This window comes from Besnoitia besnoiti, chromosome X (genome assembly GCF_002563875.1).
Source record: "Besnoitia besnoiti strain Bb-Ger1 chromosome X, whole genome shotgun sequence".
NCBI lineage: Eukaryota > Apicomplexa > Conoidasida > Eucoccidiorida > Sarcocystidae > Besnoitia > Besnoitia besnoiti.
The window spans coordinates 1,315,020-1,435,198 of NC_042365.1; the positions used below are offsets into that span (position 1 = coordinate 1,315,020).

General features: G+C 57.0%; 16 protein-coding genes and 1 non-coding gene across 17 annotated transcripts; 12 read left to right on the forward strand and 5 right to left on the reverse strand.

Moving 5' to 3' along the window:
- Positions 1-2,041: 2,041 nt before the first annotated feature.
- On the reverse strand, positions 2,042-3,227 carry BESB_017430 (Der1ER1; the record flags this gene model as incomplete). The annotated part of the gene is made up of 4 exons (XM_029360458.1): positions 2,042-2,283; positions 2,406-2,633; positions 2,825-2,948; positions 3,132-3,227. The coding sequence occupies 4 exons, from the start codon at positions 3,225-3,227 to the stop codon at positions 2,042-2,044; spliced, it is 690 nt and encodes a 229-aa protein (XP_029216434.1).
- Positions 3,228-7,745: 4,518 nt separating this feature from the next.
- Positions 7,746-9,419, forward strand: BESB_017440 (transporter, solute:sodium symporter (SSS) family protein; the record flags this gene model as incomplete). The annotated part of the gene is made up of 1 exon (XM_029360459.1): positions 7,746-9,419. One exon carries the CDS (start codon positions 7,746-7,748, stop codon positions 9,417-9,419), a length of 1,674 nt encoding a protein of 557 aa, XP_029216435.1.
- Positions 9,420-12,492: 3,073 nt separating this feature from the next.
- On the forward strand, positions 12,493-13,947 carry BESB_017450 (uncharacterized protein; the record flags this gene model as incomplete). Its single annotated transcript, XM_029360460.1, has 1 exon — positions 12,493-13,947. The coding sequence occupies one exon, from the start codon at positions 12,493-12,495 to the stop codon at positions 13,945-13,947; it is 1,455 nt and encodes a 484-aa protein (XP_029216436.1).
- A 347-nt stretch (positions 13,948-14,294) lies between these two features.
- On the forward strand, positions 14,295-22,705 carry BESB_017460 (uncharacterized protein; the record flags this gene model as incomplete). The annotated part of the gene is made up of 6 exons (XM_029360461.1): positions 14,295-16,695; positions 16,841-17,080; positions 17,578-17,798; positions 18,377-18,586; positions 18,881-20,991; positions 21,307-22,705. 6 exons carry the CDS (start codon positions 14,295-14,297, stop codon positions 22,703-22,705), a joined length of 6,582 nt encoding a protein of 2,193 aa, XP_029216437.1.
- A 4,444-nt stretch (positions 22,706-27,149) lies between these two features.
- Positions 27,150-37,257, forward strand: BESB_017470 (uncharacterized protein; the record flags this gene model as incomplete). The annotated part of the gene is made up of 14 exons (XM_029360462.1): positions 27,150-27,200; positions 27,565-27,619; positions 28,528-28,826; positions 29,415-29,504; positions 29,928-30,447; positions 31,027-31,326; positions 31,883-32,657; positions 33,174-33,235; positions 33,266-33,525; positions 33,945-34,604; positions 34,924-35,128; positions 35,452-35,659; positions 36,103-36,587; positions 36,842-37,257. 14 exons carry the CDS (start codon positions 27,150-27,152, stop codon positions 37,255-37,257), a joined length of 4,386 nt encoding a protein of 1,461 aa, XP_029216438.1.
- Positions 37,258-38,663: 1,406 nt separating this feature from the next.
- BESB_017480 (histone H2Ba) lies at positions 38,664-39,014 on the forward strand (the record flags this gene model as incomplete). The annotated part of the gene is made up of 1 exon (XM_029360463.1): positions 38,664-39,014. One exon carries the CDS (start codon positions 38,664-38,666, stop codon positions 39,012-39,014), a length of 351 nt encoding a protein of 116 aa, XP_029216439.1.
- Positions 39,015-42,039: 3,025 nt separating this feature from the next.
- Positions 42,040-42,111, forward strand: BESB_018760. Its single transcript has one exon. It is a non-coding gene; the product is annotated as a tRNA-Gln (tRNA).
- A 2,115-nt stretch (positions 42,112-44,226) lies between these two features.
- BESB_017490 (Na+/H+ exchanger NHE3) lies at positions 44,227-52,487 on the reverse strand (the record flags this gene model as incomplete). Its single annotated transcript, XM_029360464.1, has 9 exons — positions 44,227-45,745; positions 46,392-46,647; positions 47,136-47,240; positions 47,600-47,857; positions 48,276-48,378; positions 48,659-48,754; positions 49,728-49,889; positions 50,223-50,484; positions 50,740-52,487. 9 exons carry the CDS (start codon positions 52,485-52,487, stop codon positions 44,227-44,229), a joined length of 4,509 nt encoding a protein of 1,502 aa, XP_029216440.1.
- Positions 52,488-57,117: 4,630 nt separating this feature from the next.
- BESB_017500 (uncharacterized protein) lies at positions 57,118-63,974 on the reverse strand (the record flags this gene model as incomplete). Its single annotated transcript, XM_029360465.1, has 8 exons — positions 57,118-57,399; positions 57,864-58,088; positions 58,855-58,959; positions 59,561-59,770; positions 60,203-60,758; positions 61,429-61,518; positions 62,108-62,241; positions 62,655-63,974. The coding sequence occupies 8 exons, from the start codon at positions 63,972-63,974 to the stop codon at positions 57,118-57,120; spliced, it is 2,922 nt and encodes a 973-aa protein (XP_029216441.1).
- Positions 63,975-65,633: 1,659 nt separating this feature from the next.
- On the forward strand, positions 65,634-75,502 carry BESB_017510 (tetratricopeptide repeat-containing protein; the record flags this gene model as incomplete). Its single annotated transcript, XM_029360466.1, has 15 exons — positions 65,634-67,436; positions 68,003-68,077; positions 68,227-68,644; positions 69,185-69,239; positions 69,576-69,654; positions 70,038-70,300; positions 70,479-70,553; positions 70,855-70,925; positions 71,178-71,257; positions 71,502-71,572; positions 72,065-72,313; positions 72,999-73,118; positions 73,410-73,475; positions 73,881-74,667; positions 75,011-75,502. The coding sequence occupies 15 exons, from the start codon at positions 65,634-65,636 to the stop codon at positions 75,500-75,502; spliced, it is 4,704 nt and encodes a 1,567-aa protein (XP_029216442.1).
- A 2,407-nt stretch (positions 75,503-77,909) lies between these two features.
- BESB_017520 (C-Myc-binding family protein) lies at positions 77,910-78,600 on the forward strand (the record flags this gene model as incomplete). The annotated part of the gene is made up of 2 exons (XM_029360467.1): positions 77,910-78,072; positions 78,476-78,600. The coding sequence occupies 2 exons, from the start codon at positions 77,910-77,912 to the stop codon at positions 78,598-78,600; spliced, it is 288 nt and encodes a 95-aa protein (XP_029216443.1).
- Positions 78,601-80,547: 1,947 nt separating this feature from the next.
- Positions 80,548-86,187, reverse strand: BESB_017530 (uncharacterized protein; the record flags this gene model as incomplete). The annotated part of the gene is made up of 1 exon (XM_029360468.1): positions 80,548-86,187. One exon carries the CDS (start codon positions 86,185-86,187, stop codon positions 80,548-80,550), a length of 5,640 nt encoding a protein of 1,879 aa, XP_029216444.1.
- A 1,686-nt stretch (positions 86,188-87,873) lies between these two features.
- Positions 87,874-95,147, forward strand: BESB_017540 (XPA binding protein 2 family protein; the record flags this gene model as incomplete). The annotated part of the gene is made up of 11 exons (XM_029360469.1): positions 87,874-88,121; positions 88,454-88,772; positions 89,380-90,153; positions 90,624-90,968; positions 91,407-91,514; positions 92,084-92,410; positions 92,838-92,912; positions 93,181-93,306; positions 93,915-94,220; positions 94,685-94,768; positions 94,872-95,147. The coding sequence occupies 11 exons, from the start codon at positions 87,874-87,876 to the stop codon at positions 95,145-95,147; spliced, it is 2,988 nt and encodes a 995-aa protein (XP_029216445.1).
- Positions 95,148-97,881: 2,734 nt separating this feature from the next.
- Positions 97,882-100,534, forward strand: BESB_017550 (uncharacterized protein; the record flags this gene model as incomplete). The annotated part of the gene is made up of 6 exons (XM_029360470.1): positions 97,882-98,165; positions 98,852-98,985; positions 99,208-99,327; positions 99,516-99,651; positions 100,042-100,147; positions 100,373-100,534. The coding sequence occupies 6 exons, from the start codon at positions 97,882-97,884 to the stop codon at positions 100,532-100,534; spliced, it is 942 nt and encodes a 313-aa protein (XP_029216446.1).
- Positions 100,535-102,842: 2,308 nt separating this feature from the next.
- BESB_017560 (uncharacterized protein) lies at positions 102,843-105,871 on the forward strand (the record flags this gene model as incomplete). Its single annotated transcript, XM_029360471.1, has 4 exons — positions 102,843-103,716; positions 103,919-104,401; positions 104,986-105,284; positions 105,653-105,871. The coding sequence occupies 4 exons, from the start codon at positions 102,843-102,845 to the stop codon at positions 105,869-105,871; spliced, it is 1,875 nt and encodes a 624-aa protein (XP_029216447.1).
- A 2,606-nt stretch (positions 105,872-108,477) lies between these two features.
- On the forward strand, positions 108,478-112,908 carry BESB_017570 (uncharacterized protein; the record flags this gene model as incomplete). Its single annotated transcript, XM_029360472.1, has 6 exons — positions 108,478-109,626; positions 110,013-110,318; positions 110,665-110,754; positions 111,245-111,652; positions 112,027-112,421; positions 112,869-112,908. The coding sequence occupies 6 exons, from the start codon at positions 108,478-108,480 to the stop codon at positions 112,906-112,908; spliced, it is 2,388 nt and encodes a 795-aa protein (XP_029216448.1).
- Positions 112,909-117,448: 4,540 nt separating this feature from the next.
- Positions 117,449-118,935, reverse strand: BESB_017580 (putative vacuolar atp synthase subunit e; the record flags this gene model as incomplete). Its single annotated transcript, XM_029360473.1, has 4 exons — positions 117,449-117,581; positions 117,747-117,958; positions 118,136-118,292; positions 118,664-118,935. The coding sequence occupies 4 exons, from the start codon at positions 118,933-118,935 to the stop codon at positions 117,449-117,451; spliced, it is 774 nt and encodes a 257-aa protein (XP_029216449.1).
- Positions 118,936-120,179: the final 1,244 nt, after the last annotated feature.

Below are 120,179 nucleotides of genomic sequence, written 5' to 3' on the forward strand. Positions count from 1 at the left end.
GTGGTAGCTAGCACTTGCAAGCGGCCAGCGAGTATCGCAAATAGTGGGGTTCCCTCCGCGCCTTTTCGAGTATGCAAAGGTGTCGAATCCTTTGGCACAAAGTCACCACGGCAGAGAGCCCAGCAGGCGAAGAAAAGAGCACCAAGGGTGAAGAACCTGTGGAGCTCGCGAATGTGTTTGTCAAACGAAGAAAGGAAAACAGGGGAAGGGCATGCACGCAAGAGGCGTCAGCGCGGGATGGGGACTCTGAAGTCCTAGAAACACTCGGTATGGTTGAGAAGAAGAATGCCGCCGCTAAGGCAAAAAATCAACCGAAACAACACGCGTCAGTATCACCAAATGTCTTCTTCAATACACAGGCGCTGGCTTCTTTCTTCAAAGGTACTGGAGTGGAATACCTCGTTGCCCCGCCAGCAGACAAGACGCCCTGCGTAAACACTACGCTGGAAACAACGGGAGCGGTGAGCACAAGAGGCTCCCATATATATATATATCATATATAGCGTGTCTCTTTAGAAGGAGAAACCGTTGTAGTGCGAAAAACCCGTTTTTCCCGCATATCTCGAGTCCGACGGATCGCATAGGGCACCCGCTCGGGTGTGTGGAAGGAAGCGCGAAAGTCTGGCAGGAAACATGTACTGACTAGTCATGCTGACATCATAGGGAGATCCAGCCTCTCCTTCCTAAATCAAACTCCAACTGAGGCAAGACGCTGTGTGTTACCATGGATAGGCAAGGTGACGCGGTCATCGGGATGGGGGACACCCCGGCGAAGGTGAGATGAGGCCAAGCGCGCATAAAAACAGCAGAGAGCATCGTCCCCTTCTTGCCATCGATCTCAAACTTCACTTCCCTTTCTCAGCTTTGTCATTCTCGCTAGCCCGCTTCACGCGTTTTTCTGTCACCTCGCAGCTTGTCTGTGTTCCCTATCCCTATAGTTCCTTCGGTGGCCTAAGGTCGCCAACTTCCTCATCTGCATGTTGTGTCCTTCATAGGCTGAGGTTCGGGAAGTCTCGCTGGCGCTGAGAGTTTCACGGGAAATCCAGCGGTATCCAGAACGTGTACTTGGACTGCGCCGGATAATAAACGCTTGAGCGAGTGTAGAACCCCAACGTTCCGATTCAGGACAATTCTGAACACTCGTCAAGACATTCCCCCTCCGCCCTCTCAGACCCCCCTCTCCCAAGCTTCAGGCTTCCTACAGTGTATATAATGTTTGATGTGCGATTCTCTGGTCGGCTCCGAATTACTCGAACCAACTTCAGCGAACGGGGTCCGTGCGAGCCCGTCGTGGACGCGCACACTCGGCCGCCGAGTTGTCTACACAACAGCTCCCCCCGTTGTTGTGTGGGGTCCGCACGCTCGCCACGGGTTAGCTGACGTACGCAAGTTGCTCATATGCCCCTCTGTGCTGAACGACGCCGCTGCGACGGGTCAGTCATTGAGAGAAAAATCGCAAGACAGAAATGCGTCAAAAGCGTCCGCGGGCTGGAGAGAGCGCCGGTGCGCGCGCGTTTGAGGGATAGCTCAAGGCCCCAGCAAACGATGCAGCGTCACCTCCGGCATCCGAAAGAACGAAATCGCAGAGCACGTGCGGTGGCGAGCTCCTCGCGAGAATGTCGCCGGCATTAAGAAATTTTCCACATGTGCTCATTGAGCGCAGGAGTTAGTTGCAAAGACACGAGGAGTACCAAGCGTAACGATCCGCGTAAATAAAATTGAGTATCATCAGTACCCGAACGAAGTGTGGCAACGTGTTCGCGTCGCGATTCATACACAAGTGGAAGTGCCAATGAAACGCAGTGCGTGGTATTCGGCACAAATCTCGTGTGGTTGTCAGCCTCCCTGAAGCAAACGAAGTGCACTGCAAGAGGTAACAGCCCGTAGCACTATCAAAAACGGTCTGCTTGATGCCGCCGGTGATGATCAGCGATTGTCTGCACGGCGGCCCTCCCGCCCAGCTTTCACTCTCGCGGCTGCTACCGGGCAAAACTGGACTCGAAACTCTACTGCTGAAGACCAAGGCCGCGCGATTAATCCGTCATGCGGTAGCCGCGTCCCGTAAACGCCTGAGTGCCTGTGGAACCAGTGCCTGGACGCGGCCGAATACCGCTGCCCCAGCTGCCCCCCCGGGGCCACCCGGGGCACCCGGGCCGCCTCCAGCCGGAGGTGCGACTCCAGTACGCCTGGCTGCTGCTCGTCGGCCGGCATCCGGGCGGTTTGAAAACTTCTCCACTAGTCTGTCGAAGATTTTTGGTGTGTCGCTGAGCAAGTCGGCGCCCCCTGGAAACATACACACCACGGGAGCACAGAAAGGACACAAGGAAGTGATCGCCGGAAGACGAAACCCCGACACGTTGTGCTGAAACGCCACTATGCTTCCTAAACAGCCAGCGTTCACTCACCTTGGGCGGGCAGAATTTCTCGAAAGAAGTAGTAGATGTGACCAGACAGAAGGCCAATGGCGTCAGACCAAAGGTCTTTCCCCATAAGAAGATGCAAAAGCAGCAGAACAAACGGCAGCTGGTGACCTTGAACGGTCAGAAAGTATATCGACACTGGAGTGTATGACTCGCGTCGGCTCCAGTAATACAGTACGGCGAACAGGAGGGAACCACCTAGAAGGTGGAGGCCTGCACGCAAAGGTAACACGGCACACTGTCAACGCTATTCTTGAACGCTCGTTCCTCACCGGGAACCATCCATCCCGCAACTGGTGCCGCGGGTATGCCGAGCTCGCCCGATATTCGGCCTCGCGATACACCGAAAATGTCCAGTTAAATACCCCCGGCGCGCCCCCACATGTGTTAAGAGGCATACTCACCAGTGGGCCAGAAGAAGAGCAAAGAGATAAAGTCCAGGCAGAGGCTCTGTAGTACGATGAAGTAGAGATACGCTCCTTTGCTGGCCTGCACGAAGACAGCGTTGTTCTCCAGGTCGGAACTGACCTGAGTCCACATGTACATGTGGAGAACCCATCCGAGAGAGAATCTGCCGATATATAGAACGTTGGTAAGAAGCCTCCATACTTGGAGCTTCTGAAAAACCAACTCCCAGTCTAGTATCAATAGGCGAGCAGGCATCAGTTCAATGGAGGACAGCAGGGTGCACGCGAACGTGATGCACGTTACCGCTCGGGTCACTGGCGGAAGGGAATAGAACCAAGCCTCCGGGCCATTCGACGGGTAACCACCCCCGCTGCCCACCCCATGTGGAAGAGGGTCCATTGTGGTGATGGACAGAGAAAGGTACGGGCTCCGCCAGTAGCTGTCCTAGTTGTTAGCCCCAGTCGCAAGCATGCTCCCGGCCTCTCGGTTTCGTACACCTGCGCTTGATATCACTGTCGTTTGCAGGAACGTTCCGCAAAACCCACAAAAACGTCTGAACAGAAAGTAAAAGCTACTACTCGAGGAAAAGTGTCTGTGTCTCAGCAAAGACACGCACAAAAGCAGCAGCATGCAGCCCTAGAAAAAGTTAGTCATGCAGTATCTCATGCCTCCTCATGCGCGACTCTCACAAGAGAAAAATCTGCACCGGGGTAGCGTCACGTGAAAAGGCATTCCGGAAACAGATGAAGAGGACGGTACAGCTCGAGTGCACTCTTCTCGTAAAAATTTGTTTTACAGGCTTGTGCATGACAACACACAGGCTTAAGAGCCAGGGCGGACCTTCCCAATGAGTGAGCCACCGAGCCAAAACTGTAAAGAATCCCTGAGAATCCGAAAAGAGTTAGTGTGTCTTTTTTTGGATCCTTCATCAATTTCAAGCCCCGCTCCCCGAACCACGCGATGCACAGCACCGCTGACCCAGCGTATGTACACCTCGCTGAATACCTCACGCGGTAGGCGGTCTCTGCATGCGGCGCGATTTTCTCGACAGCGTCGGTTCGTGGCCTCGTTAACAACGGCTGTCACATTCCCGCGCTTGCCCTCAAAGTGCACTAGGATTGCAGCGTGTAGTCGTGACAATGCATGTACCTACGTCAGCGGGATTTCCTGTTTTGTGGCTGCTTTTGGCACCGTGCGTTGCTCAAACGGAATTCGAAGACGAAGCAGCAGAATATGAAACTCAGTGAGAAGCCAGCTGCTCCATGTAGCCTTGAATCGTCATTGTTTGCTGTGTAGAGTTCTGGACGAGCAACATCACGAACTCTCCGAGCCTCTTCCGATGTACGTCGGATCACAAAGCGAGAAATGATGTTCGGTGGTACATTTTGTAGTTGCAATGCAGGCAGCATGGGGAGCCGCCAGAGAGAAACTACCTTTCGTCGGAGTACGCTGACCTAGTCACCGATCAGTAAGTTTCCTCTGATGCGGAAGTGCGGCGCCGGATCTGTTTTTATAGCAAGCGGTATTTCCAGAGCTTATCTACGACCTCTGGCTGCTCGACGGCTCCCTCCTAGGTATAGCACTGTCAAGATATTCGCCCATGCAATACTGTGCCGTATTACTACTTGCAGGCTGCAGCCGCTGCGTCCAGTATCAGAGGATCTCTGGTCTCTGAAGACCCGTATGTGAGTGGCTGAGTAATGCTGTACTGGAAATCTCCTCTTGTAGCATGCCTGTTCCAGGTACAGCCGTACTCCGGTATGTTCGTAATACCATACAGCCCCTAATCGGCTCCTGAAAATGTCATCATGGCATCAGGGAGACGACCAGTTTGCTTACAACTACTACTATTCAAATTATCAGGAAAAAAGAGTGCGCTCGTTCCTGCGGTAATGCACGAGGTGCCCGCGCTCGCACCCCTGTCCACGCAGCCGGTGACGATGGCAGCGGAAGTACACCCTCCACGTGTCTGCGCTTTGGGTTCTTATCACTGCGACATGGAGTCTCCCAACAAATTGAAAGCGCCTAATTTCGCTCTCCGCAAAGCGAAGCCGAAGCCGTACACGACACAACCATTGCGAATAAGGGCATGTACGAAACTCGGGGCGGCGGCGTGGAACTTGATGTGTGTTGGGGAGCTCGTGTGCGTTTTAACTGCTCTGCAATTTTGCCTTATACCGCATCATCCGTGTGGCACGCGTTTGCCTGTTGAATTTGCTACGAGCAGGGCGAGTGTAAAAAGCGAATGCATCTCTTTTCCCATACCCAAAATTGGCCTTTGACCGGATTCGCAAAGCCTCACTCGGATAAGCAAATGCGAGTACGCTGTTCCAAGGGTGGGTGGCGGGACCAAGTGGGGCAGGCGTGTGTTACCTCTGAGGACCCCCATGTACCTCTGAGTACCGCTAAATATTGCAGCACCCACTATTTAGGGTATGCCGCGTAGAGTCCACGCCGTTTTCCGGATGTACCCCATATGTGTCGTTAAAAAGCCAAGTAGAGCAGCATCCTGAAGCATGCACTACTGCATTTGCTTTTTTCTACGATTCGACCCGCTTTCGACTGGATATCCGCTCCTACAGGCTCCGGCGCCCTAGGATAAGACCGATTGCCTTTGTCCCATGCTGTGAGGGGACCGCAGCTAGTGGCCGCAAAGGAGCTCCTCGTACGGCCAGGTGGAACGCTCTTCGTCGTGCCGGCCGGTGCCTGCCGAACGAATTCAGAGTTGTGGCTCTCCCTCGTCCTGTTTCTCTGGTGTTATGCCTCACACCCCACCTGGCATCCGGCACTCGATACCTGGCTTGCTGGACGACCCGTCGCCCCCCCGTCGTGGTGATACCCCCTGCTGCGACTGGACGTGCAAGCCTTTCGCTTATGTCTCGCGCGGATTAGAAGTCCGACTGTCATCGTCTCCGACGCGTTGCCATGTCGTCGATTAGATATGCAAATACTTCATCCAATCTTTACTTTGTTCCATACCAGTGTGAGCTCGTCGAGATCTCGCGTGTTTACCACCAACCGAAGGATGGCCCTGCTTGAACCGCCAACGGTCATTCCTATTTCCAATTAGATAGCGACTGACATGTGGAGCGAAGGTGTCTGGAAGCCAGCAACAGTCGCTAAACCACGGGCTTTAGGTTCGCCAATACAGCAGCCAGGGGGGACAGCAACAACGAGCCTGCCGCATTCTGCTGGTGCCCATTAGGTAGAGATTCCGATACGCTGTATGATGCATTCTTGAGTCTTTTTACTCTAGGTTACTGTGGCAGAGCAAACAGTCTCTTCTACTGTGAGGCGTTACATACCAACATTTTGGACAGCTCCGGTGGAGGCGTGCACCACGCAGCTCTGTCATCGGGATTCCCAACGTATATCTTCCAAAGAGCAGTGAAGGAGGCCATCAGCAGCTTTCATTATTCCCACAGTCAAGAAACTCCGCAGTTTCGTGCGGGCGAGCGCGCGTTTCTGCTGCCACGGTACGTTCTCAAGCCAACCATCCGCATAACTGTCACGTTCGCGCAACCGGCGGGAGGGAAATGGACATCGGATGCGGCTCCATCTCGCAGCAACGCTTTCGCTTCGGTTAATGTATCTTTCCTTATTTCTTTCCGTAAGTGGCCGTCTGTGTAGAGATCCTGCTAACGTGTCAGTTGCCATTTATTTCTGAATCGGCCCCGTGCTTGGCTTAATGCTGGTGTTGGCATGCATGCCCGCCCCCCAGCCTTCATGAGACGGGAGAAAGGGGGCGAACGAATCGAAACGAGATGGGAAAGTCATAAACCTATCGATGAAAGTGGGAAAATGCCGTGGGGTTGTCGTTCCTCGTGTCTTCCAGGTCGCGCGAGGCATTTTCATTCCCCGGGGAAGACCTGTTGAATTTTAGTGTCGGTTGCGTACACTGCGACTTTGTTTGGAAGACGGAGTCCAGTGATGCCGCGCAACAGAAGCCTCTGCGCGTGACTTCTGCAGTTTGTTGCTCGACGGTAACTTTCGCCTTCATCTGTTTGAAGCGGCTTTATTTCAGTATTGCTTCTCCGAAGTCCTCTGTCGACGCGTGTGACAGGCAAATCGGCGAACCTCGCTGCTGGCAGTATCAGGCACCTCATACCGCGTTGCAACGAGAGAGCCGTCTTCCTACCCGGTTTTTGATTTCTCCCATGTTTCATTGCAGCTGTGTGGTTGTAAAAACGTAATGGTAGTAGGGTCTTACCGGCTTTTGATGCGTCGTCGCACTCCTATTCATATGTAGGTTCATTTAACTCCGCCTTCGTGGGTGGTTCAAGTGCTATTTCACACCATCGCTATGACTCCATTGCCAGCTCGAGGATCCCCATTTTCGTAGCGTATTTCCACTGTGACTTTTTTTCGTTCGTGACTGTGACAACATCCCTATACTTCACGTAAAGACGTATTTGTATGCGTAGACATGCGGAGGTCCAATGCTCTGCTCGGGGTTACAGAGGGGGCTCTAAAAGAACGCGGCTTCTTTCTTCTTTTTTGCTTCCAGGGGCTACCCTCATTTGAGACCGCCAAGGGAATTCCCGAAGTGGCGGCCAAGCAGACGAACGAGCAGCTGCTGCTGCTTTCGTGGAAGCAAAAGCTCGGCTGTTGCCTGTGTCCGCCGCCGCTTCCGCCCAGGTTATTTTTAATGTTGGCTTTGTTTAAACGAAGTCATGAGGATTTTTGTTTGTCTCCAGCCATCTGGCCCTTGTTGTTTCTTTTCACTGTGTCTGCTCGCTGTTGCGTCGCTGAATTTTTTGGCACTTGTTTCCTTCTGATGCTCAGGGCGTCCTTCTACCGGCGGCTGTCTTAGATAGCCTTCCGCAGCGTTTTCTGTAAGGCGTGTCGCCTTCCGTCGCACGCAGTTCTCTCTTCAACAAGCATCCCCGCCGTTTCTCTTTTCTCCTCGCCTGCGCCATGGTATACATTACGCTTCCGGTCGCGTACACGTTGTTGTACGTGACAGTGGTCTCTTTTGCAGCGGTTGTAGTGGTGCTTCAGAGTTGTTCCAATGGGCGCCTCGTGGAGACAGTGAGGGAGAGCCTGTTCCATCCCAGCGAAGAGTTGCTTTCTTCGCGGGGTCAGCACGGCTGGGTGTCGCTCATGCTCTCGCTCGTGGCGTCGTTCATGGGTAACTGGGTTCTGTTTCTGCCTTTGGACGCCGGCGCGTATTACGGGTGGCCAGGCATCACTGGCTACGCCATCGCCAGTTGTCTTCCCTATGTGGTGCTGCTCTGGTTTGCCCCGTTAGTTAAGAGGATGACTTTGACAGAGGGATTCGCAGGGACGGACTACCTCGTCTCGCGTTACGGCCGCACGGTGCAGGTGGGCGCGACGCTCGTTTCTCTTTGTTTCATGTTTGTCTGCCTGTCCATGGAACTTACTACAGTTGGAATCACCATGAGAGCCGTGACGGGCGGCGCGTTCCCCGTTTTCGCGGCGGTCATACCTATCGCGCTCGTGACACTCGCCTACACGACCTACGGCGGTCTGCGAGCCTCGATCATGACTGACGTGTACCAGGGAGGCCTTATTGTCGGCTTGCTGGTGCCGCTTCTGGTAACCGTGTGCCTCACAGGGAAGAAGGGTGTGGAGGAACTGGGGGGCGCGGCGACTGAGGCGTTCTCGACGCCGCTTTCCAGGCAGTACATTGCTGGAGCCGTGCTAATCGTCAGTATCTGGCCAACGTTTCTGTTTGATCAAGGCATTTGGCAGCGCGTGTGGGCGGGGAAGTCTGTGAGGGACGTGCGAATCGCGTTGGGTGGGGCCGGGGCGTTGGCGTTTGTCTGCGTCTTTTTGTCCGGGGCCATGGGAATCGTCTGCCGGGAGGAGGCACTGGCCTATGCGCAGCAGCAAAACGAAGAAAACGTGAGTGTTTTTGCGTATCTCGCGCAGACGCTTCCGGCCGCGTGGGTCGGCGTGCTTACTGTCCTGGCAGTGACATGTGTGTCGTCATCAGTCGACACGTTTCAAACGGCGCTCGCGTCCGTTTTCGCCCAGGATCTCATTCGGAAACAACTTTCCTTCAACTGGGCACGCGTGTTAATCGTCTGCTTGAACGTGCCCGCAATCCTCGTCGCCGCACTTCAGCTGGACGTTCTCATGCTCACAATGATCGCCAACGTCATGTGTGTCATCGGCGCCGGGCCACTCGTTGCCAGCGCGTGGACGAAGACAAACCGAGTGGGAATGATTGGAGGATTTTGCCTTGCCTTCCTCGCATTCCTTACCTGTGGATGGATTACGACAGGCGATTTTGTACAAGGTGTCGCGTTCATTGCGCCGGTGGACTTCTCCGACGTGCCCTACCTTGTTGCTTTCATTCTCGTTCCTCTCATCGGCGCGGTGTCAACTGTCGGCGTGAGCTGTCTGTACACCTGGTTTTGTGCGCGCTGCCTTCGGCCAAGCAAGGAAACAAGTAAAGTGCTGTCGCGCCACGTGGAAATCAGCGACATGTTGGCTGCATCAGAACAGAAAATGCAGTCGAACGTGAGCAGCGCAGTCTCCTTAGAGAAGTGCGTCGGCGATGAGCAAAAAGTCGAAGACGGCGGACCAACGGTGTTCGAGATTTTTCCGGCAGCCGACAAGTAGGCGTGCTGTGCGCACACCAGTGCCCGAGTGGCGATTCATTTATAACTGTATTTGGCTCCCTGGGAGTATAAACTTGTACGTATGGCTATTTAGATGGTGTATTGCTTGTAGGGCGGGTGTGTCAAGTTTTTTGTACCATGTTGAGAAGCACGTGCATTCTGCTGTGCAGTGGCTACGTGCTGAGGGTCTCGGTGTATTATAGGTGGAGCACATGCGCGGCCGTGCGTGGAGTTACGTACGAAGCACAATTTGAATTTTCGAGAGACCTCGATGTTCCATACTCACTAGGATAGTACGTCCCGTATTGTTTGCCTCGTGTGAATGCTGTCGTAGTGGACACGCGCGAGCCTCACTCTTCTGAATTCGCTCGTCGTGTCTCTATATTGCTCTCATCTCTCTCTTGTGGCGCTTGCTAGTAGTTCAAAAACCGCTCGTTCCAGTGAGACGATAGCCAAACGTGGCGTGCGAGGGGAACTGAGACCAAGCGCGGACGGTAGCACTGAACCGTTGGTAACGATGAGTCACTCCCGTTCTTTCCCGGTCGCGCTGCTCACTGCAGAACCGAAAAACACAGTATGCCTGCAAACATATGGGTGTACCACACAACTCACAGGCGAGACACCGACACAGAGTCACCTTGGCGCATGCAAACGTGATTTCACTGGCGCCGGCTGGTCCACTACCCTCTTCGTAAATGGATCTCACAAACAGGATAGGAAACCCGCGGGTCATGCTCTTCATGGACGGCTTGCACATCCCTACTGAAATTGCAGTTTGCCGATCAGGTGACTGTCGTAGATGTACCACCTATTTTGAAGTTCGTGTGTCCACATGAGCGATCTCTTTGTTAGTGTGTCATCTTCGATAAGGAAAGAGCTCGAAGAATGACTCCTCTACGTAGTCTCGATCAAAAGTCTGCGGGTATGTGCGTATCTAACGCCGCCAAGCCGTGAACTCTAGTGCCGGTCTTAATCCTGAGTCTTGTTGAGCGCTCAGCTGAAGAACTCCAGAAGGTTCTTAATGTCTTTTTCGCCTGTTTCAGTCCCCAGTGTCGGAACTCCCGGAGGAACACCGGCGTTCTACGTATCTATGTACTTCACACGTTCGGGGTTCGAGCTACTGGAGATGTTTTCTTCAAAGGAGACTCTTGCTAGTTGGCCAGGCTGCCTTTGCGTAAACCTGTCGGCGGAAAGTGCGCTTTATTTCATGTATAAAGGCTGGCCGACTCGTGAGCTGGGTACACTAAACACAGAATCACCGAACCATAGGCCAGAAAAAAGTAGGCAGAGTAAACGAGAATAAAAGCCGCTGGTCCGTGGACCAAATCTAAGTAAGTATATAACTTCTGCAGAAAATGAGGCTGTAGCTCATCATCTACCTATGCAGCGTCTTGATCAACCATCATCCGTTTGTCTTCACACCGGACTACAAGGGAAACTAACAACGCACCGCAGGATTGTGCGACCCCCGGTACCGCTTGGGCGCCGCCCTGCTTTCGAAAGGCAGGTTGGTACAAGGACTGAGACGACAATGTGGAAGGCATGATAAGCGCGTGGCACCGAAGCTACGCGGTCATTTATATCTCATATGCTGCGAAATATACATATGCGCTTTCAGTTGTCGCTTTTGGGGTGTGAAGTCTTGCCAGCATATGCACGGAAAACCCCGTTTCGAGCAGCTTGCTAGACGTTGTCTCTCAGGCTCACTTCATTGTAGGAAGGAGGAAGGAGGGCAGAACCTGCGTGTGCTGGCTGCATCCTTTCTCCCCCTTCTTCTGCTCTGCCTCAAATTTGAGTTTCTTCAGGTCCTCAGTCGGCCGTAACATTCTTCAAGCAATAATCGTGTTTATTGTCGCTGGTCGCCGATGAGCCTAGCCTCGTTTTCCCCCGCAGCAATCGACAGCCAGCTTGGGTAGCGGAGGCTGGCGGTGTCGCGCGTCCGCACGCGTTTCTCGCGTTTTTCCTGAAACTGTTCGTACACATGCGAGTTTCTTTGTTGTGTCTTCGGGGGAAAAAGGGAAAACGGGAGACAGCCTGTAGATCCATTTTCGGAGGCTTCAAAAACTGGAGAGGCAGACGTCGCTTTGCTGGTGTCATGCTTTTTGTGTTTTGTCCGCGAACTTTCGGTTCGCTCTCGAGAGCCGGACTGTTCGCCGTACCGTTATTCGGTATATCTTCTCCACGTTTCATTGCTTCGCGATCAAATGGTTTTCTTGCTCCAACGACGCCTAAGACTGCTGCGCCCCTCGTGCTCGAAGGACAGTCGCTAGCGAAGCAGATACAGTACATGTCTTCAATTCCATCTCCCTCTAGCTGTTCAAGCTGCAGGGAGAAGGGGACCCAGAACCACTCGGTCCCCTTGTGCCGGTTGTTTCAGCCTACCCTGTTACCTTTGTTCGCTTATTAGAGACAAGATTATATCTGGCGTCCGCCTGTGGCATCCTGCTCCCTCGCCAGCCCAGTTTCTCCTCTCGTTTGTCGTGAAAAAGCGTATACCGCAGTGGGACTTCTAGCTGTCGATTTTCCGCGTGAGCCGTTCCGCTTGCTAAGCCCATCGGGCACCGTGGAAGCAGGGAGCGCGACTGAGAGATATCCGGGCGAGGACTTGCACTTCCGTGAACCATCTTGTCGGTCTATTCTTCCATGCCCTCCCTCCCCACTTCAGGGCCTTCGCCCCCTGCGCTGCTTTCTTCGCGTTGTTTGCTTCGTATCCCTTCCCTGCAATCCGTCCTGTCATCCGCGTGCGTCTTGTCTTTTTCTCTCGCTGTGCTTCTGTGTATTTCTAGGGGTGTCAAGTAGTCTCGTTACTCGTCGCGTTCTCCATCCCTTTTCCGCGTTCTGCCAAGGAGAGAAACGCACACGTGTGCGGTACTTTCGCCTGTTCGTCAAAACGCGCAGCCTGCGGGCCTCGTTTTTCCCCTTTTGAGAGGAGCAGTATTGTTTGGTGATTGGCCTGTTGAGAGCGATCGCAGAGAATCAGGCTATGGGTTCTGTGCCTACTTCGCCTACGAGTGTAGACCGCCCTCCAATAGTTCTGGAGGGCTCCAAAGAGTGCCTATCGCGACAGCCGTCGAATGGGTTCGCGAAGCAGGAACGGAGAGACGCAGCACTTCCCGACAGACAATCTGCATTGCAATCGGCTCCTTCTTCGCCTTCGCCTTTTGCGAGTGCCTCTTTCTCCGCCGAGTTCCTCTCTCGTGACGCAGTCGCGGACCCCCTCCCTCCGTTGCGAAGGGGGAGAGCAGAAAGGGGCAGCCATTGTTGTTCTTCTGCCTCAGCCGCAGCCTCAGTCAACGCTGCGTTTGAGGTCGCAGCACCTGTCGCTGCTTCGCCCTCCCTGCCTCTCTCTCCTTCCTTCGATATATCTTTTTCTTCTGCCGGAGGCGCCTGGTTCGCTGGTGGGAGAGGCGCGTCTGAGACGCAGGGCAGACAGTGAGACAGACGCAAGGCATGAAGAGGAAGGAAGCCGTCCCGCGCGAAAAGGAAGCGAAGGCGTGGGCGAGCCTGCGGTGAGGCCCGGAGGCGCTTCTGCGGGAAATGAAGAGGCGGCTCACGTCTCTGACGCAGGGCACAGTGCCAGCGCGTTCGCGGGGACGCACCAGAACGAAGGAAAGGACGCGGAGGCTAGAAGCGCAGACTTTGCGTTGAGGAAAACTCGGCGCCCGTCTTCTTCCTGGACGTTCTCTCCTCTCACGCCGCCGCTGTTCGCCTCCGCTTCAGACACAGAGGAAGGAAACGAAAGGGGCGACGGCGAAGACGGCAGAAAAGAACTCGAGGCGGAACCCGACAAAGACCTGCGGGAGCAGAGTGACCGAGCGAAAGAAGACGGAGGCGCGAAGGGAGACGAGGAAGGAACCAACGGAGGAGCTCGTGTGCCCCCTGCCTTCGGTGCGTGGAAGCCTCTTCCGCCGCTCTCTTCCGCGGCCTCTCCACCCGCAGGCTGGCGCGCCTCTTCGCGTGAAGCGCGTGAATCTTCGGACCCGTCCACTCCGTCCTCTCTCTCTCCGCGTTCGCGGCGGCTGTTGCTTCTTGGAAGCCCGATTCCTGCGGCGGCGCTGTCTCCCTCTCAGGCTTGCAGTCTCGCTGTGAGCAGCACGAAGGGCTTTCCAGTCTTCTGGCGGCGCGTGGGGAGAGATGAAGAGGGCGGATTTCGCGAGGCAGACGTGCTAGGGCGCATTCTCACACCGCATACGCTCTCCTCCTTCTTCCGTCCAATTGCGTCCGACTCGCAAAGCGCGAGTGAGTGCGGCGTGAGCGTGGGAGCGAGTCCTCTGGTGGAGACCCCAGTCCGGCAACTCTCGCGCGCCAGTGACGAAAAGGAGGCACAAGGAGACAAAGGGCTAGGAGCCGCCGAGGCACAGGGCAGAGAGAGAAACGACGTCGACTCAGAAACCGGCACGAGAAGGCTTGCCGGCGGAAACGCTGGAGGCTGCGGACTTGCTTACGACTTTGTGCCTCCGAACACCGCGTCGCGAGGAAAAGGAGAAAGACCGCAGAGAGCGAAGGAAGAAACGACGACGGAGAGGTAGCCGCAGACGAGGGCTTTGACGGGTCCCCCGAGAAGAAGCGGAAGGAGAGAGCGCACGAAGACGACGAAGAAGGAGCTCGGTCTTTTTTGCCCTCCTATCAAGAGCGCGTCCAAGGCGCAGCAGCACTGGGCTCGCCTCCGAGCGAGTCGACGCGCGCATTCGCCGTTTCTCCGCCGGCGCTGCGAGCTTGGTTGGAGGAGACGCTGACTCGAGAGAAGGTGAAGGCCGAGGGGGATGTGCAGGGGGGAGAGAGACAGAGCAGGGGTTTGTCTGTGCGCTTCTGTGAAGAGTAGGGAGAAGCAGAAAAAACACGTCCGGCGGCGGGTACCTCGCCCGCAGAGGAAAGCATGGAAGCAGCCAGCGAGCTCGGCGTCAGGGCTCGCGGCGGAAGCGAAAGAAACGAGAACGAAGGCCTCCTGCTGCATGCCATGGCAGGGTGGGCGTCTGGAGACGATGCGAGGTTCGCCGCAGAGGAGCGAAGAAGCGGGAAGCCAGCGTGCCGAACCTTCCCATATGGCGCAGGTTTTGAAGAAAATGGTGAAACGGATGCGCACGAGTCTTCTCACGTCGAGCCGACGCCGGGATTGAACGCGGCAGAAGGCATTCCGAGAGGTCTTGGCGTAGATCAGGAGAAGAATGATGAGAACGAAGGCGATGAGGGATCGCCGCCGCAGGCTTCGGCGCCGTCTCCTCTTTACCCAGAGGCCGGAGACGGGACGCAGGGGGAGAAGGAGCACGAGCAGCTCCAGTCTCCTTCCGCCTCCTCCGCCTCTTCGTCCTCTTCCTCTTCCTCTTCTTCGTCTCGTCCGACGTTGTCTTGGATAGATCAGATCCGCTACGCACTGCGGCACTCGAGTTTCCTGGGGCAGCTGGGCGGACGCACCCCGCCCATCGAGACTGAAGAGGAGGCAGACAGCGAAGAAGTTGAGGAAGACCTCGACGACGCAGAGCTGTTGTTCCTGCAGGGCGTGCACGTGTCTCAAATGTCGGCGCAGGCGCTCATGCATGCGCCGCATGGCGGGGAGCCTGCGAACGTCCTCACGGGCGTCGAGGAGGACGCCCCAGAGGCAGGCGCGTCCCGTCTGCCGTCCTCTTCTTGTGCGTCGTCTCTGGCTTCTTCGCCTTCCTATTTCTATGCCTCCTCGGGAGACAAAGGGAGCGGAAGTCGAGGCCTCGCTGACGCGGAGAAGAGCGCCGAAGGCGAGTGTGAGTCAGCGTTGTCCTCGCCGTCGTCCGCTGCCGGCAAGGCGTCGCGGAGCGAGAAGGACCGCGCAGACGAAGGAGAAGAAGAGGTCCGCGCGGCGGATCTCTTCTTCCCCACCAATGCGCACGCAAAGTGCCGGCGCCCGCCGCGCGTGCCTGAGCTTCCGCGTCACGGCTTCGTCATCTTCGGCGGCGACGAGGGCTGCGTGGCCTTTTCGCGCTCGCGGGCGCCAGGAGGCGAAAGAGGCGACGCGGTCGCCGCCCCAAAAGCCTCTGGGGCTGTCTCCTCGGCGGCGCTGTCTCCGTCGTCGCCCGAGAGGGCCGACGGACACGCTGACGCGAGGGAGGAGGGAGAGGCGGGCGGCGCCGCTCTCGAAGACGGCGGAGTGGAGAGCCAGGTGAAAGAAGAGAAGAATCGGGACAAGGATGAGAAGGGTCGCGAGAAAGAAGAGAAGCGGAGACTCGCATCTCTCGCGTATGTCCGGCGCTTGACGTTGCCGCGGCGCAACGAGACACTTCCGCAGGGCATTTCTTCGTTTTTCGACGTCTCGGCGGTCAAATCTGAGGCCCTGGGGGGCAGTGGAGAGGCGACCCGCAGCGAGCCGCAGGCGGGCGCGAAGGCGACGGTGGAAGCGATGTCTCCGCTTCTGTCACCCGCGGCTGTATCTCCTCCGCTCGAGTCGCCTTCGTCGGCTCTGTCGCGGCGAAGCAGGAGTCGCGCGGGCTTCGGGAAGCAAGAGGGTTTGAGTGCAGAAGAGTTTTTCGGCGCGTCGGCGCCTGCGCCACCTTCGGCGACCGCGGAGAGAGAAGAGGACGGCGAGGAAGGAGACGCGTGGGGAGGCGAGACCCGCGGCAGTTCGCATCAAGCGACGGACGACGCGACGCCGCCCTTTCCGTTGGCATCCGCGTATCGCGTGCGCTCCACGTCGCTCTCAGGAAAGTCTTCTCCTAAGCTGCAGTCGCGGGCGACGCATTCGCCTCTCCTCTCGGCCGCGTCGCTGCTGCCCTCCACCTGCTCGTCGCCCTCCGGCTCGTCTTCTTCTTCAGCTTCTTCCTCCTCGACTCTGGCTCCGTCTTCTTTCTCTCTGTCTCGCCGCAGAGCGGCCTCGTCGTCCTCAAGTGTCTCTTCGGGCAAGGGTCTGGGCGCGGGCCTCGCGAGCGGCGCGCGGAGTTGGGCGCAGGCCCAGTATTCGAGTTTCCAAGCGAAGTTCGGCGGAACCTCTCTGCGGATTCTGCAGAAGAAACGCTCGTCTCTGTCCGCCGGGGACGAAAGGCCAGCGGAGAGAAAACCGGAAACGACGGGCGAGGAAGGCCCGGAGGACTGCAAAGACCCGCGGCGGGGTCGCGAAGAGGAAGCCGCGGACGCGGGGGGGCGAGGCTTTGGTCACGGCGAGGCGCAGCTGCAAGAGATGGAGATGGGCAAGGAGAAAGAGCCCGTCAACGCACCCGCTGGTTCCTCCTCCTGGTGGACTGACTTGCAGCGATCCTTCACAGACCTCTTCGTGCCGCCCACGCCTGGAGCAGAGCGAGGAAAGGCAGCAACAGGTACGCGTGGGCAGCGAAGAGAGGCGCCGCTGTCTGCGTGGCGTTGCGTGCGTAGGTGAGCCTGCTTCTCAGTGGGAGGCGTGTGCTGTAGTCTCTGTGGCGAATCAGCGTCACCGCTTTTTCCCTTGTCTCCTGTCTCGTGTAGAGAAAGGCGGTGGCAGCCGGCGCGCGAGTGCGGCGGCGGACGAGAGTGGAGCGCCTCCGACGACCGGCGGCGGCGAGGCGTCTCTGGCGCTGGGGCAGACTGCGGCAGCTCCGTTCCCGCTGCTGCGGCCGCCTCTCGGCTTCTCCTTCAGTCCCGCGGGCCTGCTAGGGCCCTATCACCTCGGCGTCCTCTCGCTGCTCTGCGAGGCTAACGTCATCAACCACTACACGCCTGTGGCAGGTGCGTCGCTTTTCAAGGAAAAGCGAACCTGAGGCCGAACGGTCCGCAGAAACGGACTCAAGGGCCTGCGCACACACGCGCGTGCACGCGTTCAAGCATGCATATATGCATGCCGAGGCAGATATAACCAGATATATATATATATATATTCATTGATAGGTAGGTAGGTAGCGAGAGGTAGTTAGGTAGGCATAGATAAATAGATAGATGCATAGATATATAGAGATATCTATCTATACATATAGATAAATAGATAGATATCGGACGGAGGGAGAGACGGCCGCGGCTTCACCTCTGGAGAGCTGAAGAACGCGCGTGGAGGCGCCTGCTCCCCTGAGGCGCGTCGACGATTTCTGCTACGGCGTCGTTTTTCTCCGCTTGAATCGGACGTAGAGAGAGGAAGTGCGAGACGCCTCCTCCGCCCCCCCTGGGGTCGCGGCCGCAGACCTTTCGGTGGGCACGGGCAGCGTCTGTTGCGGCGCGTTTGGGCTCTTCAGGAGCGTCTGCGGGGGGGCTGGCAGCCGCTGCAATCGGACTGAACCTTTCGGCGGCGACGGTGATGGAGAGCGTCGAGCACGTCTGCAGAGATCTGATTGACAGGGGTACCGCCCACCGGCTTGGCAAGCGGCTGCGGAAAGAACTTCTCAAATTGATTCCAGAGGATTGCGCAGACGTCATCGCCAAGCGGCCCGGTCGCGTCACAGTCACCTACACACACGTGAGAAACCGAGTGGCGCTCTGCGAGTCTCTGGCGCTTGGAGACGCGTGATTTACAAATGTATATATTTTTGCGTATGTGTATATTCTATATGTGTGTATATATAGGTATGCGTAGGTGTGTGGGCGTGTGTGTCGGTGGGCGGAGGAGGTGAGAAAGCAAGTCTCCACAAGTATGCAGGGAGGCGTGTGTGTGCAAGGTCTCCGTTTGTTGAGAGATCGCAGCAGAGTCGATCGAAGCTGCGGAGTCGTTCACGCGAAAAACTGCGGGGAAGCACATGTATGTGCATAATATCTCTTTCTATTTGCACGCTTTGCTTCGTATGCATGTGTTTGTGTCTTATCCGCTCTCGTTGGCTTGCTGTCGTGGCGATTCGGGGTGGGGTTGTCGTCTCTGCACAGCAGTCCGCGGTCCAGGCCGGGTGCGGCAGACCGCCCAAGCGCATGCAGTGGAGGGTGGAGACACCGACTCGCTGGACGGTGCGCCGCCGCCGCGCCTGCAGGCGGCGCAGGCTGCGGAGCTTCACCGTGTCGCGTGTCTCTCCCCTGCTGCGTGTCTCTCCCCTGCGTCTTCCGCAGGTCTTCCCCTACATGCACGGCGAGTTCGTCTCTTCGTTCTTCGGCAAGAGCGACATGATCGACTGCCTCATCGCGAGCTGCAACATCCCTTTCTACCTCACGAAGTGGCCCACAGTCACCTGCCGCGGCCGGCAGTGCGTGGATGGCTTCTTCGCGACGAAGCACAAGGCGTTCGGCTGCCCAGAGAGCGGCGCGCTCCGAGACATCAAGGTAGGGGTGTCTGCGCACCCCGCAGAGGCCGCGGACGAGAGGCTGACCTGGAAGGACACAGCTAGAGGGCGACGCGTCGAGCGGCGAACCGCGGGCGCTCCCCACAGGGGGAGTGGACGCGAGAAAGAAGGGCTGGCGGGGTTGGGTCGCTTCACAGCGCGCGGAAAATCGAGGGAGAAGGCGCGAAGAAAACGCAGAGACACTTGAAAGTGAAAGGCCGAAGGGGCCGGGGCGCTGCGGGTGCTTACGGAGACTGCTTTTTTCTGTGTTGCCCACCTCTTGCGTGTGGTGTAGGTGGTGCCCTTTTACGCCTCAACCATTCGCGTCTCTGCGGCGCCTCAGGACTGCATCAATCCGGATCTTCAGCTGCAGGACGCGCAGATTCTTCACTACCTCCGAGCGAAGGCCCTTCTGCGCGTTCGTGCGCGCCTTTTCCGCGAGAGTATGGCGGCGGAGGCCCTCGCAGAGACGCCCGAAAAGGCCTCGCAGCCTCCCGCCCCGCCTCGCATGCGTGCGGGCTCGCCGCTGGAGAGTCCTCGCGCGTCTGCGACCACCTGCGCCGCCTCGTCGCGCCGCGCCTCCAAGGCCCCCGTCATCGACCTCCCGACCATCTGTCCCCTGCACGGGCGAGCTGTCGTCGGCCTGTGGGGCAAGAGCCCGAAGGCCTGCGAGGAGGCGGCGGAGAGGGACACGGAGTCGCGCGGAGAGAATGGCAGTCGTCACGATGCCAACGCGCGCCTTCTCGGCGATAAGGACGGTGCGGGATCGGAGGCGCCCTCGTCACGGGCCTCTGCATCCTCGTCGGAGTCGTCGGTGTCGCTGGCGCGCAACAGCGCCGCGGAGGCTGTCCTCCACTCGCCGTCTTCAAAGTCGTTCTTCCTGGAGTCGCCGCATGGGCACTTCCCTGCGAGCTCTCCACCTGCGCCTGGGAACACATACAAGCCCGCAGAGGCGGCCGCTGGTCAGCCGTGCGCAGGCGCCGCCCGCCTCGCAGCGCCCGCGTTTTTGCAGGGCATCTCAGACGCGCCGCAGGTGTCGCCCGCCGCCCCTCCCACGGCTGCGTCCGCTTCGTCCGTCTCTGTTTCGGGATCCGTCGCGCCCGCGGCTTCGCCTGCGAGCTTGACGACGAGTGCGCCCTCTTCTTCGTGGTCGTTCATCGGGGGGAAAGGGCTCTCGGGTCGGGGCGGCGGGTCGCCGTCGGCGTCTGTCGCGGCGTTTCCCGCGGCGTCTGCGTTCGCGGCGCGTCTGCGCACGTGCGCCTTCGACGCAATTTACGCGTGTCCGGTGTGCAGTCCGCTCGGCGAAGTCTGCCCGCCAAGCAGCTTTGCGTACTACTTCCACGACCCTGCCGTCGCGGACTTTGGCTCGGGGAGCATCACGACGAGCGCGGCTCTCGCAGATCCCGACAGCGTCGCCTCCCTCGCCGCGACGGGACCCCTCGCCGCGGGCGCCGGCTGGAAGGCGCATGGCAAGCGAAGGAGCTCGACGCTGGCGGCGAAGGCTGCAGCCGAGGCTGCGAAGAAGGACGCGCGCGGCGACAAGCTTCGTGGGGGCGAAGAGAAGGACGAGCCTGCAGGTGCTGCAGCGCCGGCGTCTCACGCGCCAGAGAACAGGCTGGACGCGGCGCTCGAGGGCGCCGACGCAGCAGGCGAGGCGAGTGAAGGATGCGCCGCGACCCCCACCGCGACGCGGGGAGAAGACCTGAAAGGAGTAGGGGAGGCGGAGACAGAGAAGAAGGGGCCCTGCGTCGATCCGCTGAGCTTCATGACGCAGGCCGCCACGTCTGCGGGCGCCCGGACGACGGCCAAGGAAGAGCGCGCGAAAGGCGAGTCTGTGCACGCGAAGCGAGGAGAAAAGGTGCGAGGAGAAGAAGAGCAAAGTGCACTGAAGGAGTCGCTCGTGTCTACGGACGTGTTTTGTGAAACCGACAAGAGCGGAGACCCCAAGGGCGACGATGCGGGGTCGGACCGGAACCCGAAGCCCCAGGCGAAGGAAAACCGCGACCACAAAGAGATAGAAACCTCTTCTTCGGAGTCGCCAATGTCTCCCAGCGCGATCGCCGCGACGGCGGCGGCTTTCGAAAAGGCGGCTGCTGTGCCCAGCCCCGCTCCGGTGGAGCGCGTCGCCGAGGACGGGGAGGAAGCCGAAGACCAAGCTGAGAAAGGGCGAGACGAGGCGCGGCGCGGCGCGCCCCTCGAGAGAAGCACAGCGCGCCAGAGGCGCCGCGTGCGCGAGTGTCGAAGCAAAGGTGGTCTGTGCATGCGCGATGGATGCGGATGTTCAACGCTGCCGCCGTTGCTGCGGCTCTGCTGCAGCACGCAAGAGCTCCTTCAGATCGCCCTGGAGGCGAGTCCGGCGACCACCCTTAGGGAACTGTTCGATGTGGGACGCGCAGATGCCTTTCGGTAAGCGATCCGCGCCAAGGGAGAAACAAAAAGTCAGGCGCCGGTGTGCAGACGTAGTGCGTGCGCATTCATGTTCATCGGGTGACCCGCTAGCCGGAGTTGCCTCGGATTCAGGCTGTAGAGGAGGGGGTCTCTGCAGACGGGTGCGAGATAGACGTGCTTGCCGCGCGTTTTTTTCACGTCTTTCTGAGCCGATAGAGACCCGCTCTTTTAGACGCCCCCCCCCCTATCCCCCTGACGCGCGCTGGACTTATTTCTTTCGGTGTCTGTTCATTCTTTTAATTTTTTCTCTCTTCTCTGTGTCGGCCTCGCCAGGTGGCTGGTGCTGGAGTACATGCGCTGCGAAGACCGCCTCATCGAGAAGGCGTTGGCCGCGGAGGCGTCGGCGTCTGGGCAGGCAGGAGGCGGCGAAGCGAAGCCTGTGGCGCCTCTGCCTTCTCCGTCGTCGTCTGCGTTCGCCTCCTCCTCCTCCTCGGGGGGTGCTACCGCCCCAGCGCCTGCCAAGCGTTCGCTCGTTCCCAGCCGCTTGCGCGCGCGCTGGGACTCGCACTGGGGCGGAGGAGGGAGAGGAGCCGCGAGTGGCGCCGAGTCCGCTTCGTCGCTTCTCGGCGGCACGCGGCAGATGTTTTCTTTCGCAGACTTGCTCAGCATCGAGAAAGACCGCGACTCGGGGGAGAGAAGAGTCCACGGACCGGAGAAGAACGCTAGCAGCGCCTCAGAGGGGGCCCCCGCCGCCGAGCTGCGCGCCGCTGCGCGCGAGGCTGAGGGCGAAGATCCTGAAGCCCCGAAGCTGGGCGGGCGCGCCGCGAGCCGAGAGGGCGCCACCGACGGAGACACGGGGAGAGAGGCGGAGCCGCAAGGAGCGGTCTCCGCGCTCGCCAGGCAGGCAACGCTGGAAGATGCGGTGGCGGAGTCTGTGCCCGTGTCCGTCTTAAACGGAGCGGAGGGAGGCGAGAGCGGCGCCGTCTGCGTGAAGGAGTCGCCGGTGGTCCTGGCAGCGGAGCGAGAAGCCGCGCAGGCTGCGGAGGCGCGCTGCGCAAGTCACACGGAAGACGACAGTGCCGCCGCCGCTGTCGGGGCGTTTTCTCACCGCGCGGCAGACGGGCAGCATCCGCCCGAGACGTGTCTGAGGCTGAGCAGAAAGTCTTCTCTGCGGCGTAGCCGGTCTGTGCCGCAGAGTCCTCGGGGCGACGCGCCCGCGCCGCGCCCCGAGGACCTGGAGGGAGACGCGCATGCGCAGGAGCCGGCCAGCGAGAGGCGGGCGAGCAGCGGAGGCGAGGCCGCGCGGCTGGCTTCGCGGGAGGTGGGGGTCTCGGGAGGCAGCAGCGCACACGCAATGCTTGCGCTGCTTTCGCGGTCGCCGTTGGAGCTGCAGTACTCACACATCTACACTCATTCGCACTCCTGGAGCGGCGACGGGGCGCGCTGCGCGATGCCCGAGGCGCACGCGCAACCTACGCTTTCCGCGCGCCGACATTCGCCAAAAAACAGCGGCGGTGACAGGGAGAAAGCAACCACGAGCGCCAGCGTGCGGCTCTACCGCCGCCCACGATCGTCTGCGGCCCTCGCCATGCCCCCGACTGTCCGCAGGCTCGCCTCCAGCCAGTCCATGCATGCGCATACGCAGAAGGAGGGCGAAGCCGCGAGCCACAACAGCCACGCGCTCAAATCCACCGCCAAAGAGAACGAGGGAACCCTGGCGCGGGCTCTCTAGGTCGAGCAACTGCTCCACAGAAGACTCAGCTCACGTAGGCGGGCGGGGAATGAACTGCGGGGAGGGTGAGAGGGCGCCGACGCGACGGAGGCTGCGCATGTCCACGGTCGGCGACGCCGCACGGAATCGCTGGAAGCGAATGTGTGCGTGTGTTGAGTCTGCTGGCGAAGCGACAGACGGCAGCGAGCCGCGAAGGGAGCTACAGGGGAAAGTTGAGGGCGATCCTAGCATGGGCATAGATGAGTTTCTTGGGTGCTGCTCAGCGGGGAGCTGCTTACGCGTCGTGCAAAGGCGAAGAGTGAGTGCCATTTCATCGGGCGACAAGGTCGTTGACACAGGTGGCGAGTGGAGGTGTTCCATACTTGACAATAGTGAATATATGAGTCGCAAGGTATGTCGGGCTCTAGATGCAGTTGGTCCCCTTGGCGGGTGCTGCAGCCGTCGTTCCCGATGCAGTCTCGCGTCACAAATAAAGTCTGAAAGAACCCGAAAACAGAGAGACGTTTGATTGCTAGCACCTTGGCGAAACACCGTATAACGTGCGCGCGGAAAGTGCGGCAGCCACCGAGGATTAGGACCCCTTCCAATCCATTTTTGTTCTCGCAGGAAGTTGAAATCGTTTTCCTTCAGCTCATGCTCACTAAATAAGGAAACGAGTCGTGGCTTCGCAAGCGAGATCAGTCTGGGGGACGTATCCCCGCCCTGCCCACCCAGCCGCCGCCCCCGCCGCCTGCAGTGGAGAGACGCTGGTTGCGGTCGTATCTCAAGGCTCAGTCTGTGTTCGATACGGGAAGCTCGGGCATCGCTCTTTTTACCGAGCGCAGCTCTGCAGTCTGGAGCGAGGGCGCGGGCGAGTTTAAAAAAAACGCAAGAAGCTACGCATGCGCGGTGCATCGTCGCATGCATCTGAGGAGTACTGAGCCAGCATCGCTGTAGCTGTGTCTCGTGAGGAGCCCCAGGAAGGGATGGAGGAGAGAGAATCACGCGCGTATGTCTGCATCTCGCATGTCACGGGTGTGCATGCATGTCTGCGTCGGTTGGTGGCTAGTCTACGATGATTTTCTGGCTTCTTCTCGTTTTCTCTGGATCTTTGGCGAAACTGTTTTCTTCCGACTCAAGGAAAGAGGGAAGAGCTGGAGAAGCGCGACTCCAGACACTGAGGCACCCGCGACCGAGATACCCTCACGCAGAGTGACCTCACGCAAGAAACGAAGAGACGAGCCTCTCTGTCGCAAGGAACCGAATAGTTCACGCCCCCTAGCATCCCCCAACGAAAGAATGCCTCAGCGGCACATTCACTGAAGCTGCAGCGAAGTCCCCGCCCTCGCAGAAGTCGTTCTACGCATATTTACACTCAGATAGACTGATGGTTAGATTTACATATATTTGTAGTTGGCAATATATATATATATGTATATCTGGACTACAACGCAGCCGCTTGCTAGTATGTTACGAGAACAATTTTTGTGCGTCGTGTCTCAAAACCACAGGTGTCGCCGGTAAAATATATCATATAAAAGCGGGGCGAACGAAGCACATCACAGGGAGTGGAAGGCTGGCGGGTTCAATGGATTTGCGCAGAACTAGGATACCAGCCAAGGTACAACGTGCCTTAGTCCATTCCGCTAGTCGGAGGTGTCGCTGATATAGCGAGGAAGACAACGCAGCATCTGCGGAAGAAAGCGGAAGGCCGCGGACGCGCAAGCCTGAGGCGATGAGGAAGACAAGGGGTGGAATGGTGGAACGGTAAAGCAGCCATCAGAACAGTGCATAAAGACGCGAAAGGAGGTAGCTGTGTTTTTGTGCTTCAGGGAGCGGTCAGCAACGAAAAAAGCACGCAACTCGAGTTCGTATCATCTTGCTCAACACAAAGATTGTTTACTGGACCTGCTCGTGTGAGGGGGATGGATGGGCAAGCGATGTGGAAGCCTCGTCAGCCAACGGAACAAGATTTCCACGGTGCCTTTGCGGCCTCGGGTTCACGCTCCGTTGCCTATTCGCAACAAACGAGCAGGGGATGGAGCGACGAGGTAAACTTCTAACCGAAACGGTTGTTTTGTGTTGATCAAGACTCAGCGGGCATAGGAGAAGCGTCTCGAGACAGAGAAAAGGGCCTTCTGTAAAAGGGCACTGCACACGGCGGCAGCGCTGACACCAACATAAATTTTATCAGCATGTGTATGTACTCCTCCACTGTGTACTCAGATTTATCAACGTTACTGTATGTATAACATATATGAACCGAGAGTGCATTTCTCGTCCTCCTCTCACTCCTGGCCTGGCCGCTGAGCAAATCTGAGTTCCGATAGCGCGTTCCGTCGCTTGGTTGCGAGTGCGGTTAATGTGGCCGACGTTATTCTTCGATATTTGTCATCCTTTGCTTTTCCACAGGCGACCAATCTCACATCCGCAGTCACGAACTTGACTCAGCGAGAGCTGAAGCCTTCATTCCACATGTCATTTCTTTCTGCATCTTCTCTCGTGAGCGCGTTGCGCGTCCGCTGGCGTTCGCGCATCGTTCTTTTTCTGTTTCCTCAAGTTGTTTTCTTGCTCCGTTTCCCTCTGCTTTCCCTCTGCTGTCTCTCAAATTCGCGGGGGCGGTTGCATCCATTCTCTCACAGTTTCAGTGAGAAAAGTTGTTCGCGCCTATGGGGCCCCGAACAGCTCTCGCACCTCGCTTTTCGCGAAACGTGAAGGCTTTTCCACGTGCGTCCCTCGTCGGACCTTCGCGCTGGAAATTTTCCGCGTTCTCGGCGCCGCAGTCTGGTCACAGCCGGTGCCCTGAACCGAATCAACTTCTCTTCTTTCGCAGCGCAGAAAAGCGGATATCCAGCGAAAGAGCGGCTGAGTCATTTCATGACACACCAGATCAAATTGTAGTAAACAGAGGCACAGTGCCTCAGATCTGCTCTGAAACGCAGATATTCTTGGTTGTAAGCATTCTCGTCTGTCTGCCTGTATGGCATCTTTAGTTTGCTGTGCTCGGGAGTACAATGAGCCGTATCATTTGCTCCCAGGAAAAGGGAAGCCTATCCGCCGTTTTAGTCCTTCAGATCATTCTCTTACTTGCATTCGAAAAGATGGCAGACTTCCACAGGCCTCCTGGCTTCTCACTCACACTTTGGCCGCCGGGGCCTGGAAAATAAAATCGTTTTCTGAAGGACTAGTTCAAGTTTCTTGCAGAAAGTGCAAGAAACTGTAAACCGGGCACTCTGTGAGCAGAATGACACCCGCGCCAGTCTACAGCAGGATCGCAGGCAGCAGACATGCGAACAAGCGCCTGATTATACAAGCTTCGAATTCGGCTTTCTTCGCTCTACCCCTCTTGGGCTGCTTCTTTTTCGCTGTCTCGCTCTCCCCCTCTGCTCCTTTCGCTCCGAAAACTTTTTCTCTCTCTACTCTACGGTTTCTTTCGCCCGTACTTTTCCGTCTCTTCCACATTCGTTTTGCTTCCCGCTTTCTCCTCTCTCTGTTGCTCTCGTTACTGTCGCGAATACAGGTCAGTCGAGCAGAAGCAAAAGCTTTTATTGTCTCACCGTTCCGGACGATAGTCCTTCTCCTCTTCGAGTCTTCCGCCGCAGCGATACAAGCCTCTCCTACTCGAAGAAGACGGCGGGTCGCTATTTCGTTGATCTCTCTCTCCTTTTGAACGCGCTCAGCCTCTTGCGGAGCCCGTCGGCTAAATATGTTCTTTAATCTGGCACTGTACCAAAAGTATCTATTCTCTCTGCAGACTTCGCATGCAGTACTAATTTCGGTGTCTGTATCCCAACTTTCCTATAGAGCCTCTGGGGCTCTGTCGCCGCTGTTTAGTCTGCGGAGCGCGTTCTGCTGTCTGGGAGTCGAAACCTCGTTCACAGCAGAGATGTTTGCATAAGCGGTGCCGGTGTCTCTGAATTCGGAGGAGCCTACGTCTCTGCATTCCAGGACAGGAAAATAGATCCGTCTAGATACAAGAAGTGCTAAAGAGAGCTTCTTTCGAAGATGTCCTGCGCCTGCGGGATCCTCCCCTAGTCTGTCTGTCGCCTCCGGAGGTTTTCGCTGCGCATCAAGTTCAGCAAAACATTCGAGTCGCAGTCCCAGAAGCTTGTCGCTTCATATGAGTCCCGCGTAGAATTTCTGCGATCTCTTTTCCGCTGAGTGCACGTGTTCGCCTCCACACACACTCTTTCTGCTCTTCTACACGTCGTTGCCGTTGGGCTCAGGCTCTCTGGGCGGTTGAAAGGAACCGCCCCAATTCAAAAAATTACAAATCACCCCATGCTAGGGGGTCTGCTTGCGTGGATGGAGTGCACACTTCTCACTCGTGTGTAGCTTCGCGTGAACCGGAAAGCGTCGTTTCAGATTCGAGGGTGAAGTGACTTAGCCTCTCGAGAAGGAAATATGCACAGAAACGCAGGGATTCTTTGCAAGGAGCCACAGAAGTATATTTTTTCTCGACACCATGAGGGCGCCGACCACCGAGCAAATCAATTCTCTCACTTGGGTTTTTCAGGTGAGAACGCCCGCCTCTTCAGGCCGGTCCTCTCCCACATACACATAAATATGCATACATGTATTCTATCATATATACACATACAAAACATATAACATTCATTCATGTATATAGAGATATACGTATTTATACTGTTTGCATGTCTGAGTAGATTGTAACTGTGCATGTTGTACATATAGAGATATATTAATATGTATGTATTTGAGAGCGCACTCGCTGAGGCGTGAAGGAGAAGGTTTCCCTTTCAGCGTCGTGTAGACGCTGCCAGCATTCCCCTGGTTTTTGGTGGTGTACGCGCGTGTATATCCCCTGGCGTCTCAGTCTCATGTACTGAGGCCTCACCTCCCTCGCGTTTCCTCTTTAGGTGGACAGGGTCAAGAACCTTCCCAAGGAGGTTCCCACGAGGATTGAGATTTCGGGTACGAGCGACGAAAAAATAAAGTGCAAAAGTTGAACCTCGAGCGAGCGCGGAGGGGGCCTATGACTGGGGATCTGTGGATATGCGTATGTGTGTGCTGGCGACGGTAAAAAACCGCAATGTACACATAGTGTGATGAAAACGAAAGCGCCTCAGAGGGCATATATGTAGGGGAAACGCAATTTCCGAAGTATTTCCAGCAAAGGAGGGACTCGCTGTCTCTTCTGCCAGCGAGAAGAAGTCGTGGCTCACGCGCTTTACTTCCACATATACAGGCAAGCCCCTTCATCGCAGAGTTCCTGCGGCGTTTTCATGTCTACGGCGCCAGGGCGGTCGACTGTGCAAATATATAAGGAGACACCACGAGTCCTGTCGAATTTTCTGAGTATTCTTGCTGAAAGTGCTCATGCATGTAGTTCATTTTGTTCTCAGGCACAGGCATTCTCGAGTCTCCAATTTTGTCCGAAGTCGCAGGTCCTTCTTGCTCTCCGGGGCCTTACGTCTTCCCGGCGCCTCAAGTACCCCTCCAGAGAAGTGAGAGCCTACCTCTTCTATTTTTAAGATCTTTGTGAACATGTCGTGTATATGTCTGTGTTTACATGTTGATTCTGGTGCGTGTTTTCGCCTACACTGGTTTGCATTTGAATCGCTTGTTGCTGTACAGCGTTTAAGCGGATACGTTCCCCACGCAGCGTGTAGTCCCCCGGCGACGCGTCGTCCCTCCTCGTTTTTTACCTTAAATGCGAACTCTCTTGTTTTCTTTGCTGTTTCTGGAGCGGCTGCGTGAAGGCGTCTCTCGAGCGCGGCCCTGTCTGCTTTTTCGAATTTTTTTCTCCCGTATACGTGCAGCACCTGGTGCCCAATCGAAGCACTTTTCCATGCCCTGCGTTTCTTCTTCCCCGTCTTCAGGCGCGCAGCTTCTCGATGCAATCTGCAGCGAAAAGCTTCTCGTGCGAGTGGTGGACGCCTCCCCGGAGCTGAAGGAGAAGCCCGCTATTGGCGTATTGACTCTCGGCTTGACTTCGTTGATTCACGACGCAACCGCGTTGGAAGGAGATTTCGAATTCACTCTCGAGTCCGAGTATCTCTCTCTGATGAATAGCGCCAGCGACCCAGAGGAAAAATGCAGCATCGAGTTCGTCCTCCGCTCCTCCGCGCCGCTCGGGTTCCCCGAAGACGCTGGAGACTGGAATATCTTCTCTGTAAAAGTAAGTCTGGAGTAAACTGCGAGGATGCGCGCTAGTCTGCCATATATCTCTGTATCTATTGTGCTTATTTCCGCGGCTTTATGCATTCGAAGAGCATGCGCGTCCTCGCGGGGATGTGCGAGGAAATAACATTCCACTGTCTGTGCACTCCGCAGTAAATAGAAGCGGGTGTGGAGATTGCGTTACTCTGGGACTGAGACGCGCTCAGGCTGTCTACGGGAGGCACCAGCGGAAATAGTGCTACAGGAGAGAGAGATGGTAGTGAGGCATGAGATGGAATGCGGGAGGAAAACGGCGTGCCAGAGAGAGTTTTGTGTCTCGCGTCTGAAACCACATAGAACGCGGCACCATGTGTGAACAGGGACTCCACTCTTGGAGCTTCTCTCTCTTTTGCATCTGAGATAAAAAGCAGCAAAGAACGCGAAGAAACCCCCGCCGTCCGCGTCTCTCTTGGTCCTCCGCGTCCTACTTTTCATTCAAGAAGTACAGACGTAAAGTATGTGTATGTTCGTATATATTTGTAAAGCGGATATAGGTGGGTAAGGCTCGCTTGGTTCTTCTTCTGGTTCTCGCCCTCACTTTTGTCAGGTCGACGAAGTGGCGCGCCTCCCTCCTTCGTTGGCTGCGTATGGCGTAACCGCGGCACAGGACGCCGACAGCCATCCGTTCACCTACTCAGTGAGGCAGCAGACGCCCCAACCCAGAGGCCGTCTGAACCCGCGAGTGGCGCTTTCGCGCGGGGAGAATGATTGTCTATGTCTCCACGCCGGAAGGCCTTAATGGCGCCTGCCAGCGCGCGCCCACACAGCCCTGTCGGGCATACAGACGTACGCGTGCATACGCCTCCACAGGCCCGCAACTACACATACAAATATATATATGTATATAAACGGGTCCATAGTATCGATGGGATGGCCTGCGGTTCCACGCGTCGGTGCCCGCTATTCTCTGCAAGTGCAAGTGCAGTACCTTCTTCCTTCTTTGCTTTACACGTATGTCAAGTCGATTTGCAGATGTCGGCTGGCGTGTTTTGGGCGCGATGCCACATGCGGGTGTCTCCAAGAGGCTGTTTTCGCTGGTTGTTGCTTGTGTGTGTGGCAGGTTCACATTTTAGGATGCAAGATCGGCGGCGGGCGGCTGGTGCTGCCGCCTGCGGGCGAGGAGAAGAAGGCGGGCGACAAGTCGCTGGCGCAGGTCAAGAGTAAGGGCGCCGCCGAGAAGCTGGCGTCCACGAAGTCTGAGAAGAGCGAGAAGGCCGCGAGGCGCGAGGGGGGCGAGGCGGCGCCGGCCTCTTCTGCGTCGTCGCTCGCAGCCTCCTCGAAGGGGGAGTTCGAGTCTGACATCTCGCACTCGCGCGTCTTCGAGGAGGAGGACCTTCCTCAGCGTGTGGATCTGGACAGCGACGCGCAGGCGCCTCACGTGACCTGGAGCGCGCAGCGAGAGGCGCGCTTCTACCGTGGCAGGCAGTTCCTCTCGCAGCTCCTCTGCACGGTCGACTCCGCCGCAGGCCTCTGGGCCTTCGTCACGCTGAGACCGAAGAGAGAACTCGACGAAAAAGCCACAAAAGGAGGCGCAAAACACGCAAAGGCCCCGCCGCCGAAAGGAAAAGCGGCAACTAAGGGTGAGGGAGCAGCGAGGGCGGAGAGAGAGCGAGTGTGCAGTTTCCCCGTCACTCGCGAAACGCAGAGGAACGCGTCACACTTTGAACGCGTGCTTGCAGGTCTGCTAGAACAGTGACCTCTCTCACTCAGCCAGTGAAGTTCACCTGAGCCGGCTCTTCAGCGTTCTCAAGTTTTCACTCTCTAGGCGCGACAGACACTGCCACACAAAAAAAAGGTGCAAATACGTGCGGGTATTAAAGTAGAGTTTTTCGAACGCAGGCTTGTCTCAGCACGTGGTTTAGGGTGGTGCTAGAAAGCTCATGCATTATTCCAGGCAGACACATACATATATACATATATATACACATATATATATATATATATTTATACAGATACACATATATGTGTATGTATCCGTAGGTGCGGCCCGAGCGGGGATGCGTTCACTTAGACGTATGTCCCTTTGGTTTTTTTATGTCGATGCGTGGAGCCGCCAACCGAAGTTCGTGCAGAAGCGCAGGCAGGTCTTCTCGGTGCCCCTGAGCGGTGCGCGACGAGGCAAGGCAGAACCGAGAGTTTTTGCTTTCCTGCTTTGTCAGTTGATTCTCAGGCGCTCGTCGAGGTCTGCCGGCGGTATACAGGACGCGCGCGGATTCCGCTGGAGGATCTCCGTCGCGCAGGAGCTTGCGAAGTCTCAGGCACGTTTGAGCTCGAGTCGGTTCAGCTTGCGCCGGCGAATGGCGAGGAGACCTTGCTCTCTCCCGCCGCGATTCTCGAGGGCGGTGACCGCGCGAAAAAAACTGAGACCGGAAGCAGCCTAGCCTCCTCCGTGGACACGCCGCGCGACACCTTCGAGGAGAACAAGACGACGCTGAAAATCAAAATTCAACTCAAATTCCGTAGGCGGAAGAAACGACACACACGGACACAAGCGAGAGGGCAACGGGTCGGGATGGGGTGGATGGAAAGGCCTCTTCTTGAGCTTAGCGGGTGTCTCGTTTTTGAGAGTTTCATGAGGAATTTCAGACGTTTAGGGCCTCCCAAGAGCGTCACTCTCCACTTTCGACGGGGGCACGTGTGCGCTTGTTGCTTTTCTCAAGAACTATCAGAGGGGGTCGAGGAGTTAGAAGTGAGGCAGACGAACCGCCAAATATGCTGACATCTACGCAACTACTGTCTCCCTCCGTCGACCTCTCTTTTTCCCCCTGAACCCTTAATGTGCGTCTTTCTTGCGCGTGTCGATCGACCTGTCCCTCTATGTACGAGGACAAGGCATGAAGCAATGCGCCCGCAGAACCGGCCGCTCCCTCGCCGGAAGAACTCGGAACACGCGCATATGTCAAATGTCCTCCCGGCGGTGCGACTGCAGCCCTTCCACAGCCTGTGGCGTGCGCACTCAGATCGGCTGCGACATAGTTCATAGGGGTGAGTGCATGTGTTTGTTTTTCTTCTCAGCTCTGCAGCCTCTGGAGCCTCGGGACCTCCTGCCGCTGGCGCCTTCTCCAGACTTGTCTGCGAAAACCGCAGAGGGAACTTCTTCCTCGCGCGTCTGCTGCAGCGCCTCTCCGCAGGAGACGCGGAGAGAGAGAAACGAATTTGCGCGTCGAGGCAACGGGGGCGGGAGTTGGGGCGGCGGACCGATGCCCTCGCAAGGCTCTCAGCTGCCTTGGGAGACCTTTCTCTCGAAGAGATCGCTGGGGGAGTTCAAGGCTTGCGTCGAGAAGGGCATTCAGTGGATCGCGCACGAAATGAGCCGAAACCTTCCCGAGGACCGCCAGAGGCTGCTCGCGCGGACTCTGGCGAACGAAGCGGAGGCGGTGGAGTCCGAGAGGACACAGGCTAGGAGCGAAAAAGGCCGCAGCGAGACCACCCTCAGGCCAGGAGAGGCGGGTGGAACGTCAAGCGGAACTCGCGGGAACAGCAGACAAGCCGCGGAGGGAGATCGAGATCCAGACCCGAAGGAACTCAGCAGCGCCTTCGTGCAACTGCTGAAGGCGAATGGATGCTATGACGAGTTGTTCGCCAACATTCAGAGGGTTGTCATTCTCGTGATCCGCGACCGGGTCAGGAGAGACATTGGGCTCGCCGCGGCCGCCACAGCAGCCACGCGGGGCTACGCGGCTCGCACGCTCACTGAGGATATGCTGCAACAGAAACTCGACAAGTTCCTCTCAGAGACGTTCGCGTTCCTAGTGGGGACGATGCAAAACATCGTTAACGAAACCTCCTCGTAAGCCAAACAAACGCCGATACTCAAGACAGACATGTACAGAAAAGAAAATAGATATATGAATATGAAGGTGTGTATCCAGTGTAGCGGTATACGCGCCTATCTGCTTCGGCGAACGCGGTTTTTCTCCCCCAGGGGCCGCCGGGTGGCGGGATCTCTCAGTGAAAACGGAAGGCCGCCGTCAGCGCAAGAGCGAAAGAATGTTAACCCGCGCATGTCCGTGTATTTTTTATTTGCTCGCCGTGAATGATGCGGGCTGCGTAAAACTGAAGGCTGTCTTCCCCGGTGTCTCCAAAAATACGTCTTCGAGAGAGCCACACGCAACACAAGAGAGAAAGAGACTAGGTTTTCCCGTCTACACGAGAGACTCTCTGCGCTACCGTCCATAGCTCTCCTCGGTTTCCGTCCTTTCTCTCTCCCTTATCGCGTCCTCGTGTTCCCGTTAGTCTCCACTCGCGCGGCAATTTATATTTCGCTTCTGCGGGGCGTCCTTCGCCTCTCCGCCTTTTCCTCCAGACACAGTCAGAGCCTGCGGCAGCTCGCGGAGCTCTACCCTCCCAACTCCCCGTTGCTTTCCCGTGCGAGCGGGGCGACTCCTGCGCACGTAGACGTCGGGGCTGAAGGCGCAGAACAAGCCTTCGCGAGGCTGGCCTTCGAAGCAGAAGTGACTGGCGACCTCGCGCGAGCGATCGCGCTCCACCGGCGGCAGCTCTCGCCGGCCGAAAGACTCGAAAAACCCCACGGCGCGGCTGCAGCCTCTCTGTGGTTCGCCCTCGCTCGCCTGCTGCTGAGGTGCAGCGAGTCGCACGTCGAAGAGGCGGAAGAAGTGCTGTGGGAGAGCATCAAGGCGCAAGGAGGAACCGACAAGGTCAGCTCGCAGAGGACGCAGGACTCGACGGAAGGCAGCCGCCGCAGGTCATCGCACCGCCCCATGGGCGAAGCCGCAGCATCTGTTATGTCCACGCGGATCAATATATATGTATATACAGGTATCTTCGATACACATGAAAACGAATCCTTGGTGTAGTCGGAGTTTGTCTTTGCATACCACGTGCGCACAGGATTACTAGTGTGACTCGTTTACGCGAGGAGACCGCTCGTATGTATCTGCACGCCTGTAAATATATGTATATACTATATTTACATCATATATCTGTTGTGCATCATATCTGCATGTATGCGTCCATGAGACAACGCATCTGCACTGTTCACCTTTTGTTTGTGTGCATTCATTATGTGCGTCTACTTATGAAGATAGTTTTGATTGCATGCGCTGCTTGGCTTCAGGCGTCTTCAGATACCTTGCTGATGCTGGGCTGCTGCCGGCTGCACCGCGGGCGCTACAGAGAAGCGGAGACGGCGTTTTCCTATTCTGTCAAGCGCTGTGGCGGCGCGACGCGCGATACGGAGTTTGATCCGTTTCCCTTTTCTGACGAGCGAAGTCATCTCTGCTCCAGTCCTTTTTCCTCCCCAGCCTTCGCCCTTACGGTTCCGCCTCTGCGAAGGCAGGAAGAGCGGGCGCAGGCCGCCGCTGACGGCCGCGGTCTTTCGCAGGGCGCGGCGACAAAGCGAGAAGAAGAGCAACGAAGTGAGCAGCGAACGCGCCCGCCGTCTTTTTGTGTGTCAGACGCCAAGGAGGAGGGTCGTGCTCCGCCGCCTAAGATTCTCCCTCTCTTCTGTCTCAGCGTCTGCCACTACCTCGCGGGAAATCGAGCCAAGTTCATGAAGTTCCTCGCGCTGACTCTCAAGCCGGCGGCGATAGTCGAGGCGGAAAGAGACCTCAACGAAGCCGAGTGCAGACAAGTCGCAGCCGGGCTGCGGAACCTGGAAGAAGAAAAGAAGACAAGCGAAAAGGCAGGAAGCGGTGCAGAGGATAAACTGACCGTGCAGAACCACGCCAACACAAAAATGTGGATGGAAGGACTATTTGATGAACTTGAGCAGATGGTAGGGCTCTCCTGTGCGTGGCTCTCTTGCGTTGTGCGCACAGCACAGGTAGCGAACGAGTTGACGTTCTGCAGCGATGATACGCGAAAAAGAATTAGTTTTTAGAGTTTAGCGCATCTGAAACTGGTATTCAGCAGACAGCCACTCGGCCTAACGCACACTCGTAGGGGCGTTGTCAGCAAGGGCGAAACGAAGAGGAGTAGATACGGATGTCTGTTTATACACGTATTTGCATAAGGCACACGCTTGTCCCTTGAACTGGACATGTCCACGTGGACATGTCTGGCGAATTCTCGGAGTTTTTTGGCGTGTTTCGCAGCTCCCCGTCTTTGCAAAGGACACCTTTTACTCGCCTGCAACGGTGGACTATCCCACTCTGTCGTTCCTCCTGATGCTTCTCAATTTCGGCCTCCCGACGCTGTGCCTCTCCTTCGTGGACCGCGGAGACGAGTTCGTGCACAGCCAGACAGCGAAAAGCGGTCTCTTCACGTTCATCAAGGCGAAGGCTCTCTTCCTAAAAAAAGGTGCGCTGGGCAGAAACCGTTCAATCTAAAGAAACTAAATGCTGCAGGTACATCCGTATCTCGTTCGGGCGCGATCCTATATACCGGTGACAACGCCACTCACACCGAAAAAACCTGCGCGGAATGTATCCGTATATATATTTATATATATTATATGCCAACGGATGGGTTGCTGCAGACCTCTCACGAGTAAGTATGTCTATCTGTATAAAATGGATTGCTGAACTTTGTTTCAACGCCGTGATCGAGTCACTCTATTATGCCCTAAAGATATACGCAGATGTCATGTCTGCGTGATAATTTTCACGCGTGTTTCTCTCCAGATTTCGTCGGCGCTGCGCGAGCCCTCCGCAGGCTACTTGGGGCGGAACCTCGACACCGTCAGGCTCTTTCTTTGCTGGCGGAGTCGTACTATCGCCTGAGGCTGGTCCAGGTGGCGACGCATGCGTTTCAGCAAAGCATAGACTTTCTAGAAGAGCCGCAAGACTGCGTGATTTACCTTCGCCTGGGCGAACTCATGCTCATGCGCAAGTGAGACAGTTTGCTGACTGTTTCTTCGCGACGGCTGAGTGTGAACAGCGGAGGCTCCCTAGGCAAAGCACAAAGGAGGCGTGGGTCGCTGCGATCGTAGGAGAGTGACACGAAGGCAGGGTTCTGCGTCAAACCGTTCTTGCGCTCCACGTGATTACTATCCGTTTTGTCGTCGCGGAAGAAAGACGCGTCTGTCGAAACACAACGGCATCCTTCGAAGGGGGAAGCGGCTTGTTCACCTTTTTAGTGTCCCCCTTCAAGCTGCGGAGCGCGATGCTGTCTTCTGGGTTGCTGGGCGTTTCCGTTCGCTTGACGTTTTGCGTCAATTCCCCAGCAGGCGAAGGCTTCTGAATATTATCACTGAGAGAAGCACTTGCTCAGTGCTTTAGCTCGCTTGCTCTTACCAAAACTGGGTGTTTAACTGCTTCAACTGTGGGCGTCAGAGACTACGAGCAGGCTCGCGCGTTCTACCAGAAATCTCTCCACTACTCTACAACCTCTGGGGGCTGGCTAGGCGTCGCAGTATCCCTGTACCGCCTCGGCGATCTCTCAGCTGCCGTCGAGGCTGCCATAACCTCCAACTCGCAGGACAGAGACAGGGGCGAGACGTGGGGCTATCTGGCGTTGTGCTTTCTTTCGCTGGAGAGATCGGAAGAGGCAGACATGTGCACACGCTTCATGATAAAGAAGGGGCTGCAGCGGCCTCAGCAGCAGGGAGGTTTGGCTGCCTTGGGAGGCGCTGTCACGGAGAGAAAACACTCAAGAATAGACCCTGACAACCTGTTCGATGACAAAACGGAGATCACCTCCATCGAATGGGGCGGCGGACTTCTAGTGGAAGTCGCGCATGCCTACGTTGGCACACGAGGGCCGTGCGGAGCAGAGACTGCAGAGACTCTCGCGAGAATGGTGCTGGAAGAGGAGCCAGGTAGGGTGATTGACTCAAAAAAATGGGAATGGACTTAGACCTCTTGCTCGTCTGCTTGACTCAGCCATCTTCTGTGGGACTCTCTGCCTTGCAACCTTCGGACATCACGAGGAGGAACTGCCACGAGGGGAAAGCCTGACCCCCAGCACACGCTCAGGAGCACCGCACAGCTCAGAGGCATCGAAAAGAGAGGCTGTCTCAAGAACTGATGTAGATGGATGCATGTTTCGTGTGGCAGTCTGTGTTGGTTACAGGTTCTCCCGCGGCGCGGAAGGTACTTGCGCAGGCCCTGGCGTGCCAAGAGCATTATGAAGCCGCTCTCGTCGAGCTCCTCACCGTAATGCGGTGTGTGGTCGAAGAGTTCAAAGAAACGTGGAGACGCGGATTACAGCGTTTGCACGATCTGTTCTACGACGCGGAAGACGGAGTTCCAGAAGGAGCACGGCACTCCCGCGGAGAGCAAAATTTCGCGGATGAGAAACACGCCGCCCAGTTGAAGCTGACGGAGGCATTTGAACAATGCCAGAATCTGTCGCTATTCTGCTCACGAGCTACTGCACGTGAGGCATCGCAGATCCATCGAACGCTAACAGAGGAGCTGTCTCAACTTACGCTATCTTCACTCGCGCCTGGCGCACTATCCGAGAGGGAACTTGATTCCGATCTATAGTATGCGAACGACAGACGGTGATTCATGGCCTGACGACAATGAAAACCCTGGCATACTTTTTTTGGCACTGCTATCCTCGTCTGATCGTGTCGCCTGTGAGGTACATGATGTGGCACGAAAACCCCGACCTTCCCTGTGGCGATATCACACGGCCCGTTACTACTTGGGCCTCGAGTGCATTCCAACTGTTCTGACAAGAAGCAACCCTGGAGGTGCCTTGCGAGCGCGGGCCAAACGCGAAACCGCTACTCTGAACTGACACTCGCAGCAATCCTGGTATTCAACGGTATGCACTGGCAAACGTATTTGTACCGCCACATCGGGAGCACTAACTCATCCCGCGGGTCCAAGTTTGTCTACGGAAGTCGTCGAAGGCGCTTCTGATACGGGTGCCTCTCTGCTGAGTCTAGCAGAGAGGGAAGCGGTGTCACACTGAAAGCTGGCTGTGCGGTGGGCATTAGCCTTTCAGCGGGCAAGACAGCGACCTAGGAGGCACTCAAGCAAAAAGTGCATTTCCTGACTCCCGTACTACTTCCTTGTTGCGCAGCCCCGGGTTCTACTCGGAACTCCAGCAGCCCAGCAACAAACTGTCCCTGAAAAACTAGAGTTACATCCTGGTCGAAACTACAACTTCAACCGCTGAAGACACGGAGGGACACCTGCACACGTTAGACAACCACAGAGAAAACACGCTGACACCTTGTTGGTCGGTGTTGGCTGATACTGTGACAGCACCCAGAGCCGCCCCCCCCACACTTGCACTGAAAACACCGAAACAATGGCCAGAAAAATGCGCTCGAAAGCCCACGATGAGAGGAAGTGCATATAAGAAAAACCCGCGTTCTATCGCGGCAGAAAACGCCTCGTCGTTACGGGCAGTGCAGACACCGGTGGACCACCCCCACCGCGTGTGCTGTCCTTCAGCTGCGGTCTTTCGCGCCGTTTGTCTGTCCCGGCATCCTGGCTCCGAGGCACGACGGAGCAACGCACAAAGCGGAATGGAAACCTGCCTTGGAAAACAAGCAAAGCAGACAGACGCGTGTCGGCTGGGAAGGGAAAAGGAGTCCCACCAGACAGACGAACGGGACGCGCTTTTACCCCGCGGTGGGGGTGGGCATGCGCACTGGAATGAGCTGGGGTAGGAACTAGCCACCATTGTGGAGGAGCCAGCGGCGGTGGTGCAGTGCAAAAACCGTGTTCATGACGACGCGTCCCCGTAGAATGTCGCCTGAATTGCACCCGCGCGGGGGGTGGAGGGGCGGTTTGGTGGACGCCTACGTCCCGCACTACAATCGTTCCTCTGGATTTCTGCCCATACAACAACCTGTGCTTTTTGCGCGCGTGTGTGCCTCTTTTCGCATCCACAACCGTATTTGGAGGTTCTTTTCTCTAAGTTTGCTGACAAAATGGTGGCCAAGAAGTCTGCGAAATCCGCGAAGCCCAAGGCTTCCGGAAAGTCGGGAAAGGGAAAGAAGAAGAGAGCTGAGTCCTACAGCTCTTACATCTTCAAGGTCCTCAAGCAGGTGCACCCCGAGACAGGCATCAGCAAGAAGTCCATGATGATCATGACGTCCTTCATTGCAGATACGTTCGACAAGATTGCCTCGGAGGCTGGCAAGCTCTGCAAGTACAACAAGAAGGACACCCTGTCTTCCCGGGAAATCCAAACCGCTGTTCGTCTGGTCCTCCCCGGCGAACTCGCGAAGCACGCTGTTTCCGAGGGAACCAAGGCCGTCACCAAGTATACCGGCAAATAAATTGAGGGTGCGGGAAGAAACGTGCCACGCCCCTACGGCAAAAGCCAAGGGATAGCATGGCGCGGACCCCATGTGAATGATTTTCCAAAAGCTCGGCAGCTATAGTACGCTCATTTCTTTTCATGGCTCAGGCATCAATATTTGCATTCCTATCATATTTTAGGCTTCACTAGAAGCCACCCTTTCAAAGAAAACGCTTCCATCCCTGGGAGCTGTCGTTCGTCTTGTCTTCTGCTGAGGTATTCTGGCTGTTCTCAGTGCCGATTCGGGGTCTGGTCAGTTGTGCTGACGGAGAATAGCAAAGGGGTACTACAGGCGATTACTTTGCACTCCAGGGGCGCCTCTATATCCCGTCTTCACTGTTACAAGCGTCTTTCGATGATCAGAGGTGGCGATTGTTTGCATGTCTTTTCTGTGTTCCCCTGTGACTGCGTCACGGGAACTCCAGCGTCGCCAGAAAGGTCACAACGAGGGGCACAGCTGATTTGCAGTACAGATTCAGAACTAGAGGGTCACTACAGCTTTCGATTGCCGCAGTCTGTGACGCCATGTGAGGTATGGCCGATATCTAGCTGGTACGCAGGTTGCTTGGTGTGAATTTTTGCTTCACGACCCGGACGTACCGGTAACTCTGTAGTCTGGACCGCGAGAGCAAAGCGTCCCAGAAGCATCTGTCACATTCAACATCTTACAATACATGCAAGACTGGGCACACGAACAGGCTCACGCGGAGAGCGTAAGGGGACATCCGACAGAGAGGCCCGTGGGAGTCGGCAGGGAGCCAGTTGCGGTCGAGCGCTGGATTATCATGCTCGAAACTCATGATTAGATTGTTAGCACGGCTATTTTACCGCTCGTAGGCTTCGGTTATTTCCCTTACCGTGGCGCCTCCATTCCACTCACAAACCACAAATATCAGACCTCAGGTCAGTTGTTTCTCCTTATGCGTGACGGATACAACCTTTTGGCAGAAATCTTCGCTGCGCTCCGAGCATGCTCATCTGGTGCTTTCTTGTCGGACCTGCGAGAGAGTCGTCGCGCTAGCGTGGTCATCACTGACCACTTTTGACGAATCCCCCCACCCAATGATAGTCATTTGTGATGGCTAGACAGAAAAGTTATCCGCTGTTGAGTTCGGGCTACACTCAGCTCAAATGTAAAGACAAGGGAGGCACGACCACTTTCCACACCGATCATCTAGAAGCGGATTATCTCAAAACTACCATGATCAATTTGTAGCCCCTTCCGCGATCTTAAACCCTAACCTCGACGCCCCTTGACAGAGAAACACGAGCAAAAAGAGGAAGCCTAGTAACCTTATAGTGCTTTGTTTGTACTAGAAAATCGGTTTACAGAAAAGATTAACACAGGCCGAACTCAGCATCAGTGGACAAGTAGGGTATGACATAGCCTAGATTTTTACATCTTATCGTCTTGCTCAGCATTTCCAGCATCCCGTAGGCCAGTTCTGTGACAGATGAAGGAATGTGTCACGTGGATTAATGAACACATGATTCTCACAGAGTCGACTGCATGTGGAGAAACTCCAACCTTCTTTAAATAAACACTTATTAGATTTCCTCAAAGTAGTAATCCCCATCGTCTACATTCATTGACCCATCAGCGTAACAACCGCAGCTGTCGAAATGCTACACAAGTACTGAATACTTTGTATGATTTAGGAGGCTAAGAGACGCTGACATCCTAACTGTTAGCTGCAACAGCTACACGACTGAAACGATACGGGGCAAGGTGAACACTCCATTATCAGCGATACAGGTAGCGGAAACATTGGGAAAGGATGTTACATTGTCAACAGGGTTCTGCGTTGTCGCTATGTGCAACTTGCATTTGTTACTTGCTGCACAAAAACGCTGAAAGTTGAGAAGGGCTAGGTAGTACTGTACTCTTCAGAGACCCTTTGAAACAGAGAGGCCTACTGGCCGTAGCCTGACCGTACATCTTATAGCTCTGCTGACCACGGCCGGCTGGTATGTACTACTTCGATTCCTCCGCGGAAGCTTTGTTAATCTGTTTGAGTTCAACAGGAACTAAGGCACCGGACTTGTTGGCTGGGACCCCTCGTCTTCAACACACATTGCTTAGACGACACGAGACAGGAGATTTTATGCTGCCATTGCGGTCACGATGCTCAACTAACGCTCTCCAAGCTGATGCAGAACCTCGAAATTGAGAGTTGGAAGCACTGTTTCTTGATCATGCTAACTCCCTTCTATCTCTGCACACCCAGCGGGTATAACCCTACAACAAATGCATTGGCTTGCCTCTGTTGGAAGGTGCATTTTACAGTGTGACTCGATCCGCCTCTGATAAAGCGCAGTCGGTCAGCTCACAGCCCACAGTGATGCAGTCTGTCCTCGTGTACTTATTTGCAAAGGTGTGGAGTGCTGTTTCCTAGACCCACTTGCCAGTCCTCCATCGCTTACATTTTTGACACTGTGGTCTAGGGCTTGATAACCCCCTTCTTTCACAGATGCCGCCCTTTCTTCTGCAGTCTCTGACGTATCCGCCCGCCTTCTACGTTGTGATCATGTGGATGTCCTATTTAAGAATGCTGGAGCGCTTACCACTTTATTTGTAGTATACTCGTTCCACCCATGCCATGATAACGTGAGGCGCCTGTCCCATCTAAGCGGATCTTCATACGGATGCCGGCAGCCGCTCTTGGATGTGCACTTCGGAGTTTCAGTAACTCCTTGGATTGTATGCTACATGAATGCTTAAAAGAACCGACACGGAATAACATACGACAACCAACGCCAGGGCTCTCTGCTTCTGCAACGCCATGCAGGGGGCGCCAGGGATTAACATTCGAACCCTGTGCACCTTTATCCTGTGGAATTAGAAATACCCACTCACACACACCACCACTCCACAGCATGAAATAGTGTACCAACTGGTCTCAGCCGTCTGCCGGGCTACAGGAGACCACCAGTAGACCTCTGTAGGGGCACAGATTAGTGCCCCATGGGAAGCACACAAATAAAGGCCTTAATTAACCAACGGTTCTATGGTGTAGTGGTTAGCACTGCGGACTCTGAATCCGCCGACCTGGGTTCAAATCCCAGTAGGACCTTTTGCGTCTCATTTGATCAATCAAAACCTGTGCCGCAGAGCTTTAAGCTACACCGGCGGGTCGGCAATGTTTTTTCCGTTCATTTATCTTTTCGCGCACTTTTCCTTGTGCTACTTCGGCACAGTACAGGGTTCGTATTCCGGTGAAGCATCCTTGATTTTTTGCGCGTTGGCTAGAGGTGCCCTGTCTGGACGGGCACGGGGCCGACTCAGCGGGTAAGGGACGGGTGGCTTCGCTAGTCAAAGGCGAGTGAATCTGAGTTCTGGATTTTGCTAGTGCCTCATGTTGCTTGTCTGCGACGCGCGTGAAAAGCGCCTCTGGATCGTTTCTCTGCTTTGCCGCAGTGTGCACCTCTTGTAGTCAACGAAGGGGGGTTGGGGTTGAGAGTCCTGGGCAACCGCGAGACGTTGTGCCCTAGTGGAGGGGTGTATGGTTTTCTCCGTGGTGACCCGGGTTCGATTCCTGGCGAATGTGCTTTTTCCAATTTCGACTTTCTTAACTCAAAATTGTGTTTGAAAGAGAAGGAATACTTTCTTAGAGGGTTCGCATGATGAGGCTATGCCAACAACCCCAAGAGTGGCGGAAACCACTTTTTCTGGTGTCTCGAACGGTTTCCGCTATGGGGGAGTTTTTAAAAAGAATGCCGCGGATTCTGAAAAGGTAAGACCCTTCACGCAAAAGGACAGTCATCGCTGCCAGTACGGACGACTGCCTGGCCAAATTGGTTCCCACCGTAAATCTGTGATGGACCGAGAGGACCCCCTCTTTTTCAATATCTCGAGAGATAACTGACAGTGTATTGGCACAGTGTATTGGCACAGTGTATTGGCACCTATTTCTTTCTATTTTTTCATGTGCGGATTGAGCACGCAAGAGTGCTCTTCGTTAGGTGAGGCTGTGACCCCCCTGCCGACTTTCGTTCTCGCTCGGACTTCGCTCGCTGTTGTGGAACACCGGATACTGCACGGTATTCAAATACAAGAGGTTCAACCGGCACACGCACGTGGGAAGATGGTACCTCTGATCGCAGCAGCATGTCGGCGGTTGAAGCGGGAGTTCCTCAACCTTCACTTATTCATATACATTTTTGCATTCCTACAAGGGGCTGACTATTGTATTTGAAAATGGCCGCTCCGCCGGAGCTGTCATTTTTTGCAACTCCCTGCTAGTCTGCTTCACTGTTCTCTAGCTCTTGTGCAATACGTGTGAGCCGAACAGCGAATTGCGTTACACTTTGCAGGAACACTTGCGCCCTTCTGTCTTTCCCACCGATCTACGAACGCGACTCAGTGTGTCTTCGAGACCCCCCTTCGCTGCGAATGCGTTTTTAAGCACTCTCAGCACTAACACTCTACATTAGTCCGACCTCCGAAGCTTTTCGCACAGGGCCATTTCAGCACAGGCGCTGAAAACTACCGAGTTTCCTACATGAGGGACTGTTCACGCGCGTATGTTTCCATTCTCTTTGTGACGCAACTTTTCTACAGATCCAGCGATATGCGGTGTGCTTTTCTACTGCGCTCCACACTTCTACAACGCAAATTGAAGCAGTGAGCCACATTTAGGCAGCGCTACCTGGTATCTATCCCATGTTACCCACGTGGAAGCTGCCACCTCGTTTCAGACCCCCTTTCTTTGCAACGTCTAACCAAGGTGGCAACCACAAAAGGCTGACGCCGCACACGGCGTTCCTCCTGCATCGATCCAGTAGGGCTTGGGATCGCGACAGCCTCACGAAAGCGTTTAGCGAGATAATGGCATCCCGTACAAAACTGGTTCACACAGCGCACCGGCGTCTGAGGCATTTCTTGACCTTTGCTTCGTTGTAAATTCGCGTGTGAAACTACACTGGCGAGACGAGTATCTCGTTCGCACGCCAGACGCCCACAAAGGTCTCTCCTAGGTTCTTGTGCCGTACATGAAATTATGTAAATGACTGCGCAGATGTTTTGTGTAAAAGCGTCGCTTCTGCACCCAGAGTTGGTCGTGTTCACAAACACACTGCCATTGTCTCTCGGAACTAGCACGGCTGCTCCTTACGCCGACCCGTTAGGCGATGTGCCGCGGAAAAAGGCCATCTGCGGCCGCCCCGCGAGGTCCGAGGGATGCCGACCCCTAGCCGCGGTCCTCTGCCGCATCTCTTTGGTTCCGCTGAGAGGCGACAGTTCTGCTGTCGCCGTTTCCTTCCGCCACTGCCCCGTTCTCCAGACTCGTGAGTTTCTCCTCGCCCGAGGCTGCCTGGTCGTCTTCGTGCCTCCTTCCTCGCTCTCCGCCGTCGCGGACTCGTGACTTCCAGTTTGCCTCGGCGCGCTCGCTACCGAGGACGACCTCTGTCAAACCATTGTTGACGCGGTCTTCGTTCCCAGAGCTTTCGCTGCCGAAGTCTGAAAAATCCGAGGGGCTTCCCGGCTCCCGCTTCTGCCCCCGCCATGCGCCGTCTCTTCCTCCTCCGCCCTCGAAGTCTCCGAGCCCGACGACAGGGTAGGCCCCGCCGCCTGCAGCCGCGCCCGCGCCCGCGCTGGCGCGCCCGACGAGCACAGGGAGAGGCCCGCCGTTCCTTTGCGCAGCCTCCTCCGCGGGTGCCCGCACCGCGCGCAAAAGTCTGCTGTCTCCTTCTGAGTAGACGCCGCTGCAGGGTTCTTCGCTTTCCGCCGCTGGTGAATAAAGCAGCGCAGAGGAGGGAGACGAGAGAGACGCAGGCGACTGCGGCGACGCGCGCGCCGACGCGCCCACCACGGTCACGAGGCCCGCTTGCTCCGCCTCAGAGAAGTCCTGCGGACTGCTACCTTCCTTCCCCTCCTCTGCCACGGCGTAGAAGCCGTTTCTGCCTCGCCTCGTGTCTCGCCAGAGCTCGTCTTCTCTCGTGGGCGCTTCGCTGGCAGTCTCACCCAAATCCACGTCCTCTTCGGCGCTATCTGCGTCGCCCCGAGACGCGCCTCGCCCACGCCGCCAGCTGCTGCGCGCCCTCTCCCCACCCTCCTCGGTGTCGCTCAGCGACGCGGAAGATCGCGCGGCTGCCGCCCCCCAGCCGCCTTCCCGCCCGTCGTCTTCGCCGCGCTCCCTCGCGGCGGGCGATGGGTGTTTGCCGACTTGACTGGAGCGGCGAGGCGCCGATCCTCCTTCGCGGAAGACCGCCATCTCTTGGACCTCGGGGTCGCCGCCTCGAGTTCTGCGCATCGAGACACTCCGTGCGGCGAGCGCCGCGCTGGAGACGCCGAGCGAGCGCCGCAGCCCATCCCAGGAGAGACCGCGGCTCGCCTCGCGCGACAGATCGCCGCCGCTGCCGCTGCCGGCGCTGCTGCGCGAGCTGCCTGCGTAGGTCGGCACCCGTGTGTAGGCTGGCGACGAGGAGAAAAAACCGACGCGCATGCGCTGCCCGACTAGCGAGCGCGCGGAGCCCGGCGGAGACGTGCGCAGAGCAGGCGCAGGCGACGCAGAGAAGCCCTTCGAGGACAGTCCGAGCCCCGCGAACGTCGCAAACGCACTCGACGTCGACGCAGAAGCCGGCGAAGCGATGCGGTGCCTGCCGAAAGACGACAAGAAAAAGGAAGAAAGCGGACGCGGCAGCCGCGAGCTCGCGCGAACTGGCGGATCGTGGCGGCCGTCGCTGTGAGTGAAGAGCGGAATCATGAACCTGGGAAGCGACACGAAGAAGTAACACAGCAATCTACACAGAACACTCAGAACGATTCTACGCACACGAAAGCCTATCTAGTTACCTAGCCGCTGCGACAGCCGGGGGGGGGGTCTGCTGGCATCGGCCGTGTCGCCGCAGCGTCCCGACGAGAAAGGACGCAACTGCCTGGGTACGCGCGCGTCTGCGGACAGGGAGTCGACGCCGACCGGGGCGCAGCGAATACAAAGGCGTGTGTCGCTGCTGCGAGTGTCTTCAAAGCCGGGGACTCCACACGCTACGGCCGGCGCGTGTCACGCTTACAGACCTGCTTCTTCTACTCTTTGCTGAAGAAGGAACCGATAAGTTTTGGTTTTTAAGCCCCAGCGCTCTTGAAACTACCTGCGTGTCGGAGTGACCGAGCGCTGCCCAGACTCGCAGGCGCGCGCATGCGCGGCCGGGGACAGCACACGCGCATGCTGTTTCATTTCTTCCGGGTGCGTGCTTTGGCTCTTTTCCCTTCCTGCGTTTCGGCGCCATCTTCATGTCCCGCCCGCTTTCCTTATGTTCCCCGGACTCAACTTCAGGACTCTAGAAACCGTAGTGCCTTTGTTTTCTCGACTTGAGCTACACAGTGTGGACCGAGTATGCTTGGTAGAGGCCCTACTTTCGATCCATCTGAAGTAGCAGTCTCTTGAGGCCTCCACACGTTCCGCGCGTCATGGCTTCGAGGCTGCCTTCGTCGTCACCGATCTCATCCTCGTCGCTGCCAGCCCCTCCAGGGACGCCTCTCCGCGCGCTGAAGTCCGACGACGAGCGACAGAGTTCCCCAGCCTCCGACCAGCCGCCTAGAGAAGACGCGCGGTGCGGACTGCGCTTCTCGAAAATTCCCAGGCGATCCAAAATAAACACGAGAGACGGGCCTGAACGCGCGACAACAAAAAATACACACACTCTCACTCGCCCCTGGGAGGAGAAACCGCTTACAAGCACACACGGGCATCGAAGAAGAACGCGGCGCCCGCGCCACGCGCGAATGTGAGCACCTATCTATCTGTGTCTATCTGTCCACCTACCTATATCTATTTGTATATATATTCATATATCTACATCTATCTATCTACTTATGTATCTACATCTCTATCCATCTATCTATCTGTTTGAAGACGGATGCAATGGGATCATTCTTGCTGCTAGGAGTGGCCACGGCGCGCATGGATACTTCACAAAAGCGAGGAAAGAAGAAAGCAGAAGAAGAACTCGGTAAAAAGTGCCCCTACACCGGTGGAAGGACACAACCTCAGCAGAACAGAAACCCACGACACCGTACAAACTACCCGTCCATGAATTGCATGCCCAAAATATCCGTTGGATCAGAAAGAAGCAGCGGCAAAAGACGGAAAAAACTCACCCAGAACGAGAATGGTGAACAGCGCAAGGTAAAGCGTGAGAGACAGCAGCGCGGCGCCTTCCTTGCCGCCGAAATCGCGCCCGGCTCGCTCCGACAGGGCGAACGCTGCAGAAGAGGGGAGGGTAGAGAGAGGTGGAAAAAACACATGTGACAACCAGCTCGCGCAGCCGCCTCTGAAGGAGACGCGCTGCCTCCTCCTATCCGCCATAAAGAGGCGCGAGAAGCGACCCCGGCAAGGCTCTCAACGACGGCTCGTACCCCGCGACATGTACGACCTTCACATGCACGCGAATGCATCCAGCGATGCCGACCGCACCGTCTCACCCAACGAGCACATGCACCCAGACACCTGTTTGAGTGAAACAGAGTCGTGACGGCGTCAACGCCGACAGGGAAGGAGACAGAGCGAGGAGCGAGGATGCGCCAGACACGCGGCGCGGCGTGGCGGGCGCGGGAGAACGTACCTATGGCGCCGCGGAGTCCACAGAACACCAAGGCTAGCTGCTGCGAGGGGGTGATTTTCGCCGTCGCGCGGAAGAGGTTGATGATGGCACACGTCACGTAGACGCTGACGGCCCGCGCGGAGAAGGTTGCGATGAACCCGAGGACGTAAAGCCCGACAGAGAACTCCTCGTCGCGCGGCTGATCGAAGGAGAAGACGGCGAGGCCGAGAAAGACAAACACAACCGTCTCCGCGAGCAGCGCGAAGGAGTTGAAGACGCCTGAAGAGCGGGAGAGCCACGAAAAGCACAAGAGAACCGGATCCGCTCAACAAAGACCTCAAAGTTGTGAACGAGGGGGGCCCCACACAGATCCACCTGGACACGCTGAGAAAACTCTTCCACACACGCACCTCAGATGCGCGCCGCTGAAGACACTTCGCGAGACACACGCAACCCAACCCGCCAGATGCCAAGCGCGGGCGTCTCGCAACGGCACAGCGAGCCACGACGCCGCGAGGGCAGACACGAGGCAGAGGGAGAGAGGGGGGAGAGGGGGAGAGGGGGAAGGGGGGGGGAGGGGGGGAGGGGAGACTCTGGAAGAGCAGGAATGTGGCACGCGGCGCGGGAATGGACACAGAGACAGCTGACGGTGCCTGGCTCTGTTTTCCTTTTTCCAGCGAGTTCCACTTTCGCTTACTTCGCGATGTTGCGCGCGCGGAAGCTGAGAGATTGGGCACGGCGTACTTCCCGATGGTTACGCCGCAGAAGCAGATCGCCACGATGCCAGAGTAGCCCGCCCCCTGGACACGAGGAGCGACCAGACAGGAGCGGACCGCGGAAAGACGAAACGCGTGCAAATCGGGTAAAAAATGCCGTGCCCCCAGACAGAAAACACAGAAAACACACGTCTCCGAAGGCGGGGGACCGCACACTAGCTGCAGAGAACACGCGAGAAGCGACCGTGGAGAAAAACCAAGCCGCCGCTTATTTGGAGAAAAGACACGGACCCCACCATCACAGGAAGAAAGCGCACACCCAACCACTGGAGTCGTGAATTAAACAAAAGTGAGAAAGGCTCACGTCTGCGACCAGATAGGCCATCCAGGGGAAAAGGAGAAGAAGAGCAGACTCGAGAGTTTGATTCTCCTGCTTGTGCAGGTCCATGTACTTGTAGGTCTGAAGCGGAAAGAAAAACAAAGTCACCGTACCTGCGTTTTCTTCAAGATATCCATACCAGTGATCATAATTATCAAAAAATTCATGCGTTTTTCTTTTTTTGCAGGAAATTTATTGAAAGAAGCGACACCAAACCCATGCGCACGAGCCGTACACGCTCAGGCATACATAGGCCTGGAAGCATCGTCACATACATATACATAAAGTTAAATAGATATGGAAAAAAAAAAATATATATTTATACATACGTGGCCGCGCATCGATGAATATGGGCGAATATGCAGACGGGTGCATCGGCGCGTAAAGTCACATGACCGCAGAGCTGCCCCTGCCGCGGTGAACTCCAGGCAGGAAACCGACAGGCTGATGTAGACAGAAAGGACGAGCCACGACCCCAAATGGGGGCGAATTTGAGAAGCCGACATCCGTGATACCTCCGGCGAACAAAAGTATACACGAAATACACAATTTATCAAGATAGCAAAGATGATCAGGGTAATCTGATATCCTTCCTGGCATTAGCCACGCGTCACAAAACGCGTGTGCAAACATGCATAACCATATTCACAAGTGAATCTAGGCACACGCGCACATCCCTATGAACCCGAAAAGCAAGCGAAAGACTGCTCCAAGCGAAGAGACAGACACGCGCTCTTCAACTATACATATATATAAGAACATATACATAAATACATACTATATAATACTATATACTCATATCTATGTATGTATGTATCTATCTATCTATCTACCTCTATCTCTATCTAATCTCTACAAGCGACGGTCTTTCCGGAGGGGAACCAGAAGGTGCGACAGCCGAATCAATCGGACTTGGATACACTACCTCATACATACGCTTGCACGCGTGCTTATGCGTCCTTCGCATCGTAGAGGCGACTGCGAGAGGGAGAGAAAGAAACAGAGGGAAAGAAGAGAGAGAGATCATTTCGTCGCGGAGTCGCGCGTCACTGACCAGCGCACAGGAGAATCCGACTGCGAGGCCGATGGCGAGCGAGACGAAGAACGTGAGGAAGAAGGCGAGGATCGCGGAGCCGACGCTGGCGGTGTCTTCGCTCGCGATGGTGCGATAGAGGACGATGGAAATCGCATCGTTGAGCAGACTCTCCCCAAACACCTGCATGCATGAAGCAGCGCCCGCACCACCGAGTTCAAAAACACGCCTCCACCCGCAACCTGATGCCACTGTGAACAGAAGATCGCCGCCTGCGTGGAGGGAGAGGCTCTTCAGCTCTTCAGTTGCACGCTCGGTGCGTCAGGAGGTGAGACCCGACGCGATGAAAGCAAGGCGTCTGTTCTCAGCCGCGCCGCCTGAGCCTTTACACATTTGAACCCTTCTCTGGAGAGGGTGGGGAGAAAAACGCTCAGCACGATGAATGTGCGCAGATACAACACAAAACTATATATATGTGGAGGCGGATGTCTCTTTTCGCGAGGATTGCCACCGTACCAGGGCGTGGATAATTTTTTTTGCGTGGAGGTCTTTGAAGAGGGCGAGCACGGAGACGGGGTCGGTGCTGCTGATGAGGGCTCCAAAGGCGAAGGCCTGGCGGACGGTGAGCGCCATCGAGAGGCCGAGGACGCCTCCAAAGAACATGAACGCCCCAACCCAGCAGAAGGAGAGAATCGTGCAGAAGCACGCCAGCCACATGATCGCGCCGAAGTTCCGCATGAAAGGAACCGACAGTGACCCCTCCGACAGACTGAGTCCCCTGAGAGAAAGAAAAAAACACGCAGAGCAACAGCAGACGCCCGCCACGTAGACGAACGTCCCACGCGCACACGCGCAGCCAAGACACCCAACGCCCCGCCCCCCTCCCACGGAACACGCGACACGCCTCCCCCCCCGCCGACGTTCACACGCGGCAAAAAATTTTTGATCCTGCGGCCTGCGCGCGCGCATCTCCTCTGTGATCTATTCCGTCCTCCCGCGCGTCTGCTTTCGTTTTTCTGTCTGTCGGCTTTACCCTTCGAAAATGATGGGGGGTAGCAGCATGACGAAGAAGACGTCTTCGTTCATCGCCAGCACGCTGCCGAGGATCGGTCCCTGAACCTTCAGACCGAACTTGAGAACCGCGCCGACGAGCAGCCCGAGGAGCGTCGCGCAGACGGGCATCTGGAGCCAACGCAACCGACACTTGCGCGAGACGTGAGAAAGCACGAGGGAGACCGAGAGGACGAGCAGCAACGTGAGAAGCCCGGCGCTAAGCACCATTTCGCGCTCGTTGCTGCTGAGGTCCTCCAACGACGACGCAGGCGTCGTCGCCCCCTCCTCGGCGCCGCCATCGTCGCCGCCGATCGCCTTCTGGGCAGCCAGCGGCAGGCCGCGCCGCCCGCGCTTCTCAGCACCCGACACGTGGCTGATCAGGTAGATGTCGTCTGGAAGCTTTCCGCTGCCCTCGCGGAAGATCTCGCCCTCGGGAAGCACCTTCAGAACCTGCGCCAACTCCGCGTCGCTCTTCGCGCCGCCGCCCTTCTTCTCCGACTCGTCCTTCCGCGCCTTCACCACGACCAGCGCCTCCCCCAGCTTCCCCCCATCCAGCGCCTGCAGCCACTGCAGAGGCGGGAGCGACGCCGGCGCAGGCGCAGGCTCTGCCTCCCCCCGCGCGACATGTGCAGACGTCGCATTCGGCGCCGCGCTCTCGCCCGACGCCGGCGCCGACGCGGCCGTGGGGGAAGGGAACGGGGGCGAGGAGCCGTTCGCGGTCACTGGGCTGCCGGCGGTGTCGAGGGACAGCGGAGGCAAGACATCTCCGCCAGACGACGCCAAGCCAGGCAGAGCCTCCAGCGGAATCGTGAGCGTCATGTGCCCACCGTGGGTGTCGCTCTCCTTCTGAAGCACCGCGGGAATCACAACAGCCGGCGGAGGCGGTGCCGGCGAAGTCGTGGCGCCAGGCGCGCCCTGCGAGGCCGCAGAGGAGGCCTCGGCGTGCTCGCCAGGCTTGTCGCCTGCGGGCGTTTCCGCGCCGCTAGAGGAGTCTGGCGAGGGAGACGAGGAGGAGGAGCTTGCAGCTTTCTCGCCGTCCGGAGAGCCCGCCGCCCGCTGCGCCTCAGTCTTCGTGCTCGTCTCCGCTCGCTCCAGAGCGTCTGGCTTCTGCGCCTCCTGCCCCTGCACGGGCGCCTCTGGGGTGGGGGGCGACCCGCTTGGGGCTCCACTAGGGCCCTCGCCGTTCGCGCCCGAAGCGGAGGCGCCTGCGGCCGCTGCGCTGCTCGGCGGCGACACCGCGGGAGAAGCCTCGTCGCCAGGCGCGGCGGCGGCAAGCGGGTTCGCGGCGGCGCTTCCCCCTTCATCTGGCGTTTGTGTCTCGGCAGCTTTCTCGAGCCCGTCAGGGCCCTCCTTTTTCGGATTTCCCGACAGAAAGGAGATCAACCGGCTGCCGAGAGAAGGCGAAGCTTCAGCAGACGCGGGAGCAGGCGAGGAAACCGAGGCCTCCGCAGACAGCCGGCGCGGAGGAGTGCGCGGCGCAGAAGCTGCGGCGAGCAGAGGAGTCGTCGCCCCAAGGCCCAGCGGATGTGCGCCAGCAGAGAAGGCCGCTGTCTCCTCCCCCGCTCGATTCGCTTTCCCCCTGCCAGCCGCCACTCGATGCGACAGGCGTCCACTCTTGGAGAGGACGACCGAGAGAAGCGCAAGCAGAACCAGCGCCCAGGCCGTTGGGCGGAAGCGCGACGGAGACTGCCTACCGCGAGGCTCGCGTCCACCTTCCGAAGTCGCCATCCTGCTCCCTCTCGCTCTTTCTCTCTCTCTCGCTGAACTTTTTCGCCTACTTGTTCAGTGCCAGCCTCGCGACAGCGAAGCGGGATAGCAGCGAAAAAGCAAAGAAGACCGGCGTGTACACAACCCTTCGCTGTCCTCTTGCCGGCGCCTCCTGTCTCTCGCGGCTCGCCTTCCTTTCTTTCTCTGCTGGGGGGCTGTCTCCACGCGCCCGCGGCGGCGGAACCGCTCCGCGAACGAAGGCGAAGAAAGCCGCAGAGGTAGGTTTCCGAAATGGGGACCGAAAGGAAGACGCTCCCGCAAGAAGAGGAAGAAAAGCAACGGGGCTTACCTGAGAGGCGAGACCGACCTCGGCGCTTGCGCGAAGGAAACTGGAGTCAGATCCGACGAGGAACGGCTCGCCGACGACTCAGAGAGAGAAGACGAGGCAGAGAGAGGTGACTAACGACACAGCCTTGGAGGCCCTCGCAAGCAAAGATTCAGTCTTGCCTTCTAGCGCGTCCACGCGCCGGAAACTGGAAAATCATCAGCCCCACAGACTCGGATGAAGTAGTAGGCGAGAGGATGACGAGCGGTCCAAGACGAGGAAGAAGGCAGCGAACAGAAAAAACGAGACAGACGAACAGACAGCAACGCCAGCCGATAGGACACCGGTGAACGAGGAGAGGGAGAAGACGCAGCGCGCTTCTAGAGCCCCCAGGCGGAGGACGCGACAAGAGGACGACAAGAAAGTGACCTCAGAGGCGAACAAAGAAGAATGATGACAGCGGGAAAAAAGCGAGAAAACCCCTCCACGCGGAGCAAGGAGGAAGCCTTTTACAGAGTGGCGATGCCCACGCGAAAGCAAAGGAAAACCCGCGCCGCGCGCCTGCTGCAGCGTGTCTCGCCTCTTTGCCGCGACCCTCTGCGGCGAATTCTGAAGCAGGACAAACGCCAGAGGAGCAGAGAATGTGCGTGTCTCTCGTCTCGCGAAACTTCACGAGCACTTCCGTGCGAGATGGCGACAGAAAACTCGAATCGCCCGCCTTCCCTCCCTCCCTTTGGCGCAGAGCCCACGAAATTCGCTTTCCCACGCCCACCACACGTCAGCGTCGTCTCGTTCGGTTGCCCTTCTTGGAAATGCATGCGAGGCCCCAGGAGCACGGACCGTTGTTCTTTGGTGCGCCAGCTTCCCTTCTACTCTCTGGTTTCCTCGAGAGAGGAGCCAACCATTTCTGGTCCAAGTCCCTGCAGCGCGCGTCGCCGGGTGCCGCCCATTTCCCTCCTGGAGCGCCGCAGCGCCTCGTCCCCCGAGGAGCGACCGAGAGAAACTGGATTTTCCTCTCCTCTGGCTCGCTGAAGAACACAGAAAAAGCCCTCGAGAGGACTGGCTTCGAAGCTTCGCATCACAAGCGCCAATCGAGCTGGCATCCGCCTTCTCAGCTGCGTATTCGTGCACACACATGCAAATGCATACGCAGGTACGTAACGCCAATATGCCTTCTCATTTTCGCGGCAACGATGTTTGCGCCATCGAGAGCGCTTGAACAGGAAGAGGCACGCGGAATGCAGGCGCAGAGTTGCCCCTGCTCCGAGAGTCAGCGAGATGGACGCAGAGGAGAGCAGACTCCGTGAAGAAGAGGAGCGAGGAAGCTTGAGCCACTGCTAAACGCGACACCTGCGTCTCCCGAAGAGCTGTCACCTGAGCGTCATGGCCGTCTGCATGGCAAGCAGACATCGAGTAGAGAAAAAGAATCCTCGAAGGATGCCTCTCGGTCTACGGAGACGTAACAGACACGGGAACGAACCGGAAAAGCGGGGGGCGCAATCGACTGCTGGCCGGCCGGGAGAGGAAACAAGAAAGACGGGAACAAAATATGCAAAAGGCAACCGAGGCAGCGGAAATAGAGACAGACGAAGAAAGAAGGAAACGGAAGACGAGAAAGAAAGAGCGGAAGGGGCTGGCGCTCCAGAATCGGACGAACAAACGAGGCAAGGACGAGCACTTTTTGCGACAGAGGAGACAAAACGGACCAGAAGACACTGAGAGGAGAGGAAGAGGGCAAACTGACCAGCACCTACCTTCAGGCCTTCAGTGGAAGCAAAACGCCACGAGACAAGAAAAATATACAAACTGTGAGAAATGCGTTTTTTTCCTTCTTTCGGGATACAAGGACGCCAGAGGACGACGCTTCTGTGCATCGACCCTCGAAAAATAGCGTGTATATAATACACTTGGCTAGATTCCGGAGGGGTTCGGACACCTTCCAGTCCATATCTGCCCCTTTCGCTCCTTATTTGACAACCTGAGAGTTATTCTGAGCCACTGGGTTTGCAGTATATTCTTTTTCCCCCCCAACTCATGAAAACACGCCAGCATTTCCGCTGCGCTGGCAACGAAAACCGCAAGGCACACTCGGCTGTGCTGCTTTTCGCGTGTACGTACAGCTCGTCGCTTTCCAACAATCAGTTCAGAACGCGGCACCGAGTGCACGAACTTGTTTTTTTCGCTCCATACAAAAGCTGCACGGCGTTCTGGTGCTTTTCGTGGCCTCTGTTTTGCAGTTTTTCGATCCTAGAGAGCCACACTCCTCTCAAGCGCCGTGACCTACGCAGATCGAAGCCAAACGAAAACCAGGCTGCTGCGCCAGATCGCTAACGCCACCCTCAAAGTTTACCCATGTGTACATTCACGGGTCACGACTTAATCTGAATTGTTCTCGGGCGGCGATCCTAGGGGAACTGGCTCTCCGTATCGTGATGCGTCGCGCTCTCTGTAGATTATTTTCCACGGCATCCTACAGTCACTTCGCGCTCCTCGTGGACTAAGGATTCTCGACTATCGTACACGCGGATGATTGACTCTTTGCGAGCCCTGAGTCGGCAGCAACAGATTCTAAAGGCGGCGCGACACTCTGAGGCACTTATCAGCCTGCCGATCGCTGAAAACTTACTCATTAGATGGCCTGCTGAATCTGGGAACAGGCGCCGTTTCTGTGGCAATGTGGATGCAGTCTTGTGCGTCGCTCGCCAGTCTGAGCCTTACTGATATGCTGACAAGGTTGAGCACACGAGGAAACGAACCCCGAACGATGACGGACCGAAATTCTGCAGGCTTGAGATACCAAACAGACCGGTCGCTTCTCGAAAAGGCGAAAATCTGTCCATATATCCTCATCCTGCACGCGAAGATTCACTATCCCTCACTAACCCATACTGAATTCGCTGCGTGCTTCAAGCTAGGGCAGACACTGACCTTTCAGCGTACGCATCCACCTTCCATACGCTTGTTGACGTCTGCCTGTTAAGCCGGTTTGCCTCTCACACTACATATCTGTTCCCTTTCCATCTGTCTATCTTGCTTATCTTCTTATCTATCTCTGTCTACCTTTATATCTATCTCCTATGTGGCCGCGTACTCGCTAAGGGCCAGAAGATGGACATCAGTGTGTCGGCGACGCCTCGCTGTTCACATAGCCTCTCCCTCGCATGCCGAAGCAGGCCGCCAGGAAGCGGAACGCTCTGCTGCGGTTTTCCAACTACGGAGTCTGTTCTTCGAGTTATATTGGAGGCACTTTCGCGGCTAAATACGGACAAACATGCGAATTTCACGGGCCGTTTTTAGTAGGGGATGGTTCCCAAGCTGCCGTGGTTGATAGAAAAGAAGCTTAGCGAAGGCAGACGAACGCCCCTCGAGACAGAACCTCAACAAAAGTAGAGAAAAAGCCCGCAGAAGAGGGATGGAGCCAAAACGCGAGGAGAAAGAAGACGAAGGAAGACGCGGAAGACAAGAAAAAAGACGAAAGCTCTACCGAGACACAAGAAACTCTCTAGTGTGGACCCTCTTCGCTCGCAGCCTCCCCAAACAGAGGCCGCGCTCTTCAACCATCCCTCAACTTCATGTCCACTTATCGACGTGTCAGAGCCTCTTTCAAATGTGACTGATGCACGCACGCCGAAGCGAAACAGACACACGAGCTCAGACACTACCTGCGTAGCTCCCTCTTCCCCAGTCTCACGCCTCCGTGTCTTATATGTGTCTACAAACGTGAACACATAATTTTGTTTCCTCACTTCTTCCTTCTCGTAGGGGACTGTCCTGTCTCGTGGTGCCGACCCGGACAGCTTCGGCGACCGAGACAAGGAACCGTCACGCGCATGCGTGCCCAAACACGACAAAACAGCTGCGACGACTCAAAAACTGCCTTCTGCACACACTTATATACATACTTACACATATATTCTTGAATGCTTTTCAATACGCTTGTGTTTTTGTGAACTTGCCGCGTGGAACCTGCGGACAGGGCCCATATGCCCACGCAAACACACGCTCAATGCGCCGAAAAAAAAGTCTGCCGTCGATCTGAGCACACCTGTCTCCATGCGTACACATCCAAAAAAACACACTTACATACCTGCAACATAATCATACGTTTAGATGAACATCTATACATATCTGCAGCGCTCCGTAGCTGACTTGTGCGTCTCGCCTTCGGAGAGCGCTGCGGCCACCAGGCGTCGAGACAGCGCGGCGCGGAAACGCGAGAGAGAACGAGAGAGAGAGAGAGGATGCGCTTGGCACTTGCGCTGTAACAGCCTTGACCTCTCCTCCCTCCCCTCCACCTCCCCACGGAGTCTGCACGCAGACTTTCGTTTAGAGTTTTTGCCTGCGGAACCAGATGTAGACGAGAATCACTGTCACGAGGCTGAGCGCGGAGAGGGCGGCAGCGATCCACCAAAAGGTGCTCTGCGCGTCTTCCCAGCCGCTGCGGATGTTCATGCCGAAGACTCCCGCGAAGGCCGCGATGCCGGCAAAAAGCACGCCAATCACGTCGAGCGCGAGTTCGCTCTTCAGAAACGCGTTGCGAATCGAGGCCAAATGCAGCTCCATCAGCTGCAGCCCGTCGTCGAGCGCCTCGTCTATGCGAATGATGGACTGAAAAGCAAAAAAGCCGAACAAAAGCGAAAAGCAATGAACCAGACTCGCGGAGCAGACCTGCCTGCGAGGGGGAGTGAGGGCGCCGCCTCTAGCTGCGGCCGCCGAGACGCAACGGTAGCGCCTCGCACGACGACTCGACACGTACTTCGCCCCTGCATGTGCGATTCGGTTCTTCGCTCCCAAGTGTTTCCTCGCTCTGAAGCGCGGATTCTCGCCTCTCTCCGCTTCTCATCTGTCTCTCCCTCCGCTCGCGTGCCACGTAATAGTGAAGCAAGACTTGCAGATAACCTGCATGCATATCGCGACCGATCGACTTGGCAGTCGCCTTCTTGATGCGCGTTTGCAGCCGCAACACGCCGGCCCTCCACGCTGCTTCGCGACTTGCTTGTCGCCACCTCGCCAGCCACAGCCACGCCCGATTCCGCGTTTTCTCCGCGCCCACCCCCTTCTGCTCTCCTCACCTGGAGCAGCGCATCGATTTCTTGTTCGTAGCACTCAAGCAGGATCTCGACGTCCTCTGCGTGCGCGTTGCGCGACGGCCGCTCCCACTCTTTCTCGTGAGCCCAGAAGCGGCTGACCTCCAGGCGGCAGAGGTCGTCTTCGGTGTCCAGCAGCTCGCGCAGCGCCTGGTCGATGCCCCGTGTCTTGTCCCTGACTGCGCCCAGCCGCCGGCGGAGGTCTCCAACCTGAGAGAAGCCACGCGACTCGCAGAGAACGTGGGTTCTCTCTCCTCACGCGCGGAGGCGACGAGACCCATCGCGAGGGCGCATACTAACAAACCGCCGGGCGGCGGTTTGTGAGTGTCAACGCCACCCACACGTCGAATTGTCAACAGCGGTGAACCCATCTGGGTAACACTACACCACAGAAGCTAAAGCCGGCGGGCGCTCGAGGAGGCGACGGGCTGGCGGCCGTCGAAGTCGACCGCGAAAAACGATTTCCACTCGAAAAGAGAGGACTGAGCTTGCGAAGACACGCAGACGCCCTTTCTCCGCGCAGGCAAACGCGGAAGAAGCCGAAAACGGGATGACGATGCGGCACTTCCCCCTTTCGAGGAGCACGAGCCTGTTATACTGCTGCCGCTGCGAGTCCCCTTTAAGGAAGCCGAGAAGAGTTTCAAGGCCGAGAAGAGTTTCAAGGCGCACCCAGCTAAGCAGAGCTCTTTTGTTCTTGCGCGCGCTAACTGCCTCCGGAGCGCAGCTGCACCATACATCAATTCCCGTCGCGGAGGACACACACTCGCAGCGGTGCTTCTCTCGTCTCTAACGTTTTTCTGCTTCCCATAAATCCCTTATTTTTGCTTTCTAGTCTTTTTCCGTCGCTAAGGGAGGCAAGAAGGGTATGCCTACTTTTCGAAGGCTTGAACATGCCCGCTGTGCAAATCAAAGTACTGCAACACCTGTACATTGAGAGACATGCGGATATTTGAGAGTTTGCTTCTTTCAGGCTTACCTTGCGCAGTTTCTGCGTGCTGCTCGGCTGTTCATGGATGAAGCGCAACAGCGTCGTCGCGGCGACCGCGATGGGCTCCAGTTCGCCCTTCAGCGCGTCGCACACCTGAACGCCACATTTCCCCACAGACGCCTGCTGTCTCGCCTGTCCCATCTTCCCTCACTCTCGAGCCCCGCGGCGTCTCTGAAAAGGCCGCAGGTCTCTTTTTCATCCCGGCGATAACTCGCTACCCGTCGACCCCAACGACGCCACGACCCCCATCTGCGTAGACTTCTAACTCTCCCTCTCTGCCTCTCTCGCTGGCGTTGGTGCGTTGATGAATCCCCGCTGCCCCCTCGGAGATTCTGTTGGCATGTACACCTGGCATGCAGCGCCATTCACAGCGAACGACAAACGAGACCAACCAGCCGCGACCCCGACCGACCGAGCCGTAGCCCAACGCCCCCCCCCACCCCTGTGAGGGCGCGCCTCGGCCTCGGATGGACAGGACTGACTCGTGCCCATGCGCCTTCCGCGTTTTATCGCCCACCATTTTCACGCGAAGAAAGACGCCACGAAAGACCTGAGGCCTCATGACCCCCCCACTTCGACGGCGGTTGCTGCGGGACGACACAGACTTCCAGCGCTTGCAGCCCCTCACGACCGAGCGGGCAGCCGAGTCGCCCTCCTCTGGCACCAGAGTTCGGAGTTGTCTGCGAGCCCTTACGTGCACAAGGATGGCCTCGAGCGCCGTGAACTCGAAGGGCTCGTCTTCAGGGAGAGAGGCGCGGCGCGCAGAGAGACTCAGCACCTTCGAAACCAGTCGCTGCTCGCATGCGTCTTTCTCGTCGTCGTCGCACCCAAACGTGAAACACGCATCGCCGTGTCCCTCGCCGCACGACGCGACCCGCGAAATCTCTCCGCAGCCCGCGGGATCCTAAAGACAAAGCAAAGCGAAGAAAAGCTGTGATGTTAAGGAGCTTAGGTGATGCTACACGCCTCAACTGGTACTGCATCGATACAACTATCGTACAATCACTCAGCACGAGACGCAGAGAGCGGAACACCCAAAACAGCGAGACAGAAGAAGAGATGAACGCCCGTCCCTGCGGCGTGTCTCTCTCGCTCTCTCTCAACTTCCCTGCTCGCTGCGTCCTCGCCTTCTTCTCTTCTCCGCGTTTCACTCCCCCCTTCCGGCCCTCCTCCTCCCCCCCCCCCCCCCCCCCCGCGTCCTCTCCTTTTCGGCATATTTCTCTCTTGGTGACGTCTCACGCGGGCCCCTAACCGAGGCCAGAAAAGAATTCAGACACGCGGCGCAGGCTCGAGAGACGTTCGCTGCCGGCGCTTCTCTTCGCTCCTGCTTCCTCACCTCGTGGGCGAGCTCGCGGGTGTGAGCCAGCCACCGTCGCGCCAAGCTGGTGCCAGACCGGCGGTACCTCGTGTCGTCGTCGCATCGGTCTTCGCTTCTGTCTGTCTCCGCCCTTCGGCTTCGCCCGCAGTCCAGCTCTGCTCCGCGCGCCTCCTCCGCCTCGTCTTCGCCTGCGCCCTGGCCCGGGGTTGCCCCTACGGCGCCGGAGGAGGTGTCTCCGCGCGGGCCTTCCGCGGTCGCTTGGGCTCCAGAGCCCAGCGGCGGGCCGGCGCCTGCCGGGCTGGGCCGCGCGAAGAGCACCGAGGGCCGTGCGGACGCGCAGGGGGACATGGGCGACGAGGAGAGCGGCTGCGTGGAGCCCTGGGCGCGGGAAGGTCGCATGCCGAACCCCGCGTCGTGAGCAGAGTGCAGAAACGCAACGGGGACTGGCGAAGAGCTCTCGGAGTCCAGTGGCAGCAGCAGCACTCGCTCGCAGAGGATGAGGCACTTCACGTACGGGAGGTTCACCAGGACGCAGTTCCGCCGAACTTCGATGCTGGGGCGCTGCGCCGCACACCTGCGGAGATCGCCACACAAGACTCGCGGAAAAATTTGACCTGAGTCATCGTCGCACACAAACACACACACGCCTCCACCCGCGGAGAGTCAGAAAATAAAACGTGCGACGCTCACAGACAGAGAAACAAGTTCAGACACGCGAAGTATTTGCCTAGAGAGGACACTCGCATCAGCCCGTCACTGAGGGCCCCCGTGGGGCTGGCCTTTGAGGACATACGCGCACCCCCATGACAGGAGGTCTACGCAGTTGATGCCCACACAAACACACAGATATACATGTCCATACACATAGAGATATATTACACATATATATTATACACATTAGATATATGTAGGTTGTAAATTACATTTATATAGATTACATATATAGACTACATATATCCAATACATATATATATATATATAGATATACATACACCACATAAATATATTGCATATCTATAGAATCGGAGGCGAAAAATTATATGGATCTTCTTGACGCTACTCGGGAGCCGGCAGGCTCCACGAAGAACGCAAAAGACGCGGAAGGAGAGGCGCGAGCCCACGTGCGACACCGAGAGCTGTGCGGAGGCGCGCGCGTAGAAGAGAGTTTTTTTAGTTTTCTGTCTTTCTACTACAGAGGAAAAAGCAAACCGCAGCGTCTGCGGCGAGACTCGAGACGCGTTTACCTGCCCACAACCTGCCGGAGGTCGCGCAGCTTTAGCGCCCCGACAGCTGCGTCTTCCATCGCGCCGCGCCGATTGTGGCAGTGCACCAGACTGGAAGCAAAAAAAGAAAAAAGGGCGAGACCGTCGACTAGAATTAGGGTCAAAATCCACACACACATCTCCGACACGAGACACCGCGACACCAGAGAGTCCGCGTCATTCATACCTCGCTCTTCGCTCTCGCGACGCCGCAGGGAGCTAATGGAGAGAAGAAAGGCGAAGCATGCAAGGCTGTCAACCTCACAACGCACCGGACGCCCTCCAGCCACCAAATCGCGACCTCCTCCTCTTAGATGAAGAGAGACTGTGAGGCCCTGCGAGAACTCCCAGAGAGCCTCTCGCCCGGCCTCTCAGCTGTCTATCTGTAGCAGAGTATAACTGCACTGATGCCTGGCTAGATTCACGCGGAAGTGTATGCATCCTCGCGCCCACGCATGGATGCACACGGATGCTCACGCATCCGTGTGCATCCGAGTCACTCGCTCGCGCGCCTCCAGGCCTCTCCGCAGGCAGAGAAGAGTAGAATCACTCGCGACGGAGTCGCTTGGGGCAGGAAAGAAAATTCGGCTGCCGCGGAGGATCTCGGAAGATGATGCAGGAATTCGGACGTCGCTCTCTCTCGATTGTGGACGCTGCTCACCGGAGAAGTTCTGAAGTCTGCAGAAGAAGGCGGCGGCAGGTTCCGCCGGAGATTTCGAGGATGCGGAGACGCCGGACGCGAGGCGGCCCGTCGGGCGTCGCTAGGCGCTTAGACGACTGGTGCAGCAACGGGATCTGAGAAAAAAACGTGAGAAAGAGGAGGCGAGTCCTGGTGGAGCGGGAAAACATGTAAAAATCCCAACAAAATCCGACAAAAACGGGGGGGAGGGGGGGGGGACGGCAGAGAATCAGCCTCACACGCGAGAGAAAGAAGAGGGAAGAGAGAAAAAGGCAGCGAGAAACGGAAACGAGGCGACAGCTGAAGCAGTCCGCCACGAGGGGACGACATCTGCCGTCGCGAGATCGACCGCAGGCATCCGTCCGCACAACTTCTCTCCGCGGAGTCGGCGCGCCCGCTGCCCCCCGCTGACCGCTCAGACAGGATACACCGGTTGACACACAGATATGCACGTGCGCAGAAGTGTCTTGCGTGGATTTAGCTATGAAGAGCCGTCTCCTTCTCTCGGCCCCCGAGCCTTGCTTCTTACGTCGGAAGGGCGACCACGTGTGAACGGGAGGATCGCCTCCTGAGGCTCCTGGGAGCTGAGCCGCGAGCGCCACCGCGAAAACCAGGCGGAGGCGGAGGTCACGGAGGGGCGGTGCCGCGGCGGGGAGCCTGCGGCGCAGGGCTCGCGCGAGGAGACCGGCGACGCTGAGCTCGAGGAGCCCCGCGGAGGGCAGGAGGGGGGAGAGGAAGAAGGCGAGGCCTGCCACGGGCAGGGGGCTGCGAGGAGCGGCTCATCGGGACGCGCGCCGTCGGAGGGGACGCGCCAGGCAACGGCCTCGTGCGGCGACTCGCCCGCCCGGGGTTCCTGCGGCTCTTCGGCGAAGACCTGATACGGCGGCAGCGCCGAGGGCAGGGCGGACACCGGCAGAGAGGTCGCCGCAGAGCGCGGAGCCGAGGGAGGGAGAAAGACGCTCGCCGAGGAGGCTGTCACGTACGCGCTGGGCGCCGACTTGACTTCGTCGGGGTAGATCTTCCGAAGCGGCCGCGCGGACGGCGCGGCGGTGACCCTGCCCCCAGCGCAAATCGCAGAGAGTTCGCAAGACGCCGAGGCCGACGCACCAGGCGGCGCCGACGACAGCGGACCGAAGGCAGAAGAAGACAGGCATGGCGACAAGGCGGGCGAGGAAGGCAGCGAGAACGAAGCGCCCGCCGGTGGCGGGAGAGAAGACAAAGAGGACGAAGCTAGAAGCGAAGACGACGAAGGAAACGGCGAGACGAAAGACGCCCCTTGCATGCGGCATTCTGGCAAAGCAAAGTCCCCCGGGAGAGGACAAAACGGGCTCGCGTCGTACACCGCAGAAGAGGACGGCGGAGAAGACGAGCGAGAGGCACTCTTTCGCGAGCCATGGCGGTGAGGCACGCCAGATCGAATGCTGCGCTCTCGTTTCTCCTCTCTTTTCTCTTCTCTTCTCTTTATGCGTCTCTCTGCTGCTTCGTCCTCTCCCCCTTTGTCGGTTTCACCGCCGAAACGCTCAGACTGTGTCGGCGAAAGACACGGACTTACTACACTGTTCGATTCTGCATCGTCGGGATCGGGAGCGACGCCGCACCCCTCCTCGAGCCCTTCCTCGCGAGTTTCAGACTGTGTCTCTCTGCGGGCGTCTGCGTAGTCCGTCTGCGCCCCGAGGCATCGTGGCTCCTCGCTGGGGAGAGAAGTTGAAGAGGCAGCAGGAGCCGTGCGAGAGGAAGACGAAGAGACGCCGCCTTGGCTCTGCTCTCTCAGCTCTTCGAGGCCTTCCTCCGGTTCCTTCGCGCGTGTCTCCTCGCCCTGCGCAGCGCGCGGAGGCCGACGCCGAGCCATGGAGCGCGAGAGGCGACAGGAAGGCGAGCGACCAAGCACGGAGAGGGAAGAGAGGGCCGCACCGGCGAGAAGCGACTCGAAAACGCCCGCGGAAAGGAACCCGCGGCAGTGGGGGAGTCAGGGACTCAGATGACGGGAAAAAACAGGGAAAAAAACGGGAAACCGAATCAACGCGACCAGGAAGGAGAGAGAGGGCGGGGCGGGAGGGGGGGGGGAAGTGCGGTGCCCACTGTACCGTAGAGACTGAAGGCCTGCCTCACAGAGGGAAGGGACAGCGGCAACTAGGCAATGTGGGGAGTGATGAAATCAGGGGCGCAAGGAGCTTGACGGAGACCCGAGCGGGGAGGAAGCGTTCAGAGAGCGAAGGACAGCAGACAGAAGAGTCATCGCAGCTCGGAAACGACGACGCAGTGAGAGAGAAACGAAGAGAGAACGCCACCCGAGCTTTCGCGCGACCAAGGATCCCGAGGAACGTCACAGAGAAGGCGTGTGCCACGGGGAAGAAGAGAGAATGTAGTGCCGTCGCTCAAAAAGGACCGCACACAGCTCATCTTTTCGATGCCATCGATTCCCCGCCGGCTGCGGGCGGTCGCGTAGAGGCACAAGGAAGGAAATCTCACTTGCCATTCGAATGCCTAGTATCGAAGAAAGAAATTGACATCTTCTGTCGCTTCACGGAAAAAGAGCGCGCCATCAAATGCGAAGAAACGCTCTGGCGGCACAGGAGATGGCCGCAAAGACTCCGGTGTACATACACTGTGCACACGCTGCCCCCTTGCGCGTTTTTTTCGCTTTCGATTCCTTGTTCAGCAAACAGCGATCGCGCTCGCATTGAGAAAAGGATTTTTCTGCAGATGTGCACACGTTCTCTTCTCTGCTTTGTCCTCTCTTTTTCTTCCTCGAGTCGTGAGCGAGAACAAGTCCTTCCAGCTATCGCTGCATGCCTGTCTTCATTCCTCTTTTCTCTTGTCTGGCTCGCACTCTGTCTCTCCTCCGTCCCTCGCGCCTGGTGCGCGACTTTCCCTTCAACTCGTTTTTTTCCCTTCATGCATGCTTCTTCTTACACTGACTCCAGCGAAGAGAGATGCAGACGCAGTTTCGCGACTTGCATTTCCTCTTTTTTTCTCTCCACGCCCAGGCGGGCTACCCGCCAGGTGACGCGGCGAAACTGGGAAACAGAAGATACGCATTCTTCGGTTTCGTGTTGTCTTCTGGTGTTTTACAGTGCTTCACTCTTTCCAAGTGAGTCTCTCTTCAGATTTTGTTTCTCTCTATGCGGTGACTCGGCTGGCAGAAGGAGCTTCGGTGACCTGAATCGCAAGGATCCTTCTCCGCCCTTTTGTTTCCGTTCTCTTCCACTGCCCTGTCAAGACATCTCGTTTCTTGCCGTCTGCCGTCGAAATCGCGGTCGTTTTTTGTCTCAACAGGGCTGTTGACCCCTCTGGAGCGCGGGTTGAACAACGTGCATCTTGCCTCGAGTGACTCGTCGCTTTTTTCCCCGTTTTTCTCTCTCCCCCCGACGCGGCAGTCTTCGCAGTTGTCTGGGGCAGGCGTGCGGTCTCACCGCCCGCCACCCCTACCCCCCCTCGCCCAGCGGGCAGCGTCCTGCGCCTGCTTTTCTTCCATTTCCCTTCGTCATGGCTCGGCGGCGCGGAGAACATGGAGCCCGACCCCCCTTCTTCCGCTCTCTTCTTCTCTCCTTCGCTGCCGCGCGCGCCCCCGCCGGTGGCAGCTCGCCGGCCGTCTCCGCGTGCTTCGTCTGAAGGCGCCTTTTCACTTTGTTCGTCGCATCCGTTTGTGTCGCCTTCGCTTCTTCATCCCGACTTTCAGCATCGCGCGCAGACGCTGCGAGAGGAAGAAGAAACGCACCCGCCGTCTTCCTTCGCAGCTTCACCAGCCTCATCTTCGTCGTTTTCCTCCTTTTCTTCTTTCCGGCTTCGGCGATGCGGCGGAGCGGGCGAGGCGGCGCCCGACGCGCGCGAGGCCCAGGAAGAAGCGTTGGATGACCGCAGCGCGCCGCTGCTGCGACTCCCGCCTGCGGCTCTCTCGCGCGCGGTTGCCTCGCCGTTCTGGACTCTTCCTTCGCGCGCAGCTCACCCGGCGGCCGCGGAACCCGCCCACGCGCGCGCCGCCTCCTTTTCCTCGCTCGAAGAAGAGACCTGCACTCCTTGGCCACGAAGGAGCTGGGAGCTGACTCGCGGGAGTCGCGGAGACGGCGTAGACGGAGCGCGTTCCGACGCGTATCTACCCCGCGGCTCCACTCTAGCGTCCTCCTCGTCTCCCCTGCAGCCCCCCGCCACGGCGCCCTTCCGCTCGCGCGCCTTTTCGCTCCAGTCTCCGCCGCCGCCGTTTTCCTCTTCCTCCTCGCCTGCTTGTCCCGCCTCCGAATCCGCTTCTCCTCGCTCTACGCCTTCGTCGTGTCTGTCCTCTTTGCTGTCTTCGCTGCGGGCGACGCCCGGCCGGCTCGAGACGCCCGCGTGCATTTTGTACCGCGTGAGGGTCCAGCAGAAGAGGGACTTGATGTCTGCTCTCTACGAGGAGGACATCGAGACTGAGAGCCCTTCCGAGAGCCACGCCGCATCCTCCCGAGACACGAGGAGGCGCCGGGCCTCGTCTCCACTGTCGACACCGCCTGGATCGTTTTCTTCTTCCTCTTCTTCTTCCTCTTCTTCCTCTTCTTCCTCTTTTTCTTCCTCTTCTTCTTCGGCTGCAGCACGTGCTTGGGGACGCGGAGCAGTTGAGGTGTACAGACAGCTCGCGGGGTGGCGCCGCACGCCGGCGCGCTGCCGCGCCTGTCGCGTCTCGTTGTCTGGCTCGCAGGCAGATGGAGCCTTTGCCTGCGAGAGACGGTCGCGCGGCGCGCGAGGTGCAGGCGAGCGGGAGGGAAGGGATCGAGCGGAGGGAGGCTTGCTTTTGCGCCCTCCGCCTGCCTGCAGGTGCTGCGGATCGGCTTCTTCTTGTGACGAGGACGAAGACTTCGTTAACCTTCCGCTGATGCAGCAAGAACTCGCGAGCGACTTGCTGCTTCTTCTCCCGTTAGCGCCTTCTTCTCACACTGCGCCTGGCGCTTCGCGCGTGTCTTCGAAAAAACTTGATCACCTCGCGCGGAGATTCCTCTCTCCCCGCGGCCACTCATCCTCCGCCCTCGCCGCAGCTAGGGCAACCGACAGCGACACCAGAGAGGACAGCACTGTCTCTTCTTCTTCCCCCTCTCCGTCTTCTTCTTTTTCTCGTTCGTTCCCGTTGCATTCTTCTGTTTCGCCGGCTCGCTCGGCGATTCTCTGTGCTCTCCAGTTTTTTCTCGACGACGCTCCTTTCGCGCTGGCGGCCTGGGGCCTCTTGCACCGAGGGCTCTGGTCCGAAGCGAGGCGCGTCTTGGCAGCGTTTCTTCCGCTTTTCTCTTCTGCAGTTCACTTTTTTTCTCCGCTTCGCTCGCTCGCCGTCTGCGCAGGCAAGGCGATGGTAAGCCCCGCGACTCCGCGGCCGCGCGCTGCTCGGCGCGCCGCCCTGGAAGCAGAGAGAAGTAAAACGGGAACAGGAAGACCCGTAAGGCAGAGATGAGAGAGAGAACGACAGCGAAGACGAGGATGAAAACAGAGACATAGCGAGAGATGAGGCGTGATGCAGCCACTGAAGAAGCATTGTGCAAGATGAGGCAGTCTTTACCCCAGCAGATACGCGTCCTCTCAGAGGGGAGCTCATACGCTGGAGGGAGGAGAGCAGAGAAGACAGCTGAAGAGCGTGACAGAACGGAAGCGAGGGAAAGAGGACAGAGGATATTTCGCGACGGGTGCCGCGCGAGAGAGACGCTGTATGGCTCCAACGCGCATCTTCGTGGCGGATGCGGAAAAAGTCTAGGTCAGATCCGCGATGACAGAGACGAGGGGCCTCTCTGGACAGGAGTTGGGCATGAAGAATGCCGCCGGACGCACGAGTGGGGCTCGACTGGACTGCGTCTGGGTTTAGCGTTGCTGCAGGCTGAAATAAGAGACGCCGGGTACGCACGCGTATGTTCTTTTTTCTTGCAGCTGCGCGCGGGCCGTTACGAAGAAGCCCTCGAGCTTCTCACGACCCGGCTTCCATTCGAGCGAATGCCGTCGGAGGTACGCGAGGTCTTTTCTTCGTTTTTTTTTCGATTTTCGCATTCTTGCGGCGGGTGGCTCGACGTTCTCCGCCGCGCGTGTTTCTGCCCCCCAGTCTTCACAGAGAGGCTTGCGCAACGGCCTTTCTGTTTCTTTTTCTCGCTCTTCAGGTCGCGGCGCCGCTGCATCTGCTGCTCGCTGAGGTCTACGATGAGCTCGGCGCCGTTTCGCAGGAAACGGAGGCGCTCTGCGTGGCTGCGGAGTTGCTACCTGAGGAAGGCGACTTCGCCTCGGCGTTTGAGTTCTCTCTCCCTTCTCTGCCGGCGTCCGCACTCTCTCCGATCCGCGGCGCCTTTGCGCCTGACTTGCCTGCAGACAGAACCCGCCGAAAGCGCGTCCGCGAGAGAGGAGAACGCGAGGTCGACTGCGCGTGTGGCGCGTTCCTGTTCGACGCGGAAGCAGCCGCGGAGGCCGGCGACGCGGCGTTAGAAACGAGAGACAGGCGGAGAAGAAAAGACGACCTCTCGTTCGCCGTCACTGGCGCGCTAGCTCGCCTCATCGGGTGTGCCAGACTGGTGCCTGAAGAGGGTAGGAGAAAGAAAACACGTTTTTACATCTCTCAGAGAGCTGCAGAGGTGGCCGCCGCGCGGACGCGGTGGAGGCGAGCTCTGTAGCTGCGAGGCCGCTCATGGCCCTGGCTCACTTGATCAAGTTCTGGCTCGCACTGTATGCCCCTTTTCGACGACAAATACACAATTTTGTGTTATTTTTGTTTATTTTCCTGTACTTATGGCTGACGAGGTACACGTGGGAAGCCTCGCCCAGATTCAGAGGGATGCGTGTCCCGTCTTCCTCCCTGCATTCGCTTCAAGCGTTTTGCCTCCGCACGAAATCAAGGCTCTGCGCGGGCTTCCGCGGTCTGGCACTTTGAAGCACACATATGTCAACGTATGTTTGCGCATTTGCAATTATATATACACACATATTTCTATAATTGTATATATACACGTAGACGTGTAGGGATGCGTGACTCTTGTGTGTGTCTTCGTGCGCCGAGAGGGACGCGTCTCTCGGAGCTTGGTCTCCGAATTCTTTTTCTTCGTGTGCGTCCTGCGCTTCCGTTTGCAGAGGTGCGCGTCCTCGCGCGACTGACGGCGCTTCCGCCTTCGCAGCGATGGTGGCAGTGAGTCTGCGCAGATCTGGATTCGAGTTTGTCTTTGCAGGACTTTGCGCATCACATGTTGCTGTTTCGCTCCTCCAAATATCGGGAGTCTGCCTTGATCCCTGTCAAAGCCATGAACTGTCTCTCTTTCTCTCTGTGTGCCTGTATCTGTGTCGATATCTTTGATGGCGCCTGTTTCCCTCCTGGCGTGCGTTTAGCTTTAGGGTGTGGAGCAGAGGCGCTTTGTTTTTTTTTTCAGTGCTCGAAAGCCTCAGTCTCTTTCTTGGAACACTCAGAGAGTCTCGCGGGATCGGTGGACGCGTTTTCTCTCTTTTTTGTTTTTCTGCTCCTTTTCAGAGGATTCTTCTGGACTCGTCTCGCAGGAAGGCAGCTCCCTCCGCGCGCGTGCCGCGAAGCTGCGAGACTCTTCACACAGGTAAGAAAACTTCTACAAAGAGCGCGGGTTGGGAAACAGAGGAGATATCCCACAGAGACGGGAGAAGGCGAATGGGAAAGAGATAGGAGAAGGAGGAGGCATGCGCCACGAAGAAGAAATCGGGGTCGTGAAGGCGACTGCGCAGGTTTCCCGTCCGTCGATGGCTGAAGCCGAGATCGTTCTGCGTTTCGTCTTTTGCCTTGGAAGGAGAGAATTCCGGAGCTTCCCAGGAAAGGACGCTCGTGGAACGAAGCGAATCGCACAGAGGACAAGGCGGAACTCACAGAGAAGAAACTTTCTTTTGCTCGTTTTTTGTCGCAACTTTGCCCTCGTTTGTCTGTGCGTCGTGCCGCGTTTCTCTCCCTCGGCGGGTCCTTGTGCAGCGGCGCCGCGACGCTCCCGGCAAGCCTTCGGCTCCATCTTCCTCTCCGTCTCCTTCGTTTTCTTCTTCTTCCGCGCCGCTTCTTCCGTCCTTCACTTCGCGCGCGCCTCGCCCAGGATCCTCTCCACTGGTGCCTGCGCTAGAGGCGCTCGAGACGCTCCGCGCGTGCGATCTTCTCCTCGCGTCCTCTCGCTTCGTGGCGACTCCTTTCGCCGCGACTTCTTCGTCCGCTTGCGCTCTCCCGACAGCTTTGCTTCTCTCCTTGTAAGACGAAAGCCGCGGACGCGGAGGGCGAGGCTGCCTTCGAGAAGACCTGCCGCGCGTCGCTTGCAGCGGGAGCAGAGGCGTTTTTCAGGCGCGCCGCAGAGAAGACGGAAGTGAGGAGAGAAACGAGACTCACACTTTCGTAACTGCCTTCGTTTCTGTTTTCGCTTTCTTTCAGGGTCAACGCGCGCTGGCAGGCGCGTTTCTTCTTCCGCAACTTCGACTTCGTCTCTGCAAACACCTTGAGCGACTTGTAAGCCTCTTCCTCCCTTTCTTCTTGTCTCTTTCTCTTTCTCTCTCTCCGTCCCTTTCTCTCTCTCCCTTCCTCTGTTTCTCCTCTTGTCTCTTTTTTCTCTCTTCTGCCGGTGTGCCGTGCGTAGGAGTTGTGCTCGGAAGTCCCTTCGGCTATTTCTGCTTTGATCTCTTAGTTGTCTTCTGTACCTCGCGCCTCGCCGTTCCCCTCTCGTTTCGCCTCTTCCTGCTTTCGTGCACATTCGCTTTCTCTCCATTCTTGGCGTCGTCTTTTCCCTTCTGTTCCCCTTCTTTCTCCCCAGCATCCTTGCGCACGACCCCTCCGACGTCGAAGCGCTCGTCCTCAAGGCAGCCGCACTCTACCAGCTCGGAGGTGCGCGCCGCGAAAGCGAAAACAGGAAAGGAAGCGGAATCAGGAGGAAACAGAGGGAGGAAGCGGAGGGCGGAGACAGAGCGGAGGGTGGAAAAAACGAACAGCTGAGACTCGACAGGGCGCGCGCAGAGAGAAGAAAGAGAGAGCTGACTGGAGGGAGACAACAGAGGCGCACGCACACGCAGGAGGAAGTTCTCTGTGAGTGCTTCGCCGTTTCAGAGAGGAACTTGTGTTTTTATGTTTTCTTCTCAGAGGCAAAGTCCGCGGAGATGGACGAGTTCGCCAGGCGTCTGCGACGGCTGCAACCGGATTCTCCTATCGCGGCTTTCGTAGTAAGTGATATGCACTTTTTTTTTTTTCGTCTGTTTCGGTCTCCGCCTTTTTCGCTTGCCGTCGTCGTCTTCTTTCGTTTCTTCAGAGGGGCGTGGCAGGCGCAGACAGACGCTCATGTGCTTTCACCAGAGCGGCGCACTGTGCGGAAGAGCGGTTGTGTCGCCTTCTGGTCAAGCATCACTCCCCTGTCTTTGGCCTTACGGCTTTAACCTTCTTCTCTTTTTCCACTTTTTGTCGGTTCAGACTGCGACAGCCGAGCTCCTCAGCGCGGGCGGCGACTCCGAGGCGCTTCGCAGAGCTGCAGATCTGTTTTCGTAAGTTTTTCTCTTCTTCTCCCCTCCTCGTCTTTCTTGACCAGTTTTCCTTCTCTCTTTGTTCAGATCCCTCGCGTGTGTTGTGCTCGCTGGCGTTCTGCTTCCGCGTTTCCTCTCAGAGTCGCTAGTCTGGAGTTTGTCTCTGCTTGTTCACCTTTTCGTCGTCGCTCGCGGTTTCAGGGTCGATTTTCTACGTGTTTGCGACTCTTCCTGGTGCATGCCTTTGCCTTCTGCGGCGTTTTCGGCGGCTCTCTCGCTCTTCGGGTTTCATGCGCACACGCGCGCTGCGTCTTGGCATTCCTTTCGTTCACTTTCGAAGATTGCTCACGCTGCTGAGGCTTAGAATCCTGGCAGGCTTCGCCCTTTTGTCCCCCTCCGCTTGAGTAAAATTATTCCGAGGGTTTTCTGCTCCTCTCTTTCAGAATCTCAGTCCCATATTGCTGTAGTTGCTTATGCTAAAACCCTGTCTAGTTTTTTTCTTTTTCCTTTCAGAGAGGCTTTGGCGCTCGCGCTGGAGCAGGGGCGCCACACGCCGGCATTCCTTCGCTTTCCTTCTCTCGCGTCCAGTTCGGAACTGTCCCGCGCCAGCCTCGCGGCGAAGTCGCTCTCCCTGCTGCCGCCGAGCCAGCGAACTTACCTCGTGTTCCTTGGGCTTTACGGCCTCTCGCACGTCGCCTGTCAACTTGGCGACGCGCAGGCTGCGCTGCAGCACGGCCTTCGAGCTTCCAGCGTCCGCCCCGGGTGAGACTCAAGGCCTTCTCGTCGTGCATGCACCTTCAAAAACGCACACGATATATATATATATATATATATATTTATATGGCGGAAATTCTGGGGTTTAAGGTATATGTGTGTAGGTTAGTGTGTCCGCGGGCGCCAACGACGATCTCGAGTCCCGGCGTGGAAGGATCTACATAATTCTGTTTGCATTTTCATGTAGATATACGCAAATCGATATAATGCATGCAGATATATATATGTATATATATAGTGCATGTAGATAGATACTGTAATGTATATAGTCGGCGCACTCCACACACGCGCAGAGAGGAGAAATGTTTCGGGCTGTGGAGCGTGCGGCATGCGTAGTTGAGAGTGTCTGTTGACTCCTTTGCAAGTCTAGAGGCGCTTTGAAGAAAAAGTAGCAAATGAAACGAAAGAAGAATCTGCGCTTGCTCGGCGAACCCAGACGCCCAGAGAGAGGTCGCTGCAACGCGCGCGTCCACATATTCCTGTTGACGTTGCATCTCTACTTTTGTTTTTTTTTTGCCAAAACATTTTGACACATACGCAGAGATCTGGCGCTCGCCTGCGGTCTCTCTCCCCGCGCGTGCGATGCCGCTGCCTGGTGCGCCGCGTACGTGCATGCACCCTTTTCGACCCGAGCTGCAGAGCAAAGAGTTTTTGTTTTCGTTTTCCTTCGCAGGGAGCACCGGGTGTATCTCCATCTCGGCGTGCAGGAGTTGAACGAGAGCGAGCGAACTCGCGAGCCTGCCATCAGAAATCAGATGCTCAGACGCGCGGAAATGTACCTAACTCAAGCTTTGTAAGTCGATTTCTGGGTGCTGGGTGCCGCCAGCTGATCTCGCTTTGTGATTCGAGCGTTTTCCCTGCTTCCCTTTTTTCACTCGGAGTCTATTCTTTTTTTTCATCTTTTCGCTCTGGCAAACACGCGCCAAAGAAAGATCCGGCGTCCGCGTGCAAGTTCGGAGAAGGCGCTCGTGCTAGGTTTCGTTTTTCGATATCGTTTTCCTTCGCCGACATGTCCGCAGCTCGCCATTCAAAATATTCTCGGATTGTCTGCTATTTCCCTCATTTCCTGCGTTTCTCGCTTCAGGGAGATGCAGCCTGCCGATCCCTTCGTCCACAATGAACTCGCGAGACTTTACGCGGCGCGCCACCAGTGAGACCCTTGGGTTTTCTCGATTTTTTCACTTTCCTGTCGCGGGAGTTGCCCTTCTCTTCGTCTCGACGGGATCTCGTCTCTTCCTAACTTTTTTCCCGGAATGTGCTGCTCTTGTCGCTTATTTTCGCTGACCTCTCTGCCGTTCGTTGCGCTCTGAAGACCTTTTTTCCTTTTGCATTTACCCCAAAACCTCATATATTCTTTTTTCGTCCGTGCAGTTCCATGCGTCGACTGTTCTTCTGGCATTTTTCTATGCCCCCTGTTCCTCTCTCAGCATGTTTTTGATAAACTCGGGAACTGAGCTCTCCAGCCGCGGACTGTGCGTAGTGTCTCTTTTACCTCGCCCGTCTCGCCTTTTCACTTTTTTTCTTTTTCTCGAATGCCGTTCCTTCGTTTTCGCAGGATCGACTGCAGCGTTGCGTACCTGGAGCGCGCGGTGCTGTGCAGTTTACGTACAGCGGCGTCGCCGGCGCCGTTCCTGGCGAATCTGGGTCTCACGTATCTTCGCACGCAGGCGTTCAAGAAGGCGGAGAAGACCTTCGAGGCTGCGTTGCGGGCGCACTTTCGGGCGTCCTCCGCCTCCTCTCCCGCGGCCTTCTCCTTCTTCCAATCGCCTCATGCGCCGCCGGCTTTCCGCGGCGGCGCAGAGCCGCTCCGCCAGATGGGCTGCGACGCGCAGGACGGGCGCCCTCCACTCTGCGAGGAGGCGCCGGCCTGCGCGAGGGAGCGGTCCAAGGAGGACGCGCCGCGGCTGCCGTGGCTGCCGCCGCACCTTTTCCAGCGAGAGCGAAGCGCGGAGAGCGAGGGAGAGGACGAGGACGACGCGGCAGACGAGCGGGAGGGAAGGGACTTCGTTGTCGGCGCGAGGCTCGCGCTGCGTTGGGGCGGCGAGCCCTCTCGAGGCGCTGCTGGGGAGATCAAGACGGAGGGAGGGGGGCAGGCGAAGGAGCGGCTTGCATGCGCGGCGGACTTTCGCCGCGCCGGCGCAGGAGAGGCCGAGGGGGGGGGAGGCAGCGACGCTCTGCTGAGAGCGCAGCTCAGTGGCGTGGAGAGCGAGGACGAAGAGGCGGACGGCGAAGAAACGGAGCGCGACAGAAAGGAGCGAACCTTCGTCTACAACCTCTGGCTCGGCCTGGGCATCGCGCGCTACGTGCAGGGCGACCCGAAATGCGTGGGGCCCCTCGAGACAGTAAGCGAGCGAGGAAAAAGCAAATCTCTCCCCGCGTCGCGGTTCCGCGTTCTTATCACTCGTCTCCGCGGCGAGCCCTTGTGTCTCTTGACCTTTTACTCCTTCTTTCTGTAGCTCTTTTAGTCGACGCACCGACTTTGCTCTCTCTGTGACCGTGCTTCCTGCCGCGTTTTCTCGCCATTTTTACCTTGTGTGGCTCGGTTTGCTCCCTCCTTTTGCCTAAGTGTGTTAATCATCGTCAAACGTGTATCTCTTTCTTCGGCATCGGCACACTTGAGGTTCCAGGCCTCCCCCGTGATCTGTGGAGAGACCTGGCTGTGGAGATGTTTCTTTGTTTTTCTAGGCTCTCCGCTTGGCTGGCGGGTGCAGCGGGAAGTCTCTTCGGCACGGCCCTACCGCGAGCGCGGCCTCTCTGACGTTCCTCTTGTATAGCGCCTCCATCCGGGAGGCGCCCGTCTCCTTTCCGCCGTCTGTGCTGCCTTGGTTTCCCCCTGCGTTCTCTTCTTTTTCGCCTCCTCTGCGCCTCGCGCAGACCAGCCAAGGGCGCGCGAGTGGCGAGAATAACGGTGAAGAGGAAACGGAGGAAGCGGCCGCAAACGAGCGCCCTCCTCGAGCCGCGAGAGAGCGCGACGAAGAGAGACGCACGCGGAGACCGCGCCGCACCGCCAGCGGGGGAGACGCTCTGTCTCCGCTGAGCCTGCGAGAGCTCCATGCAAAAGGAACTGCGGCGCAGCAGAGAGAAGAGGTTGAGGACTTGCTCGCGGACGTCTGGCGCGTCTTCGAGCGTCAAGAGAAGGCGAGAGAAGAGAGAAGAAACGTCTCAGACGGAAGATAAAAAAACATTCCACAGTCGTCGCGTCGTGTGGGGCCTTCGCCGAAATACACCCACGCGAATGGAGTCACTGCGATTGAGAGAGAAAATAAACATCAGAGGAAACGGCAAGGCGCAGTGAGGATAGACTGCGGATAAGGAAGACAGCTAGTCTTTCAAGGGATATGAAGGGGATGCGTCGCTCATGTTGCGAAGAGAGAGACGGCAGGCCGGCGGCGCCCGTGCTTCTCGCGAATTTTTAGCCGTAGGGCAGACGAGATGTAGCGAAAGGAGGGGGGCGCCTTCCAGGCAAGCCTGAGGCCACGGCGAAGAAGGTAATGCAGCTGCAGAGGCACGTGAATAAATTTTGATCACGCTCACAGAGGCTGTGGCGTGGAGAGAGAGGCTCGAGTGGAGAGCGTCCTCGGTGTCTTCGAACGCATTTAAATGCTTCTTCGGTGTCTTACCAAGCTCGCGACTACCCCTTATAGTGGACTAGACAGTGACACAGTGACACGCGAAGCATTATTCGCCTGCCGCCATACCGGCGCAGACAAAGTACACTTACAGAGAGAAAGCGTTGCGTGCGCAGGCAGAATCGCATTGCTTTTCTGCGCCTCACACGAAGAAGCCTGCATGCGCACTGCGAACGAGACAGTGAAACTCAGACGGGCGCCGTTTCTGCCGGATATGTGCGCTTTGAGAACTAACTCCATCAATAAGTACACTACAATATATATAGACTCTGGCGCTATTCGACCAGTGAAAATCCCGCAGGTCACGTTGTTGTTGCAGCAACGTTTTTTCTTGGACGGAACGCTTCAGTTCTCGTTCTGAGGCGTTTCATCGGAGAAAAAGCCGGAGCCACGAGAAACCAAGGCCGAGTACGGTGTATGCACGCAGAGTACGCCGAGCCCGCTTCGTGGAAGCAACCGAAGACGGCGGACGGCGATTCCCCCTAAATACAGAGAGTCTCGTCGCGCTTTGTCTGTATTGTAAACGGCGGAGGCGCCAAATGCGATTCCACGTATGCGCATGTGCTCGCACACGTTTTTTATGTGAAGTACGTATATAGTAGTGGCGCTTCAAATATGTGTGTGTCTCAGCCTTTTCGCCATTGTTCGCGTAGACATCACAAAACGAAGAAGAAAACGCTGCATATGATGTGTGGCGCGCTGCGAACTTCCATACTCGATGTGTGCTGCATGTTCTGCTGCCTGTCTGCTGGCGGAGTCCCTCTGCGGGCGCTTGAGCCTCAGGCACTTCTGTGACAACTCAGCGTACTGATGTGGATGGCGTGTACATGTTCTGCCTCCGTCTGAGTCGCTCAGCGACAGTGCTGAGATGCTCTTTCAATCATCCAAGCAGGCACTCCGCGGATCGTCTCTATTCCTCCTGTGTTACACCTCTCATATAAGTGAAGTCGCACATCTCTCTGCTATAGTGCTCGAGATAGTCGAGAGCCTTGCAGTGACGAGAGACACAGCGGTACTTGAGATTCAACCACATGTACAGATGCTGCCTCGCTTTCACGCACAATGCTCCGTCACTGCCTGCGGCAACACCTTCAAATCGTGAACGCTTATTTGCCAGCAGCCAACAGACAAGGCGCGAGCTACATCCGGCGACAAGCGCTCGTCGTGCGTCACCAGGCTTGGCGGCAAAACTCTCCGTAGTGCTTCACGGAGACAAACCGCAGAACCCGTGCAGACTGCATAGGCACCCCCTTCTTGGTACGCTGAAGTTGAGTGTTTTGCCAAGATCCCTGAATCACTCCAGCCTTCCCTTTTCAGCCTCTGTGAGACACGCACTTCCCCAATCCGCCAAGCGATGTCTCTCCAGCCAACGTCCATAGGTAAAGTTTCAGTTTTCCTCTTTGCCTCCCTTGACGCGAGAGTGCGTTTCGCGCGTGTGTGGAAGCAAGCCCTCCGCTGCTTTCACGTGCTCCGCACCGGCACCCGTAGCCGGGAGAGTCGAACAGGGATCATCCTTTGCGCGACTATAACCATCTCGCACGCCGTTGACTTGCCTGTTAAAAAAACTAAAGGACAGAGGGTGAGCACGCGTGACATGGAATGCGGACCACACACGTACGCTGAGAAAAGAAGCAGCGTCCCGCACTGGGTTCGGCCTCCGCTCTTTCCCGCGTCCGCAATTCTCTGATACCGCGGCTTGCGAAAGCCAAGACTCTTTCTAAGTCCTTGCTCGTGGCGTTCGTATGCGAGAAAAACTCGGAGACGGTCACAGAGTCTCGCTCTGTCTGCCTCCCGTCACGTGCACAAACGCAGAACGCGTTTCAGCCGCAGTTGCCGTACTGCTCAGCTCGGTAGAAAAAACGTTTTTCCCTCTTGTTTCCGCTCCTCCTCTGACCCCGGGCTTCAGAAAAGAGACCCTTTCTCACGTGGTTGCTTACAAGAAAAGGCCCATAAAAATGGCGAATCTGATAGAGCTACAGAAACAGGAATTCAGAAAATACCTCGAAGACCACGGGGTCTTGCAGCAGTTGTCGCGCGTGCTTGTCGGTCTGTACGAGGAGCCCGATCGTCCTCCGAATGCTCTGGATTTCATCAGAAAGTATCTAGGCGCTCCAACGGGTATGCTCGGATTCCACTACTTCCGCAGTCCACTCGCAAAGACACAAACTGAATTTACGGTGTACGGACACTTGACGAAAACTAGTCAGACTGACATCCTGGTTTCATCGTCGGTTTTGGTATACACTGAGACAGGTCTACGATGAGCAGCAAACTAGCTGGGGAAGACTGGTGGGGCTGGTCACAAAACACGCGTAAAAGAGGCAAAATAAAGAAAGAAAAGAGGACGCGCCTCGCAGACTGGAAGAATTCAACCCAGAGAGGCACACGCCATACATCTGCCGTCAGGGTAGTTTTTCTCCTGAACACGTCGCTGCCGCCTCGTTCCTTTTCTCTCACCCCATCAGACATAAAGCTGATTTCTACTGTCCCTGTTCTCCCGTCGCTGTGCGCTTTGCTCAAGGAGTAGATATTGAAGCTCTTCGCTCTGAAGTTGAGAGCCTGAAGAAGGAAAATGCGGGGCTGAAAGCGAGGGTGGAGCAGATGAAGCAAGAGATCGACGCGCTAAGACAAGATCTAGATGCCTAAGGGGTTCTTGTTCGATGCTCTGTTGCGAGGAAGTCGCAAACACCTGCTGCCGGGTCCCTAGCTTGGAAAACGTGTACGACGAGACAAGCCAGCTTATCGGTGCTCTCAGGCACTGAGCACCGTCTTTCTCTTGAGACTTGGTCGCCTGATCTCAGAATAAGGTGTCAGGGAGGTCGTCCCGCTGCATGCCGATGACGCTGGAGGGGATGCGATACTGTTGGCCTCTTGGACTTGCTGTATGGGGGGGCGAATCGATGAGCTCTCTGTTTACAATAACCGATAGCGACCTGCTTTCTTGTGTTTTCGAGTGTGTGTCCGGGCATCACCGACCTCCCGCCTCGGTTACATGCAATAGAGCTGCTCCGCGCCCGCTGCGTGTAAGAACACGCAGGCCTCCGGCCGTAGCGGTTTTGGGAGCGCACTTCCAGTTATCTAGACGCAGAAAAACATATATATATGCATATGTGTGTATCTATGTATATATATATGTGTATAAGTCCTTTGGTGGGGTGTGAGCACAGGGCCTAATCCGCTGTGGCGCAGTGTCGGCTCTGCGGAATCTCTTATCTTCTCCGCTCTTGAACGAGTTGCCACCGAATACGTATGTCTCGGGTTTTTTATAGAGCTGCTGGTTCACGTGAAGATCTCTGCATGCGCTCTTGTTCACCATTTTCGTCTTTCTTCGCGACCGGCCTCAAACTAGAGAACGCTTGTCAAGCACGTTGTGCCCTGACGCTTCCAAGAGTTGCGCCGCTTCTTCATGGAGCGCCACAAACGCCCAGGCCACGCGCTCACGTTTTCCAGCAAGAATGTCTCCCTTATTACGCACACACGCACTCACTCTATGACTTAAACCTGCCACACACACCGGAAACAGACGGCCTTAGATACAAAAATCCACCAGACCAGACACGCGGAGAGAGAGATTGCGTCGCGGAGATGTCGTAGCAGATCTCGCTCGATCTCCCTGCCGCGCGCGTCGGTCTGCCGCGCAGCGCGAGTGCATGCTTCTCTCTTCACATCTTTTTTCTCTCTTTTCTCGCCTCTGCAAGCGACCGGAGGCAGAGGCGTGTGGAGGGAGATCTAAGCTGGACGTTTCACGTGCGCATGCCGCTCAAACTCCCAAATTGCAGCACGAATTAGCACGAGCTGGCGGAGGTGTGCTGAGGGCCTCCCTTGGCTTCTCAGGGCCTGCAGCGGAGTTGCATCCGATAGGGCGATGCTGAGATCACAGCCCGCACCTAAAAGCGCAGTGGACGAGTGCATAAACACGTTCGTGTAAGATGCATGGTAAAGAAACGCTACGCTCCGCTCGTTGCCTTGAGTGCACACCACGCGCGGAGACGCTTCGCCTCCACAGGGCCTCCGCGAGGGCCTTTCTTTGCGAAGAACAACAGTGAGAGGAAGCGGAGGCGAATCGTGAGGAGAAGAGAGGAGGCGCGGGTTCGCGAGAGACAGCGACTGACGACGCAGAATGAACGCCCGAGAAGACGTGGCAAACACTAAGCGCAGTAAGCCTCAACAATCTTACAGCGGAGTTCCGGCTGAAACTCAGCCCTGGAGACTCGACAAAAAAACAAAAAGCTCTGAACGCGAGCCAAGATGCGCATGCACAACGAGGTCTAATTCAATCCAAAGCTCGAAACAGAGAAAAAAAACTGTGTGTTTTCAACAAGAAAGCGAAGAGACGAGCTCAACTCGACCGAATGCTTCACTTCCCTCTGAAGTCTCGCTCTCCTCCGATGCTGTTTCGCTCCCAGTGGCTTTTTGTCTGCTCATTAACATCCTCACTTCCATCCTTGTGACCGGAATTCATCGTCTGATCCAAAATCTGAAGATTTCGGTTCTTCGCCCCTTCGCGTTCTTGCTCCTGTCCGCACTGTCCATGCTCCAAAGTTCTCTTCGCCCTTCCTTGTCGCCTCTATCCCCCTCTTTCGCATCAGGTTGCTACCCCAAACGAATCATCCAGAGGTTCTCTTTCTCCCTCAGCTCCTCTGCCACCAGCGCGGCGTGCGCAGATTCGCGTGCCTCCTCGCGTCCGCGGCCTCGACTTCTGTCGCCTGCCTCCGGATCTCCATCGTCTCTCTCTTCGCAGCAGGTGTCTTTCTCTAAGTTTCCCTTTCTGTCTGCCTCTCGCCTGCGCTCTTCAGCTCTCTCTGCGCTCTCTTCCACCCTCGTCGCTCCGCGCGCATCGCTGGTGGGGAAAGCGTCGTCAGCACCGCGCACGGCGGCAGGGAGAGTCTGCGCGTCCTTCCTTGGCGCACTTCTATATCTTCTCAAACTGCCGTCGCCGCGTCGATGCATGTGCACCCCTAGCGCTCTCCAGAGACTGTCGAATCCGCGGAACCCCGCGCGGGAAACTTCGCTCGGCGTGTCGTGGTCTGAAGCCTGCGCTGGAACCTTCTCCGCCTTCTTCTCCTCGCCCCGCTGCGACAGTGTCTGGAATTCTGGCAGGCCTTTCAGCTCTCGATCCCCGTCTTCGCGAGCATCTTCCTCGCAAGCCTGCCTGTCCCACCCGCTGCTGCGACGAAGAGAAAGAGACATCGTGACTTTCTTCCAAACAGGATCCACCACGCCACTCGGCTGCCATCGTTCGACGCTCCACGCGAGAGAAATGTTTTCACCCCACCTCTCCGGCGCGGCTCCGCCGTCTCGCTTCTCCCCTCGCCTGTCGCCCTGCGCGGCTTCGCTGAGACCTTTGCGCGCGTCTTCATTTCTCAGTAGAGCGAGGTCTCCCGCGAGTTGCATCAAGACGTGTGCATCGGCGCAGATCGTCTCAAGAAGCGCGGAGGCGGCTGTCCTCTCTCTTGGCTTCTCGTCATCTCTCGCGGGCTTCCTGTCCTCTCCTTCTTCGCTTCGGCGCCCCTTCCACAGCGCCTCCGCACGTGGTGCTCCTTCTCTCTCTCCGCGGCTATTCAGCCTTTCCAGAGCAAACGTCGTCTGTTTTTTCAGGCTGAGACACTCACGGTCGCCTGCGAAAGCGCCCGTCGAGCCTCGAACCGTTCCACAGTCATTGACAGCGCCTGCTTCCGCATTTTTTCCAGAAAAAAGAAGAGAGAAGCTGCTATCCAGGCGGAGAAGCTGCTTCTGCACGGCGTGCTCGAGAGCTTGCCGAACTGCGTCGGCGCCCTCGCCGCGCCACGCACCCGAGTCGCTCGACAGAGAGCTGGCATTCAAACATCCTATGCTAACTTCTTCTTCTTGCTCTTCCTCTCTCTCTCTAGGTTCAGCGTTGCGGTCTTTGAGCTCCGCTCCACTACGAGCAGGACCAACTCCAAGGCACGTGCCTCCTTGGCCTGTTTTCTCTTCATTCGGTCGTTGATCTTCTGTCCTCTTTCTCCTTTCTGTCCCTTCCTCCTCTTCTGCGTTTACCCCGCCTCCGTCGCCTCTCTCTCCCTCTTCTTCTCCCTCGCGCAGCGCATCCGTCCCTCCTTCGGCTTCGCTGTGGGCTTGGCTTCGGCGAAGCTTTCCACCTCGCAGCCTCAGCGGCGGCGTTTCGTTCCTCTTGAAGTTTTTTGCTTTTCGGTCACCGGCGCGCGCGTTCCTTTCCCAGAAGCCGCGAGGCAGCGGGCCTGCGCGCGCGAGGCCGCGGAGCTCCGCTAGGAGGAAACCGAAAAAAGTCTCGTGGAAAGGGAGACGAACTGCGGCGAAACTGCCCTGCGAGAGACCAGCCAACCCCGAAAATGGCGGCGACCGCGATCCGGAGGCGAGAAGACGAGAAAGAGGAGACTGAGAGACGGAGGGCTCCAGCGAACTCGCGCGCGGATCCAGAGGCGAACACCCGCCGCGCGGAAAGGGGATGAAGACGAGAGATCGTAAGGGGCTGCGTAGGCGTTCGCTTTTGAGCGCTCCATCGCCTTCGCCGTTTCCTGCTGCGACGGCCTGAGCCTCCCCTCCCCAGCGGAGTTCGAGCGCGACTGGCGGGAAGGGCGCGGAGAGCGGGGAGAACGGCGAGGCGGCTGAGAGCTTCACAAGCCCCCGCGCGACGAGAGGAAACGCCGTGGAGACAGTTGTCGCGGGCAGGAAGTCTGCGTCGCCATCTTCCTCTCCGTCGCCAGAAGCGAGGTCAGTTTCGGCTAGAGAGCCTCTGCAGCTGCGCGCCCTGCACTCAGGCGGAGACGCGTGGGGTTGGTCACGGTGCGCGTCTCCACCGTCGAGGATCTCCACGACGTCAACTCCTGAAATCCAGAGGTGAAGCAGAGGAGACGCCGAAGACGAGGGGATCGGTGGGCGTCTTCCCGCGACCGCGCCTCTCCGCAGCTGTGCAGCCACTCTGAGGAAGCCGAGCAGAGCGAGGCGGCCTGCCTCCCCCGTCACCAGGCGTCCCACGTGCTGCTGCATGCCCAGTCCGCCGCACTCTCTCTCTGCTTCTGCTTTTTCGTCTTCTCCGACGTGCGTGATTTCCGCCTCCTCGGGCTTTTCCGGCGCCGCAGAGCGAAGCCGCGATTCCGCGTCCTGCGCGTCGCCGGCGACGTCCGCGAGCGCAGGTGAGGCGGAGACAGCAGGCGGGGCTGCCGAGGGCGAAGAGGGGAAGGAGGCGTTTCTCGACTGATTCAGCTCGAGAGCCGCGCCTCGCTCGCAGACTCGCCGCAGAAGGAACACGAGGAACCTGACCAGACAGGCCACGGAGAAGGGCGGAAGACTGCTCGCCGGCACTCCGGGAGCGGAGGACGCGTCCTCTTTCTCCTCCGAGATAAGCTGAAGAGGAATGACGCCTCGCAGCTCAAAGAAAGAAAGAAACGAGGGAAATGCACCGCATGCGGCGGTCCTCGCCAGCCGCCGGGAGGAGGCGGGAAGAGAGACCGAACAACCCGACGACCAGAGGAAGGAAAAGAACGCAGCAAGAAAGCGAAAGACGGGATGCTCGCGCAGACGCCGCTCCTCCTGCTTTTTCTCACATACCCACGACTCCCCTGTCGTCTCATCTTCCTCGAAAGGCTTCCAATCCCTCTCTTCTTCGTCTTCTTCCTCTTCTTCTTGGTCTTCTGCTGAGCTCTCTCTTCGTTGCTTCGCGTCGCCGCTCTCTGCGTGCAGGCCCGCGCCGTCACGGCTGCTGCCGCAGCCTCTGCGCCGTAGGCCGCGCAGGACGCCCTCGAACTGCGCGTAAAGCTCCTCGTCTGTCTCGAGAGCGTTCAGGGCGGCTTTGCCACCGTCGGTGGCGGCGTCAGTCTCCGCTTCTTCTCGTTCTTCTCTCTGGCTCACGCCCCGTGCATCGCGCGCCCGAGGGCGGGCGACGCCCCGCACCGCCCGCATAGCTCGCCAGAAGTTCGCACGGAACCAAAGAAACTCCGCGGAAGACGCCGGCGCGGTGAAAGAAGGCGGGAAAAGACCAGCTGACTCAGAGAGAGAAGGCGGCGCAGGGCGAGGCAGCGCGTTGCTCGCCGTCCGCACCTCAGGCAGGCGGTTGCAGGCGAAGAGGAGACCCTGGCCCCGCGAAGAAGGCGAAGAAGGCAGAAACGCTGAAGATGAGCCCGACAAACTCCTGACTGAAGCGAGGGCCTGCAGTCTCCGCAGCAGCGCCACGAGGGCATCGACGCTTAGCAGCGGAAAAGAGAACTCTTCCGACTGCGAGGAGGCCGAGCTCGAAGAGGGAAGAAGAGAAAGGCCACTCGGAGACGAAACCTGAGGCGACGACGACAGCGGCTCGCTCAGAGGCGAGCGAAGAGCTGCGCAAGAGGTTTCGCCGCTTCGAGACACTCTCTTGCGCGCCTCGTCGCCTCCACATACAGCAGCCCGTTGACCTCGTTCTTCTCCGCCTTCTGTTTTGAGGACCTCGTCCTCGGTGTTGCCCGGGTGCTCCGAGAAGAGACTCTGGCAGTTTACAAAGTAGACGACTTGCTCAGCGTCGCCAACGAGCTGCACCGAGCGCTGCAGCACCCTCAAAAGCTCCCGCGCATCGCGCTCGTCCGCTTCGGGGTCTCCGTCACGGTCTCCTTGCCTCCAACCCATATGATTTCTTGGAATTCCTTCACCGGTTTCCGCGCCGCTTTTCGCGTCTTCTTTTGCGTCTCTTAGACGGCCGCTAGCCGCTCGGTCTCCGCCCCCGCCCCCGGCCCGCGCTAGGCACCGCGCGTGACTGACTCGGAACGGCTCCGCGGAGCGTTTTTCCGCGACCAGTTTCTCGCAGTGCCGTCGCTCTTCTCGCAGCAGAAGCTGCGCAACTTCTACAGCCTCATCTCTCTGCGCGGGCGCGGCTGCCGCGCGCTTTCTCCCTCGCCGTTCTCGCAGCCGGCACTCCCCCGCGGCCGGCGCGCGCGCCCTCGCGTCCTGCGAGGAGACAGTCGGAGGAGACACCGAAGAAGCAAGAGACGATGAAGAATCAGAGGAGGACGAAGGCGTCTCAGGTCGAAAAGCGCAGTGGGGGTCGCAGAGAGCGGGCGACGGCGCCGCGGAGCGCGGCGAAGAACTGGAAGAAGAGGCTGGCAACGAGGCGGAGGAGGGCGAGAAAGAAGAGTCGCGGCGGCGGAGTCGCTTGGCCTCGAGGATGTCGAGGAAGTGCACCAGCCGGTCCAAGTGATCGCCGCCGAGCTCTAGGAGATGAAGCGCGACGTAGCGCGTCCACGCGGAGAAGAGGAAGCCGGGAGCGCGAGGCGCTGCCGAGAAGGAAGCGCCAGGCGCTTCCTTCTCGTAGACCGGAATCGAAAACTCTGAGCAGAAAAAAAGAAAATCCTCGAGCGTGAAGAGAAGGAGACTTCGCGCGACGTCACTGTCCAGGAAGGGGCGCTCGTCCCGACAGAAAGAAAGCAAGAGAGAAGATGAGGGTGAGGACGAGTCCGACGCCGATGAGGAGGAGGAAGAACACCGCTCATGCTCCCCCTGGCTGCGGTTTTCACGTGTATCGGCTTCAATTCGTTCATCTCTCTCGGGGGTTTCGATGTCCTCTCGTTGAATGTCTTCCGCCGTTTCGTCCCCTTCGTGGTTTCCTCGCTCCCTGCTCGCCTCTTCGCTTCCGCGAGTGGCGCGTTTCCTGCCCCCCTGCGCGTCGCTCAGGAACGCGAGGCGCGCGTTGGAGAAGGAAGCCTGAATGAAAGGCAAGAAGGACGTGAGCTGCAGAAATCGCCCGCCGAGACGCTCTCGACAAAACGCATGCAAAAAGGTGCTTTTTCCTGCATTCTGGTCGCCGACGATCAACGCGCTCACCATGGCCGTTTCCCCGCACTGCTCCACGAGAAAGCCGCGCGCCGGCGCCGCCTGCTGCGCCTCTCCGTCGTATCGGGGGAGCAGATTCTGCCTCGAGGACTCGGCGTTCACCCCGACTTCCGCGGCACGGCGGCTGGCGAGCGGACTGTAGAAGACCTGGATCGGATGCGGGTGGCTCTGCGCGGGCGCGTCAAAGGCAGCCGGCAGAAAAACAGCGTCGTCGATCTCCTCATGACGGCGATCGAGATGCCGAAAGACGCTTCGCTGCTCGAAGCCAAAGGCTGTTCGCCTCAGCTGCAGCCCCTCTGCCTTTGCCACCTCATCGCAGTCATCTTCTTCGTCTTGGTCTTCTTCTCGGAGGAGCGCTCTGTGTCCTGAGCGCTCCTCCGAGGCCCTCTCCTCTTCTTCTCTCCCTCCTTCACCTGGCTCGCTCTCGGTCTTCCTCATTTCTGCTCGTGTCTGTCTCGTGGTCGCCCTGCAACCGCTCCAGCGAGCTTCGTTGGGTCCTCAGACTCGAGCCTTCGCCGCACAGGCTCTCAGCAGCGAGCTTCTTTCTCCGCGGTTCCAGGCGTTCGCGAGTGCCTGTCAGCCTCCACACCTTCGTCTGCCGCGCGGCCGAGACACCCCCACCTGACTTGCCGCTCTACATGCCGCAACCGCGGCTGCTAGCGATGCTTCCGCGCTGAGGAGGCCGCATGGCTAATGAATCAATGCTTACCAGAGCGACTCCCACCTGTAGAGAGAGAGAAGGGGGGAGAGAGAGAGGATATACGCACCTTCGTTTAGATTGAGCGTCGTGGTTTAGGGATGCACTCATTCGCCCGAAACTGAGAAGGCAAAAACGCCTGACTCGCGCTCACCCGCTCTCGATGAGGAAGGCGCGCCGCTGCCATTGCATGTGACGCAAGCTGCGAGCTTCTTACGCGACCCAACAACGGAGGCACTCGACAAATACAAGGAGATAGTTCAATCCGCGAACGGCTGGAGTAACCCGACCAAAGACACACGCGTGGGAACTGCAGCGGTCGAAAGGAACCGGATTCGCGTTTTTTCCACGAGACAGGACGAAGGAGTCGGTGGAAAGGCAACTTTACACGCCCGCCAAAAGTGTCGAGGAAGCGAGGAACGCACGCGCAGGAGTGATACACACGCATGCACCGAAAAAAATTCAAGGTGAGGAATTCGAACTACCACCAAGTCGCGGATCTTGTCATATTTTTTTTCCTCCGATTCACACATACTTCTGTGTGTGGGGAGTTCGCAGGCGTCGACTGAAAGAAGAAGAGAGCAAGGGAAAGAGACGAGGCATGCATGGGACCTGACCGGCGGAAAGCCTCTGTCTTTCTTCGTCGTTTCTGTGGCCTGGAAAAGTAGGCACGGTGCTCTGAATGAAAGGGATTCATTTTCGGAAATCCTATCTTCTCCTTCTTCCTTCTTCTTTTTCACGCCTGCTGAAGAAGCTTTCGCGTTTTCGCGGCGAAGCCGACGGAACCGCCTGCCGTCGCGACCAGCACTGAACCCCGACAGATTCCTTTTAGTCCGCGTTTTCTTTCGTGCTTCTTTCATTTTCGCGTCTTTCCGCCTTCGTCTTCTTCCAGGTACCTCTTCCCTTGCCCCAGGAGCGCTCCGGGAGCGAGGTTCGTTTTCAGTCTGTTCTTCTCGCGCAGGCTTCAGGCGCCGAGGCTCCTCGCCGCCACCCGATCCCTTTCTTTTTCCTTTTTTCTATAGTCTGCTTTTTGTTTTCCGCGCCCAACCAAAGGCACCAGCCAGACTTCGTTCTTTCCGCTTCGCGCTTTTTCGTTCTCCCTCCCCCTTTTCTCCCTCGTCTGTCTCCGGTTCCGCCCAAGCCCCGTCTGCCCGCCCTCACTGACTCATCTAGTGCGTAAGTTCCTCGCTTTCTCTCCCTGTCTGTTCGCTGCGCGAGTGAGCCTTCTTTTCGGCTGCCGCTTGGGCGTTTCTTCATCGTCTCACTCTCCGTCTCTTCTCCCGTCCCGCTGCCTTTGCCGCGTTTTTCGTCGTCGTGGGTTTCTTTTGTTTTCGCTCTTCGGTGCGCGCCCGCGCCTCGCGCGGCTCGTAGCATCGCCTGTTTGGAGACAGATCTGAGGCTTTCCACTTGCTTCTTCAGACGCGAAAATGCCGCCTGCCGCCGCGACAGGCTCTGAGGAGGGTGCGTCGCCGCTGGCGCCGCCGTCCGAGGCTGCGCCCAGCGGCGACGCGGGGAAGGAGGGTCTGAGCTTCTTTCCCGGAGAGGACGACGTGCTCAACGTCGTTACGAAGGAAACAGACATCGTGTACGAGCAAGAGCTTCAGCGCGACGTCTTTCAGGTCAAAGTCTGGGTCAGCTACCTGAACTCCAAAAAAGACTCGCCGCCCTACACCAGGTAATCCACACGCGCCACCGAATCATACACCTATTGATATCTCTGTGTTAATTCTTTATCCATGCATGCCTATCAGAAATGAGTACTAATATATGCATATCGTAAGTATGTATTTAGCAGGCATATGTGAATATCTGCTTGCGCATGCATGTGTATGTATGCCGTAGTTATTCACCGACGCGGAGGCAAAATTGGGTTGTGCTTATAGCGTGCGGCTGCAGAGACGCGCGCCACGTGGAGGTCGCTCTCTGCTCCCTCGCTCGGCTCCTTTCAGATTCAGAATCTTTTGCATCGCCGCCAGACGCGTCGCTTCGTGAGTCGTGCGCGTTCAGGTTCATTCTGTACGAGCGCGCCCTGCGCGGCCTGCCGGGGAGTTACAAGCTTTGGTTCGCGTACCTGAAAGAGCGCGTGGCGGCGCTCGCCTCGCGCTGTCCGGTGGAGAGTTCGTCGCTTTTCGCGGAGACAAACATCGTTTTCGAGCGTGCGCTGGTGCACCTGAGCCGCATGCCCAAAATCTGGCTGCTTTACGTCGAGTTCCTGCGGAAACAGAAGTGCATAACGCAGACGCGCCGCGCCTTCGACCGCGCCCTCCAGAGCCTCGCCATCACCCAGCATGACCGCATCTGGGAACACTACCTGGACTTCGTCAAAGTAAGACAGTTAAGGCCGAACGTAGACTTTCCACCTGCATCGAAGTCCACGTATACATATACATATACATATGTAGATATACATATACATATATGTATATATGCATGTGTGTATATGTATCTATGTATATATACGTGTAGGCATATATTTGATATATGTATTTATGTGTTAATGCAAATATATATATATATATATGTGAATGTGATGGGATGCATGGTGGTGAACACAGACGACTGGATGCCTTCGTCGCTGCCTCCTCGAGGGCAGTTGGTGCACACGCGGATCTCGGCCGCATGACGCTCTCTCTTACTTCCGTGTCTGGGCGGGCTTTTCTGCATGCGTTTCGGTATTTTCTCTTCTGTTCTACGCTTTGGTCTCTCGGGGAGTTGCGCTTTTTTCTCGAGGACCTCGGGCGCTTTTCTTCGTGGTTGATGCGTCGCTCAAGTCGCATTGCAGGATTCGTTCGCCGCTCACCCCTCGCCTCCCCACACATCTCTACGCGTATATACACGTATGTCGCGATATCTCTACATATCTGCAGATCTCTCTCTCTATATATAGGTGTGTACCACTTGTGGCTGTGTGTATGTTGTTGGCGTGTGCGCAGGAGGCGGGCGTGGTTGAGACGACGATCCGCGTGTATCGGCGCTGCGTGATGCTTCTGCCTGAGAAAGTGGAGGACTTTATCGCGTTCCTGCAGTCTCCCGAGGTGGCGCGCTACGACGAGGCGGCGTGTCTGCTCGCGGAAGTTGTCAACGACGAGAGTTGTCCGACGACAAAGACGCGGCACCAACTGTGGCTGGACCTCTGCGACCTCGTCTGCGCGCATCCCCGCGAGATCAAGGGCCTGCGCGCGGAGGCTGTGCTGCGATCGGGCATCGCGCGCTTCTCAGACCAGGTGGGGAAGCTCTGGTGTTCCCTGGCTTCACACTTTCTGCGCCTAGGGCAGCTCGAGAAGGCCCGCGACATCTATGAGGAGGCGCTGCGCGGCGTGCGGACGCTCCACGACCTCGCGCTCGTCTACGACGCCTTCGTGAACTTCGAGGAAACGCTTCTCGCCGCCAAAATGCAGGAGATGGAGCAGGCAGAGACCGAGGAGGCGCGCGAGAAGGACGCCCGCAGAGCCAAGAAGGGCGCTGGCGGGGGGAGCGGAGAGGGAAGGGACGCCGAGGGCGATCAAGAGGAGGAAGCCCACCGCAAGCAGCGCCGGAGGGAACAGAAAAAAGAGAGAGAAGACGAGATCGACTTCCTTATGACTCGCCTGGAGCACCTCACGGAGCGACGCCCGATCCTTGTCTCGAGCTGCAAACTGCGACAAAATCCTCACAACGTCCACGAGTGGCTCGCCAGAGTCGACCTCTTTAAAGGCGACACAAACAAGGTAAGCCTCTGGGGCAGCCTCCAGCCCTTCGAGTCAAGCGAGACTCGCAACTAAAACGAATTTGCGCAGACCCGTGGTTGTGGAGAGGCTCGCAAGCAGCGGAACTGCGCTTCACAGTTAGACATGTGCTGATTCCGTGGGGGAGTCGATTCGCGTGGGAGGCGTCTACGCACCTATGACGCGCAGTTGTGTGAGATTCTCCTCCCTCTGAGCAAGACTACGTACATACATATATATACAGACATATATATTCACGTCTATATATATATATATATATATATATACAGGACATATACATCACTACATATATGGACGTCTGTGCAAGTGTATGCGCGTTGGATGGAGTTTTTTTCCGTCTTCTCCTTCACACCGTGGAGTCCGCGTATCTATCTTTCGCGCGCTGCGGCCGGTTGCGTCCGCCGCCTTCACTCTCCCCCTCTACCTTTTTCTTGAATCTTTCCTGGCTGCAGCAAGTCGAGACGTTCAGCGAGGCGGTTGCGACGGTAGATCCGCAGCAGGCTGTTGGCCGCGTCTCGGTGCTGTGGATCGCCTTCGCGCGGTACTACGAAGACCGTGGAGACTTGCCGAGCGCGCGGCTGATTTTCGAGAAAGCGACAAATGCTGCGCTGCGCACTGTCGACGAGCTCGCAAGCATCTGGTGCGAGGCCGTGGAGATGGAGTTGCGCCACGAGGAGCGGCAACGCGCCCTCGAGCTCGTCCGCCGCGCCATCAACAAACCGCGCGACGCCGAGCCCGACAGCGCGCAGGCGAAGCTCTTCCGCAGCGTCAAACTGTGGAGTCTCGCCGCGGACGTGGTGAGCAGGACGGCAGAGCCGCCTTCTGCCCAAATCTACACGCCTTCACACATGTATATGTATATAGACACATATATATACACATGGATATACACATAGTTATGCACATACAAATACATATATATATATATATATATATGCATATATATACGTACATTTTTTCCCGGCGAGGCGGCGGGTCTGCGGAGTGTGTCGGGGTCTTCGTCCCTGCCTCACTTGTGTTCATTCGGCGGACGAGGCACAGAGCGTCGCACACGAGGTGTCCTCGAGTGAAGAGAGAGGAGAGTTTCACGACGCAGCCAGCAGTCGAGCGCCTTCGAAAGAGCGGCTGTGTGGCTCCGTACATCCGAGAGGAGTGCCGCTGCGACCTGCATGCGGCCCGTGAGTTGCTTTCCAACCTAAGCACTCGCAGCGGCTGGCTGCGCGGCTTGTGCTCAGGAGGAGATGGTCGGCACCCCCGAGACGGTTCGCCTGTGCTACGACAAGATGTTTCAACTCAAAGTCATCACTCCGCAGTTGGTCACCAACTACGCACATTTCTTGGAGGTACGTCTGACGCTGCGCGCGCGGTGGTGGCGTATTTTCAGACCAAACGTCGTTTCTTCCGGCGTGCCTTTCCTCTAGCGCGCTGTCTCTTCGCGCCGAGACGCGCCGCTCACCTTCTCGCATCTCTTTCTGCTTGCCTAACGCTTCGCGTCGCCGGAGTGCGTCTCCACGCGTGACTCCATCCGTCCCTTCCCACACACATATATATCGATGATACACAACTATTTGTATATGTACTTTTTACAGTGATACGACAGCATATGAATGTGCCTCTGCACGCGCTTGATTTTTGTGAGAGTTGCGCGCTGCACACACGCGGGTTCCGCTTCGGGCGGCGCTGCTCTACTGGGCAGCTGGGTGTCGATCAGATTTCGTGCATATATGCGTTTTTTTCCTCTTTCAAATGCACGTGCGCGTCCCGGCGTCGCGTTCCTACCGCGAGTGCGTCCGTGTTTGCTTCGCGTGTTTTTTCTCCGTTGTCATGTTGCCTCTTTTTATGAGTTCTTGCAGCTCGAGTTTCGGGGTGGCGGCAGCGTTGGGTCTGCGTTGCGTTTGGGTGGCGTGTGTAGGAACACCGCTTCTTCGAGGAGTCGTTCAAAGTCTACGAGCGCGGCATCGCGGCCTTCTGCTGGCCTCACCTGAACGACCTGTGGCTCATGTACCTGACGAAATTCGTGTCGCGCTACGGAAGTTCAAAGCTGGAACGCGCCCGCGAGCTCTTCCAGCAAGCTACGTCCTCTGTTCCCCCGCAGTACGCGAAGCGGCTCTTTCTGCTCTACGCGAAGCTCGAAGAGGAGTTCGGCCTCGCCAAACACGCGCTCACGATCTACCAGGCCGCCACCAAGGCCGTCACGCAGGCCGAAAAACTCGACATGTACCTAATCTACATCGCCAGGGTACGCGAAAAAAAACGAAAAAAGAGAGAAAAGCAGATGCAGAACACAGAGCGGGCTCCACAGAGGGTGTGAAAACCACTTCGCAGGTGCCCAGCCTCTCTCCAGACACAAATACATTCCAGCACATATATATACATATGTATGTGCATGTGTATCTGCATATATACATATGTATGTGTGTGTGTTTTGTACCGGTTGTTCCTTGCATCGATGCCCTTGGGGGGAGGGGGAGGTCTCCGCGTATATAGATATCTATATAGGTATCTATATACATAAAGATGTATGTGTGTGCACGTGCATCGTTTGTTCTGTGCGACCTTGCTGTCAGGGGGGGGGGTCTTTGCTGAACATATCTAGAGTTCTTCGACTTTTCAGATGCCTGTTTTGCGTGAATCGGCTCGTTTCCGCTGCATTTGTGTGTTGACAGACGACGGAGCTTCTCGGCATTGCGAGGACGCGAAAGATTTACGAAGAGGCGATTGAAAACCTGCCCGAGAAAGACGTAGGCGTGACAGAAAACGCGATCCGTTATGCTTTTCCGCTTGTTTCGTTTGCATCTCGCGTCGCGCGTCAAAGGGTTTGGCTGCGGCGCAGCTCTGTCGTGTGCATCGCGGCTTCTCTCTCCGCGGAGGTTCCGCTCTCCTTTCTAGTCTCGCTTTTCTGCGGGGTCTGTGCGCCCGCATTCTGTCTCCTTCATGCGCCTCTTCGTCTGCATGTCTTTTCTCGGTTTTCTGCTTGACGCAGTTTCTTGTCTCGGTTTTCTCCTGCAGGCGCGCGACATGTGCCTGCGCTACGCGGCCGTTGAAAAGGGCCTGGGAGAAGTCGATCGGTGCCGCGCGATTTATGAGCACTGCTCACAGCTCTGCGACCCGACTCGAGACCCCGAATTCTGGAAGGTACAAACCCGAAAAGGAGGGCGCGAGGCGAAGCTGCGCGAAAGCGAGTCGTCTGCGTCATGCGACGCCCCTTTCAAGCCGAGAAATCTGCGCTTAGTGCCTCTACATGCATGTATAGATACATATCTATATGTTTATATAGTTTTTATATTTGCATGTGCACGGTAGGGGTCGGCGTAGCGGGAATGAGCGAGGAGGCGTGAACGAACAAAAGTTCTTATTATGTATGTAGACGATGCATATGTATATATGCATAAATGTGTATATGTGTATATGTGTATAGAATATCTGCGTTGCTGAGATTCGCGCGATTATGTAGGCGCGCCCGCCTGAGCGTGTGTAGACGGAAATGATGCCATTAACAAACGCCTCAAGCTCATTCTCCTCTTTGAGTCGTCATGTGGTGCCTGCCACAATATCTATCTTTCTATATGCGTGTATATATGTCTATGTATATCTATCTCTCCGTATATGTATATATATGTTTTTGTATTCGTGCATATCGAAGAGAATACGCATGCGTGCGTATGATTTGTGTCTGGGATAGAAGGCTGTAGCCTATTCGGAGATTGTTGCTTAGTTGTGCTTCTGCGTCGGTGTCTTTGTAGTCTTGGAAGGAGTTCGAGGTGTCTCACGGCAACGAAGACACATTCAAGGACATGCTTCGCATCAAGCGCAGCGTCCAGGCTCAGTACAGCCAGGCTCATCTGAACGTCACCGAGTTAGCGCAGACAGATCTCTCGGAGTCGCCGCTGAATCCGCTGGCGGCTGCGGAGAAGCAGCTGAAGGAGGAAGAAGAAGCGCGAAAGAAACTCGAGATGCGCGAAAAGGCGCTAGAGGAACAACTCTACCTGAAGAAGAAGAAGGAAACCGACGACGCGGAGCTCGCGCAGGCCGAAGAGGAATTCCGCAGGGTGAGGACTGGCGCAGGAGACTGGAAAGAGATTGAAAGATGCGCGAGGCTCTACGCTCGAAGAAATCCGAAGGGGGGAAGGGGGGGGGGATGGAAAGAGAAACAAGAGATCCACGTGAAGCAGGAAGCAGGCAGCGCCGGCGAGAAGGCAGCGGAGTCAGATCGCGTGTTCCTCCTGTATAGATTTCGCGCTAGGGGGCGTGAAATCTACGGAGTTGGGGGATTTTGGAGAGTTATTCTTCAGCTGCGAACTCCATCGCCACTCAGACGCAAGGCGGCGACGTGATAGGGAACTCGCTGCTGCAACTGCGTAGCCACGCGTGCGTGCATGCATGACCTGCGCAGCGACGGCAGTCGCCCCCCCCTTCCCCCCCCCCCCCCCCCCCCCACATGCCCATTTCTGGTTAAACATTTGGATAAAACTGCATGTTGATGCACCGCGTGTGCGTGTTTTCGCTCCTTCAGGTCCAAGACTTGCGCGCGCGGGCGCGCATGTTGGCTTCGCTTCCGCCAGATGCGCCTTTCTTCGTCTCCCTCTCGTCGTTCCAGGTTCGTTCTTTCCTCAAGTCGCGTTGTGAGACTGCAGAGACAGCTCGTCCGTCCCCCTTTAGGCGCATATTTGCTTTGTCGCGGCGGTTTTTTGGGTTTGCAGGGCGCGCGGCCGGGCTATCTTTTCCATCGTGGGTCGCAAGGCATGGGGTATTACCTGGACGAGAGGCAAGTCGGCGCCGACTTCGTTTCTGAGCGTGAGAAGGCGTTCGTCACCGAGGCGCGCGAGGGCGGCGGGCGGCGGCGAGAGCGCGAAGAGGCGAGCGGCGGCGAGCCCGGCGGAGAGGAAGTCGGCATCAATCTGGAAGAGTACGTGCCTGGTGAAGTGTTGGGCAGACTGGCGTCCGAGGCGAAGAAAATGCGTACAAAGAAGGAGTAAAGTGGAGAGAATCGAGAGATGATTCCCCACGAGGAAAGAGAGAAGAGAGAAAGAGGACGAATCTGTCGGGGGGACGGGGGGGGGGGGTTGCGGCGAAGCTGCTCCGCGGCCTGGATCGCTGTTCCGCGTTGCATGGCGTGTTCGCCTCTCTCTCCGCTCTTCTGGCGCGCCGCTTGCTCCAGCGGACTCGTGCCTTTCCTCAGGCTTGTCTTCTCGGATTTGTGTATGCCCTCGCGTGCTGCATTTTTCGTCCATTCCGCCAAAATAGGGGAGTTCTCGGGACTGGGCCGGGGCCACCAGTTTCGGAGATTGTGGGTGGCGCTGTTTTGAATTTGATCCTCAAGTTGACCACCGTATCTGTGCGAGAAGTTTGCGTGTCCATCCAGACGGGGAAGTTCCTCCCAAGACTTACATACACGGAAAATCTCCCCAGCCAGCAAAGCTTTCTTGACCTCGTGCGCCTGGCGATGCAATTTTAGAGCAGCTAACGAACTGTCTCGTCGAGGCGTCGAACGGTGTTTCATCCAGTGCGGCTGCGCATTCCGCACCCCTTCGGGGGAATCGCTTAGAGACTCAAGCATTGGCGGGGCTGCCATCCGCCCTCGTTGGCTGCGTACCCACCGAACTGCTGTGTCGCAAGGAACTTTTCGTCACCGAGAATCGCGAACAGCGCCGTTTTTTGTATAGACAAAACATCTCGGTCCGTGTCTCCAGTTCCTCGTATCTAGTTAGCTCACTGCGTACTTAGGATCAGACCAAGAGAGTTCTCTAATGGTATTAGAAAATGAAGCGCAGATAATCTAATATGTAACTCCGTTCATGGAAATCAAAGGCAGAGTACTTCAGCACATTCCTACACGATGCACGGCGGTACAGAACCGTATCGGCGCGAAACAGTGTCTGTTCAACGGCTCAGTTTCTGAGGATATGCGGACGACGCATCTACTCACCTCTCAAAGGTCGTGGGGGGTCGGGAAGATGACGGAGAAGCGCCCTCGACGACGCGCGAGACTCGAATCCCGTTCCCTTCGGGCTCTCTTCGAGAGCAGTTAAAGTAAACTGGAAATCAGTGAGAACTTCAGTTTACATTCAAATGGTTCTAGTAACCCTGCCGATATCCAGCCCCCCCCCCCCCTCCGGCCCCCCCCCTCGCACTTCAAGCACGCGCGACAGACGCTGCCCGCCTCGCGTTGCCGAGCTCCTAAGCGGTGGTGCATCCGTTCTGCCTACGCGACTGTACCATAAATGGGTATCAGCCGTACAAAGCAGGCATTAGCTAGGCCATGTTAGATACTATATTGTAGCTCATTTCCATTTCCTTTTAGCTGTCTTAAGCAGTCCAGTGGGGGGACTGCCTAAGACAGCTATAATTGTTGGATTTCAATGTCCTATGATCTTCTTGATTATTATTGGTAGTGCAATTCCACAAGCGACTTACATCTTATACATGTACTAGAAAATAGGAGATCGCGTTCATTCTTGCGAAAACGATTCTGCTAGGCCCACTCATCCGTGATCTGACGGTCTTTCATACGTTCACACACCGCCTGTTTCGACAATGAAAGTACACGTGCTTGGTGTACGCGGCCTTAGCGGTCAGACTTATGCGAACATCGGTGTGCTTGCATGTTACATGAGGCAGATTGTCTGGCTTTCAGTGAGTCCATGCAGGATGCAGCACTTGCGGCTGCAAATACAATCTGCCCGGCACGGACATTCGAGCTCCAAGATTCCGCGGCTGTCGTCCCTGCCATTTCCCCTCTTAATCGCCAGCCCCCTACAGAATGCCTCCGCTCCTCCCCCCCCCCCCCCCCTCTCCGGCCCCCCCCCCCTCACATTTGGCCATCTGCTCGCTAATCTTCACGCGCGAGAGACTGCGGCGTTCGGAACGCGCACCACGCTTCTGTGTCTGGCCTACGACAAAGCTAGCAACTACCTAAAATGCAGTTTGCACTGCGAGGTCGCTACGGCACCGGCAGATTTGCTGCCGTTCTTGTCTGCGTTTTGCTTTGTCCAGCTCTTGTCAAACGGATTGAGTTCTCGCTGGGGCTCGCATTTTGTGAATACGACTTCGTCTTTCTTGCCGCGTTGCCAGCTAGCTGAGCTTTCTGGCGGGGGTAGTCACACGAGAGTAGCTCCTTGACATACTACTAGGGCCTACTGTGGAACCGACGGAAGAGGCACGCCTGTAACTGGGCAATTTTCCTGTCAACTACCTTTTGCCGCTTCCCTATCGTTCCTTTGTTCATGCCTTGGAGCACTGCCCTCCAATAATGGCACCCTTCGTACTCGCGCCTCCTCATCTCCGTGTCCTCTGGAACTAGGCATGAACCCCGCCCAGGAATCGAACCTGTCGCATGGCCGTTTCACGTGACTCACTTGTGATGTTTCTTCCTCTCGACGAGGATCAGGCTGTCCCATGTGTGTAGATGATGGCTCACAATGTCTTTGGAAGGTTAGCATTTTGTTGGCGACTCTAGCTCTGACAAGCAAGGCTGGATCCGGGCAGCTTCTTCTGTCGTGCGACGGCGGGAGACATCACCGCCACAGGTAGGTTTCGAGAGCGTACGCATCTCACGCTTCCACTGTCGGAACAACCATTTTGTTCGTGCCATTTTCGTTCTGCCAAGTACCTACGGTCTTCGCCACGTCTTTGCTGAAGAGACCGGTCCACTCGGCCGGCCTTTGTAATTTCATTCCCAGAGGATCATTTAACTTAGGAAAAAGACGGAGAATGGTTCGTTTTAGTTGGAGTCAGAACAGGAGTGTGTCGGAGGAGGCGATTTCGGCCGAGGCCGCTGCCGAGGCAGAAATATCCAGTCCACTAATTCTGCCCAGTCGGACCCCTTCGTTGAAGGGGCATATACGAGAAGAGGACGAGGAGGATGACGACATTTCTTTAGTGTGCAAGGACGAAATCCGTCGCCGTCGTGCTCAGAAGAATGTTGTCGTCATCCTTGCCGTAGGGCTGTCCGCGTCCGTCATCATTGGCGTGGTGCTGTATGGCCTGACATCTCAGTAAGTCCTACCGCCCCATTGTTACGGTATTCTGTATGTTAGATGCATTGGCTAGACTGCCATGGTTGGGCAGGGTATCCTCGCCAGACCCCAAGTCGCTGCTTTCTGCCATTCCTTATCTTTGTCATGTTGCTTTGAGGCTACGAAAGCTGGAGGGGGTTTTGCGTGGTCAACGGATTCGCACCGCTGTACGCTTCGATGATAACCTCGCGAATGTCCTCTCGGTCACCGCCTGGATACGTCTGCTTGGAAGTTTCATGTGACCGTAGAGCTCGCATGTATCCACGATAATTTTCAGTGTCTCAGCCACTGTCTCCACAATCCATAGTCGAACGTGAGCGGAACAGACTTGCGTCTCTTTCCTGCCGATAGTAGTTGGGCAGCCGCATCATGGCAACAGCAATGCTGGCTTGCGGAAGGGAGGAGGGACATGCTGGTAGGAGAGGTTCCAGGGGAGACGTCCGCAAGCTGCGGCGGTCTTAAAATACAATATTGGGTGTGTCTTTTTTCCCAACAACTGAACATTTCCTGAATCATCCGGCATGACAACTCAACAACGGCAACAGAAGAGGATGAATTTTCATAGTGTAGCGCCCGGCGGCTTCGCGTTATTGTTCCCAACGTGTACGAATGTTTGCCACAACGATTGCTTCAACTCTGGGCTTTTTTCTGCGCTGCATTTCCAGGCTGCACGTCCCCACACACATCTGGATGCTGTGCATACAAGCAACTGAGAACCTACTCCTCGTCGCGCTCCCATGTGCGCTGCTGCTGTGGCGATTTGCGAAGCCCATAGACGGTGGCGACGATGCGATCAAAAGTAAGCCAAGCCAACGTCGCACAAGGGGGAGAAACAGAAATGATCTGCATCGTCAAGCTTCCGTCCTCGAGTTTTGGTTGATACGCGTTCATGGGTAGCTCTGCGCCTCTTGCAAGGCTTTTATGCCACCGGTTCGCTCATCGCGCGCTCACTGCATCACAGTCCTTCGGAATCAGAAAAACATAAAGCTGCGATGTCTCCACTGCCTTTGACTTGCTGCAGTTCGTGTGGGCGAAGACTGGAAAGAACGACGAGCTGTTCTTTGTCTCTCAGCAATCGAGATTGGCCTCGGCATATATGTGCTAGGGGAGCTGCACTTCCAACATCGAATCAGCAGTCGTGGTAGGTGGCAGACACGCGCCGGTATTCGACGGCGCAGCTCCAGCAGAACAGATGCGTAACTGCGCAGAAGATACAAACGTGTACGATTCACCGTTTTCTAGCTGCGTATGCCCGCTTTCTCCAAAGTATGCTGGCGTTGCGGGTGCTATCTCAGCAGCGCAGAAAATTGTCGATTGTGTGTCTTCCAGGGATGATAGACTTGATGGAGTTTAAGAAGGCCCTGACCATCAAGGCAGCCTGCGGTATAACAAGTGCTGTGGTATTTTTTTTTCAAGGCATTGCTGTCTGCGTATTTAGCAAGAATCTGACCAGCAACGCCTTGAGGTGAGCCCAGATACTCTGGTAGTGTTGGGGAAGGGAATTCATGGGCGAGCTTTCGTCGCCAACCCGGCGGCGGGTATCGTCGTGACAGTTAGTCTTAGCGCACGGTCGCAACGCGTTTTCTGTAAGTCGGCAGTGCCGATGTGTAGCGGCGGGCATGGCATCCCGAAGCGTGAGAAGAATCCCAGGAAACGTAATGCTCAGCGCGCGGCCCCTAGCGGACAGAAAAGATGAGGAGCCAGGCGGGTAGCTGGCCCCACCCCTCCTTGGTGGGGACTACTGTGTCTAGCTCCTGTGCTATGAAGAGAACAGTCAATCAGACAGCTGCATCATAGTGGCCTCCTGTGTGCGTTGCCTTGTTGCCTGTGCTATTGTATGCACGCGGACCGCCAGACAGTGCACGGCATGCATTTTGGCGGGGGCTTTTCTGAGCCTTATCACGGCGGTCACGACATACGACCGTCTCGGAAAATGGACTAGTCGAGCTAATCGCTTGCAAGTAAGTCACCAGTCGGAACAGTTAGGTGGACAAAGTACGCTGCACAGCTGAGTTGAGTGACCTTACGTTTCGTAGTCTGATCATGGATTACTATTGCACATTTCGGTGGCGACGTCTGTCTGCCCTGAGGGATGTTACAGGTTCCTACAACCTCCCGCAGTCCTTTGTAGTAGCGAGCGGTGGCTGACCCCGGAAGAGATCATGTGGTGTCTGTTTTTTCCTCAGCGCGACAACGCCTCAGACTATGCCACCATCGGTGCAGGAAGCTGTCTGCTCGTACACGGTACTTTTGGTCTAATCGGTGCGCTCGTGCGGAAGCGATGTGATGACGACACACACGGGTCAAACGGATCGCCAGTCAGGTATCCTGGCGGGGAGGCAATTTGAAAGGCCGAGCCTAGGGCTCAGAGTTAGGAAACGAGGGCAAACACACCGTGATAGATCTTGCCATAGGCTCCAGAGGCATTCGAAATGGCATTTCGGCAAACATCGAGTTTGTTGACAATGGAAACAACGTCAGCCAGCAATGAAAGCATTCTGACTGTGTGTCCCCCGTGAAAAACCATTTCTTCAGATTTGGGGGGGGGGCGGGGGGAGGGTGTGGGAGGAAGTTTTCAGTTCATTGTTTCGTTGGCCGCGGTTGACGGGCCACAACACTGATGCTTTAGAATGCGGTGCTTGTTACCTCCTCCCAACGCGAGCCGACGCGGCACTGCAGGAGGTTTCGAGGGTCCGTAGCTTAGGGTTGTGGGGATTAGGAGGGTTTAGGTGCGTAGGCAACCACGTGCCTTTCTCCGTGGCACGGTTTTGCGCTTTTCTCTACCATTATGAATCACATGACGTTGAGAATGAGAGTGTTTTAACTGGTGAAGGACTCTAATGCAGTTTCCGTTCGGCATATGAGCATGTAACACGAAGATCGCGTGCCGATTCGATATTGGGGACCGTCAGTCACGATCACGGTATACCCGTAATTGTTTCGAAACTTGACTTCTCAAAAAATAAACCCGATTTCCTTGCTTACCGATCCAACGGTATGTATACAAGTTGGCACCTGCCTTCCAGGTGGGAATCCTTGTGCCTATCGATGCCCGGCCCGAGTGCGTGAATTCCCCGCCTAGTGCGAGGCCGCAGGTGCGTAGCTATGACGTAGAGACCCAATGCTTTTGTGAAATATTGCAGTATTAAACCTGAAGACGTCCTAGCACGCGGTACGCCTATGACTTTCTGTAGACCGACGAGCATCAGGCGGAACGACTTCCGCAACTGACACTGTGTAGCCAGCCTCGTTGTTTCCGTTACACCAGGGGAGCAGCTCCTGCCAGTGCCCGCGCGCGAATGGCTTTTTCACCCTCCTACAGAGGCTGGCTGAGTCTGCATGGAGACGCTGTGGGTGTCTATCACCACTTAACATGAGAGTGCAAGGACGTGCGATGCGGCGTCCATCGAATGCGTTCTGTGGTGTGCTAGAGAGGTCTTCCCGTCGTCTGCACTTCCCTTAGTTTACCCAGACTTGGCCGCTGTTCCCCCCCCTACCAGGGGAAAGGGAGGGGGGAGACCGCGATCAAGTCGCACGGCATCCAATGCACCAAGTTCTGCTTGCGCCGCTATGCTCGCTGATGGACGATGACTAGTCAGAACGGTGTAGTAGTTCGCTGTTCTCTTCCTGGATTCAAGCGCCAGTGAGTGGAACTACCACTTTCAACGCCGTCGGGCATCCACCAAGGCTCTTGAATACCATGCGTCTCTTGATTACCATGCGTAGAAGTCTCGGCAACACACACAAACGAGAGTCGTACCGAGCTGAAATATCAGGAAAGCGGTTCTCGGGCTCTGAAACCTGCATCTGTACTTTTGCACGTCTGCGGGATCGATGCAACACGGACGGCTTGGCGATTTCGCGAGGACGAGCAGAGCATCTATTCGAACCCAGCTATCTTTTCCAGAGCCTTTTCGTGTGTTGTGTCGCGGGCGCCCTTGACGTATCACTGCCAAGCACATGATGAGTTCTTCTTTACCTGAATGGTATTTGTGTCTCACTTTCCTACGGTACTCTGTGTCTCTTTTGGAGAGCCTGTGTAGACTGCGCTTCTACCCGCTTCCTTCAGTCGCTAGCTCTAAATTGTGCAATAAAAAAAGGCCTACTCAGCTTCCATTTCCCATGTCGAAAGAGAAGAATGCGTGTTCTCGCTGGTCTGTCCTCTCTACAGATGAGCTACGTTAGACGCCATCTTCTATCTTTAACGGATGCCGACTGCGAGGACGAATCGATTGCCCGAGGCGGGCGGTGATGCGTTCCTGCGTTCCCTGGCCCCGTTGTTTCTTGTCGGATCGCAACTGCTTCTTTTTTTCTAGCAAAAACGTCTGGATTAAAGCGCGGGATCTTCTATCGAACGGTATCCGGATCGATCCTGCTTTTTTAACCGTATCGCACCTGTCGCTAGCTCGCTGCAGGGTCAATTGCCCGCAGCACGCAAAAAAGCGCTCCCTCGCCCTTTTGCGCTTCTTTTGCCCAGGGCGCTTCTTCTCCCCTCTTCGGTTCAAAGACGCTTGACATTCTTCCACCACATTTCTGGCATCTTTTTTCCCTTCGTCGTCGTGCCAAACGCGCTCTGCCCTCCGCTCTGCGGGTTCTGCTTGGTTTCCGCACGTTCTGTCTTCCCACCGCGTTGCGTAGGTCCATTGCCTTCTCCCCATGGAGCCCGTTCCACCGCCAGTCAGCGCAGATTTGCAGGCAGAGGCTCCCGCCTCGCCCCCTAAACCCTCGGGAGGGGCGCAGGACGCCGTTCCTCCTGGCGTGAATGCCTCAGCCTCGCCGTCTTCAGCTAGCAACGCGGCTGCAGACCTCGGAAGTTCTTCTCAGCCAGCCGAGGGGAGCTCAGGACCCAAGAGCGCTCCTGCTGAAGCGTCTCTTCCCCCCGTAGGCTCATCTTCCGTCCTTGCCGGAGGCTGTGACGCCGACAATGGCTGCGACCCCCCCTCCGCGACCGCCCCCGTTCCGCCGGCGGCAGAGGGCGACAGAACGGGCTCGCGCGCGAGTCTGAAGGCTCCGGAAGCATCGGGCGAGCGCAGAAGGTCGCGGCACGAAGCCCTGGAGACCGTAGTCGACGCGCTTGCGCACATCAACAGCCCCTCGCAGTTCGCACCCCCCGCAGCCAACGCCCTGGCGGGGGCCCGCGGGGGCGGCGCGGGGGACCGAGCGGCCCCTGCGCCGGTGTTGGAGACCGCCAAGAGCAAGAAGCTGCATTTGGGTTCCAGTCACCAGGCGTATACCGGCCTCGATCAGTGGCTCGATAACTACGGCATCGACATTGAAGACCTCGGGCCGAACTTCCAGTCGGGGAAACTCACAAACGCCCACAAACTGGATCTCGCCACGTACTCCTGGACGCAGGACAAACACGCGGACGTCAAAGGCGCCGTCGTCCTCTTCCACTCCTACACGTCGCATGCTCTCTGGGACTTCATGCGGCACCAGCCAGGGAAACGCGAGGTCATTTCCGAGGTCAACACCCGCACAGGAGAGAGAGAGACCGTCGACCTTACCACATGGGTTCCTCTCTACAGCGGTAAGGGGCCCTCGGATGCTGCAGATGCTGCGTAGACACCGACTGTTATCTCCAGAACACAAGTAGCCTGCATGCCTCTAGTCAGCTCTTGGCGTGCAGCAGCCGCGACTCGGTCGTGTCTGATTTCGGCGCGGCGGGAGGGTCGGCGGCCGCTTTCAAGTTGCGCAATGTGGTGTGTTTTCTGGATCTTCGTTGCCCGCAGGAAGCTGGGTGGAGGCGTTTTGGAAGCAGGGCTTCAACGTGTACGCGATGGATCACCAGAGTCACGGACGGTCGGCGGGGTGGCGGGAGTGGCGGTGCAACGTTGAAAAGTTCGATCACTTGGTGGACGACGCGCTGCAGTTCATAAAAACAGTCGTGGCTAAAGACCCCGTTACCCCCGACAACGTGCCGATCTACGTGCTGGGCTACTCGATGGGAGGGAACATCACGCTCCAGACGCTCGCGCGGATTTTCGCGGACGACTCCGACGAAGGGAGACACCTGCAGGCGCGCGTCAGGGCGGCGGTGCTGCTCGCCCCGATGCTGCGGATTCTGCTGGACAGAAAAACAGCTTTCCTCGCGAAGCTCAACAAAAGCGTCATCAGCTGCTGCATGCCCAACCTTCGACTCGGACGCTCCACAGGCGACGAGGCGTACGCCTACCTTGATCGGTGGTATGAGAAAGATCCGTTCGCATACGGAGGTGGGTCGCCGGCCGGCTGCTCAAGGCTGCGCCGACCGGCGCAGCCTTTTGCACAAACAGACACATGCGCGCTTGAAGACTACGGAAATCGCAAAGGCATAGGGGGCACGATGTCACGAGACAGCCTAGATACATCGCCTGACACCCGGGGTAAAAATTCGACGGTCGGGGGACGCCCTTCGAAGGCTGACGTTCTCTCTGATTCGCGCAGGTCCGCGGTTCCAGCCTTCTCAGAAGCGATCGCATTTAGGCCAGGCGTAGTTATTATCACACTCCAAGGAGCTGTTTTCTCTGCACAGATGATCGCTATCCAGAACTGTATATCTCAAGTCGAATAAACAACGGCAATAGAGTTCTCAGAATTATCCCGCCGGGTGCGATTGAGCCCGTGCGGTGCGCAGCCTTGCTCTGCTGAAGTATAAAAGGAGTTGAACAACGAGAGAAAAAATAAGTCGTGACCTTAAGGGTGCCTTGAATGGAGACATGCGTAGGTACTGGCTGCGCGTGGAGAGTCATCGCCTCGTCACGCGTGCGTCGCCGCCACGGAGCGCGGGGACGTTTGCTTTTCGTGTGTTTTGCCTCAGGAAGCCCAAAGTCGCGTATGATTGCGAATCTGTACTCTGCGACGATCAAGGCGAACAAGGTGATCCGGACTCTTCCTGAGCATCTGAAGGTCCTTTGTCTCCAGGGGACGGGAGACGCGACTGTGGACTATCGGGCCGCACTCCTGTTAGCCAAGACGCGCGTGCGACTCGATTTGATGTATCTCACGGGGTGGAGCCACTACCTGGCGAAGCAGATCGGCTTCGAGCTCTTGAGAGACCTCGTCGCGGCCTGGGTTCACGCCAAACTCCGGACAGACACGCTGCTCTCCCCTACTCGCGTAAGTCAGCGAACCGCTTTCTGCGGGTCGTGCCGCTGCGCTGCAGTTGCGTCTCGGCGAAACTCCACCTCCACGCACTCACGCGCTGTGTCCATACCGAAGTGAAGACACCTTTTAGTGGGCAAGGGCCTACACTCCGGGAGGGTACAGCTGGGCACATGAGTCACTCCCTGCGAGCGAAGACGTTGTGTTTTCGTGCAAAGTTCGCGCGCGAAGCAGAGAACGAGATCAGACCAGCGGACTTTCCGACATGCGGCTCCAGGCGTGAAGCCAAGGGTGTAGTCGGCGCGTCTAGGTGCTTGTAGTCACGCGAAAGCACACTTGTCCGTGGCCAGTCTCTCTGCTTCTCCTTGTTTCGATTCTCGCAGGACTCTTTCCAGAGTGCGTCTTCGGGGCTGAACGCGGCCGCGGACTGCGGGGCGAACGCCTGCACGCAGACGTCTTTCGAGGCCTTCGCAGTCCCGCCTCCGACTGTAGGGCAGGAGGCGTCGAAGCAGTCTCAAGGGGAACCTCCTTGCGGCTCCGCGAGCGCTGCAGCCGAAGAGCCAGATGCACACCGGAGAAGGGATGTGCTTGACTCTGCATGAACCGCGAGCAGAAAGCAGCAGCGGACGTGGAAGCGCCTCCAACGAAGTGTTCCTTGCCCGTTCTCGAGACCGGGCAACGCCTAAGCGGGGGAGTTTTTTGTGAGCAGGCCGCGCTAGGGGGGGGGGGAGGGAGCAGATAGTCGCCGGAGGTTCACAGCGTGGTTGTGCGGCGTTTCATAGAGTTGAGCGAGTTGTGGGCCGTCTGTGTAGTTGTGGGGAGGAGAGACATGTGTGTGGAGGCGGCGCATGTTTCGTCATTTTTGAGGGCGAGGCCGCTTTTGTCCGAAGTCAAAGCGTACGCCTCTCTGCGATATGCTGCGCGGTTTCGCCACGCATCTGTGGTTGCGTCCCTCGCGCGGTGCCCGCGTTCGTTTTCGACTGGCTTCGACTCCTTCCGCGTCAACAATGTAGCTTGAGAGGAAGCGTCTTCGCCTCACCGGTTTCGTACGCGCAAAGACGGCAGAGAGGGGGGAGGCATCATAGCAGAGGCCCCGAACTGTGCTGCGAGCGAGCTGTGGAGTGACTCGCGCAACATGGACGATGCTGCCCCCCCACGCAAATGCATCATGGAGTGGGTGGAAATCTGCTGGTTCATCCAAAAATAGCGGCAGACAGAGCAGAGCCTTGTCAGCTACACTCACTGGTCGCAGGTACGACGCGCTCACAGGAACAAAAGTATCTATTGAATCTCAGCTCACGCCACAACAGACGTCTTCGCCGCGCTAAAGCCAGAGGCTCAGCTTTCCCAGCGGGGGCCTGGTGTTTAGTTCCAGACGGCGCCTGCGCTGCTCGGTAAACTGAGACAGCATGACGCGACGGGTAATACCCATAATGTACCGCCTTCGTTTTTCTCGCGCACAAGAAGCCAGTGGATCCCACGGTGCAAGCTTCGCTAACCAAGGTGGAAGTTTGTGCCTCTTCCATTATTGAAATCTCAGGTTCAGTGCAGAAAGGCTCACAGCCCACGACAGTGGAGACGCAGCTGAACCGAAAATAAATATGCAGGAAGTCGCGTGCCTGTCTTTACGGTAGAACCAGTTTTGTCTCCTCCCTAGCCCCTGCTGAGCAAGGCTGTATCACCTGTGTCTGGTTCGCTCTGAATTTCGGCAACTTCATTCACTTGGTGGAGCCACTCGTTCACAGACACTGGCATCGGGTTGGAGTTTCGACTTTCTACGTTTCCCACGCCTCTATGCTTCGTCGTCGTGTACAACTTGCCTGATCCTGTCAGCGGCGAGTGCGCGGCTGGTGCAAGCAGGTGTAGGCAGACTCGTTTCGCGCTTCGACTTCTCCAACTACCGGGCGGTTATTTCGCTTTGGACCGCCTCTCAATGCCGCTAGGGAATCTGCGGGAGGGAGGCGCAGACTGCCACCGAAGACACCGGGCATACAAACTCGCATTCTCCATCTCGGTTGCACGCCTATCTTGAGTTGGAAGAATAAGGCACAGAAGCGCCCACCAAGGCGTTGCTGGCTGCGTGGAACCACTGTGCTTGGCAACTTCCTCATAACGCCCTTTCGGCCTCACTCTGCCGGTAGCCTGGCAACCCATGCGGAAAGGAGTTTACGGCGTTCGCGGTGCTGCCGGCTCTCGTGTTAAACGCCAACGTAGTGTTTTTCGGAGCTTCGGGGGTCAGACAGTTTGCGGCGGCCATTTTTTGAAGCCCTGTGACGCGAAAAACACCGAGCCGCGCGCCGGGGGTGCATGCGCAGGGCCTCGCTTTGTCAGCCTTCGTTGGGAAGACAGCTAGCAAGACATGACGCTTTCGCAGAGAGGAGATGCGGACGGAAAACGAAGAGGTCAACGCGAGCTGCGGCATAATTGTTGGGGGAGAGTCCCCGGTCTGGAAAAAACCCTTAAACTTCCAGACACCGCGCAGGCCTTCAACCGTTTGCTTTATTTTCTCCGGTCTCGGCGTATCGCTAGCTGGGCGACGACTGCATTCAAAAAGCCTCGCGTGCCCGAGGAGGTTGGTGGGACTCATCGGCGTTTATGGAAGCCCCATAAACTGCGGAGTTTGTTCGACCTGGAAATGGGCGTTCGCGGCTCCCAGCAGGACCCCGTTAACACTGTACCCAGGCTCGGGTCGATTCGCATGTACGCAGGCGGCAGCGGCGGAGGCGCACATCGCCCGCTCCGCAGGAACTCTTGGCTTTTCTTCTCAAGGCATCTGTCACGTTCCACGCCACTCGCTTCTTTTTCGTGTTTGTCACTCGTTTTTTGAAGTGACCCCGTCTCGAGGGCAATGCGCGCCGCGACCAGGTTCGATGCGCCGCCCGCCGGGCTTGTCTGGCTCGCGACTTGAGGCGAACGCCGTGTCTACCTCCTGCGCAGGAGATGGGGGAGGGGGATGAAGGGAGAAGGAGAAAATGAGGAAATGCGACAAATTCAAAGAGCTTTTTCGCTGGCAGGAGGGCGACGCGACGAGGTCCTGATCTCTTGACCGCGCCGCCCGTGCCTAGCGGCTGGCGAGTGACTCCTGTCTCCCGGTGGCGTCTGTGTGCCTCGACTGCGTGCCAGCGTCTTCTCTTTTGTCGGGAGGGAGCCGCCTCATCTAGGCCACGCTGCTCACTCACGCCACCAAGCTTCCTCGAGTTTCAGGAAAATGGAAGTCTGCTGTGCCACGTGCCGTCCACCGGCGTCTCGCTGCGCCGCGGGCGCCGAACTGCGAAGGTTTCCCTCGGCGCTCTTCGCAGGCGCGCAGCACCTCACGACTCTTGTTTTTCTCTTTTTGGTCTCCAGGCCCTTCCTCGGGTATGCCTTGGGCGTCGATCCCTACCGTGAGGCCGTAGAGACCCCCGAGGCCCCGAACGTGCCGCCGTTTCCGCCGGCGACCTCGCCGCCAGTGCCGTCCCTTTACCCTGCATCTCTGGACTCTCCTGAACTTCCGCCTCGCGCGCGGCGTCAAGCGCCGCCGCCGCCATATAATCCGCGCTACGCCGTTCCAGCTGCCGAGGGGGAGGGGCCTGCCTACCGCGTGCGCGAGTTCGCAGCGCCGCCCGCGTCGGTTCTTTCTCCCGCAGCGCCGCCTGTGGACGCGGCGTTGTACCCTTCCAAAGAGTTGCAGCTCGATGTCCCCCTTGCAGACCCTGTGCCGGTCCCTGTTCCCGTTCCTCGACGTAAATTCACAACGCGCCACACCCCAGAGGCAGCAGAAGCCTACGCGCCCTATCCCTCCGCCGGCGCAGACTCCGCGCGAGGCAGCCCCAAGCCCCGCGCGGAGGCGGCGTATACGCCCTACCCGCTCCTTGCATCTTCTGTGAGGGAGCCAGAAGCCGCCGACGACGATTTAAGTCCTACGCCCGCCCCGAGGGCGCGGCGCTCAACAAGACTAGTTTCCCCCGAAGTCGACGACTACCATCCAAGGCCTCGTGAGCCCCCCCGGGGGGCGCCGCGCGTGAGAAGGCTGCCAAAGCCCCAGACTTCTCCCTCTTATCCATTCTATCCTTCCGCCAGCGCAGGCACATCGGTACAGGCCTCAGCGCCGCCAGCTGAAGATGCAGCCGCCCAGCAAGTCTACGCTAGGATCTACGACCTGTTCAGACGCCTGGGCGAGCCTTTCCCGCCGCATCAGAGGGACTCCGACTACCTGCCTTGGTGGCACGTGAAAGGGATGGGGTACGACTATTCTGAAGATTTCTACGCCACTACGGACAGTCTCAAACATGTCAAAGAGGAGGGCGCGAGACTGGCTATTGAGCTCATCCAAGCCACTCTGCGAGGCACTCCAGCTTACCCCGAGCGGCAATTGAAGGTATGAAGAAAAGGCCGGCGGAGCTGAGCAGGGCTATGCGTGTTCGGCTCGCCGCAGGTCATGCAGGCCCTTCTCGCAGGTCGACTCTTCCGGTGCACGGTTGCTTCCGCATGCGAAAGGATAGGGGGGTCGATGACTCTGACTCATCATCCCCGCCCCAGCATTCACAAGCAGCCACCCTTCTCGGATTCAATTCGCCTGGCTTCCTCTGTACCGTCCGCCGCCTGCGCGAGTCAGGGAGCGCATTTCTCACAAAAGTGGAGACGACAACTTCTCCCTTTGTCTCCGGCTTGCCCGAAGATTGTTTTTCGGAGGTGCGCACATGGATTGGAAACCTTTCAACCAGTAGGCGAACTGCGTGCTCTGCGTCCTTTTTCTCTTCTCAGACTGTAATCATGTGGAAGCAGCACGCCCGGGATCAGTGGGAGATTGTCAGCGAGGCGGTCATGGTGCCGGCAGGCCATAACCCGTTGGTCGCTCATCTGTTTGTCGCCGTGATGCTGAACTTGACTGAGCATGTCGACCTGAAGTGTGCGCATCGACTCGCGGAGATGGAGCCTCAAGTGGAAGCCCGCTTCCGCGCCGACGATTCGCGGACTGTGCGCGTCCTGCAGAATAGGGATCTCGAGTCGCCGCTGCGGGACTTCGCTGAGATTCGCCTGATCTTCGAGCGAACTTCAAACGAAAAGAAGGTGAGCCACAAAGCAGGGCTGACGGGGAAGCGAAGCGTGGTGAAAACGTGTAGAGCTCCCTTATCATGAGCAGCAAAAAGAAAGGTAGGCGCGGTTCTTGGGGCACGCGAAGATGCTCCATGAAATCACAGGCCGCAGGCGCCTACAGTGTGTAGAGTTTTCACTGATGTTTGAACGGGTCAGGGTGCTGGGGCCTGCCACCGGGTGTGTGCGGCGACGGTGTATTACGGCAGCTACCCAGTAGAGACGGTTCTGCCGGTGCTTATCGCGACCATCGACTCGCTTTCTCCCGCTCTGTATCATGCGGGCGCTTCCCACCCCATACGCCTGATGTTTTGCTCCACAGACAGCCGCGTGCGTTGGAGACCTGTCGGGCAGACTTCGCAGCCTTCTCCCCCGCCGCATGTATCAGCCACTGCCCACAGTGCCTATGCAGGTGAGAAGTGGCTTCAGTCCTGGGCGCTCCTCCGCTTTCGTTGTCCTGTGAGCGATAGAATGAGCTTTCTTCCCTACGTTGCCTGCCTCCCGGCCGCCCTACCGCTTTAAGCCCGTGCCGTGTCTCAGTTGGCTTGCTGCGTCAAACCAGATAGAGTCTGTAGCCCGTCGTAGCGCTGCAGCAGAGGATGCGGATAGAAAGCGGAAGCAGACAAGAGGAAGGTTTGCTAGGCTGGAAAAAACAAGTAGCGCACCGCAATTCTATCACCCGGAGCGAGCGCAGAGCGTCGCTGCCTCGCGACTCTTGAGGCCGGCTCGAGCTTCAGACCCTCCTGGCACGGTATTTCAGCGCGGTGTCCACACACGAGGGGGACAGCGGTTTCTTTGTATGTGAAACCGTAGATTATATGGAGGATGATGATGCGACTCAGCAATGCCCAGATACGCGATCAGCCGCTTCTCTTCCCTCCCCTTCTGCGTGCGCTTCTCAGACTGTACTGTTGATCCCGACGCCAGGGGACAGGCCGCTGGACACCTACGATCCTCCGTCTCAGGACGGTCTGGTCGTCTACAACTTCGTCCAGCCGTTTCGCACGAGTGTGCTCACGCAAATCGAAATCAAGAAGAACACAGACCTCGTCCTCGGGCAGCTGTCGTCGATGCTTCTCAAAGCTGCGCTCCCGACTACAGAGCAGTGCGGCCTCATGTGGACGCGACTCACTCCCGCCTACACAGCGCTTGTCGAGGACGCGAGCGGCTCGCTTTACCACGTTCCTCTGTCGAAGAAAACACTGTCACTCCGGCAGCTGCTCGATGTCGCCCAAGTCGTCAAACGGCGCACGAACCGAGAAGTCAACATCACGCTGAACGTCTTCTTCCCTGCGCTTCTGAGGTCGGAGGTAAGTGCGCGGACGCTTCGGGGCCTGCGAGGGGAGAGCAGCAGCCAGCCAAGAGAGCTTGAGATTGACTTGGACCTAAGACGGCTGGTTCCACCTGCTGGGTGGCGCACTACCCGCCAGCGCAGAGCTCCTCCAGAAGGGTCACAGTGTTGTGGGGTGCTGAACAGGGGTCGCCCTGTGCGCCGGCGACCAGCGTGTAGCCGCGTGCTTCATGGCTCAGGTCATCTTGCTTTTCTGCAGCCCTAAAAGGCTTTCTGCTGTGTAGGCACTTACGGGGAAAGTGATCATCGAAAGCCTTCTCTGAGCTCAGAAGGCTTCAGTCTTGTCTAATTTCTGTGACCTGAGTGCCCATTCGTTGCGCTTTTGGCGTGCAGGCAGTTGCTGTTCACCGCTGTCAACCTAATCTCTGGAAGCAGCTCGTCCCGCGGCACACGCCAGTGAGCGGAGCTCGCATCCACGTTCTCATCAATGTGGCATGCGATGGACTCGTCAAGGCGCGGTGCAAGCGACGGGCCGTCGCTATTCGCTTCTCGAATCCCTTCGCCACGGTGGCTGATGCTCTCCTGGCTATCCGCCCTTTTATCCGCCAAACCGACGGAGAGGGTTCGATACGCTCTCCGCCGGCATGCTTCGGCGGCTACGCCCGCCTGAAAAAGAAGGTGAAGCGTCTCTTCAACATCGGGCATCCATGGAGAGAGATCGGCGGATCAGTGCGGCTGTCTGACCTCCGGCAAGAGACAACCGAGCTCCTTCTGGCGCCGCGGGTATCGTAAGGATGTATTGGACTCGTGACTCGATACCTGTAATAATTTTGTGAAGCTGCTTCTTCAGCCAAGACTGCGAAGATGCAAAGCATTTCGCTGCACAAAAGACAGAACACGCTGCCCTATTCTGCGTTCCGTAGTACGGGCGCATCATTTGATGTTTCTACTGCGCATAAGGGTTTTAACTGGCCTCGAGCGTTTGCAACAAAGTGACTGATCAAAATGCTCTGTTCCATATCCACACCGCGAAGTCGGAGGTGGAGCGCGTGGCAGATGCTTCTTTATACAATGAATCAGCTGCACTGGTGGAATCGGATCAGATATCACACAGCGGGGGGGGGAGGGGGGGGAAGGCGAACGGTGATGTTCTTCTTGCAATGCGTCACTCGCAAGGCGCGTTCGTTCCCTTGTAATTCTTTTTCCCTCCCGTGATATGTGTTTCTGACTTGCAGACACGCGCGCTTCGGGCGGATACCTCAACCGCACACATAGTGTGTCCCTCATACTTCCCGGTGTTAGCGCAGACGCCGATTATAGTCAAGCCCTTCTTTCTCAACTTTTCTCCATCGCCGATGCTGCATCTGAGTCCCGTATTCGGGGACAGGACTCTCAGAATTCTCGAATCTCCGTTCATTCATGAATGAGACACTGGGGCACGGACTAATTCCATTCCCGACTACTCATCGGCAAGCAGGTGCTGTGTTTTAGAGGGTAAACCGTGTCCACTGTCGTATTGCGAACGGGTGTTGTTCTGGAGGTGGAGGTGGAATGCAACTACACTAGCGGGGTCCCTCAATGCGCACCTGGTACAGTTTTAGTTCTCCCCGGTGACTTATGTTTCAAGAGGGGATAAAGAATGAAGGCTGCTTGCTATTTCCTATCGGCAACTTCATCGCTCGACCCCGCAGAATTTCGTTTTTGTTGCATGGCTATGATGACAGCACAAGTCTGCTGCCTGAGCACAGGGCCCATATTCGTCACGCAGATTTAAGCGCCGTAATGAGTTTCTTAAGGATGACCCGCTGACTCGGTGGGATTGTCCATGTTCTAATGCCAGTCTGTTTCGCTTCAGTTTTGAAGCGCGACTAAAAAATCCTTTCTTTCGTTGACTGGGTGCCTGGGCTTAATAACATTCAGCACCAAGTAAAAATGCCTGAAAGCAACAAACGTGTGTATTCAACTGATACGGCTGCCAGATCACATGCTTAAGCGCACAGCGAGTTCCCGCAGTCGACTGTATCGAGTTCGCCAGCTGATGTAATGCCACTGAAAGCGTATAAGTCCACCGCGGCAGAAAAAACCAGTGTTTTTCCTGCAAGGCAAAGGGCTCCCGCTACGCGGAAGAGTCTGTTTTGAAGGATTTCGCCTTACAGGACAGTTCACAATGAGGTATGCAGGTTGCCATCGGAGAGTCGGGTAACAGCGCGGACAGTTCTCGAGCAAGGCTCTCACCGGAACCCCTCAACTGGTGAACACCATGTTACCAAGGGCCGGCGCCCCTGTCCGTTGCGCTCGTAGAACGCCCTGGGCGTCGTCAGGGTCTCTGGTTGTTCGCTACTCAGAGTAGTGGAAATCACTGCAACATTGTATATGTAATTGCAACCCATGTCACTGCAGGATACGCTTTCTGTCTCCTCATCTGTCAATGCCCTCCAGGTCTTCCGAAAACAGTGCTGGAATATGATTAGTTTTAGACTTCATTACCTTGTCACGCTAATCACAAGGCATATTGAGAAGAACGAACGCATCAAGACATTGCAAGTAGTTCACTGACGTAACATAAAAGTGCGATTAATGTGCTTTTGAGGTGGCATACGTTTTTCATATCTGCCGCAACACGGGCCGGCTCGCGAGCATCTGCGTCACTGGGCTGCATTCCACATGCGGAAACTATCTGCAGCCCATTTCTGGCTTTTTAACCATCTTACCATGCAGACGATGTGTGCAACATTGTCCACCCTCCACCGGCGTTGGTTGCGGGTATTTTTTCTTGATGCTGTTAGTATTCACATTGGCGATTTGTCAGATGAGATTCAGAAGCTATTCGAACAGAATGCTCAGAAGCATAGCGGATGAGTCAACTGCTCCGTCGGCTGCGAGTTCGCATCGCAGAGTCGCAACTCGGTTATGGATTTGTTTTCTGAGCACTTGCCTGGTTGAAGGTAGCCTATCTTCCGACGTTATTGTCATCGCAGCCTCATGGCTGAGTGAAGCACCAGCTTCTTCTCTGCCATTTTTGAGATTTCCCGTCGCTAGCCTGCTCCATGCTTCTCCCCTCAGGGGAGGGGGCGAGAGCAGTTACCACCCAATAACGATGCTTCAGCTGCCACCAGGAATGCCACAGGGAGGTAACCCCCCACAGGTTCTAAACCAAAATTATGTTGCGGCTCCTGGTTCCTCCACAGGTAATCAGAGAGGCGGGCAGAGCCTTTCGGTGGCGGCCATTCCTTCACCTGGCATGCCATTTACGGGAAGCAGCCCGGCAGTTTACTTCCGTAGTCCTCTCCAGTCATTTCCAAGAGCAGATGACACTTATCCCTTCCCGAGTAACACCGACGGCCTCGCCAGCCCCCCCTCATTGCCAAATGAAATGCTGAAGTATCAGAATGCAGGGCTGCCCTCGGGCCCCCACTTTTCACAGTCACATGATCGAATTTCAGCAAGACGAGGGAACCCCGCACTACACGCAACTGCCAACTTTCCACCGTTACCAGCAGCAACGCCTGGTGCAGAGGCGATAAGGAAACAGGGCAATGATGCGACGCCCGATTCCAACGCCGGGCAAGTAAATCGGGCAGCAGTATTTGAATCAATAGCTGCTGAAGCTGTCACAAACAGTGGCTGCGCCTGGCGTGATCATCAAGGGGGAGAACATCCATCAGACACATCTGAAAATCCAGGTTATACCACGTCTACCTCATACTCTACGGGTGAGAGCGTCGGTGAGGGCAGACCTAGCAGTCTGCGTTGCCCGCTCCCCCCCAAAAATGAGCTCGCACAGAGCGCGCAAGAGTTTGACGGCACCTGGGTTACCAGCGCAGCAGCACCTCGATTGAACTTTGGAGAGCTACCCTCTAAACTTGGTAACGCAGCAGATCCGCCAGATGTCGGTAAGTGACGGGGTAGCCATGTGGAACCACTGCCGCTTTTCTAATCGGCGAAGTGAACAAACCACAGCGAAACGGGATTCCACTTAACTCGCCATCCTGGTTCCTCTTCTGACTTGGTCGCAGGGCAGCACTGCTTCGAACGGGCATCCGGACAGTGTAGCACATTGCCCACAGCCGCCCCCCCGTTACTCTTGCCACTTCGTACGAAACTGCGTTATTCTCCCTAGAATCTGTACCCAAGCTACTATGCGCAGCTCAGATCCTTTAGTCGCGTGTATCGGCAAACAGTCAGCTATTCCAGAGGTCTGCGATCTGCATTGCTCGGGAGTTCGCGCCGTCGTAGCGCAGATTGCCAAGTAGGCGACCCCAGCGGGTCAAGGAGGTCAACTTGTCCGTCTCTTGTACTGTGCGTATCGGCGTGTCAATCTGTAGGCCCCGCGCAGGAGTTGGTCTGCCCCATACGCTTCACCGTGCCTCAGCTCTGCTTCTCTGACTCAGACTGTCCTCTGCCTGAGTCCGACCAGGATGGGAGTTTCGTCTGTGCCACGCTGAGTCCCCGCATCGACGGGGTACCCGGGGTGTGCCGTTTGACTTGCGACGGAAGTGCCTCCTTCCCGTGTCCTATCGGTCAGGTTTGCCGCACGTCGATGGACATGTCCGTGTGCGTCGAGTTCTGTCCGTCAGATGGTAATCCGCCATGCGACAGGGTCACCTGCGCGGTTCTGCAGCACTGCTCAAGAAACTGGTGTCGAACTCAGGGCGCTTTGCTCGACCCCAAACTCTGTGTGCCCCCCTTTGATCAGAATGATGAGGAGTTCTTCTGTGTTCTCTAAAACCATTCATACCTATCTGTGACCGCGCTCAGGCGAAAAACTAGCCGCGGCTCGCTTCCTGCACCAAAAACAACTGGAATTCACCCTTCCCCGCGACAGAAAAGGCTCGCCCTATCCCAGTGCCTTCTGGCCTCAACGTGCGTATCGCTGCGCGCACACGCAGATGTGCTTTTTTTGAAAACGTGTGTTACGGGGGGGCTCCATACGCGACCCTTCCGCCCGCGTTTCTATTCGTAGACCTAGATGTCACACCCCCTGCCGCGGCTCGCCATGGGACCGGGTTGAGTCCGCTTGGGCAGCAAAAACAGCTTGTAGCAACAGCACCGTTTACCATCCAGAAAACGAAACAAATAGACAAATGGAGTCGAAACAAACACGCCGCACCAGTCCGTTTGTCTTCACTGGAAGGGAGCGCTCCGCCCCCTTTCCTACAACCGCCACCACACACGGTTTCCTTTGCTACAACACTTGAAGGCAATTTCGAATTTTCAGATGCCTCGCCGACACAATCCGCCGAAATCCTGCTTGATGCGGCTGTGCACTCAAACGAACTGGCGTCCTCTTGCTCCTTCTGCCCTTATCAAGTTCCTTTCCAGCGGCAGCGTGTCCAGTCTGCCTTGTTGATGCCGCATTCCTTCCCCCTTCCGCCCCCTCTCCCCCCGCTCGCTCATCAGTAGTGAACCTCCTGGCGACTTTTCTCTCCCATTTCACGCCTGTTTTCCTGTTTGCTGGAAGGTGGAGTTCCGCGTCGAGGACGCGCTCCTCGCGTTCCTTTCACCCGCCACGAAAGACTGCGGTTGAGCATGGACTCGGTGCAAACTTGCCGCGGCGGCCGCCAGCATTCCCCTGCCAAATCCGTTGGCGGTGGGCAAGGCCGAGACAGAAGAAGCTGCCCTCCGAAAGGTCTTTTTTCTGAGTCTCATAAAATCGGGGGCACGCTGCAGCTGGGGGTGCGCTCTCCCAGACTGCGCCGGCATTCAGAAGCGGCCGCACATGCAGAAGGGCGTTCTCTCCAGTCGCCACTGCGGACTCCTCTGCAGATGAAACGCTTGATAAGTAGACGCACACCTGAGTTCTGCCTCAGCACCCTTAGTGCTGATTCGGGAAGAGGGTCGTGCGAATCGTCGGCGCGCACTCGATAATGACCATTCGAAGACGCGCGTCGAAGGTGTTGTCGCAGCTGATGCGGCCGTCTCGAGTCATCAGCACAACGCCTCCACAGCTGCGAACCCACAAGCAGAAACACAGCAGACACACTCGCGTCTCTACTTTTCTCTATCGATATGTCTGCGGACTGGAGGGTGCGGTCGGGTGTAGAGGGGAGGGGAGAGACAGCCAGTCTTGTGCGCTCTGCCTCGAAATCGGCTCTGGGTGATTTTCTCCTCACCAAGACATCCCCGCGTTGTCCGTCGACGGGGGCGGGGGCAGGTAGCGCCCAGACTTGTCGAGTGTCACTTTGACGCTCTTGTTGATCCCGGCTTCGTCGCGCATGATCTCAGAGTATCTCTTCATGGCGTTCGGAATCACCGCCTCCACGAGGCCTTTGTCCATCTCGCGGCAGCGAACTATGACCTCGCTCTCCAGCAGACGCAGCAGACCCTGAGGAGAAAGGAAGCGCCCATGTCACACACGAATACAGATATGACAGTAGGCATCCTCTATACCGGAAAATATAATACTTATGTACGCAGCTTCTAGGGCGGTTTTTGTACATGCGCTGCGAGCGTGAGTTTCCACCTTTCGCGTCATTCCGCCGTACGATACCCAAACACGCACCTGGACAATCAAGTCCTCAAGCAGTTTCTGGTATTTGCCCGAATCCTGGCTGACAGTGGAGAGCTGGGAAAGAGCCTGGTTGTAGACCTCAGACAAAACCTGATCCTGAGCCGCAATGCGACGCAGTCGCGCCTTGTTGACGGCAGTCGAGCGATCGCTGAACAGACAAAGCAACATACACATCACGAAGGAAAATTACACACACAACGACACGCACAAATATATATATATATATATATTTGTTTGACTCCAGACCGCGCGACACCAGATCGCGTCGCGGTGTGGACAGAAGGGGATACACATGCAGAATGAGGCACAAGGGAGGACACGCGAAGGCCACTATTCAGCTTCTCGCTGGGGGTTCCCCCCTCAAGAGTCTGGCGGGAATAGTCGGTTTTCTTTTCCGGCACTCTGAACGCCCGTCCTGCAGCTACCTCTCTAGATGTTGAAGACACCAGCAAACGCCCTGGGCTTCACCGTTATGCTGACAACAGATTACCCCGAGACGAAAGTCTCCTTCGTGCTTACATGGCTCTCTGAGTCTCGAGCTTCTTCGCCTTCTTTTCGTATTCCTGGCGAATCTTGTCTTTCATCTGCTGCACGAGCTTCAGCTTTTCAATGTTGAAGTCCTCCAGCGAGCGAGCCTCGATCTCCTGCGCCTTGTCGCGGGCCTCGTTCAAAATGAACTTCACCATCTGCTGGATTTGTCTCTGAGCCTCAGCGTCGTCCTGCGAAGAAAACCCCGACAAACGTCGATTCATTTGCAGGGCCGACAATGTACTCTGCACAATTCTTTGCATGCCGCGAGCGAGAGGGCGGAGGTCCGCTCGCTCGCTTTCTCTACGTGCCAACACGGAAAGGCCAAAAACGAAACACGTGGAAGATAGCGAGTTGACAAGTAGAGATGGCATCGCCACAGCACTCGCCACTTCAGCAGTAACCGGGTGCTTTTCCTTCCATGTATTTTTGTTTCCCCGCGGAAGTGCCTGTCGCGAGCCCAGCCGCCCCAGGTCTCTGTTCTACGGTTGAGCACTACGGGACCAAAGGCGAAACAGGCTGACGCAAGAGGGAGGGGTGCGGGAGAGGCCGCAGAACTAGAGGGGGGCTCGCCAGTTCACTCGCAGGTAGCCAGAAACGGCAGGGGCGACTCACAGAAGGCGAAACTGGCGCGGCCAATGCATAGACAAAGAAGTTATAATCCCCCCCCCCCCCCCCCCCCCATACAAAGTTGGCATTCAGGAGTGACGAAGGCAGCTAAGCTCGCTCATTCTCACCATCGCCATCTTGTCGAAGAGGAAAAAATACGCGGAGAGGGCCTAAAGACGTTTCTGGAGGGCGTGCCTGCAGAGAAACACGTTGGACGCAATAGCAGAAAAGGACAAGTGGACTACAGACGAGGAAGGAGAATGGTGGCGGCGAGGCAACGAGCCCGCGAGGGGGAAACTGTGGAAACATGCGAGTCTCACCGCGTCACGGATGCTGGGAAAAAAGAACAGGCAGGACGTTAGGATCCATAGAAGGTGAACAGAGGAGACAGGAAAACGCCGAGGCGGCTCAGACGAAGAGACAAACACAGAAACAAAGAAAGAAATACAACCCCCCCACACTCGCAGAGAAGCAAACCACAGACGCCGCTCAGCTGACGCCCTCGAGAGGACACTTGACGATCTGGAGCACATCAGCAGCACCAGAGAGAGCTTGGATGGGTACACGAAGACCTCAACCTCTAACCCGGAGTCGAACCCGCGCGAAGAGCGGGAGACCGCCCCCAACCCGCCACAAGCACGCGGGGGAGGAACATCGAATATGTCACATGCGGAATGTCACAGGAGAGACGACGAAGGCGCCGTCTCGCTGTCGTTGAGTTTCGAATGCGCCGCGCATCCGCAGCAGATGAGCCTTCGGCACTGCCGGACCGCTGTCCTTTTATGCCTCCGGCAGAGAAGACGGGGATCAATTTCTTGCAGGATCGTCCGTCCGCTCGGCGATGGATGTTTTTTTCTGTCGGCTACGTCAGCTGGGCTTCTCAATTCCGACAGCACCG